Source organism: Anguilla rostrata, chromosome 11, assembly GCF_018555375.3.
Source record: "Anguilla rostrata isolate EN2019 chromosome 11, ASM1855537v3, whole genome shotgun sequence".
NCBI lineage: Eukaryota > Metazoa > Chordata > Actinopteri > Anguilliformes > Anguillidae > Anguilla > Anguilla rostrata.
The window spans coordinates 34,646,797-34,790,975 of record NC_057943.1 but is presented as its reverse complement, the minus strand read 5'-3'; the positions used below and the strand labels follow the sequence as shown (position 1 = coordinate 34,790,975).

Below are 144,179 nucleotides of genomic sequence, written 5' to 3'. Positions count from 1 at the left end.
CGCTCACACACATATGTGTGTATGTGTGTGTGTGTGTGTATAAAGCCAAAATACCAATGTTACCAATGTAACTAGATACTTTATAAACGAGACATCAGATCGCCCATTTTCTGTAATTCCATTTTCAAATAGAAAACTTTCAATGCACAGACTGATAATGTAGGAGATAACAGTCCATCCACCTGACTAATATTAGTGATAATAGTGTCAGTCTAGGCTAACAGTATTCCCCACCATCCGCACACACACACCCACACCCACACACACACACACACACACACTATAATTATATATATATATATATATATATATATATATATATATATATATATATATATATATATAAATAAATTAACTTAAATTAAATAGGCTACAGCCAGGAAAAAAAAAATATATATATTAGGGATGTATCCGAATCCGAATACTGTATTCGGGAAAGCACGAATAATGCGATGCGAAAAATTATTCGGAAAAAAAAGTCAGCTCCATGTCGAGTTCTCATAACCTCTATCTAACGTTCCACGGGCAGAGAGAGAGAGAGAGAGAGAGGGGGGCACCAGTTAGACACACCAACAAACTTTGAGCCACTGCGCTGCAAAACGTTTAATAAATAAGTTCTATGCGTCAGCCATTATGTTTCTTCAAATCGATTCATATCATTGTGAATGGCCACTAGATAAAAATGCCCATTCTGTTTGCAACATAGGACTTTTATTTCACTAACTAGTCGTTTCATTTAATGCACATTATTGAAAAGTGATCGGTATATTCTGTAGTCGCCCCCACCGAGTCAGCGCACAGCAGGCAGCGGACTGAGAGCTGACCGTTCCCGGCTATCACTCAGGGATACTCTCGCATTGAGGAGGAGGTGCGGGAGCTAGCGAGACACATTTCTTTTCAACCTATACATCAAAATCAAGCTTAGAACCTGTAGTTTTAGCTGTATGTGTTAATTTCCTCCATTAAAAAAAACCCAGTCGAAATATTGAAAAAACCGACGTTTTCCATTGTATTTCAGTCAATATTCATCCGTTTAAGATGTAACATGCTGTCAGTCATAGGTCTTGGCTATAATGAACACGAAATCCAGCCACCAAGGGAAAATATGAGGACAGATGGTTTGCAGTTTATCCAAACTTAGTTCGGTAGGGGGAAAAATAAAAATAAAACAGGCAAAAAAAGTTAATGTAGGCTATTACTGTTATATGTAATTTCTGTTGTAAAGTAGTAATTCGCGTTTCCCTGCAGTAACGTTAACACATCAAGAAACGCGAACGCAGCATCATTGAAATTTAAGATTATTCCCTTCAACTGAAGAATGTGTTTCTATATTTTACTGTAAATAGTTTCTATTTCCAATGCAAAACAGAATATTTCGATTTATAAAATATTTTTTTGTTTATGATTGTTCAAGGCACCCAAGTTAAAGGGAGGGGGGTGGGTGCTCGGGCTCAGACAGTTCATAAAACTTAGTTTAGTTAAAAATAAAAAGAGAGAGAGAGAGATGAAAAGTACACTATGAGGATGTCGAAGTATATTTCATAATTAATTATATGCCATTGCATTGCCAATGAATATTAGGTTAGAAAATACAACATTTGCCTGAATAAACGTGACTTCCTGTATAAACCACGCCCACTTCCGGTATTCAATCCGAATACACATACAGATACAGATAATTTTGTTGGTTGAACGGATACAGATACAGATACAGATGCAGATAATGACGTCTCTGCACACCCCTAATATATATATATATATATATATATATATATATAAATTTTCCTCGATGTAGTCTATTTAATTTTAGTAGTTAATTTGGTAGTGAAACAGAAAATTTTAGAAATTTTGAAATATTTTGGTCATATTTTCAAATTAGATAACTTACAGAATCCAAATGAGATAAGAGAGTTAAGTCGGCTACCACAAACACTACAAAGTACAGGATTAATGTAGCCTACTTTAATCAGATTCCCTCCGGGGAAATACTTTAAAAAATGTTTACATATAATCCGAATTTAACATGGAAGAATTTGAGATTTGCTCTTTTTTTCGGTCATATTTGTTGGATATATTGAAGTACATTTAAATAGAAATTATTAGCATAAACCATTTTGATGTAAATCTTATGCGTTGAACAACAAGCAAGTTAAATGTCTTTTCGGGTTTCTCAGGTATTGACAGATAATCATCAATAATTAATTCTTACAGTAATTAATTTTGAAAATTAAAAAATATAAAAATTCTGGACAAGAATTCACCAACAGTTCCATCCGTACAGTATAATATTTATAAGCACATGAATTGCGTCTTTGCTCATTTCTTTTTCGCTATAATTAAGTTTTATTTGAGTTATCTATATCGCCTTCAATGAAGTGAAATGCAATCTTTTCGCTGAAATGTGTGTACACGAACCCATTGAACTGAAATATTTACGCGTTGATAGGAACGTTACTTTCTTGTTTTCTTTTTTAAATTAAATTGACAAAGTCTGAAAAGAAGCGCTTTTACATAAAATCCTTAAAAATAGCAGGGCCTGCTTATAACACGGGTCATTCCAAATAATGAGTTTAAAACTTCGATGAACAAGAGTTCGAACAACCAAGGCCTACTGCTGTTTGGCATTCGTGGACCAGCTACTTATTTGTTATTCCTACACATATCGAGTATTTTCCAAGGGTATTGAAGTACATCTGAATATATTTCTATAACGCTACTGAGTGTAAAGTACATGATGCAAGTTAATCAATCGAAGGCGGATGTTTTTACGTCACGTGGCAGGCCGAGGAAAATTAAGTGTAAAGCCAGAACAGAGAAAGGCGGCTGATAACCTCTGGTGGCAACAAGATGAACATATCAGGAAGTGGAAGAGGTGGATAGAACAACCACCTGGCGCGCCTTACAATAGAAGAGCTCGTATAGAGCAAATTAAAACCATAATAATGACATATCGAATTGTAGCACTTAAATATTTTATCAGCTGAGCTACACTTAGGAAATGGATATTCATCTTGTGTTGGGCCAATTGTCATTAAATTGTAATATGATGTCATGATAAATAGGTCTATGTGATATTTCAGTATGGTGGTCCTGCACTTTAAATTACAGAACAGAAACATACTTGTCATATGTTATGTGGCTATACAAGCCATGTCCTTAGTACAATTAAGCAAACATATCTGATTGCCCAATGATGCATATTGATGCTTCCTTACATCAATATGCATCCTGAATTGTTTGTTTTTTATGTTACAAAATGACATGAAAAATCAAGCGGTGTCTATTAATGCGAGTTTAAAATTAATTCAGACTACGGCCTAATCGCCTCTTCAGATGGTTACGCAAAGATGCAGTTTGTTGGCTTGGAATGAGTTCTGTATAGGCCACAAAATCTTACGTGCAAATCAAAATCAAGAACAATTACACTGTAAATTATCCGTTCCGTTTTTTGAAAGCTTTGTAAATAATAACAAAATCATACAATTCTAAATATAGTACAAGTATTGTTGTTGTTCTGACACTATATTAATGAAGCTGTTTTAGAAAGTGTTTCCCTTTATGTTATCAGAAGAACTAGAATGTTCAAGTTTCGAACAGATGGCGACAAATTATTAACGTGACATAACGTGCATAATATTTCACAATTGCGCGCAAAGCAACCTAGAATACATTCTGTTTTGTCAGCACGCCGCGATTAAGATCAGGTCGCATTCATGTTTTAAAAGGCCACCACTCCGCTCCAGATTTTGGCTACGCGACGTCCAGCACACAACTATATGTTCATAGTCTACAGTAGCGCACTGCTGATATGGGGGCAAGTTGACACTTGAATGTCTGATGATGAAAGCACACGAAAGCTACATATACGAAAAATATAAATAAAGCTCAAGACAGTTTGTGCGGCGCTCAGTGAAATAAACCTAGCCCTTTCTTGTGTTTAGGTTCAACATATTTACCACGAGTGTATGAAAGATGACGAGGCGTTCTCTTTTTCATTTTTATTATTTATGCAGCTATAGAGTAAAATCGAAGCAGAAGTGCAGTATTTGTCCCAGGGAGATATACAGATAAAGCTCCAGACTTTTGTGAATGGGCGTGTCCACGTGTGATTGCGAGTATGAGTCTATGACAGAATTAATGATTTTGTTTAAATGATTGCACATAAGCTACATTTTCTAAATTACATGAAAAAGTTAATGTTAAATTAAGCTACAGCGACCACAATACAGAATGTACAATAATGCAAAATACGAATCCATTTTTATTGCACGGTTTTAAAATCACAAAGCATTATTCGCATTAAAAGGCCTATTGCTTTAATATGCCTACTTGTTTTCAGTCAGGCCTAGGCTAGTAAATGTAGTAATTTTGCTCCACCGAGAACTAAAGATATTGCATATGTGATCAAACGATCAAAATGACCTTTCTGTTTTTAATACATTAGCCTTTAATAATACATAGGCCTAATTACGTCAGGGAAAATCTTAGGCGTAAATATTTGAACCTAATCAGTTTACGATTTCCTTAGCAAATACAGGATTTAGCAGAGATATTTATTGGAAAATGAGGAAGAACAAATAGTTGCGTATTTCTTGCAAATATGCAATAAACTGTGTTATGTAAAAAATGTGCATTGATTTCCTTTTTAACATAACCTATAAGATGTTTGAGAGCACAACACTTACCAGATGTTTTATTTCCCTTTTGGCGGTCAAGTTCAACGTTTTGTTTTGTTTATCCCTTTGCGCAAGCATACACGCGCTCACGCGCGCCCGCACACCCACATACACAGAGGCGTTAAACAACAGCTTTGGCTGTGCATGGAGCTTTTCTCTTAATCAAGAGAGCCTTTGCGACTTTATAGTCATGGCTAAGTTACCTTTGAGTCAGAGAAAGTTATGTTTCTTAAGCGATATTAGAACTATTAGTGTGTGTCCATTTAATTAGCATTTTATTTACTGTAGTGCTAAAGGCTCGACTGTTTAACAGTGTGCACACCTCAAATACGAAAGTATATTTCCTATGTCTAAAATACATTGCAGAATTGGAACAAAGGACCGCACTGGCGAGTAATTAGCCAAATTTAAGGCTTTGTTCTAGCATACCGCCTTCACGGGGTTCTTATTTATTTATTTATTTATTTACTTAGATAGATAGATAGATAGATAGATAGTGTTTTAAAGGACTCTCTGCAGGGCAATAGGCTTAACTGTTGAAATGCGTCGAAACAAACCCAAAGGGGGAAGCGCTCTATTGTTTTTTCTATTGCCCTGTCTGGACAGGACCGCGGATTCCAAGATCGTAATTTCAAAAAGATGCAGACATCCATGCACTAGACTGTGACCTTGAACTGCCATGCGCCAAATAGTTACGTCTTAAGAGAAAAGTTAAACTTTATAGCCTATATCCAGTTCCCTCTGTGAGTATTGTTTGTTTATCTCTATATTTGAAAAATATATTCAAAATCGCTGACCGCGGTGTTTTTTGGAGAAATCTGTTTGTAGTTTGGATATCTACGAAGCGCTGTAACTCGTCCTTTTTGTGGCGCGTGAGGGCAACAACAACGTGGCCTATGCATCTGGTGACTCATTTATAAGGTAAAATCTAAATCGTATCTCTCATTCTGTCATTCTACAGAAATTAGCTAAGTGCTTACCCACCGTTAAAATTGTATAGGTTTGCGTCTACATGTATAGCAGCAAGTGTGCGCTTGTTTAATCGGGTAGGAATAATTTTGTTGTGTGTGTTTGTTCACATGTAGTTGCTAGTTCCCCCGCGGTGCTGCGGGGTTACCATCATTGTGAACAAGTTGAGATGTTGAGAACTGACGCCGACATCGCTACACTACTGCATTGGGATTTTGTGTTGCATCACGAGGCAGGCCTAAATGGCTACGCGGGCTTTTAATCATGAGGCGACACTCAGGACGCACTAAGACAAAACATTCACTTTGGAAATCGTTCGCGATTCTTGAACTTATCTGATCTACATTCGTCTGCATTTGTGCCAGTGGCATACTATTAACCCACAGAAACAAAAAGTTCGGTTTCTGGGTCAGATAATTCATGAATTTCCCTTTAAGACAGGCACTTGAAAGCAAACATAAAATCTGTTAATATTTAGTTCATTATTATGGTATGCTGTACCAGAGGTGTCGATGAGACCAGTTAAATTAAGGGCAAGAGGGAATCTGAAAGTCAGCCTATATATTGAGAACGGTATGACATTTGTCATTATTTACTAAGCTTTAAAAAAATTAATGGAGACAGACGTAATCACTCTTGATATTGATTTGGCGCCTAAGATTTTGTGGCCTATACAGAGCCTACGTTACGCCAACGAGCTGCATTTTTTATAAATGTCATAACCCAACTTTATGAAATAATTAAGTCTAATCTCAACATTTGGAACTCACATTGATATATACACTGTTTTTGATGTTTCGTGGTATTTTAGACATTTGCGAATATTTCAGGGTGTATATTGATGTATGGAATTATGGGCTGGACCATCAAATATATTGGGTTAATTGCAGATATTGGGATATTGGAATGGCTTGTCAATGCTAATGTTCACTGCTCCCTCAGTGTCCCATATGTATTTCACGTGACGACACCACCAACCACGAACTGCAGCAGCAGCTAGAATAACAGCTAAATTTAAAAAGAATTGTAGTCGTACTACTACTACTACTACTACTACTACTAATAATAATAATAATAATAATAATAATAATAATAATAATAATAATAATACAATGGAAAGTAGAAGTATTACTGGTATCAGTAGCGTCATCAAGTAAACTTTTCTTACGCACACACACACACACACACAGTCATTGATTTTGGATGTAACAAAGTTATTGTTATGAAATCATGACTTACACACACTCACGCGTTTGCATGACACATGCTAAACCTCGTGCATGCAGTCCACAGGCCTATGTGGTGGTATGGCTTTTTGGCATTTCTATAGAGAGAAAGTAATGCAGATATGATGCAGTTTAATTGGGATAAAGCATGACGCGTCCCATACTGACCACACATCCAAATACTGACAGCGTATTCATGCTTGATTTAAAAAAAAAAAAAAACTAAATATTACAGAAAAATCCACGTGATCCAGGATCAGATAATACGAGTTAATGCAAGCATTTGATTTGATGGCAGAAGGGGGATTCGGGGGAGGGGACGGGGGTGGGGGGAGACGGGGGGATTCGGGGTACGGTCATGCTAGGGCATATTTTAGCAACAGCGGTATACATCGGACAATTTGATAACTTTAAAAGGAATTGGAATTTAAGTACAAACTGTTGGCCAAATGCCTGTCAGTAATGTAGAACGTATCTTCAAAAAATGTACTTAAGTAATTCAGTTCATTGCCGGGAGAGCGAATTCCATCTCACATCTTGGCATCTTGTCCTAATGAAACACACACTTAAAAACAAAAAACCTATGCCAGCTCATGGAAATGTTTATTTTCTCTCAAATATTTAACAATTTCTTTATTTAAAGTGAGTAATATGTTTATTACGAATAAGAAAAGAAACCCCACGCATAATTCAATCGACGATTTGTATTTTAAAAGCTATATACATCTAATTATAAATCAATTAATAAAATATTACTCAATGAATTTCAACTGATGAAACCATAAGTCCCTTCGACTCTCTTGTAAAATCCATATGAAAGAATAGCGGGCCGTGTAACAAGCTTCGCAGTGTACGGCTATGACCGTTTATTGGGGGTATCTGTTAAGCTGTTCCTGTGAGGTGTATGTGAGTACATTATTTGAAATATACGCTCTTAAAATAACCTTATTGAGGATCGTCTTATTTTACAGAGCCAACGGTTTCAACCTACTGACCCCGTTACTGTAAATATATTAGCGGAGCGTGGCTATGAGCATCAGTCTGTCCTTAATACAAGCCTGTAAAAAGCGACATCACGGCTTTATATGACATTGAATTTAACCTTAATTTGCTCGAAAATAAAACGTCAAATGCTGGTACTCCTTCTAGGAAAGTAAACATTTTTTGCAAGAGAAACCATTTAAAGGCTTAAAAACATTGAACGAGGCTACTGATAGTTCCATATATCTGTAGCCGACTCTTGAAAAAATCTAGCTTGGTCTAATCGCAGTGTAACATGGCAAGAATCTACATTTTAAATAAAATACTTTATAGTATTTTTAAAAAGCGTATAAAACCGTAATACAGAAGTTAATGTTTTGTTTTGTCTGAAATGGACCTAGTGGGTGGTACCTTCTGCTGTGCGAGTTAGCACCGCCACGTGACCGGAGGACGACCAATCAGGCGCATCTCTGGGTTTAACTATGTTAAATGTCAGATTGCAATAAACTAGAAGCTGTTCGTCGGGCCCGCGGAAATGGGCGAGCATAATCTCCTTAATCCTGGGTTTGTGGGACCTTTGGTAAACATCCACACGGGAGACACTTTTTACTTTCCGAATTTTAGAGCATCCGGCGGACAACTGGCGGGGCTACCTTCTCTCTCCTACCCAAGAAGGGACAATGTGTGCTCCCTCCCGTGGAATCCAACGGAGCACTGCAATGGATACCCTCAATCTTACTTTGGAAGCCCGGTCCCCATTAACCCTTCTTTCAACCGTTCGTGTGAAATTACCCGGCAGGACGACGGCAAATGCTACTACGGCAACGGCAGCATCAACAGGGAGAACTGTTCGGAGAGCGCCGGCCTTAAACGAGAGGACAGGGCAAGGGACGCTTCCTCCATGTCGTCCGAGCACGGACTTCACAGCGCGATGGAAAACAGTGGTACCTTTTCTAAATATGACTATGGGGCCCAGCAGCTGACCCAAGACCCACCATCATGTCAGTCCCTTGAATCCGACTCCAGCTCGTCGCTGCTCAATGAAGGTGGCAAGACCCCCGCCAGCGACGCACAGACTCTGGCGTCGCCGGGAAACCACGCAGGCAGCATGGCTGCAGGAGGTGAGTATCATAGATGCAATTACGTTTATAACACGGAGCATGCAACACTTGATTGTTTTGCATGCGCGAGAGGCATGGACTTGCTACACTCAATAGAAGTTTATTAACTGATTTGTTCCCGATGATACGCCGCTATAATATGCAGGCTCGCCCTCGGTCAGACTTGTGTGGTGGACAAACGCCGCTAGGGGTAGCCCTAAAAATGGTTCACGTTTCAGCCGTTCGCTTTCCATGTTTTGACTACATATTAAAAGGTTGTGTTTCCAATGCATACGTTTTAAGCACAATTAACTTAAAATACTTTGGATTTATGGGCACCTACTATTGTGGTCAATCTATTTGAAAGGTAACGCGCTAGAAGCTTTTGATTGTGCACATAAATTAGAGTGCGATTACTTAAAGGAGCGCTCCGCTGTGGGTGACTGCACTGAGAGGAGACCGGGTTTGTTTTTGTTTTAATGACTCGTAAAAAGAATTAATACATGTCGTCGTTCACTAAGAAGCCATTCAATATGCCTTGAAAACGGAAAATACTTCTGGGTATTTGCAAGCAGGACTTCATTATCACCTTAATGTAACTTTAACTGCCACTGTAAAACTTCATGTGACACAGACTACAGTAAATTATGGAGGCCTATTTCTGTATACTGAACAGGAGACGAGACCATGTTTGCTAGAACGACATCTTCCAGCGTTCTGGACTAACGTCGTCTCGACATTCAAAACGGATTTTACTTCACTTTCGTTGACATTATTCGGGCAGATTAGAAAGACCAGTATCTCGTCTTTGAGATGCAAAACGTAACAAACTGTCTGGAACACGCATGCATTAACGAATAGGCGAATTAACAAAGTCTGTGTTTGTCAGAGCTTGTGTATTTTGACTCCAGGCTGAGATATATATCTGACAGCCCTTGAAGGCTACGTGAATGCTATGACTGTTGCGTGTTCACAATACGGACTATGCCCCCTCCAGGTGCCCCGTGGTACCCGATCCACACCCGGACCCGCAAGAAACGCAAACCCTACTCCAAACTCCAACTAGCTGAGCTGGAGGGCGAATTCATGCTCAACGAATTCATCACGAGACAGCGACGGAGGGAGTTATCCGACCGCCTCAATCTTAGTGACCAACAGGTTAAAATCTGGTTCCAGAACCGGCGAATGAAGAAGAAAAGATTGTTGCTAAGGGAACAAGCCTTATCCTTCTTTTAGAGAGCAAAAAATCGGAATCAATTAGCTAATATTATAGCCTGCATCTATTGATCAAATGTAGCCTTCTGTTAATAAATAGCCTTCCTTAATAACGTATCACGAAGCATGCACACAGAGATCCACTGGAGATCAAAGGCTATATACAACATGATAAAAATGGAACACATGGGTTCGTAAAGCGCCACATTCAACAGCACAGTTGACCAAATACCAGCACATAAGGTTTGTTATCGGTTCTGTACAGTCTGTTGGAAGCAGTGGACTGAATCCTCACTGCGGGCGACATCCAAATGCGAAACGGTTCGCAACCGTACAGTTACCAAAATGACGCCCCCCCCCCCCCAACACACACACACACACACACGCACGAACACACACAAACCCACACACAACAAACAATATTACTCTCTGAATGGATTTTCACTCTCATGTTCGGAGAGTGAAAAGTAGCAGCCCAGCCTTGCCCGTTAAATTACTGCAATTTCGTTCTTTTATTATCCTTAATATGTCTTTATTGCCGCATCTTTTTAAAATATAGGCCCTTCTTTGAACCTGTAGGATTTTGGCCAACTGCTTTACATTAGGCCTTCTTTATCGGAATTATTTATTGTGTAGTTATCAATTATTTTGCATGCTGTCTAATAGTGTTGTGCACAGTGAAGAAAATCATAAGAAAGAAGCCGGAAGCCCAGAACCAGCTTTGAGGTGAAAAGTAAATCCGACGATGGTTGCACGAGAAGCGATACAACACGATATACAATAAAATACAACTTTACTTCAACAATTCCATTCAAGACTTTTGGCCACACGATGTTGTTTTTATTTGTTGCTGCTCTGTTGTTGTGTGAATACGGAACATTTGCAATGCTTTAATGCCTCCACCAAGTGTTTTCTGGAACGGGAGGGGACACAATTAAACTTATCTCAGAGCCGCAATTACCGCCACGTGCGCTGGGGGGGCACGTTCACGGTCATGGACAGGCCATGCACGAGTCTCAGTCCCCTCGGCTGTTTTAATATGGCCTGGCTTTTCAAAGAATGTGTTAACTGGCGACTGTCAAAAGGTGCTCGCCGTCTGAAATATATATCGTCCTCGTCGCCAACACCCCAATGCAGTGTTTTAAAGTATTGGGGTTGATGGGGGGTCGTGTTCCCTGCTGCTGTTTTCCTATAAGATATCACCAGTTAAGTCCCGACTTTGTGTAAATTAATAGTTGTGTTATAACACAAATATTTAACTGGGGTCGTTTATTGCAACAATAAAGAAGACTATATTGGTCTTAAAATGCATGTCTCTCAACCAACTTCATAATCTATGAATAGTTTGTTAGCCTATTCGTAATGCTGCGGGGATGCTGTGCAATTCGAGGATATCAGCGGTGGAGGCAGATACATCAGTCATACAAATAGAAATATATTGACATTAATCGTAAAATTAAACCCTAGCGACAGCTCATTTTATCCTGAATGGGTTGAACCAACATTTGAAATCATTGCTTCCGTAAAGTTATCTAATGTTTCCGAGCTGTGGGCAAATTTAAGTGAATAAGTCTATTTAAATAATGTAACATGTTTGTAACATGCAAGCTGGAATATGTATTATTATTATCAGTATTGAATTATGACCTCTCTTTATGCATTTAGATTGGGGACAGACTAAACGTGGACTATACATATGATGAAAACCCATGTCACTTCATCGAAATTAACGAAGTGACTGCATTATACCCCCAATTAATGCATACATTAGGCTAGCGGTTGTTGTGAGAAATATAGACCTAACCTATTTGTTTTACACCCTTCTGAATACATTACTAATCAGTCACTTTTTCGGTGGTAGTATTATGATTATAATTATTGTGGTAATAATGAATGATATTGTTATTGTAAATCACTATTCTCAATAATTATGATTGTTCACAACAACAATAATAAAAAATAGCCTATATATATATATATATATATATATGATAAAATAATACTACATACATATTATGTTGGAAAAATGTATGCCACCGTCGTGTAGTAATTGTACAGTTTAATAATATTATTTTTGGAATAATAAGTTCTATTTCTGAGAATAGGACTTCCCCCATACACACACACACACACACACACACACACACACACACATATATATATATATATACACACACATATATATATATACATTTTGTTTTTAATGGACGGGTCAGAGTAAATTATGCCTCTTTTTGTGTTTCACTTTTTATATGGTCATGTTGCTGTGTTCATTACCTGATTTCTGTCTCTGAAACTCCGACGCTCCATGTACCTTTTTTGGTGTACCCTAATGTAAAGATATTACGTATCTGTTCATTTTTTTTCTGTCTGTCTGCCTGTCCGTCTGTACTCTGTGAAGCACCAAATCTCATTTCCAAATGCTCATGTGCGGTTGTAAAAACGCTGTCTTGTATGAATACTATGCTACGAATTAATGAATGTATCTATGTATGTGTACGTTTTCTGATAAATAAAAGTCTCTAAAGTAAAATTACTTTTAATTACTTTATTATTGCCTGACTGTACAGCCCGCTACTACTACGCATCTGGCGACGTCCCATTAGAGTCACAAGTATCTTTAGAGAGACGAGATGGACAGTGGAATATAATATATTTGCTTAACATTTGTTTATGAAACCTAAAAAGTTTACTCAAATGGTTTAAGGAAACCGATTGCCTTTAACCATTTGAGTTTGTAAACTACAGAACGCATAGAACTCTGGGAAAGTGGGCGGCGCTAACTCTGGAACAGCGGCGGATGTCTACTTAGGCAATTTTTCTTAAACTGTTCTTCAGGACAAATTGTTCATCTTGATTTGGACTGACTAATAATTATAAGTTCTTAGATATTATACCTGGTCTATTCTTAAAATTTTTAGTAAATTCCAACAAATTGTTTAACAATATTTAAACAATGTGATTTGTTGGTCAAATCCTCATTTATTTTCATCAAATAGGCTAAACTTAAATAATAGGCCTATAAGTAAATTTCGGACAAAATTACTTGTTAGACTCATAGCTGTTTATTTAGGTATTGCCAAATGAAATATAAATTCAGTAATTTTATTGAGGCAGTACATATTTTTTAAAATTTTATTTGCAAGGTACACTGAATTATTATTATTATTATTATTATTTTTGAGTGTAGCCATGTCCTCTTCTGTACAGATTCCCTATATGTAGGCCGAGGACATTATTATTTGGTTTTGGCAGGCTACAAATATTAGTGTTTCTGAAGGAAAAGGCTATAATCTTTGCCGCACAAAACGGTGTAACAAAATACAGCACGCATATATATTAATCTTGTTAAAAGACAGACAGGTAGACAGACAGGCGCGCCCGTACACATACATACACACAGAACACAATTCACATCACTTGCACTGTGTAATAATTGCTAACTAATAATTCCAGAGGCGTGCCGTGGCAGTTTCAACAGTTTCAAACGAAACGGGCTCCAATGAGTATAGGAACCCCAAACGCCCACGCATTTTGAAAATTTTTAATAGTGAGATTTTTAAGGTTGCCCTAAAACACTGCGTAAATGAGGAAAAAAACACTCCGTTTGCCATTTGCGGCTACATCGGGCACATCCGGGTACTTTTGTCAACTCTGACCCTTCCATGACAACGTCCTTGGCAACCTATGTTGACAACCATACATGCCGGTTTCAAAATTTAACTTCAGTTTACATTCATCTGTAGTAGCTTGCTAGCTAGCCTATGCGGCTCCCAGAAAGTAAATAAACGAACTATTGGGATGCACGCCATTTGTAGGTTAGTCTCAGATACAAACATACCACTGACAAGCCTCCGGAAACTTCGCTGCATTTAACGAAGTGGCTAGCTACCTTGCGCTAATGTTTGAGACCCCATGAAAATTGTTGGTGCTAGTGGAACTTCATAAAGAACCTTGCAGAAGCCAACCGACTCGCGTAACTCCGAGTGCTGTGGGATTGCAAAGGCAATCAAGAGGTCCCCCTTTTGTGTCTGTGATCTCTGTCATTAGCAGGTTAGCTCGTGATATGCGTACTGCTCGTATTGCTGCATACGAACTAGAAAGGAAACTAGGTGAAAGTTACAGCGAGCCATGTAGTCTAATTTTAACTGAATCTCCCCCTGCTCTTGTTGATCTGGTGTGGTAACACGCTGCGTGTCCACAGGTGTGTAGCCTACAACACAAAACCAAAACGAATAATTTCTTGTATTGCCAGAACGCACTGCCGTATCACCTGTCTCTCTATTTGGATGCCCTGTACAGATTTCCGGGGTCAAAAATTTGCCTTATACCTTTTTACATAGCCTAACCGAAACAAAGTTTCCCATGCGTAATCATTTCATTTTATTAGCGGAAGGTTTATTGGTAGTAGAGGGTACGGTAGTAAATCGTTGCCTTTAATTCAAAAATGAAAAAAAAATTCATTAGATTTTCTTAAAATTAAAGACAGTGGTTCAACGCTTTATAAAGTATAGGCCTATGTGACGTCTTCAACTTAAACCAGTTGAAGTAGCATATATGCTACTCAAGAATATTGCGTGCAACCACTGTCCAACATTTTTTGAGTTGCTATATTATGTTTTATTAGCTGTTTTATTATGTTCGGCTATATGTTTTGGATGTGTCATAGCTTATGTTAGAATGTGTTTTAAAAGTTTCTAAAAGCTTGTTTTGAAATGAATACAAATATTGTAGCTACATGTTCCTCAGAGCATCGCGCCAGCCTTCCCCAAAAGCTACGGGAACACATAGCCTACACACAACGAATGTTTAATGTTTGTTTTTGAAACACAGCTTTGAAACACATTTGTGAATTCTTGAAAGTACAAACACAAACTTTCTGTTTTTTTTCAGGTTAATCGTTTACTTCTTAAGGTTTTGGTGGTGTTTAAATTCAAGTGTTCTGTAGGCTCATTATATAGGCAGCAAGTGGCTGGTGGGGGCAGCGGTTAAAAGCGAGGAGAGGGCCTCATGATTTAGGCTACTTAATTTGTTAATTCAGATATGCTGTTAAGTTTTACAGTGCACTGAGCGCGTAACTTTAATCTTATTTTCCTCACTTGCGCAGTTTTATTTTGCCAGAATGTGCGAAAGACACGAATAGGCCTAGTGGCTTTTACATTTGCGTGCCGGACGCGATTTCCATTATTGTTTTTATTTGCCAAGGAACGATAGCCTATATATTTGCATTAAGGGTAAACATAAACATTCCATATGCACCATTGGACATACATAACCACTGTGGTTGCTAGCTGGTTGTTGTACGGGAAATCAGAAAAAAGTCCTTCCAGTTTGCTAGTGTATCCGATGTCTCTTGTAACATTCTACGGATTTAACTATGGTATTTTATTATTTGCATTACAGTTCAGGCGAACTACTTTATAAAGCTGTGGTATTGGCAATTTGCAAATAAACCTCCTTTCCCGCACAGTCTCCTCATGACAAGGCACGCTGTTCCACGTCAGCTGTACGTGTGTAATAAGAGAGCGTATTTGAACTGAAAAGCTTTTTCGCCTATAAAATATTGTAGGCCTTCACCATCCAACAAAAAAAAACAAAAAAAAAAAAACATGAATGAACAAACCTGCGAAAATACAAACCGGAGGACCGCGTATACTTAACCACAGTTTCCTGCAGACTAGGCCTACATCTTCGTTACATGTTTTTGTAAATGCTTTTGAATAATCCCGATGAACGAATGAATGAATTTAGCTGACAATTTAAAAAAGAGATTTCATAAGACTGCATATCAGACATCATGACGAGGTGCTCATGCACATCATTTTTATATTCCCCCGTTTCCGTGGGATTCCTGAACATTGAACTTGAATGAACTCCCCGCAGCCCGTTCTTGTTTAATCTGTGTTTCAGACCTTGTCACGTGAGCACAGGCGCAAACGTCCACATCTAATTAAGCGTACCTAAGACACATTTTATGCCGTCAAAACATGGTGTTCTATGGGAACTTCACTTGCTCGTGAACTTCAATTTGGAAACCATTAAGGGTTGAACCACTCCTCGCTGCTGTCTCGCTTCTAGATTTTTAAAGTTTTCATTCTTGCATAAGTCTCTGTTACTGATATGATTTTGAATTTGCAGTGAAGAAATGAAAGCGATTTGATTACAAGCGATGAGTGCAGGCGGACATTTTTGACCTTTAAAAGAATCACATGAGTGAAAAGACCATTTTATAATTACTGCAATGGCGTCTTCAAATTATATTATCATTGCTTTCCCCCTATTCCAAATCTATTGCCAGAATCGTTTGTCGTTTTGTTAATCCTCCATCGGTTTGACAGTAGATATAACGTTACCGGTAACTGTAGTCCAATCAGTGACACTGAATTTTTGCAGTTGAAATGTTGTTGAAATCAGAGCTGATGTGGTATTCAGCTGTTTGCTTATTGTGTCGGTCCTCAAGCTACGGGTAATCTGTAATACGGTTATGAAAAATTATTATCTCTTTATATGCCTCACAGGAACTTTATGGTTAATGACAAAATCATATAACTCGCACTCCAAAGTGTTCCTTGCGCTATCTTAAAAGCTATCCCTTCAAGGATATTTATGGAACTGAGCTTGGGTCTGTTTACCGTGCTGCCCACTGCTGGATGTTAATTTGTTTGCTTGTATATAGTACAGCGCCTTATAAAGCCTGCCCTTTAAAATAAATAAATAAATAAATAAATAAATAAATAAATAAATAAATATCTTCATAATGTAATCTGCCAATGGATTCTGGGCAGGTAGACCAATAGAACGGCGAAACCCATGCACTAACCTTATTGCCCTTTCCCTACTCCTTCCTTTTGCAGTACTTTGGAGTTTTTGATTAATGCGTTAAATCCTGCATTCAATCAAAGCAACGTAACCCACTTAATATATTCTGTTTTAGTCACAACAGTAGAAAATGTATATAAAGTGCTGTAAATGCAGATCAGAAAAGACATTTTAGTATAGCCTACTTTTTCCCCCTAATTTACGCATCATCGCAGTGTTTATTCTCAGTCTGGTCTCCTGCGCCTCTTCTCATTCAATAGTACTATTACCCTCAGAGGAACAAGCATATTAACGACCAGCTATGTAAAATATCTCATATCTTAGCATCCCTCTAATAATGTTATTTTCAAGGTTTTCAAGGTTCACTCCTCCCAGATGACCAAAATGTACGTTTTGCGGATTTCCGCTTTTATTTTATTTTTGCATTAAATGGCCCGTGTAAATTCAAAATCTGGTTAGTTTTGCTAAGAGCATACATATCAGGCTTATTTTTCATTTTTAGATGATAACCTTTTCCAAGATCCAACATTCTGCTATTTGATGTGAATACTTGGTGAGGTAACTATTTTTCGTATTTCAAATCGAAGAGTAATGGTCCTGTTAACAGACATAGTTCGCTGTTTGTCAGCACAGTGCTATTGCACTCTTATGTGCGTTGCTGTGGTGAGAACCCTTGTCCAGTTTCACTGATCCCTTCTGTCTTATCACCTGCTTCAACAAACCAACCGCAAGGGACTCTGGAATTACATTTATTAACCTGCAGCTACGCCTATAAACATACCACCTAAGACCTCTCACTTTGTACATACAAGCTCTTTCTTTAAAATTAGAAGTCTTAGGGACTCAGAACTTCTTTTCAAATAAAAAATAGAAGTTTTATGTGTTTACAATTCAGTATCGCACATCATGAAGTAACAGTGTCTATGCCACTGGAACGGCCTTCTGTCGGATGTGCGTAATATCTGGTGTGAACAAAGCGAGAGATACGAAAAAGCTATGAACCAGGCGATATTGACTAAAACAAGGAAACAAAAATTGTCAGGTCTGGCAGGTCTATATGAAATTTGGTATCATACGGTTTAGAGAACACCTGAGTACTGGGCATATAACCGCATAAATATAGAAACGAAATATTTTCGATTATAGGAGTTATATCCAATGTAGTTTCTAAATTTAATTAAGCAAGCGATGGATTGAAAATATTGAAAACACATTATCACAAGAACAGCGATATCATAGCGGTAAAATACAGTCTAAGTAAAAATACATGTTTACATCCAGTCTACCAAGCGCCGTAGTGGCTTTTCAGCTTTTTAAAGTAAAATGCCTGTGCGTAGTTAAGATATTGTATGAAATTGAATCAAATGCATGAATGTCTTTCGTCAACTTTTCTCCACTTCAATCTCGCAATCGTGTTCAGAGGGATACACTTTTATTACGCTTTAATGATTATCTTGGCCTGTTACGTTGATCTGAGACGAAAGTAGTATAAGGTGTCCATGTCGGCACAGACACAGAATTGACAACCATATCTTTCTTTATTCCTGTGTGTCGTTGTACGTGTTTGTTCAGTCTCAGACTACACGATTTTTGCCTGTTTTTATTTTTATGATCAAGCAACATTTCCATCATGAATAGTAGTGGTCACCAGTGGAGGTGAGACTACATGTTGCGGTATAATATTAGGCAGTGGGTCGTAGTAGGATTTCCGAATTTGTGACAGTAACGAAGTTCACCATCAAGTTTAATTATGTCGTTTTAATGATACACTTTTCCCATCCTCCATAGTTTAGTTATCACAAAATATGTTTGCACATGGATACCCTATAATGACTAATGCACGAATTGCGTTTAGTTTGGTCTGACTGTGCTCTTGTGTTTAGCTATTTTGGCCGCAGGTTTTGGGCATGTTTCACGCGTTATACCGTCACAAGCACGCGTAAAGCACACAGGCTACCCAGTAAAACCATTGGTGTTAATTTAACTCTCATACAGTTTGTATGAGTCCAAGAGGGATCAAGTGTACTCTGCCTGAGCTGATTTAGCACTTACCATTTTACTGTGCAACGACTAAAAGTGCACCATCGCAGAGCATGCTTAGACAGAGTCGGAGGCAGATTTTTTACAATGGCTGTGACTTAGCTGATGCTGTTTTTCCCTGCTCTTACTTTTATATTCAGCTCCCTATTCTTAATTCTATATCCAAGCAGTTCTGACAATTCAACCAACCAACCAACCAACCAGCTAACCGATCTATATTCCAATACTGTGTTCCGCAGCAAAACGTTGAGTGTATAATCAGCTCAACAAATACAGAGCACATGTGATCCCTATTGGACTCATATAAACTCATTAGTATTGATTTAACTCTCAGAATGGTGCAGTGTGTATGTTGAGACTGAGCGCATAAAATCGGCGCGCTTCTCGCAATCCTTGAATGATTTTCGCTAGAAGAAAGGACTGAAACATGGCAGGAACTATATGTCAAATGAGACTGGGGTCAAACAGGAAATATTGATCTGTTGGATAAGAAGGGCCATCTATCTATCTATCTATCTATCTATCTATCTATCTATCTATCTATCTATCTATCTATCTATCTATCTATCTATCTATCTATGTATCTGTCTGTCTGTCTGTCTGTCTGTCTGTCTGTCTATGTAGTCATATTTGTTAGTCTCTCGTTTGTTGGCCACCAAATCTATCACTCCAGTTAATATTTAAAGTGATTCAGATTCCAACTCCACAATTCAGCCTGACTGTTCTCTTCCTAGCATAATGACGAAAGTAGAAGTAGAAGAGGAAAAAGTAGCGGCGTGTCACAGACACAGATGGCGGAGCAAGACCCAAAGTCATGGTCAAGGTTGTCTGTCGAAGGTATTTTTCGTGTATTTAAACGAAACAAATGGGCCGGGTGGGATTTAAAATTTTGTCGTTGTATCTTTTCCCCTCTGTGTAAAACTGATTTTTTTTTTTAAATCACTAATGTTGATTCACACGCTCTGATAGGTATGGCATTTGTGCAACTGTTACGAATTTGGTCCAATATGTGAGAACATCTTGATGTTTTCAGCCACAAGCATGAACCCATGAATTAACATTTGCCATAATGTAAAAACGCAAAATTTTCAGGCTAAACAGCAATTGTTTTCGAAGCTCCTCGCGGTTTTGACTTTGAGACTAACTCGAGCTGTTTATGGCGGCTCAAAGGTCAGCCAGCTACAACATGCACTTCACGCACAACCTGTGGGTCACGTGGTCCTACCGAACGGCTACGCTGCAGTAGACTGGTGCAAAGAGAAGGTAGAAGGGTGAGAGAACGAGCCTTTGAGCTGTTTGCTCCATACAAAGTCAGGAATGCAAATAGAGCTTTTGAGCTATGCAAGCTTGGAGTTTAGCACATAGGTCATGTGTGTTTGCGCGCCTAGTGTGTCTCTGTAGTGTGTCTCCCCTGAAGGATATTTTGCCTTTTTCTATATTTTCTTTCCATGTCTTAATTAGTAGGCCTATGCATTTAGGTTACCTAAGCAAAATGGCGGTGTGAATGGTAGTGAACAGTTGGTTAAATTGAAGGGAGTGAATACGCATTCATTGAATCATTCTGTTCTTACTTCCCATTGCAGACAATAATTTGTTCAAAGTATGTATAATAAACATACAAATCTGTAACATATCATACGTATGCACTACAATGCTGAACTTCACCAGCGCCGTAGACGAAGATAACTGAATAACCCTGCATAAGCATGGCTCTTTCGCGAATGGAATCATTTGGCATGTGGTTGAATATTATGAATATTTTCCTTTAGTCTGTGGATTAGGTACATCAGTATTTCGGAGTACACTTTCCAGTTGACAAAAATGGCAGACAGGCCACTATCAACCTCAGTATTCAATCAGCATTTGATCCAAACTTTCAATTCAAATAAATCATGCAGGTCGTAACAGTATTGACGAGAAAACTGTGGTAGTCCTATTGAAAAATAGATTATGCGATGATTAAAAAGTGATTGCACGCACTTCGTTATACAGTAGGCTAAACTTGGATAAAACTTTACAGTCTGTACCCGATTAAAAAGGCGCTGAACTCCAACCGACTTCCCGCAAACAATTGACCCACTTTCTAATTGTTAAAAGTTGTCTAATTTATTTGTTTAATTACTAAAAAAAGAATGATCAAATCGTGTCTTGGAATCTTCATTCAAATAAAAAAATAATGCGTTCGACCAAATTAGTAAAAACACTAGATAGGCTGAACTGGACTAAGGTACACACATGAAAATACAGAGTGTATCTTGCAAGTTACTAAATTCAAATTTTAAATAGCCTATATGCTACTACGCGCGTCACTGTATAATCCACCGTGTACCAGTGTCTCATATATATACGTTATTGATTATTTTATTCAATGAAATGAAATTAAGATCAAAGTCTAATATACATGAAGACATATAGGCCTATTTTAAGTAGACGATTCGCCCTGTCTCCTTTAATGGCTCTCCATGTTTGCGTCAGGTAAACAAGCATCATCAGAAATTCGCCATTGTAATGTGGCCCATCTGATCTCTGAAACCGTGTGATGACCGTGAGATATTTATTAATAATGTTACTCATGATTTATCACAATGTATAATAATAATAATAATAATAATAATAATAATAATAATAATAATAGTAGTAGTTCATATCCAAAAGCTAGCTTTTCCTTCCAGTGCTGACCAAAGATGTGAACAGCCTACATAACGCTCCTGTTGGCATTATCAGAAGACTGCCGACATTATTTCCACAGTTTTCCACATATTTCTTATCGTATTTTTTCGTATCGTGTTTTTTAATTTTTTTTTTTTTGAGTGTGTGATTGTGGAACTTTACTGAATACGTTGTAAAATAGAAAATTGTACAAATTCCGTCTTTTTGTTTCCTCAAATGCTTCCAGCTCAAATGCTGTGTTCTTTCTGGCGGGCAGTATCCGCAATTAAATGTTTGGTCAAACACTAGCTACTGCTGAAACCGTGACTCTGCATCTCACCAACATTTACCAACATTTGAGGAATTTAAGAAAAGGGAGTTATTTGCTTTAAAGAGAACATTTTGTATTCGTGGTATGAAATTTACATACGTTTGCACCTCTGTGAATGAGAAAAATATTTAAATATAACTCCCTCATGAAGGCAGATTTGTTTGCTATGAACCTCTCCACCCCCCTTGCCAATCCACTCTCCTCGTGTTTGCTATGTGGGCGGGAACGGCATACAAATTGAAGGTCAAGTTAGTAGGCTACGAACCATATATGGCGTCCCAGTGCCCACTGCTATCGCTGTGGAACTCAGCTTGGAAGAAAGGACGGGGAAACGGAACATAAAGGCTTTTTCTAATATATATATATATATATATATATATATATATATATATATATATGTGTGTGTGTGTGTGTGTGTGTGTGTGTGTGTCGCCTGTATCTTATTTTTGTTTCTGGTGGGTAACGTAATTCTTAGGATTAAATAATTCTGCCAAACATACAAAAAGGCAGCGATGGCAGCAATAGATACGATAAAGCACGATCTTCAGATTTGTATGTGGGGAGGAAATTAAATACGGGATGATCGAGTTCGGCGAACTTAAATTTATGCGGAAAAACTACGTTAATCAGATCAAAAGGAACGACCATTTAAGTTGCAAAAAGAAGAAGAAATATATCGTCATTAGGAAAATGCATCAGGTCTAATGTAACGAAGTCAACGAGGGAACAAATATGGATATTTGATAAAACATTTCGAATAACTACAGCCTAGCGAAATTCCTTTATCTTCTCCTGTGATACACAATGATGTATACTGGTGACTTTAACGTAGGCACAGTTGCTTCAGATAACCACTTTTCGTGCAGGCAAACAGGTTGTATAATGGCGGTTAAAAAGTGTTATCGAGTCAAAAGATGCCATCGCTCCCAGTGTCATGGAGAAATTACAATTTCAGGTTAAACGTCAGAATTTTTATGACGACGCATCACCTCCGACGTGTTCCAACCTGTCGCATGTGTCCATTGCATAGAAGGAAATTATCTTTGTACAAGTGTGCTGTTATTATTTAAAATATGTTTCAATGTGTCCGGGTGGACACATTGGAGAGATTGCCATTTCCTGTATTTTCTAAACTGTGTATTTGCATATGCACACTTTACCGTGGTATAGGCCTACATTTAACACTAAGTGGGGGTAGTAGTGCAGATAATGTAAGTTGCTGGGAGTACTGAGGTTGAAATATTATGAGACCTGAAGTTTATGTATATGACGTAAAGACCACGTCCTTTTTGTCCTGCTCTCTCGCGTATGCTAGCACGAGTCTAGTGATGTTATTTGACTGGATACGGGCTTTAAGGGATCTGATATTTGCGTCAGTTTCTGATGTGGAAATTTACTATTGTCGAGTATTAAAAGAGGCCAGTCATCTGGCACCCAGGGTAAATGTAACGTTCCTCACACACACACACACACACACACACACCGGCGGGTAATAAAGAGTATCCAGACCGTTGAATTCCGATGTATTATTGCCATCCACTCCATCTGTCGGGCGCTTAGACACATGTCGAATGTTGAAATTCTGTTTTTTTCTTTTTTTCTTTTTTGAATTCAAGCCTTCCTGGATTTGCAAACAAATAAATAAACGCTAGGAAAATGCCAAAGTGCATTAAGGTAATAACTGGTGGGTATGTTAAATACATCAAATTACCAATACGTGCAGCTTGATTAAAAATAATATCGTCGATTTGAAATCGTTGATATTATTTTAGCTATATGACTGTTAATACCAAGCGACACAGCTTTAAATGGGCTACAGGCACAGTCAGGCCAATACTAGAGGTGGGCCTGGACAATTGTTGCCACGGGTTGGTTAAAATTAGCACGGCCTCTCCAAATAAGGGGTACACTAAGAGCCAATGAATTATAGCGATGTTCTTGCCAAACGCCGGTGAGCGCAATGATCGTGAAATAAGCGTCGGTCTACTCATTAAAAACTCAAGGGGTTATTACCAACACTCAATAAGACCGCATCTCATTTTGTTATGTTTACAATTAAGTAGCTACTTCCTTCTGATACGCTTCCCGGCTACAGTACATGGATGAACACTCCATTTATCAAAACATACGTTTTTAGTTATCAGGAATATTTGCAATTCAAATATTTTTTCAAATATTTTTTATTTTGGATTTCAATTATTGTGAAACAAAACGCTGAACGATGAAAACACACACATTACCGATAATCCCAGTTTGAATCGCAGTTCTGTATAGGTTTTTACATCAAGACCTAGTCCCTGGCATCCACAAAATGTTCAGTGAATTTCAGTGAATGTTCAGACCTGGTGTTTTGTCATATGTAGGTAAATAAGCAGCACCACATTATCGATTTACTGATTACAAAGTCATCGTGTTGCCCATGATACCCACCGTTCATCATTAACACTGGTCCCCACCCCGGAAGCTGCATTTTTCGGACGTGAGAGTATACATCAAAGGGATTCCGTTTAAGAAACAGTTGGCCTTTGTTTTCAGAGTCAGCTTTGACCACCATCACCATCACCATCATCATCATCATCAACATCAACAACAACAACAACAACCACAACAACTCGCCCGCGCGCGCCCGCGCGCGCACACACACACACGGGGATAAATAAGGATGCTCCAAAGCCAGTGCACTAATCTACAACAGAAACAATATCAAAACATTAACCTTTACATAGTTTTCCGCCTCATTTTTAAACCAAACTAATTCTAATGATCCCTCTATGTATTTCAATTCGGTCACTCCTAGTCGTTGGACAATCCATCGCTGTATTTGAGACAAATAACAGATTATATTCAGCCGGAATTATTTGTCTCTCTTTTCTAACAACAGATAGTCGAGGAGAATAATATTCTTTCTGAAGTACTGCTATATTCGGAAGAATGTTCATTGCCAATGTTAGTCTCTGCAGGAATCCTACACCCCGTTCGCCGTTTTGGGACATCCTGTTCCGGACAGGGACGTAAACCGTCACAACAAAGAGTTTAAAGAGATTGGTAGAGACATTAGTTCTCGAAAATGTACATGCATTAAAAGAAAAATAATGTATACTTTAAAGAAAGGAATGAAAACTTTCTAGAAAAATGCAGGGTAGTCAAGACAAATTTTGGTCATTATGCAATCACGCTTCCATTGTGTGTGGGGTGTGGGCGTATGGCATAATTGGCATCTGCACATAGTATTGATTCATTTGAATTACCCCAATTAAAACTTTTTGTGTACAGCCTTGAATTGATTTGTGAAATCACGATGACGGTGGCAAGTCTCATTGGTATTTCTGAATTTACACATATTTGAAAATCTGTCGTCCATTATGCGACTTGATACAACTTGTGTGCATACATATATACCGATATTCGTACACATGAATTGAAACGTACAGGCGTGTGTGTGTGTGTGTGTGTGTGTTTGTGGTGCGCATGTGTTTCAGATGAATCTTCATGATGGGTAAGTACAGTCACAGACCAAATCTTTGTCGGGATGACAGTGATCATTGGTATTTTATATTTCCATGCGGGTGCAAGGCTAAAGTAAACAAATAAGAAATTTAGTGAATTAATTAGTAAACGAATTTATTAAACAAATAAATAAATTAATTGAAAAGCTCAATAGAACCGAAAAAATCTGCTGATGCTGATAATCCACGATATTTTCAGACGGATACGAAAACCGCACAACATCACGTCCGCAATGATGAAGACGTGCTTGACTATGGCCTTTCTTTCTTGCATAGAGAATGTGTAATATGTTCTGGTTAAAACCCATTTGCCTTTTATTAGCAATATAAATAGGCTTTTTAGGTCGTCAGTGAACAGAACCACTTCGAATGCCATGGCAAAGGACCAGTCTTGGCTTTCACAAAACCGCACAAGCCTTATACAGATATAACTAATAGGATCTCATTGTCAGCATTTTGTGCTTATATATGCGAAATTTAAGTTTAAGTTTTAGTATCGGGATTAGTTAGGCTATTATTATTTAGTGATGATGTTTACATTGTGGTGGCAAATCGAGACAAAGGTTCTGAAGGTTCATGCCGTATACCACAAAATACGTTTTTTTCCGCCTGAAATATTACATTTGATTCGGGTAGGTCCGGGTATTGCATTGAGCAGTATGGTCGGCTATTTTTAAATCATGTATGTATGTAGCCTATGCATTATTATTATTATTATTATTATTATTGTTGTTGTTGTTGTTGTTATTGTTCTTATAATTATGCCACGTTTCCATTCATTGCAGTGTAATTTCGGCTATATATGCACAATTCAGTTTTTTCTTCCAGAACACCGGACACACACAGGCACGTTCTCACAAGAAGACAAACGTTATGTCAACGTTTTAGACGCTTGACGGCTGTAGCTGCTTTGCCAGAGACCTCAGTAAAACCAAAGGCCATTTTGTTGTCCCTTGAAACTGTTCACAGCTCATACAACCGGATTTAACAGCATGACTTACATCCAATTAAATTTATCTAGGCCATGAGGGGACAATAATATTATCGCGCACGCTTTCCACATTTGGCCCTGATTCTGACCGATTTAATGTGGATAGGCATCGGATGAGCAAACTTGACCGCTGTGCATCATGGTTGAAAGAGGACCGCTTGTTTGGAACGCCAAAATCAAAACAGGGATGATCGGGGACTGGCTGGTCAGGATTATTCAGTTTAAATTTTCTTGTACTTCCGAGACACAGCAAAATTAAACACCTTTATGCTAAAAACAACGCACCGCATCGCTTCTCTTAGACCCATTCTTCGCTTCCAGTGAATGTGTCTCTGTTTTTCGTAGATTCTTCTCTTTTTGAGAAACCAGTCTGAAATATTAGCAGTTTACCATTATAATTATAGCGCGAGGTGGCAATACATTGCTCAGATTCCGCAGACAGACTAAAGTCGTAAAGTCTTCGCTCCCCCTACAGTGTTGCTTGCAAGTAGAGAATGGCAAATATTTACAACACCGCTTCCTATCGCAGCTCTCTCGCTCGAAAGGCCCGTGAAGCTTTTCGGATTTCCCTGTATTTTGCCTTATATCTATGTCTTTAACGGTCTCAAGTTCACGAAAGTGTTCGAGAGGCTGGGACAGGAGAGAAATAATCGTTTGAAAAGAAAAACAGCTTTATACTGAGAAAGGCGTTCTCATTGAACTTCAGGGTCCTACTGCGAGCAGAATAGTAACAACCCATTCAATTGACTCTTAATAGAAGTGCACGCACACGCGCGCGCGCACACACACATACACACACGCACCTAAACGCCGTCCCTGAAAGGAGTCCTTGGTATTTTCCATCCCGTTCAAACCCCCATACTCAATAAAAGTTGTATTGTTAGCACGTTTTAAACCTATACTGAAATGGAAAAAAAAATTCTGCCAAGACTTATAAAAACCATCTAAATTCTTAAACCGCTGTACAAAAATAGATTTTTTTTCTATTTTTAATGGAAGAATCCAACTGGACTGGATGTATTATTTCTGTTGAATTCATTTAAAAGCGTTAAATAAAAAAAGTGTGAGAAAGGCATTGTCATATTCGGTTTTATTGAAAGGTAACTCAAGGGAAAAGCTCAGGGCTTTAATCGAACAGCGAATATCCTCTTCCAGTCTGTGATTGTTTGTAATCATTGACATTTAATCAGTCCACGTAGCGGTCCTTATTCTCTGTTAGGATAATCCGTTTTAGGATGTTAACACACTGGGAAGGTGGATTTTGACCTTTTAAGCCATCTCTGTATCCGAGTGTTTTTAAGAATTGTAGAATTAAGAATTGAATATATTTTTGTCAGACAACAGCAACCTCCAGAGGAAATGCATTACAATTTTAGGTAGGCTACGCAATGAAGTTGATTGCCATTATCCAACGTCTAGCATACAACGTGTACAAGTAATATATTAATACGCTTATAAAAATGAGTATGTTTTGTAGCTGTCTATCAATTTTTGGATTCGGCTGCATCCATTGAACAAACTATTTACCTTGTTCCTTGCTGGGCTGCGGTTGCTTCATTTGCTGTAAAAAAGCACTTACACAAACAGTTATTCCATCACCTCATTTCTAACTCTTTATTTCAGAAATGGTGAGGATGGTGCTTAACCAAAAGGGTGTTAGGGAGGGTGTTGGGCAATGCTCTCTCATTGGGGGAACTGCACTGTTGCGGAGACTTGGCATGTCGCGAACAAGATAAAGTTTTATTCTTATTTGTTTATTAGTTTTACAGTTCTCCAGGTAGAGTTTATGTTCATGCTGACATTCAATCTAATCTTTTTCTCAATGTGCCAAGGGAGATATACAGGCCTCATTAAATACGAGCATTATTTGCAATACTACATCCAATGAATGGACGCTCACTCATGCACGCAAACTCGTATGTGTGTATGTGTGTGTGTGAGAGAGAGATTGTGCTTGTGCGTATATTTTGTGCATGTGCGTGTATGACCCTTTACCAGCGTTTTTGTGTATCTGTGCGTTGAGAAACACAAGCCAATATCCAGAGTGAAGAATCAAGAACGGTGACCATCGTATGTGTAAGTTAAAAAGAAATGTTTAATGTTTAACACATTAGACATGTCACTGTAGAAATATATTACTTCACATTTTTGTTGCAAAAAAAAAAAAACACAGTCAAACAGCACAGATAACTCTTATTCTGGGTAGGCTATAGATCGGTTATATTTTGGTCTAGTCCCCTTTTCTACGTGAAGACATTATGTCGTCTCCATGCAGCGAAACTTGCGCTTTTATTTTTCCCCCTCTTTTCTTTCCTGTTTGCCAGAGAACAAAGAGATTTCACTTTGCTGTAGCCATTCGGCGTTTTATGGCAGTCGGGGAGAGGATTTTAGTGGTCAAATTCAAGTGCTAAGTCTGGGCATCTGTCTGTTTTCTTTGTACTTGGATGCAAGCGGCTTAAGCGTCAACCTTTTTATCTGCAGAAAAGGGGTCTTAAACAAACTAATGCCGTCGCCACATACCTCTCCCTAAAACGGTTACAGGCCTCCCGAAAGTTCTCAAACTCTGTCTTTAGGGTTCATTGCATATATAAACATCACTGTTTCAATCTCTGAACTGATTTCAGTATTATCACAATGAAAACCTGTTTGTGTTCGAATATCCCTATGGCACATTCCAACTGAAATTACTCACATACTTTCAATTAAAATGTACCAGAGAAAATAAGACTCATATACGAGAAGAAACTGGAACTCAGTATGTTTTAGAATATATGCCTGTATATATTGCACATATATTGCGTTAGGAGTGCTGGGCGCTAATTTCCTGCCACATAATATTTTAATAAAGAGAAAACCTGGGAATAAAATTAGCCTCATAAACAATTGCCAGCCTTATTAGATTTACTTGGTATTAATACGGGACTGTAAAGCGACCCAATAAAAGGTTCTCTGACAGCTTAATTAAAAGTTTGCCCCAAAGCTAAACAAAGCCCTCAAACCGTACGTTAGATCAAAGAAGTGATATGTTTAGGACTAAGGACTTATTTTCTTATATACCGAGGTTCGTTTATGAAGTGATTTTAGAACCGTTCGTCTTGTTGGCTCGTTGTAGCCCATCATGGACTCTCATAGGATATTTGAAGTGTAAAATTCCATAATCTGTTTTGATATCTCATAACTCAGTTACATGAAAAACTAATATGAACAATTAATATTGTGAAGGTTGTGAAGATGAAATAATATATAATATCTTATCAAACCTTTTTAATCAATTCCGTCGATATAATAGAAATGCTAGTAATTTGTTGATTTCTAAACAGCCAATCTTAAATCTTAATTTGTTGCGTTAAAGTATTGTCTCCAGTGATTATTTTGCTTTCATTTATTCTTAAGGAATGCAAGTGCAACTAAAATCAATATCGCTACTTCCGATGAACGATATCAAGATACTAACATTACATAACTAAGCTGTTGATATGGCCACAGACTATGAGTGTACATTGATTAATGTTTAAAACAGACTACGCATTCATCAGTTTGCAAACAGTTTCTCCTGCTTTCACAAAGATGACATTAGTAACTGTATACGTTTCAACAAAAACGGAGTAATAACCAAAAATGTTACGAAAACACGGGCATATACACGGGTCAGTATACCCGTAAACCTTTATGCTTTCCAAACACCTTTCCACGTTTCCATAAAGCTTGTAACTCAAATAAAGTGAGCTGTCATAGAACCGATATGTATTTTATCTGCATTACAGCAAAGGCAGACGTTGAGTATAGAATGGTGGGCCCAGTTTGTGTCCTGCTTATCACACTTCCAGATATATCATGAACTATTTCATTTAATCTCGGCTCTTCTTGCTTTACGTAGGGCTTCATGTGCGCGCTGTGTGTAAAGCAAATGTGTGTTTTGTGTGTATGTATGTATGTCATAAATATATATTATATAACACACACCCACACACACACACATAGGTGTGTGTGTGTGTATGTGTGTGTACAAACATGAAGAAAGAATAATGTGAATTTCCATTCCTTTTCCAATGATGTTTTACTTGTATATTTACGAAAATATGAAAATAACTTCTGGAGGTACCATTACACAGAAAAGCCCCTTGGGACAATGTATGTCAGGTAAAATAAAAAAGAACGAAACGTATAAGTGCACAGAACGCTTGTAGGTGTTTATTTCATACGCCAGCTGTATTTACAAGCGCTCAGAATGGGCCTTTAAAGAGGGGGGACTTCAGTATGTCCATTATGACTGGATTTCAAACGTGACATTTAGACATATTCCTCATCAAATTGGTTGAAATTGAGCGGAAAATATTGTATACTATCACCCACTGCACCCGTAATAATTCGAAAGGTTTAACGATAAAGAATATTACCGGAATCTTCAAGCGTTTAATTTACTGGGTACTATTTCTTCAGGGGAATGTCTGGGACACACCTTATCAGGTTAGAATACAGAGGCTATGGACGTACTCCCGCTGCTTGTATTTTGCATGGGGATTTTACGTGTTTATTGACTGAGGTGTGGAGGCGCACCTACCATGCAATAGGATGTATATTTTTGGGATAGAGTGTGATGGATACGAATAACATTTGAATGCTGTTTAAATAAAATATCACAACAAGCTAACAGGCTACTACTGTTATACTGCTGCTACTACTTCAACAACTATTAAGCTGGAATTATTAGACGTTTATTAATAATAATAATAATAATAATAATAATAATAATAATAATAATAATAAGCTTACCTTTGTAAACCTTAGAAAACCAGTGCTCTACTACATATATCGTATACTGTATTCCTATGAAATTAACCTCCATTTAATGCTTCTGGTGCCCGCTATCGGAAATGCAAAGAAAACTACCAGAAATCTGCTTTTAATTTTCATAATGGTCTTGCGGTGTTTTGAAACTAATCGTTTGAACCTCTAGGATCTTACCTAAGTGAACCACTCCTACGCATCTAAGTGTTCCAAATTGATATATGACAATATCTACTTTCGATCACGTGTCTCGGGGCGACTTAGACGGATAGCGCGTCATCTCGCCTTCCCAAATTTTCCTCTTCTGCAGTTCCAATCCAAAACATCTATCTATAGCGTCAGGAACGGGAGAAACATGTTTAACTCGGTGAATCTGGGCAACTTCTGCTCCCAGACGCGCAAAGACAGGACTTCCGAGTTTGGGGACAGGACGGGCTGCGCCTCTAACATTTATCTCCCCAGCTGTACCTATTACGTGCCTGAATTTTCAGCGGTCTCTTCTTTTTTACCGCAGGCCCCGTCGAGACAAATCACCTACCCTTATTCTACAAACCTGTCTCAAGTGCAGCCGGTCCGGGAGGTTTCCTACGGCTTGGACCCGTCCAGTAAATGGCACCATAGAAGCAATTATGCGTCCTGCTACTCAGGAGAGGACCTGGTGCACCGAGACTGTCTCCCGCCATCCACCATGACAGAAATGCTCATGAAAAACGAGAGTGTCTACAGCCACCACCACCACCATCACCACCCGAGCTCCAACCATACTTCTACGGGTTTTTACTCTGGAGTGGGGAAAAACAACGTCCTTCCTCAAGGCTTTGACCGCTTTTTTGATAGCGCCTACTGCGGCGCGGACAGTCAGCCAGAGAATTGTTTACAAAAGGGCGAGGCGAGCAAGTGTGACTCTCAGTCCCAGCAGCCCACCGAGCTCCCCGGCGCCGCGGACCCGGAAAAAGACGCAGAGGATGAGGAGGAACACACAAACTCGGGCTCATGTGCTTCTTCAAACACGAAGGACGGCAACACCAACAAGAACAACCACTCGAGTAGGTACCGAAGCCGTAAATGGGGAAAGGTTAGGGGACTAGCCCGGTGTTTTGTCGGTCAGATTTTATGTGGAGTTTTATAAGCATTCAAAGGATTTTATTATAACCTACAAAGCTCTTTCTTCCACCGAGAAGAATTTTTACGATGGGAAAGCGCTTTGAAAAAAATGAGATGTTATACACAGACACAGCGTTCCCCGAGTCTGTGAAATTTTAAGAGCGCGCTATATTGTGACAAATGCTAACTTTGATCATGAACTTGCGTTAGGCATTTTAAAGGATTTTTCGTTGGGCCCTCGAAGGTAAAACCAATTGGGCAGAACACTGTTTTTGGTGTTATGTGCATTTTATTTTTTCTGCTTAAATCCAAACTAGCCAGCCTTTTCTCTAACTCTATCTATCTATCTATCTATCTATCTATCTATCTATCTATCCATCTATAGTTAGTTTGATATAATTTTCTGATTTATATGTAAAAAAAAGACCTTAGAAACATAAATATTCAGTGATAAGCCATGAGTTTGTTTCATGTGTAGTGAAATCATGCAGTTACCGCTGGTCATTTAAGTGTCCTTTAAATATTATGGGCATATCGAATATTACTTGGCCGCAGCTAATTTCAACCTTATTAGGAAACGTTTGAAAACAGTATATTTATGTATTCCTTTTTTTTACCAATATTGATAGTAGATTAATGAACAAAATATAGCCTTTGTGTGCCTGCGTGCTGGTTGACATTGAGATTGGGTTACTCTCGACACACTAGGCTAGCATATTAAGGCCAAGCACTGCACAATAGCTTGTGGGACCCTTCACGACGATAACATTAGCACAACAGAACGCAATTTTTTTTAAAAAAATCACCGTTAATGGGCTATACCATGAGATTCCCCGAAAGAAATAGAGCCAATGGACTTTAGCAGACTCCATTTTTAAAAGGGGTTTCTGTATCCCGTTTATTGTTTCTGTATGGTCGTTTCCATGGTGGTTAATTTTCATGTGAGCATCCAGGGATTTGAAAGAAAACTTGCGTAAAACATTACCAGTCATTTTCAAATGTGAAACAGGTAAAAAGCGGTTCCGGTTACACTTTTTCATCGAAGCAGCAGTGGACCTTGCATCAAAAGCCGATAACACCGAGAGAAGCAAATTCATATATTTTAATGACATTGCGCATTGATTAAAATGATAATTTAGAAAGAGGCAATGCCCTAGAGCGGAGCGAACCACCAAAGTAACTATTTTACAGGATAGACTGGCTGTACTGGATGCATAGACTGAATTATAGGACAGGCTATGCACAGGGTCTGTATATTTGTTTAATTCAAAGTATGATTTGTCGCTATAATTGTGCGGTGGTCTTTGTATGCTGTGCTCACAGTTCGATTTCATTTATTTCAGTAACCAAAGTGACTAACTTCATTCCACTGACTTCTGCATTTTCTTGTTGTTTCCTCCAAGGTACACCTCGTACGAGAAAGAAGAGGTGTCCATACTCCAAGTTTCAGATCCGGGAATTGGAGCGGGAGTTCTTTTTTAACGTTTACATAAACAAGGAGAAACGGCTACAGCTTTCCAGAATGCTGAGTCTCACCGACCGACAGGTCAAGATCTGGTTCCAGAACCGACGAATGAAAGAAAAAAAATTGAGTCGGGATCGGTTGCAGTACTTCTCTGGAAACCCCTTATTGTGAACTCTGGCATTGACGGCAGTGGCAAATGCAATTTAGTGCTTGCAAATGCAGAGAATGGTCATCGCGCGTCAATGGAAGAAAGCGTATGCTTTCATAACACTTCCCTTAGCCTTGTGGCATTGATATTATCATGAGTAACACTAAATTCAAGTTACTTTCTGAAAAGGAGACCAGCCAAGGCAGACTTTAAGTTTTAAGGCGAAAGGTCGTTTGGCGTAACGACCGGACTCTGACTACAGATAATCGATGTATGAAACTAATATTAAGAATCAGCAAAGGACAATATGAACTCATTGACCATAGCTGAATGGAGAATGCAACGAAGGAGGTATTCTACGTAATGGTTAGATTTTACAATTAAACAATTTGTTTGTTATGGAGTTCTGCGGTTTCTTAACCTCTTCCACTTTGTCCAATATTCTTGTAGCCTATTTTAATTCAGCGCGCATTTCATAAGTAGTATCTGGTAAATGTTAAATATAAAAAAAGGGGGGGGGGGGTCTAATTCAAACGCTTTATCTGTCACTACACACAGTTCAGTTGTTGTTGCCAGATGAAAATGTCTCTGCTGCATATAAACGTATTCTTCATTCCAACACAAGACTGTCGACCGGAATCATCTCTGAATGTCGCCGAATAATTCTGACGCTTCCATAACTGTGTGCAATCCACAATAGAAGTATTCCTTATATTGGGGCTATGCAATGAGCGTTTGTGGCTGTAAATATATATATAAATATATATATATATATATTATATTATATTATATTATATTATATTTTGCCTTCATTTTCCCTTCCCGTCAACTATGCTTTATTCACTTTTAGAAATCTTAAGAGCTTTAATGTTTGGTCCGTTTAACTTATTGTTTAATGCTTGATGTTTATTATTATGCAGAAAGACAAAGAGGAGACCACGTTGGACCTGTGTATTATGGAAGTAAGAACGCAAAATAAAAGAAAATAATGACAAATGAACAGCGTTTACAAATTCATGGCATTTAAGAATGAACGAATTATGAGTTCTAGGGTCGATTTTTAAACATTCCTTACTTTACTTAATGAACTTTCCGTGTGCTGTGGTTTTGGAAATTCGTGTTGAGGTAAAATAACTGAAAAATGTGTGCATAGCCTACTGTGAAGTTAGGGTGTTAGTACAAAATCAGAGATAGGGGGGGAAAAAAACAAAGCTAAATAACTAATAATGTGTTCCAGGTCTGCTGAGCTCTGAAATGCAGGGCTAAAATTCCACTGACAGAAAAATAACCCGAAATAAGTTGAGTGAATTTAGTAAATAACTTATTCTTTACTGAATGCACGCAAACGCAACTCTCTCTCTCTCTCTCTTCTCTTTCTCACACACACGCGCACACAGACACACGCACGCACACACAATAAAGCAAATAAATGTAGACTAACGCGTTGTTACTGTATAGTGTTCGCTGGCACACATTGTATATGGGCGTGTACCGCTGCAATTTTAAGAAAAATCTCTGTTCGTCTGCGATTTTGTGTGCAGAGGGAGCCCGGTCGGGGTGGGGACGTCCTTGTGTGAATAGGCCCGTGGCTGACGGTGTTTGGGTGTAGAGCCTGGGACCATGAATTCGAATGTGTTTCGGTATGTTTAAGTTCACATAGGTGCACTGCTGGACGATGACACTGCACACTAAGAAGCCAAGGGGGAAAAGGAAAAATCATGTTTTAGTGCGCACTAAATGAGATCGCCAATGGCCATCTGAAAACCAGTCTAGTCCAGTCTAGACACTGCCATAAAGCTGGAGGCACTAAATAGCTAGTTTTTTCTTAATTGCACCGTCTGTTCGACGAGGCGGCATTTACTTCCGCTGCAAATAGTAAACAAGGTAGACTGTTTTTTTCTTAAAACTTACCAAACCTTTCTAACCTTGATTACACGCATACATACACACACTCCCTTCCCGAATGGGTTTGTCGTGCAGTGATATCGCTTGTGAATGGTTTACTTAACCCAGGTATTACGCATCTTGTTCAAAGTTCTCTGTCCACCCGGATTTGCTGAAATTGGCCATAAACCTCGGGTTTATTGGCCACGTGGAGCTTAACTGCACTGCTAGAAAATAACAGAGGGATGAGAGGTAGAGGATCATGGCGCTGGTGGAAAAGACGAGACAATAAGGCTCAATCGAAGGTATGCATGTTTCATTCCCGAATATCAATGAATACCAAAAGTAAGAAAGCGAATTTTGTCCCGCTGGTTTTCTTTCTCGCTGTGTGTGAACGCGCGTGGTTGCGTTGGCCAATGTGAGTGTTAAATGTGTTTAAATAAAAAAATCCAAAAGGAATAACGAAAAACTGTCTTTGAACTTCAATGAAGTCAAGGCCTTCACCTTTCACCCTCAACAATAAAGCGGAACAGGGGAGGGGCTTAATCCCGGAAATGTGAGTCTCTCACAATCAGCCAATGAGAGGGTCCGGAAGCGAAAATCAGGAATGTGGTCTGAGCCCAACTTTGACCTTTCACATTAAAGTGCATCAGGTAACACTGCCTTTTAGGTAGCTTTTAATTATACTTTATTGTTCCTGTAGAATCTAATTTATTGTCACACACGAAGCCGTTTTTGTTTTCTGTTACTTGTGTAAGTGTGTTGGCTTTGCGCATATAGAATGCACGTGTAACTTGCAACTGGAGACAACTGGAGAGAGAGAGAAAGAGGGAGGGAGGGAGAGAGAGAGAGAGAGAGAGAGAGAAAACACACACGCACACACATACACTCACACACACACATTGTCAGAGATCAAGGCGAGACTTTAGTCGTCACACCCTTCGGGGAGCGTAGTCATGGGAAGATGACGTGCTGATTACCACCCTTGACTGTCGCTGCTCGCTGGTAGCCGCATATCACGCTGCTTGAGTCGTAGCCTATGCTATGATTTCTACTTGTCTTTATGATATGTGTGCCATGCAACTCGCCACTGACGTAATCAGGACGTTCGGAATACATACTCCGAAAGGGTGATAGCTTCACATTTGTGCGAATGATACATTTGACAATCACTACCAAAAAAAAAAAAAAGAAGGAAAATTTAATGAATGCGTTCCATCGGGTGATTTCGTCAATCAGAGTATGGAAGAACTGGCTCCTCTGTGCTCGTCTCAGCAAGGCTGGCGCGAGGCTCCTTGGCGTTCATTTCGGCAAGGCAGGAGAATGCAAAAGATGTAATGGGAAGAGCGTTTTTCAGAAACACGAACATCGAACAGCGGACTGAAGGTGAAATGCTAAGTAATGAAGAAGAAACGCTGGATTTAAAACTATTTTCTATGTTATTGCTCACTGTGAAATGAAATAACACTATAGGTTATATCTCTGCCGGACACGGGCTGTGAGTCGGAAAGTACATTCAGTTTATTTTCGTTTGCTGATCATGTGAGGACGTCTAGCTGTTAACCTTGTCTAAGCGCCTTTCTGTTCTAGGCGAAGAACCGAACATAATTTCAATGTTTGTTAAATATTTGAATTTTTCAACTTTCTTTTGCACAATCCTTAAAGTACAGTGGTCCTCAAGTAAAGACTTCTTGACAGGTTACTTTAGTATTTGAAAATACACCTAAAGCAAATGTAAATAAAATACATACATGCATGCTCATACAGCCACCCCCATATTATTGTATATATTTAAAGCACATACACACACGTGCGCTCACACGCACACACTCACAACACGCACACGCACACACACACACACACACACACACACAGCGAGAGAGAGAGAGAGAGAGAGAGAGAGAGAGGGGGGGGGGGGGATGGACAGTATTCCAAATACTTTTTTTTTGATGTAATTTGTATCATGATACTTCTGGTATTTCAGTATTTTCTAAATATCTACCCATCTACCCCAGATCAGATTTTTCACATGAAGCCAAACCCCCCCAGCGCCCCCCCCCCCTCCACCCGGTCGATCTTTCGATCTCTGTACCCCTCACTTGTTTTCACCTTTCACCTAGAATAAAATTTCTCTGAAATGCGTAACTACGAGCGATTCTGGAATTATCTCGAGGTGGTAGGTGTATAGGTCAGATAATTAACAGACTAACCTTTGTCTGTTACTCTGTGATGTGAATAAAGTATGGTGTTTTGTAGTAGTAGGCCTACATTAGTATGTCATATAAATAGACTTTCAGTATTTTGTAAACTCAATATTTTGCTTTCTCCAGTGTGTGTAATTTTGATACTGATAGAGAGATGAGGGAGTCCCGTCTGTATTGCCTTAAACCTAACTTTAAAAGGAAGTTAAATAGTTAGCATGCAGTTCGATTTTTCATCATTTTTGTCATTTTTGCTTTCGATTTTCTTCAATTTGCTAATAATTTTACGTATTTGTATCAATATTTTAATGAAATGAGAAGTTCATTGCTTGTGTCATTGATTATCAGAGCATAGTATCCCCAAACCCCTAGCAGCAAAGACCATCTTGACCTTTAACTTTGAGTGGGTCATAGAATATACGCTGGGTATGGAGATTAGGCCGGATCGGCATTTCTTTGGCCGTATTTTATTTTTGTTTTTCTTATGAAAATATATGTTTGTTTGCCTCTCTCTCTCTCTCTCTCTCTCTCATAGACACACGTACGCACACGCGTGTAATTTTTTGCAATTTCCATTTACTCTGCAAAGCGCACGTTCATTATATTCCCAGGGAACACTGTAGTTGCAGAGATCGCTTTTAGTGTAGACACTCAGCAACCTTAGGGCAGTTTTAAAAGCGGGGCCGACAGCTGTGTTTATTCGTGCATATGTTGGCCCTGACGTAAAATAGGGCTGTACGCTCATAAAGAACAACCCAATTTGCATGAAGGTGTGCTCTAAAAATATACCGAAATATATGCACAAAAAATAGCTTACAATTGCTCGCACCATGCTTCCTCAGCTGTCACTTATATGAACACAATTTGTGTTGCCAGAAAACATACTCCCATTGTAGACGCAGATTGCAGCGTCGAGAAATATTAAATTAGACAGTCCCTTTGCCATGCTTTGTATAGTGCGCATTCACGAAAACGGTGGAAGTGGAAGTACTTACACTGCTACGCTTGTGGCGAAAAGCTATAAATAACCAGTCGGATCTGTGCAACGCGGCAATTTGTTTGGCCTTTCAAGATATTTAAATTTAATATAACGCTGACGTGCTTACCGATTATGGCTCTCTGATTTATAATTGTCTTTAAGACAGAACATGCTGTAGGCATAAATTCTCTATAGCACGGACATCTACTTTGAGGAAAAAGCTGAAAGTCGTTACTTCAGAATGGTAAAATATTCCAGGGCTTTTTCGTAGCTAGCACTGGCCCGGGCGTCTGCGCATTCCTTGTAAGTGTTCCCTGATGCTAGACTAGCAGGGTGCCACTGCTTGTTGGTGATGTCTGTGCTGAAGTTCTCATAGTCTGGGAGATCGCGCAATGAGCAGTACAATGCATCTCCTCCGTACCACCGATATAGAAATCGTGTGACGATAAACAGTTTTATGTTGCGTCTTTAATTAAATTTTTTTGCTCTAGAGGCGTGTTTTATATTTTAAAAAAATATATTATTATTATTTTTTTTAATTGTATTTGTATTTCGGCATAATTTAAAAATAATTAAATGACATGCCTCTACACGTTAAAAGACGTCAATAAACAACACACCTTCAAAGAATCAGAGCTTAGAATTCCTTGCATATTTTTTCATATTAGTTCATACGTATGTTTTTTAAAATTCTATTAAAGGGGAGAAGGATGTTCAAAAATATTTCTATTGAAGAACAATCGTCGTTCGGTTTTCTAATGCAGAATGTCTTGTAAACACAATGCTGTTTATTGTCATGTCATCACGCGCGTGCGTGCGTGTGTATTTTCTAGTTTCCCAATGATGAAATACATAACTGTGTGTTAGTAATAATACACCCATGCCTCGTATAAATAAAATATTGGTTCCATCTGCTCTGGCTTTTGCATTTTCAATGTGATTAATTTATTATGGGTCTCCTATCGAATGACATAAAACAGACTACAACTGCGTTACATCAGAAAGAGGAGGATCGTCGATGCGTATCCTTACTCCGTGTGCCTATGATACAGTGCAGTCCACATGTATATTTACATTTACATTTGATACTTCCTAACGTGACAAAAAGGCTGCCTCATTTATTTGTTTTTATTAAAAAAATATCGTTGAAAGGAACAATTCGTGAAACTGGTACACATAAAATCATTGATCCATGTCTAAGTGCGGCGACCTGTAATTTTTGGAAAATAAATATTCTTTAAAAATAGTATTGTCCATATGATTATTCTACTGTGTAGAATAACATTTCCAGATTGATTCATAGAGGCAGGCTGTTGTGCGCCTTGAGAGGTGCAGACCACTACAGTAATTGCAATCAATATGCCATTTCCGGTTTATTTTATTCCCGTTCCGTCCAGGAAAATCCCGCGTGTATTCAGCCTGGTGCTATCTTTTTCCACTCTAAAACTAAACTAGCAGCGCGTAATAGGCGAAGCGTGGGAGTTGTTAGTCAGGTTGGTGAGATTTTTTGGTTTCATATCGGATCGATACATCCCCCCCCCCCTCCACCCCCCCCCCCCCTTCACCTCATCCTCTTCACCGTTTCAATATACACACGCTCATATAATAGTCCCCCTCTCCTCCCTTTGTCACAGGCGTATTTACAAGTATATGCACGTCGTATCCATGGGGATGTTATGCTGTATCGAATTTTTATGAATTGTGGTGTAACTGTATCTAAAAATGGCTGTGAAACAATCTTCTCCACCATTTACCAAAATATTACACTCATCAGAACGATGTCGGACATAAGTCGTATTGTGTATAACCGTAGGATTTTTTAGGAGGGGAAAAATTCAGAAACATAATTCTAATCTGTTTCTGTTTTAATAAAAGAAAGACACGTGCATTTATTCAGTCACTACTGTAGAGAAAACAATAAAGATCGTAAGCAGCCTACTCTACGAATGAAAATTGTTCATTGCACTTCACATATTGTAGCCGAAGACCTAACCTTTTTGAAAGATGAAAACTGGGGGACGTAATGTGCAGCATTTTCTCTTCAAGTTTATAGAAAGTCTGCAGACAGAAAGTATTCGGCTGTTTTGACAATATATATGACGACGAATTATTGTATAGTCTTCTGATATGTTACTACATTTCAAAACATAAAAATTCAGCTATCAGTGTACTATAATAATACAGACATAGTACTGTATAAATTACATTACTTAACCGCTTTGTCATTTGTTCAAAAAGCTAGTCGTAAGTATTATGTTTCAGTTCAATGTGCAACTGTACCAGCCGTGCATGTCAGGAAAGAAAAGATAATTTAACAAGACATTTAATTCTTTATTTGATAGGTGCTAGTGCATATTTCAAGAGCATTGATATCGCTGGCAACTCGCTTTACATAACATTTATTATTTTTTCGTACGTATACAAAATTGTAGCCTACATAATGGGTAACGGGTGTAAACCAAAATACACTTAAATATATATGTGGTTTCGATTAATGTGGACCCGAGATTTAAAACACGCACGCACGCACGCACACACACACACACACACACACAGGCACGCACACGCGCGCGCACACACGCACACGAACACACACACACGCACACACACACACAGCAAATATGAGCGCTTGGCCAAACGGGTTTGCTAAGGCATTAGCAGGCTACGTTAAGGTCAAGTTATGATGTTTTCAAAAGGTATATTTACTTCTGGATGAGATTTGAAAAGTTAAAATCAACTCTGGCGGGATTATATGGCTGTACCTTAATACATTTCCAAATGGTCTTCTTAATAGTCCCAAAAAAAAACGAAAAAAGAAAAAGAAAATTGTCATTAAAAAGGTGCGCATCTCGATGATGGAATCGCGCACAGACCAATCACAGGGAAAAGACTTGGATCCAGCCTTCACGAGGCGGGGTCATTGCCAGTGACCTCTTTGTCGGCGCCATTGAAAATGAGATTGAGACCTTTTAACTTAAGCCTTGCGAACAAAAAAAGAAGATAAAAACAAGGGCATTCAAAACGCGTTTCTGTTCATTTTATTTTCTGATTTTATCGATTATAATTTTCTTGATATCATTCAAGGTTTGGTTGGCTAACGTGCAAACCTTCGTCCACTTCAGCTTCTTAAAAGTCGCTCTTGAAAAGCAGTAGTACAAGGAGGCAGGGTCATTCTTATACGGGAGCAATGTCGAAGAGAGGAAGCTGGAGTACATATGAGCCGATACCCGTGAGCCTACTTGTTGAAAGCACGGCAGGGAGAAGTGATGTTTTCCAGGCGCATACTACCGACTTCTCGTATAAGAACGTTAAAAGAACAGGCCATGCGTACCTACTATTCTGCATTCATTAATTAATTTATTTATTTATACACGCCTATCGCAATTCATCCACCAAAATACAGAGCAGCAGAATGAAAGAGAATGCAGAATGAAACAGAAACAGAAAAAAGATCAATATTTTGATCTTTATTATTATATTACGGGGCACTGCGGGGTCTCTTCCATCCTTATTCTAATAATGCGGATTGGCTAAACATGTGAAAGGTTGTATTATACGTTGTTCCATACTGCCAAAACTCCAGTCTAATGAAGAAAAAAGCGGCCAAAATGACTTTCTCCATATGTAGCTTTGATTCCCCTTAATTTCCTGTTTTTATTCCCACGCAAATTGGAACATTTTATGTAAATTATAGCCCACTTCATACACTATTCTTCTGAGTACCACCATGACATTATTTTAATGATAGCCTATAATTATATTCATTTTAATAATAATTTAAATTATAATAAAAAAATTAAAAAGGCCAGCCGAGAGACGCACGTATTAAGATGAAAACGAAATCGATAATAATATAATTGTTTACTTAGTTCTCATTTACTATATCCGTAAAAAATCTTTGCAATCACAGGATATGTGGTTATTTTGTGAGTTAGTGAAATTAGATTTTTATTTAATTTTAGTAGGCTACCCATTGCAAACAATTTATTCCCGGTAAAACTAAGAGCGACACCCTGGGGGTTCTGACATTAATAATTTCTTTGATAAAAAGAATTTCAACATTCCAGTACCTTGAAATAAAACCATTTGTTGCATGGCTGAAAGCAAAATTTGAAACATTTGGAGATAAAATTCCACGTAATAACAACTTTAAACGTGTACTAAGGATTTGCTTATCATGCTTTATTGCAATTTTAAGGAGCACTGTACCCTTATTATCGTAGGCCTACATTCTCATATGAAATATATAGAAACGTGTAGTCTATTGTAACACGCCCTCATCCCATACGAATCACGCTTTTAAAAATGACTTTATACGCAAAAATAATTTTCAAGATTTGCTTTATTGATAAGACGATTAAGACCTCAATGCTACTACGGCAACTGCTACTACTACCCCCACCACCACCACCACCACCACCACCACCAACAATAATAATAATAATAATAATAATAATAAATACATACATACATAAATACATAAATACTTAAATAAACAAACTATTTCAGAATACTTTGCAAAATCAAGCCCTTTATAAATAAACTGCGTTGTCAAATATGTACATACCAGAAAATCCTACCATGTGTTCCGTGGAAATAAACACAATTTCATGATCTTGCACATTCTTTTGTTCACAAACATTACGATTAAGAACAAGGTGACTCTGCATGTCCACATTGTAAATGTGAAAGCTTAATCAAACGATTATTCACAGTAAAATTAAAGGAATGTTTCCGGAGCCAAAAGGCAGGGAGTTCCGGGCTTCTTAAGGCTTCTTGGATTCAAATTTTAGAATTTAAGTTATTTTTCTTGTGGTCTGTTTTGTGTTACCTTGCTTTGGTCGCAATAGCCACGTATCTGGTCGCGTTGCTGAATTCAAGTCTGAAATTCTTTGTTCTCTCTGGGGTAGGGTGTCTTTCCCCTGCTTCACGGGCTAGATGGCGCCCTTGCTCCACGCGACGCTTCCACGTACTCACCAACTTGACCCCGGTGACGTCAATTCGGTCTGGAGCATCAAGGCCACTTCCAAAACCCCATTGGTCTGAAAATCACGTGGCAGAGTGCCTTGCATCCATAATTATGTTGCTGATATTTTTTCGTTCCCCTCGAAAGATGTCAGCTTCCTACCACCGTAATCTTCCTCGAAATAACTTTCACTGTTGATGCAAAATAATAACAATAATAATAACAATAAAATGTCATGTCCTAACAACGTGGCTGCTGGCTCTTTCCTCATGGATTCTCTGGTGGGTGGACCCCCCGCCTACAGAGGTGAGGGCTACTCCGGCAGCCCTGGGATATACGTGCAGGCGGGCGCTGAATACGGCTGTTCGATGCTGAGAAACTGTGGAATTGTACCTACACCACTTTCTAAAAGAGACGAGCTTCCACCGACCTCCCTGCCTGTAAGCGCCTACCACCACCCACCGTTCCTGCAGCAACTGGACACATGGGGCACAGACCCCAAGGCTTCGTGCAGGATCGCACAACCTGTTGCCCGTCCTTTGCCCTCTTGCTCCTTTCCAGCGGGCAATGTCAAAGAGGAGGGAATGCGTTGTTTGTACCGGGCTGACATTGACAGGGCTAAAGAGACTACTGAACCAGCCACCTACACGCGACTTGGGGCCGACAGTAGCCAGTGCAAGCAAGGTCCTGTATCTGAGCCGGGCTATTTCCGAGTGAACCAGGTGTATACAGATGAGAAGGAACAAAATGGAAACGAGTTCGCGACGGGTTTCGCGCCCGTGGCTAATATGACAGCTACTACCAAGAAGCCGCTTCAGTCATTGCACGACAGCGGCAAATTCGAGCGTGAACCGGCAGCTGAAGAAGTGAAGAAGGAAGATCACAACACATCTAAAAGACTATCAGAGAAAGAGGAGCATTTCAACAAGGTGGTCTGTAGCAGTACAGACAATTCGGACAACGAAATGAAAGGTAACTGAACGAACACCCACACACACACACATACACAATGAGTCATGTAAAATAAAACCTTGACATGTAAAAATGAATGACTGTCCCAAACAAACACGTTTAATAGTGTCGCGCTGCGCAATTACGCGCGTTATACGCGTGTGTTGTTTCGTTCGGTTTATTTCTGCCACTTGGATGCCATTGTCAACAGTGCAGTATGAAAAAGGTAGTGAACCTGGGTGCTCTGCCTTTGATTTGAATAGTGCTTTTTACCTGCTAATCATTGGGCAGAGCATTAGTACTTTAATGTTTTGGAAACTACACAGATATCTGAATGCAATGCATTGTTAAATTGAACTACACTGGTACCTTTGACAGTTTATTGACAGTATTTTAATCCAGCAACATAGTGCCAGTACATTAATACTCGGATTAGTGTACTGGCATTACATCAATAGGACAATGCTATAACTTATTTATTTATTTATTTATTTATTTATTTTTTACTTCAGTCTGTATTTACTAGTGCTTTGCCTACAGCTTAGCTGGTTTGTAAATGTAAGGCTATAATGATATGCGCAAGACAACAACGTTGCCGCAGTGGTGCTCAGTTTAGTTCCACAGTGCCACTTTTTATCCATACGTGTTTTTTCGTGGGCCTAAAATGTTTTGTTTCGGCCATGTCGGCATGTTATCGTCAGTGTTTCCACATTACGTGATAATATTCAAGCATGCTATAAGCGTGGTTCCTTTCAGACAATATCCGGGCTACAGATCTGTTACAGGTCTATATAAATGAGTGTGAGACAGTCGAGCCAGTGGTTATAGTGCCTTTGGTGTTCACACCTTATTACTGAGAGGCACGCTGAGGCGTGCAGATATATGCGCGCGCGCACACAAGCCTAAATGTACAAATAACAGCGCATATTTTTATTAATCAGTCAGTCCACTCCCAATAATAGTTCAACTGTCTATGAAATATTAAGACGATTTAAGTTGAGAGAATAGGAGGGCATAATTTTATGCACCCTATAGAATTAATAGCCTATAGCCACTTTTTTGTGGAAGCGACATGCCTTCCGCAAAACATTCTTTTTGGTTTGAATTAAAGTAAAAATGTCTGTACTTAGTTATTGAAGGTTGTTAATATATTATTATTATTATTATTATTATTATTATTATTGTTGTGTTCTGCATTAATCGTGAACTATTATTGTGAAGCAGTATATTAATACATTGGTGAAACTATTATGATGTGCTCTTGAAATGAATCAGCACTAATACAATACATTTCACAGAGTACAGTTGATCGCTATTGAACTCATATAAACTCGGATGGGGTATATAGCACCGCACACTTTAATCTTACTATTACAAAACAATATAATTTGGAAACTTTAATATTGTGGATTCTCATTGGAAAAGCGGTATGGTCTTTGTGGTTTTATTTTACGACGTCTTACCAGGGTATTTTATCGGTTACTCTAGAATTTTTACAGTCTGTATACAAGCATGCAGTATTACATACAACTATAAAGCACAAACTGAAAAGCAATGGTATTCAATTATTATCTGTCATTGTTTTAAAACAATGCTATGTGCTGACTTTGACCTGTGGAAGGCAGAAGACCTTACATTGTATATGTGTTACTTTTCACAAATAGGAAAGCAAATTAAATATTTATGGAAAATTATGTGAAAATGCGCACGTAATATGTAGCCTACCCGCACATCGAATTGTTTGATAATTAAGAATGTTTAGCACGATGAACTTGATGTAACTTTGATGTAATTTGAAATAAAGGATGAAAACCTGGAATTTAAATTAGAATATGTACAGCCTTCCAGACAAGCCTTTATATACATGGGTTTTTATTTTAAGACAGAACGTTGAAAATCTGTCAGAAAATATATTTTTAACGAGAAAGTCACAAAAATCAAGCCATGAACAATAAGGGCAGTAGCATACTCAATCCATGGAATTCAGATACCGCATATTTGTGTTTGGGGCCAGTACAGTCTTCAAGGGGTTAGGTCTGACAGATGCAAAAGAAAAAAGCAAATATCTTGCTGCTCTTGATCGTTCCACTGGGAGGGGGTAGTCGCAATGAAGTCAAAAAGATTTTGAAATAAATGTGTAGCGGTGAACTCCCATGGTTTTGCGGCTAGCCTAACTCTTCTTCATACAGTTTGCAGGAGCTGTATCAAATGTGAGCCTAGCGAAGTGCGATTATAATCTGCACACAAGTAGCCTATATTGTGGATAAATAAGACCTTAATATCTAAAAATACTACATAAAAGTTACCAGCAAGCTGCAGCAATTAACATTGTTGGTTTGCATGATTACAGTCTTAAACCTGCCACCAATTTAGTGAAGAAATGTTCACACCTATGATCTCAACATCTTGTCAGATAAAACGCACCGGAACGGAAACATGTAATGTCCTCAAAGAACCAATATACTCTCACATGAAGGAGTCTATTGCCAAGCCATTTTGATATTTGACTGTTTCAGGTGTCGTTTCTTATTTCAGTAACGATATGTTTCACTTAGAGCATGCTGGCAACGAGGAAAATCCTCAGCATTAACAGGAATAACGTCTGTGATTAGCATACTGAATATTAGATTCGACTTTGTTCCAATGCATTTCAGAAATACAACATATTGGTTTTTAAAGATAGTTGGGGAATGTATGGTAGTACCGCTGTGTTTGCAACCTTATCGTAAAACAAAGTTTTGACGGTGACTCCTTTTGGTCTAAATGAACGGCGAGATAGGCTTCTAAATAATATTTTGCTTTTGTTGTAAGGTTACATATGTTTTTTCATATATACCAGACATTTTGCAATAAAATTTATGTGACCAATCGTACTCATACGCAGTCTCTTTGGACAGTATTGCATTTCAGAAATACAACATATATTGTTTTTTAAAGATGTCTGGAGAATGCATTGTAGTACCGTTGTGTTGGCAACCTGAACATAAAATAAAGTTTTGACAGTGACTTCGTTTGGATAAAATGAACGGCGAGGTATGCTACTAAATAATATTGTGTTTATGTTTTAAGGTTACATATGTTTTTTCGCATACAGTAGAAATTTTGCAGTAAAATTTACGTGACCAAACGTACTCGTACGCAGCCTCTTTGGAGTGTATTGCTTTGAAGTGTAAGAGGGTTGGCTACAGCGTCTCTCTTAGAAATGCTGTGTTCACGCTTGTGTATGCATGGTATGTGGTTTTTATATGGACCGTTCCATTACTTCCACAGAGGACTCAAAAGCGGAAAAGACGGCAGGAAACTGGCTTACGGCAAAAAGTGGAAGAAAGAAGAGGTGTCCGTACACAAAGCACCAGACACTAGAGCTGGAGAAGGAGTTCTTGTTTAACATGTATTTGACTCGTGAGCGCCGTCTGGAGATCAGTAAGAGCATCAACCTGACAGACAGGCAGGTGAAGATCTGGTTTCAGAACCGACGGATGAAGCTGAAGAAGCTGAACCGGGAGAGTCGCGTTCGAGAGCTCACATCAAGCTACAGCTATACCTGAATACCACCCCCCCCCCCCGGACAACCACACACAAGCACACATAAATACAAACACACACACACTTTTTTTCTCTCTCTGGCTCTCTCTCTCTTCTCTCTCTCCTCTTACACACGTACACATACACATACCCACGCACGCGCACGCATGCACGCACACATGTACACACGCAGTTGGAAACATCTTGGGGGGGAAATTTAAGGAAAAACTATTTACCACAAAAAATCTGATCCTTGTCTCATTTTACTAGGAAAGACCGATTCAACGTGCTATTTCTAATGCTTATTACACGGCTGTACCGCTGTGTCTTCGTGCCAGGGCACCAAGCTTATACGGAAAAGTACAATCTCAAGTTTGTATCAAAAATGAATTTATATTGCTTGTGCATTGTGCTGAAATATGTTCTTCTCCCCGCGATATTATTTAACCTACTCTGTTTAATTTCACGACACTAATTGACTGATTGGTTGTTCTCAATGCACTTTTAATGTATTGTGCTGGTTACTGCGTGCAGTATTCGTTGCATGTATGTTGCTTCCCTATATGTGTATGCCAATTAGATACCTATAAATGGGCCATTCGAAAACAATAAATAAACCCGGGGACATGGAAGAGTCATTCCCCACACAATCTCCTTCCCCTGGTTATCATTTATGGGGTTCTGATAGAAAGAGAAGAAAAGGAGAGAGCGAAAGAGAGAGAAAACGGGTGGGTGGGGGTATTCTGGCAGTTTTAATATAAGTGGGAGACCATAACGTTGATTTAAATATTATCCAGGTGACCACTGTAAGTCAAGGTCATAAAATTCTAATGTCAGGACGGTCCTGGAAAAGCGCTGGGGGTGGATTTTATGATCTGCAAATCTAATGTGCTGCAGCAGTAAAGATGCATTTAAAGGTGAGCGGAGGAGGACTGATTCGCACAGCACAGTCTGCAGAGTGCTGGATTCACGGCGCACTCCAACAGCTCGGCTTTATGGACGCCACCACTTCTGTTTAGGATAGCCGAGTATAAACACGCCGTGGAATGCAAATGGATGACTAATATCAATCACGAAGCAATAAAAGAACGTGGAAAAGGAGAATGGTGCACTATCGCTGGAACAACCCAAGGTAGGACTAGACATTGGAAATACTTTTTCGTTTGCTTTGGAAGCGCTCACGCTTGGCTTTGTAGCTTGACAGCTTATGGCAGGAATTTAGACACCGGTGTTTTGTTGTTTAGTTTGCTGGGGGTTTTTTTTTTGGGGGGGGGGGGATCTCTCTTCGTACTTTTGCGATGTCTTTGCGCAAAGCTTACATCGACTGAAAACAGCCTTAATTACTTCTAGTACTGCTATGATTACTGCTTCTGTTAGTCTTGTTATTATGACTACTGCTTCTGCTGTTACTACTACAAATGATTTTTAAAAAACGTATTTTGTACGTTTTTAGTCGGATTTAGTCGTACCTTAAAACTATACACGTGCATCCTGCTTTTGATGGAAGTATTTGGATTGATGTCTCATTTGTCAGGTTCTGAGGTGAGCAGCTGCTGTTGAATTCACTTTGTGGATACACTTCAAACCGGTAATGATTAAGTTTGCAGATAAAGTTACACCGGTTTTAAAGAATCCGTACAATTTCTAGAATATCATTAATGCAGATAGAATCGTTGTTCTGTTATGCAGATTAAGTTACACTGGTTTTAAAGAACCCGTACAATTTCTAGAATATCATGAATGCAGTTTCAATCTTTGTTCTGTTATGTAGGCTTGTGCAGCTTGAATCTTTCCTTCCGGGAAATTTTTTGTACTGTTTGTGTGCGTCCTCCCTCGCGGATAACCCGCCTCGCGCGGCTGATGCGTGGTTTAGGTAGTTTTATGTTGTTGGGATTGGCTTCCTGGCTCGGCAACAAGAAACTGCCTTGATTACGTCAGTTCGTCTTCATCAAGGGTGACAATTTCCGTTAGATTACCCGCCAAGTCTCGACGTCCTCGTAAATGGCAGTGTAAATGAACTGTGCTGTCCTGTCCAGGAAGAGTGCTTTTCTCTTTGGAACTCCTTTATGTGGTGGGCACTAAAACGTATTTTAACTCTCAGAGGGAAAGGGGGTTGTAAACAACACGGGGTAACCTTCGATCGCTTTGTCCTGCTGTGCATGCTTTCGGATATAGGCCATAGGCCTTCAAACAAGGCTATTCAGTGGACGGTGTGTGTGTGTGTGTGTGTGTGTGTGTGTGTATGTGTGTGCGTGCGCGCGCGCGCGCGTACATCTATTGCTCGAATTTTAAATGAATTGAACGCTATTTTGAATGCTATATGCATTATATGTTACTGCGGATGACATTGATATTATGATTAAGCCATGTGCGCATGTGTGTGGTGGTCAAAGGAATGAGAGTCCAACGTAAGCCACTTTCCGAATTACAGAATGCGGGTAAACCTGATGAATTAATAGATTAGACGGGGTAGACCGAGTGGATATTTAGATGCTGGTGATATTTGGGTGCATCTTCCTGCTGGAGGTTACTGTTCCTGGATCAGTCTCACTGTAGAGACCTCACTGTAGAGACCAACCTACGTTTTCACCCTGACTGACGCATGTGTCACGCATGTAATGAACACGTGCTTGCTAACTTTCGGGATTGATTTAATAATGGCGAATATGTAAAAGGCAACACGCTGATGTGCAATTAACTTGGGCAAACTAGTCATTGGTAATAGTAATAGGCACTTTTAATCCCCATTTCGTGAATCAGGCAAGTTCAAGGCAATACTCCCCGACTACACACTGAGACGGGCGGAATTCATTTCTAGAATTTATCATTATCTACATTATGAAACATCAACAACTGCACTGGCGAATCCCCACGCCCTGAAATTAGCATAATCATTTACATCGTCATATTGTTGTTGTCAGTGTTAAAACATTTCCTGTTATTTCCCCGGTAACATTTCTACTGCGGAGCTTAACAGCGCGTGGATTTTTTCCCCAGAGATCCTGCATCTAATTATACATAGCCTACTAAGTGATTAATTCATGTGAAAGTTCCAAAATGCAAAAATAAAGCTAAAGAAATTGAAACCATTTTACGTTTGGCTACTTGGTATTATTCCAACTCATATTAGCTTGTAAAGTACTGCCAGTTCTGCTGAGACGACAGCAGCAGTAAATTCACTCAAGATTCAAACGTGATTTTGGCACGAGTAATGCACGAGTAACATTTCAAACGCTGACTCTACCTGGATAAGGCATAAAATAGAAACGGTTAATATTCTACGGCTTTCTGTGTGAACTCCAATTATAATAAAAGCGTCAAAACATCTCTGTTATCAATAATCGAAACAATATTATTCTTATTCCGCTATTTATTTAATGGGGAAGTGAAAAAAAGTAACAAATGTGGCATTAATGTTGCATAAATACACACGCCGCCCGCACGCGCACCCAAACACATGCAGGCATACATGTGTCACTGTAAAGTAGCTACAGGTAAGTCAAAGGCCGAAGTCAATGCTTCTCCTCTCAGTAAAATAAAATTTAAAAATCGCAAAATAGTGGTGGAAAAATCAGAAGTATTTATGGAATTTTCGAACACTTTAAAGATCAAAAATTGAGTTTCCATTTCTTGATGATCTATTCGTTTTTTTAGGACTCGAGATGGAAGTCAGTATTGTACGTTCATAGAACTACTGGTCGTTGGTGATCTCCAAGGTATTTTATGTGGAAAGAATGAGGTGCATTTTGCTTCAGCTAATGAAGCATCTGTGCATTATATAGATGATGCAAAATACAAAAGATATTTTAAAGAATACTAAAGATACAAAGCTCATGTTCTGAAGTCTGTATGTATCCGTTTTGACGTTTGACGAAAAATTAGTTTCCTGTCAGTATTCTTATCGATACGACTGTGTTGTATACATGAGGGAACTACTAAAGGCGTTCAAAAAGATAAATTCACGTTCAGAACAAAAAGTAAATCAGTTCTTAGAGAAACAGCAGCCTATAGAACTTTATTTTAGAACTTTCTGTGGCCTACCGATATAATGCTAGCAACAACACTTAATAAGTAGAGCCTATTTTTGCGTTACATTCACGGTGAAGTTGTATAAAATGGTAAAGACAGTAACAAGCCAACTTCAACAAAGCCTGTTTGGTTTCGAAGAGCATTGAAGCCGTGGATATTGAATTCTTCCTTTCTGGAGGAGAGCCCACGCAAACCAATTCGGAAATAAACTGTAAACAACACGGGTCGTTTAAGGTGTATTTTCACATAGTAACCGTTTTTTTATTGGACCTACACTAAAATACTTCAATACAGTTTTTCACTACCTTTGTCATTGAGTGGATCGGTACTATAATGAAAAGTATTCACTGCGCAATACCATAAGTCAGCATTTAAACCAGCTGTGAGCCGAATGATCGGGCATATAAACAAGACGAGACCATTTTAGGTTATTATATAATAATGAAGGCCTGAAGAAATACAACTCCCCGGTGGCCCTCCTTTCGGTCTCAAACCTAAAAACCGGTAAAGGGGGTGAACTGAATACCTCTGTATAACTTATCCAAGAAAATTGTCGCGAACTCTTACATTTCATTTTACATGTGCCTTTTGTCGGAGATTCTCGGTGCGTGCAATATAGGCATGCGGCTGAATTCCACAAAAAAAAAAAAAAAAAAAAAAAAAAACATCAAGCGATCTCACGTTTGTGTTAATTGTTGTCTGGCGTGTATGCACTGTGGTTAGCAAGATAAAAAATAGACAATGTAATCCAGTCCATTCCCGGTCTATGTATATTTTGTTTTCTTCACTGGGCCGCAGTTTGGTTAGTTGTACATTATGAAATACATAAACGCATTGCCCGTAAATAGTGCTCCGCTGTTCTTAATCCCCTTAGCCTTGCCTTTGTGGGGAGAGAAGAGACGACGGTCTGGAAACCAAAGTCACTTTCATTCACTTGAAATGAATGGAGACTACGTTTGCAGAATGCGCAACGGGCTCCACCAAACCTGCACGTCCCACATTTTTAAACGCGGAACAGGTTGAATTTGACGTAGATTCGAAGTAGAGCCTATATATGCAATGTTTCGTTTGAAAGTGAAAACAAAACATTTGTCGCTTGCATGTCTTAAGAATGCAATTCAACCATTGCGTCCAGCCACAAACCACAAACAACCAATGCAAACGTGACCCAGTGAATACTGTATTGGTGCAGTTCTTATTCTTATTGACATTCTTGTTCTTAAAACAGTGGACTCGTGGCTGTTATAATGACAAATATATTTCTATTTTCTGCTAAGAGGTTTTATATTTATGAAGTGCGTGATGATAACTGCAATCATCAGGCCCTAAGCCATCCTCATTGCAGTGGTGTTGGGTTTATTCACGTTGGAAATAACCCACAGTCGTGCACACAGTCGCGCACGGGAGCGCGCGCGCGCGCACACACGCTCACACGCTTTGGCATGTTTATTCTTATACATATAAACACAAATAACATAACCTTGTATTTCTATCTAATAATAATAATGATAATAGGTATTCTGTTTAATTATGACAGTGATAGTCACAACACGGATATTAAGTGCCATTCTCTTCAAAAACGCAATGTGTTTTATTTACGCATGCCTCGATTTTGAAAGGACCGCTAGCTTTACGTGAGGCGAATATTAATTTTCTGATACGTTTGCCACTTTTTAACGTAAGAAAGGGTACCTTATGGCTTTTTATGTATATACATCTTAGAAATAAAAGGTAAAGGTTGTGGTATCACGTCAGTGAACATTATTGTGTTGAAAAGTCGGTGAAACGCCGTGTCGGTGTTCAGGTGAAAACTCGGCTATATTTGGTTGAAAAGTTAAATTGTAAGAGCCGATTAGGACGTTCCCACGTTATGTCCTGGTAAAATCCGAGCTATATTAGAGTTAACCTACTCCGTTTATGTTATAAAGTCTCTCAACCTAGATTTCCAACCCTCTAGACGTCTAGATTGTTCAATTATTTTTCACGTAGGCTTACATTTCGAATGCACATAGTTCTGTTCATTAAAACAATATGAAGGACAAAATGATGAATGACCTCAATAATTAAATTTAATAGAAAATATAACGTATCGTTCATCACCCAATGAAGAACAGGCTATGGATAATTCGTTCTTACAGGGTTTTTGATTATCTGCACTGCCGACATGGGCCATGCCTGGCCGTAAACATGTAAAACGCTGTGTAACTGTCATATTACTGTGGAACTGATATCATTGTTGAATCAGCAGTTTTCCGATAGGCTACTGGAACTCAGAAAATCTAAGATTTGCCTATTTATCCACAAAGATTTTTCAGCACTAGCGTACTTCGGTGTTTTGGAGGAAAGAGCGAATATTACACTTCGCTGTATCTATCTATCTATCTATCTATCTATACACACATACACACACACACACACACACACACACACACACACACACACACACACACACATATATATATATATATATATATATTCAATTATATCGTCACAAATACGCTTTACAGAGTAACAATGGTAACGGAGCAGAAAGAGCAAACAGAGCTCTGTACATAAGGTAAATAAATAGCAAGTACATAAGGTTAAAAAAAACTCCCAGTTTTCTTTCCCGGCTGAAATACCATCACTTGAATTCAGGTCTAAAACCATATCAAATTGCAGCTCACTTTGGGAGACATTACATATGGCAGATCTGCACTTACCAAAGGCTCATGAACACCAAGTTTGCAAAAAGACAAATTTACTGTCGCTGATTCTGTTTCTGGCAGATATTTGTTTCACAGTTTCAGCGAAGTTGCGGGTTGGGGCAGATTTTATAAGCTATCTGGAAAGACTGTCAGTATCTCCACATAACAGTGGGTAGGCATATTCTTCTAAAATAATCTTCCAGGGAAATGTGGGAAGACATAACAGCTGGTCGCCAATACAGATGTGCGCTTCAGCTCTGTCGTAACCACGAGCTAGAATGGGTCTGCATGTTGCAGTGGATGTCAGTTAGCCGTATTCGAAAAGGTCCAGTGTGCATGTGCATGTTTTTTCTTTAGCCCAGCACTAAGAAACCTGATTCTACTTACTGAGGTCTTGATTGAAGATCATGATTCGTTAATTAGTTGAATCAGGGGTCTTTGTGCTGGCTCAAACAAAAACCGGCACCAACATCGGCCCTTTTTGGATTGGGCTCCCAAAAAGGGCCGAGCTGCGCTGAGCTGTGACATCACCGTCTGACTACACCTTTTGGAAAAGGCCGTATACAAGCGCCCCTAGCCTCAACTCATTCATCTGAAGAATTGGTTCAATCTGCGGCAACGTGCTTTAAAAAATTATTATCATTAACATTGTACCGTTTATTTCCTTTTATTTTCAAACTGAGCTAGGTTATTGCTCGATGGCACATCTTTGTGGTTTCCCCTTTCACAAATCGTGACATATTCTGCACAAATGCTTCACAACCAAAAGAGTGTTTAATAATTATCGGAGGATGTATCTTTCCGCAGAGTTACTTTAATAAAAACTATTTTTATTGGGTTTGTCAGATAAACATTGAGACAGATTATGTGTCCGCGGTTTTACATCCAGTATTGGTTTGAATTCATTTGAAATTGTTTTATTCAGGGGGGAAAAAACACTTTTACTTCCTAACCTGTCCCTAATCAAACCTGTCCCTGTGCGTGCGCAATTTCCATTTCTGCTGAATGTGTTAATTATTCACTAGGTTAAATGCCAAATATCACGACTGAACGCCAGTGTGGCGAAGAACGTAATTATACAGCAACTGTCAGCAAAACACACTCGCGTGTTTTTAGCTTGCCACTGTTTTGTGAAAGCCTTAATGGCGGAACTCAATTCTGAACCTACAGCTGGCTGAGATCAGCTTTCATTCCATCAGTGCATGTTTATGGAAGATGCCAAGGTAACATCTTGACTTTGGCCGGCTTTATCCAGTTCCACTTTGAGTCGGTTCACAGTACTGTGGTCTCCGAGGACATGGAAAGAACTAGTGGAGGCAATGCAATAACAAATGTAACGAAGGCGCCTCGCACGTGTTTTTACTCGAGCAGCAGGAAATTATACCAATATCTTAACAGTACACTTGAACCCGGACTTCTCGTTACGAAACAGTATCTCGTAATATTTTAGCATTTGATCGGGATTAATTACAAGAGTAACTACTACAGGCCTATTATTATTATTATTATTATTAGAGTATAAATTATTATTATTATTATTATTATTATTATTATTATTATTACTATTATTATTATTGTTGTTGTTGTTGTTGTTGCTAAGGCTGTTTTATTGCTAGCAAAAGTGCAGCATTAGATCAGTACTATACGATTTATGTGTAAGCAAACAGTACCAGAAAATAGCGTTTAGTGATTGCGTGTACATAGACGCAGAGCTTCACTAGCATTAATTGATATTTTAATATCATTGTCATTATTACATTATGTTACATTAAATTACTGTGAAAATATGAATGAAAAGGTCTTTCGATGATCAACATAATTCAATTCAACAAGGTAGACAATATATCATGGAAATTTCGGAAGAACCGTACCAAAATAAATACAACAATAACGCGCACGTTTTCCATAAGCTACAATAGCCTACCTGCCTAACCTTAGCCTAATATGTTGAGATATCATCTGAACATATATCTACTTTGGTTTTTCAAAAATTATAATAAATTTCCACACACACACACACACACACACACACATTATATATATGTGTGTATATGGACATATATAATATATAAACACACACACGCACACACACACACACACACACACACATATATATATATATATATATATATATATATATATATGCACTTTTGTTATTGTTATAATAAAGCATGATGGACTTTGTCAAGATATACATGTATTCGTATTTATAATATACATTGCTGACTGTCTGGTAAAAAAAGGGTTAATATGAATTTTAATGTGTTTATTTACACTATCTTTCGATTGGGTAAAATTTACCACCTGAATTTTCTTGGGTAATGACGCTTCTCTAGATCTCCTTTTCTTTCGTAATCGCTGATGATAAAAATGGCTTTAATTTCGGTGTGTGATGTATGTTTAACATGCACATTATTATGGAAGGCTCTATATTTCCGCCTTTCCGTATGAAATATCCTGAGAATGGTTTCTGTGCCTTAAGACAGGAATAGTCAATTTGAAATTCAAGTAGATGCAAACGGTCCGAACCAAAGGCCTATGATGATCAGGGCTAAGCGGGGACCCAGGCTAGCTTCGTTATATATCTATAGAGCAAGTCTTGTTCCTTTTAATTAAGTGACGAAACACGATTGAAAATCTAGACAACATTTTAGTTCGTATTTTCATAGCATCGCGCAACACATACGCAGCATGCACACAATGCTTCTCAAGTTCGATTCGTTACACTTCTACATTGTACACTGGATGCGCGAACTTCAGAAAGAACGCGTTTAGTGTTTTCCTCCTTGATTATAGTGCCTTTGTGATTCCTGGTCGTATGTGCTCGGTTGTCTTTATTGCTTACGGAACTTTAAAGAGCATTACTAAATTGACAGAACTCAGTGTAGCTTGTAGGCGCAAAGTGGCGCCTCATGTGCTTTACCCTTTTGTAAAAAGTCTATAGGCATATTTCAGATAGCAAGTGATTTCGGCCGTGTACTGCTGATTTCCTGTCGGAATCTACCCGGAGACCTAGCGTATGATTTCAGTCCTGTTTCGTACTTACAAGCATCTTATTCAGATACATAGAAGTGCCCTACCTCTGACTAGTCATCAGGTTAGTCATCAGCATTTGGCAAGACATAAAAGAATATGTTAATTTGAGAATTCATAGCATATGTGTTTGTAAATATATGAATTAATTCCAAAGTTGCAACTTTATTCCATGAAATGAAATTTAGTTTTCTGCCAAAACAATCCTTCAGTAGGCTAATTCCTAGATTTAAAAGCTCGAATAGTGTAGGTCTACCGCTCACATCAGACACAGACACCGAGGACAGAAAAATACTTCTCAACCTTGAACAGGATACACAACTCAGCCTGTTAATTTAATCCTTTATTTAATCGCCCGGTTACAGAATAATACATTCAACTCAGCACGAAGCACACATTAGTCATTACATTAAGCACCGCAGCAGAAAAGGCATGCAAGTTACAAACATTGGCTATAACATGTTACAACGCGGAAATGAGAGAGAAAATATCGTTCTCGCGGGGTGCCTGGGGCCGCCTCCTTTTAATAAGCAGAAAGCGTTCTTCGTGTTTACAAGCATTTAACACTTTATTGAACAATTTCCTTTAACATTTTCGCAGCTCGCAAAAGAACAAATAAAACCCAGTTTAAAGACTTCGGCCCCACGCCCTTTCCATATAGTAGAGGCCACCGAGTTGGCCAAGCGTAGTGAACCTGTCTGTCTACTGTTCAACAGCAATTAAAACGTGAAATAGATAAAAGCATCTTAGTATTTGATGTGAAACAGCAATTAATTGATTGCATCGGTTTTGGTTCCAATTAGTGTTATTTAAGTTGATATTGATATTATTGATATTATTTTTGAAGCGTGTAACAATAAAAACGGAACTTGACTGTGTTTACACTGCAGTGCCAACGGTTTGCATGCGCACTTTGCCTTTCACCCAAGAATATGTTGGGACAGTTGACCCCGAATTGTTGATTGTGTTATGATACACTTGTGTGATAGACAGTGAGTAAAATGAATGAATGAATGAATGAATGAATGAATGAATGAATGAATGAATGAACATGTTCTCAAGTTTTTGTTCGGATTAGGCTGGTAATTTGTTCAAAATATACAACCTAACTCGGAGTGTTGCAATTCTATGGACTTGACTGATAGCGATGTCAGCAGGTAAGGTGATATTTGCACACTGCTACTTACTATTTGTAGTAAATGCTGCTGTTGCTACTACTAGTACTACTGCTGCTGCTAATTTCTACAGTTTAGTTCAGTGAGTACAGGGATGATATAAAACAGCATTGGCGTTGAAAAAGTAGCATCTACATTTACTGGCATTTGTCAAAATTAAGGACAGAGGTTAATTGTATTCAGGGTATTTAGATCTATGTAGATGAAATGATGAGGGGAAATTAACTATCAAAAAATGAAAGGAATTAAGACTCACAGGGACGGTATGATAACATTTAATATTGCCAGAATCATTTCTTTTGACCCCGATATAATTTCTTGTTTTTTATTTTTTAAATGAAACGAATAACTTATTTGAAACAGCATTGATACATCTCAGTAGTGACAGGAACAGTAATACAGATTAATAAAACAATGGAAATGAATAGGCTACAACTGTAGGATATTTATTATTATTATTATTATTATTATTATTATTAGTAGTAGTAGTAGTAGTAGTATTAACAACAATACAAATACAAATAAAAACAACAACAACAACAACAATAATAATAATAATAATAATAACAATAATAATAATAGTAGTAGTAGTAGTAGTAAGTAGCCCTACAAGTAATAGTTGTTTGGCGATGAATGATAACTTCCTTAAAGCAACAATGGGCTGTATTTTATCAGTAACGAGACAATTTCCCTCTAAAGCCACTAAGATGACGTTTAAAATAATATCTAAACTGATTATTTTTTATATTTGAGTGGACAGGTGAATCCCATTTACGCCACCGTGTCATGGTAAAAATAGCCGCCTGGTTTCTGCAGCAGAAAACTGTTGCAGGCCCAACACTGATTGGCGGACAATGCCCATGTAGGTCTAATGCAAATGGCCAAATCTACCATATTAAGCTTTATCGTCACGTATTTAAAACTATTTTTAAAAATGTAGTATTTGGGCTGTTTGTTATCAATATTTGTGGGCTGACGGGCCTCTACGTTAGCCACTAATAGGCTACTATTCGTTATTAATGTTTCAAGTGTTAGGCCCAAATAACAGTCTATTTTGTTTGACGAAAGAATTAATTTTGATTTTACTTCAAAAATATGCGTCTGTAAGGGACCACAAGACAGACGAGTCCTGTAACAATGCTAAGTCGATAAATTCTATGTGTACACAGTAAAACACGGCAAACAACGTCATCACACAAGATACAAAGACAATGTCACCACCGAATATCTTTTGGATAACACGTGGTGAGCAATTGACGTTATGCGTCTAGACTTGCTTTGGAACACTGCCGCGACCAAAACACCGTCCAAATAACATAAGAATCGTGACTTGGGACTATATCGTTGATCCATATTTTCGCATAGTTCATTTTAAATTAGACATTAAATGTTCCCTGGCATTCTTAAATACAGATTATCTCTACACTGAAACCATTGGTTCACTTTAAAAAAAAAAAAAAAAAACATTACTTATATCCAAAAACGTTATTTTCACGAATATATATCTTTTCTCAGCTACTTCAGGCATGGTTAAAATAAGCAGACCTAATAGTCCATTGTGTTCATTTATTCCCATACTCACGTTCAGAAACAAACTTCGTTCTTTGCCATTTTGTGTCCGTTCGCTGTGTCCAAGCACTTTTAGGTTTAGGCTGCTTGTCTTGTGAGCGGAATGTTTAGACATGCGTCGTGTTGGTTTTACGTCGTTGTAAGAACTCTACTGCAGTTTTTATGAACGACACGTTTATGAACAATCAAATGGTCCTCGTAAAAATTTATTGAAGGACATAAAAACATGCACGGTCACTTGCCGAATATAGCCGCTGCAGTGGGCAAGTTTTCAAGCGTCTTACGATTCCCACCCCTCCGGTTTTAAAATTCCATTTTACGAGCAAGATCCCACTTATGTTTATTTGCATAACCCACGAGTCTAGTGAGCTTTTTTTCGCCGCGTAACAAATGTCACAACATCCATTCGATTTTACAAATACAGCTGTTGATTTGAGCCTAAACAAAAGCAAAGTGCGTATTTAAGAAAAATAAGTACACCATACATTATTAAATTTGCCAAGGAAAAAAACATATCCTCAATGTGCAGTTTATAATATTGTATTATACTGCCAAAGATGAGCATTAGCCTGACAGAGCAAACTGACTTAGCTCCGACGGAGATTAATTACATCAACAAATAGTACCTTAGACAGGGCTGACAACGTTCCTCATTCTGCGAAATGACGATACAGAACTCTTAATGTTTTCATTTACAAAACAGTAGAAAAACATAATTGTCCCATTATTTTACGACCAGCTCATTCATATAAAAGAGAAAAACCTTTCAGAAAACCGTTCTGAAATCCATTGAAGTGCACTGCTAGGAAGACTCGCGCATTGATCCACTGTGTAATTTTTTGGGGGCAAATATAATCACGTGTCACAGACGCAGCCAATAGCAGCTAGAGAGGCTTGGAGAAATAATTACCTGGCTTGATTGTTCTATGGGCAGATAAAAAACTACACATACACTCCATATAATAATCAGATGCATGTAAAAGAGAGGGGGACTTCGTCATGTCGACCACTGGTCCCATAAGTAATTATTATGTGGATTCCTTGATAAACCATGAAAGCGAAGACGTTCTGGCGACAAGATTCTCCACTCCCGGATCGCTTCCTCCAGGATCTCGTTCGACGCCCCTCGTACCGGACTGTGCTGATTTTCCCAGCTGCAGCTTTGCACCGAAACCTCCCGTCTTCACCAACTCGTGGGGCCCAGTGCACTCTCAGTCTTCAGTGGTCTACCATCCGTACACCCACCAGCCTCATTTAGCAACGGACTCCAGGTATGTGCGCTCCTGGTTAGAGCCTATCTCCGCCGCCGTGTCCTTCCCCGGCTACCCGGCAAACAGTAGACACTACGGACTGAAACCCGACGCCTTCCCGGAGCGTAGAGCGAGTGATTGCCTGGGCTCCAGCGGACGCAGCTATTCGGATTATCTCTATGGCTCCTCCGCAGACATCCGAGATAAGACCCAACAGAACATCCCCTCTCCTGAGTCTGAGGTTTTGGCTTCCGGAAAGCACAAAGACGACAAGCCAGAACTAGACCCGAGTAAGTTGACGTTAATCTAGTTTAAAACAGGTTATTGGAGCGTTTTGGATGTTATTCTATTTACTGCACGCATTTGCTTGGTGGTTGGCTGCTGTCTTCCATAAAACGCCGATCGTTTAGTTCTTTTACTTTTCACCACTTCGCGAGATTCCAGCCAGGGGGGCAGCTATCATTATTGAACAAGACAAACGCCAGTCTTATGGGGCTGTAAAATAGGCGACAGGTTATAAAAAGTGACTACTTGTAAAACAAGCCTTTTAATGGCCAGGTGGCGAAATTGGACTTGCAGCACAAAAAGTTCTCGCTCTCGATGACATAATTTTAGTCATATTGTTTGTATTAAATCGACCTCACGAGATTTTTAAAGATGTTTCTCAATATGTATTTGTATTTCTGATGTTATGATCCTTGAATTACAACCTTTATTATTATTATTATTATTATTATTATTATTATTATTATTATTATGAGTAGTTGTAATAGTTGTAGTAGTATTGTTATTGCATAAAGTAATATGCGGATGTATTTCAATTTACCAATATGAGCAAACTTGTCAAGGTGCAGCTTCACTACTTCTCCAATCAGGTAATCTGATTATTTTTCACGTCTGGAATCCACGTCTGCTTCTACAAATAACATGCAAGTCTTCAGTTGCATCACCAGCGATTTTATTGTGAAAATATATGCAATAAAATAACACAAAGCAAGAATAATACAATTAAGTTAAATCAAAGTCCACTAACGTCCATATGATCTTTCGGTATTTTTATTTTATTTTAATTTATTTGTATTTGATTTTTGTTTTAACATACAGAAACATTGATTGGGTAAATCAAGACAAAAATACAGTGAGCAACTTGTGGAATGTCAAAAATATAGGCTACTCGAGGACTTTGACAGCAGACTTGCAAAGGCTTGAGACCAAAAGCGTTTATGTTCGTTTATGGGCCTATAAAGCGAATGGGCGCATTCACCATTTTACGATGCTATTCCTCTTAAGTACTGAACGGCCTTAGAAGGGCAACGGCAGGAAAGGAAGCGCTTCTTGACAATTACATGCATATACACACATAACAATTATTATATATATATATATATATATATATATATATAACACACACACACACACACACACACACACACACAATATAATATATATATATAATAACACACACATATGAGGCGCTTGTACATGATAGGCTACACTTGACCACTTCACACATCTGTATGGTATTTCATATCACACAATCATACAAAAATCGTGAATTTGATATAACTGAATTTGCAGGTTGATTGATTAGGTGTTAAACGTCAGTCCAGTTAGTGTTGTTTGTCTGTTGGTTTGCAGATAACCCAGTGGCGAACTGGATCCATGCGCGCTCCACCAGGAAGAAGCGGTGTCCGTACACCAAATACCAGACTCTCGAACTGGAAAAGGAGTTTCTGTTTAACATGTACCTGACCAGGGACCGTCGATACGAGGTTGCCCGGGTTCTAAATTTAACAGAGCGGCAGGTTAAAATCTGGTTTCAGAACAGGCGGATGAAGATGAAGAAAATGAACAAGGAAAAGAATGACAGCAAAGAACAGTAACACGCAAAAGAGCTGTGTTCTCTACAAGGACAGAAAAAACCACATCAGTGAACACCCCCAGCCCCTTAGAACCGCACACATTAACAAAGACTGCGAGAGGCTATCTGTGTGTTTTTCTTTTTCATGTCTTTAAACGTTGATTTTTCCTGTTGTGTCGTACTTTATTTCATCCAACATTCAGTAAGAGCTATAGTAAAATTTCATTATGCAGCTACTTTGAAAGGACAGCGGTTTTCCACCTGATTTGGTGGGAAAATACTGAACAGATGGTGAAGTATGAGCGAGATAGTACTTGAAATTTTATTTTGTTATTTCTTTTCATTCGTAATTTATGACGTTTATGTATGTGCCTATATTTTTCCTGCTGTTTCTTATGCACATGTAAACGTTGCATATTTTGTATAGAAAGGGGACTGCCACAGCATCTGTAGTTATAAAGTCTGGAACGTTTTTCTGTGCGTCTTTGTGGTAGGCCTTCTCTCGTAGTTTATGGTGTACCTGTTCGTGTATTTTACTTTATTTTGATTAGCCTGTGATGTTATGTTCTAATGTAGGTCGTCGTATATTTAAATATACCCCTTGTCACCATAGTCAAGAGTTTCATGTTCTTCTTTGAATACAAGTGATACTTTGTTCCCGTGCACACAAGTGCACAATTATGAGAAGGCGCAGACGTAATGCGTGAGAACTGTGCGCAGCTGCCACAGATGCAAACCTTTGACTGGGCCTGTATGTGGTTTAAGAAACGCTGGTCTCTAAACATAGCAATTAATGCTCCTCATGTTGAACCAGAAAAATAAATTTAAGGAATGGGTTCAAAACTTGCTACTAGCGTATAAATCGTAAAGAAAGCGTATGCAGTAAAATGTCCTATGCTAATTGAACTCTAACTTAAGCTTGCATGAGACCAACAGGGATCAAAGCAAACCCACACACACACACACACACACACACACAAACCAATATACGCATGCACACAATGCACATAATTATGTAGTCTATGCGAAGAGGGAGCAGATCGGTTATTGAAAACATCTGGTAGACTAGTTCATTATATTTTTCCGTCTTAACGAGACGTTCCTGTACTGTGCAAGGCCAGTCACCAATATCAAATCTGTCCTCTTCGTGCACAGGCCTAGCCTAATCCCACAGCCAATTGCGCACGCGTTGAATACCGCAAAAACGAACATTTAAAAACATCACGTTTCACTTAATAAAGGGTCTGGATTGCCCTGCAGCTATGCACTGTATTATCCGGACTAGCATGCACTGTTTTTGTCGTCGGTTGCCATACGCAGAAAAGTTTTCTGAAAAGAAATCTGTTTTTATTCGCATGCTAAACGGCCTGTCCAACATAATCAGGTCGAAAGACAGAAATTGATATAGTGTATTTACCCCACTAAGCCTGCTTGAGTTGCATTCATATATTTACGACACTTGATTGTGTCATAAATGCAAAGACGATACCAAGGCATAGCTGCTTATAGGTACCTGGCCACTGTTTTAATCAGCCCCTGTCTTAATCAGCTGGCCTCGTTTGTTGCCCTCCCTGGTTTAAAAAGGGACTTTACCTGTGATCAATTCAGTATTTTACCTCGTACCTTTTTCATTAGCATTTTGACTAAACCAACATTCGGCCTACAATCGAGGTACTAGGATAACCACTTGCGCAATTAGCAGCGATGTATTTTACATGGTAATATGATCGCCGAAATCTGTAAATAGCTTTGCTATTATTTCCCTCTAATCTAACCACAAAAAGCTCGTGCACTAGTTTCTGTAAACCAGAATTTTAAAATCTGTCCAGAGGACTTGTACTCACAGCAGGCTATTTGGCGACACTGACAATAAATATAATGCAAGTGAATTAGCGTACATAGTCGAGATATTAATGAATTAAACCTAATTTAGCCTATTATAGTAATAATATTTTAACTGGTTCAATCGAAATTGGTAATGTATTTTTTCCTGTGGTAAAACTGATGACTATCTCGCTCGTTCCGATAATACTAACTGAATGGTAGTTAAAAATATGAACGGTAGCCAGGAGATGCAATAGGGACTTGTTGTTATAATTTCTTAAGTGTGCAATATAATATAATATAATATTTCCAAAGCATCACATATGTTAGGCTATTTTACAAACATCACATACTAATTTCTAAACGCATTACCGAGGCATATCAAGCTACGTATTATCAGTGGTATTTACATAATTATACTCGCTGCAAACCTGCCACAATTGAATGTTTATTTATAAATAACTGTAGGCCCTTCCAGTGAAACTGTGAGCATTTATGCGGTGTCTGCTTCAATGTAAAGAAAAGCGAGTTTCACGGGAACATCTCTATCTTATACGACATATAGCATAAATGTAAAATGCATTTATAGCTTATCTGTTATAAGCTATTAGATGTCCATGCGTGGCACATTCGAGCACATCACGAGCCATTGTTGATCTCTTTATTATTATTATTATTATTATTATTATTATTATTATTATTATTATTATGCAGCAATCGTGGTAATTATTCATTTTTATTACATTTATTACATTTTCTTGATTCTGCCAACGTGCCTGGGTCTCCGTTACTTATGGTAGTTTGCTTTCAGTGCGGCAGGTGAAGTAATCTCACATGTCTGGCATTTGTTTCCTGGGAGCAGGGTGAAAATTGCCTTTTTGTGGTGGTAAACAATGCGGTCAGGATGTAGACATTTTAAAGCCCAATCCAGGACGACATTTCCGCAGCACAGGGCAAAAATGCAGGTTTTACAGCCCTGTTAAGGGGCACGGCGTTTGCCTCAAATGCGAACAAACAAAGCAAACCTGGAGAACTGGCTAGACGTCTGGACTAAATTGCTTTATGGTTTTAACGGGCAGTGATGGTGGACTGTTTCAAAGAGACCTTACAGCTCAGATATCATGCGTTTACCTAACAAAATCCTACATAGTAAAATGCCCAGTGTTAATTCAACTCTAACAGAGATCTCAATCGGGGTCAAGAGTGGGACTAAATGCACCCTGTTATAGTTAAATCAACACTTTATCTATAGCTCTTGGAGGGTTGTTCCATACTGGTGAGCTACCAAATTTAAATGCATTTTTGAACGTGCTGCGGTTGTACTGCACGTTTCGTCTGTTTATTTCAGTGTATATTTACATAAGGCTTTGAGTTAATATGAACACTAGATGTCGCTGTTGACTCACACTTGGCGCTGCCCCGAGCTTGCATGTTGTTTAAGATTGGAATACTTGGCGAGGGAATAACTGATATTGCCGCCATTATGTGGCTAATATACCTTATTTTATTGGACTTGCATTACGAAACACAATTTATGTGTCATTGTATAAAAGTCTTTTCAGTTGAAAATCAATGTAGTGCTGTTTTTGTTTTCAGGAAAAGATACATTTTGTTTTATGGTGTATTGTTTTGTTTTAATACAAATGACACGGACCAGAGGAAAAATAGGCCTACAGAAATATTTTACTCAGCCTAGTCATAAATGACTCTTTGACTTTGAAAATATTTGACAATGGAGAAGGATATGATCTATGTAAATTTAAAATTTCCATTCCAATTTTTAGGGACCACGTGCACACGTCCCCGTTTCAAACTGAAACTAACAACTGGGACATTTATAACAATTTGTAAACAATACCTAAATCAAAATTGTTTTACCCCGTTTGCGAAATTACATGTGTATGAGTTTTCAATTTAAAAAAAATTAAGTTCTACTATATGAGGGTTTTTTCTAAACAAGACACTGTACAAAATATTAGCAAAGCATTCTACTACTATGTTGTGGAACTGGCATGCATTCGACGTAATAAAGTTTTAAACCCATATTTTTATTTTTGAAATTTTCGGTTTAATGCTTTCAGTGAATTTGAAGTGAAACCTCAACACAGAACGCCCCCCCCCCCCCCCCCCCCCACAACTACCAAAAACTAAAATAAAATCAATTGCATGTATAGCTAGAAACTATTTCTGTTTCCTTGAAACAATTCGATTAATCTAGCTTACAACAGATTGTATAAGTCAAATGACACAATACAAACCTATTTCAAACTATTTCCATTTTAAACCACCGAAAACGATAATGTTTTGAACGCAAGAAATGTATGACACTAATAAAAATACAACATAAAAAGGTGGAAGTATTTAATAGCATTTGACAAAATTAAGTCTGCACACGAATCAACAACAAAGTCAAAGGCCCAGTAAAGACAAGGAAGTACAACATGATAAAAAAATATTTTGTATTTATTGGTTAAGATGGCGATACAAGAAATGTACATCGTGGCACACCAATAAATAATAATAACAATAACAATAACAGTTATAACAACAACAACAACAACAACAATAATAATAATAATAATAATAATAATACGAGTTGTAATACATGAACCATGACATCAGAAATATAATCAAACGACTCATTCTTCGTAAGCAACACTAACTTGCATCTTGTTTGACCAGTGTGCCAGAGCCCTTTCATGAAGTCCATAAATTTTCTGTGAAAAGCTTCTCGTCATATTTTACGACGATGTATAAAAATCGTCAGCAACACCAGAAAACCCACATGAGTCAACCGGCCCCGCGACTGAGCGCGGCTGAACACAACATTTAAACGTTAATGTGTCAATTCAAATAACGAGGGGTGTAATGTGCATCTTTATTAACTCCACATTTCTACTCTGGCAGGCAGGCATGCTATAATTAAGCGAACTGGTTGGCAACTGGCGCAACGGAAAATAATCAGGATTAAATTTTTAAATTCAAATTATATATTTTTATTATACGTGCATTCAATTTTCACTGCTGTTCTAAGACATTGGGCCCTCCCTAGTCGTTAACGTCTTTAAACACATCTACGCGCGCACACACAAGTGCACGTACATACGTGTGTGTTATTTTAGAAAGCACTTTCTAAAATCACTACTATTTTAATACCCACTGTCCGGCCGAAATGCTCTATGGTTCATATAAATACATTTTAAATGATTTTTTCTCTGAACTAAACCAGGCAGATCATGGCCTGGCCTAGTTGTGTTTCTCAAGGTGGACGCCTGAGAACGCCAGCGGAATGGGTTGGGGGTGGGGGGTGGGGTGGGGGGGGGGGGGGGGGGTTGGAGATAGGAGGAGGAGGAGGGGGGCTCGATGTAGTGGGGGTGGTTGGGTGGGAAGCAGAAGAAAAAAAAAAAAAAGCAGAGCGCTTGTGACTGTGCTGGCGGAGCTAGCCCGCTTTAACCGTAACACGCATCCACCGTACACGCCATGAGCCGGATTTGAGACTACAAACAGGGATAAGAGGGGAGATAGAAAGAGAGAGAGACTTGCACAGGAGAAATAGAGAGCGGAAAGAGAGCTTCTGCCTGAGATTATCCAAGGGGGCAGCATTTTCTCCCTGTGGTTCCGGTTGGTGTGTCGGTGGTGTAATATTTGGTGGAGAACTTAGACAACAGCACAATTTACAACAGGAAACACATATCAACAACTACACTGTGTTTTAATGCAAACAAAACATGAGTTCCTATTTTGTTAATCCCCTATTTTCCAAGTACAAAGGCGGCGAAACGTTGGAACCAACTTACTACGACTGCAGGTTTCCTCAGAGCGTTACCCGTAGCCACGCGCTGGTGTATGGACCCGGAGCGGCAGCACCGGGATTTCAACATCCGTCCCACCACGTTCAGGACTTTTTCCACCACGGGACATCTGGAATCTCCAATCCCGGATACCAGCAAAACCCCTGCGCCTTGGCTTGCCATGGAGACGCCACGAAATTTTATGGATACGAAGCCCTTCCGAGGCAATCTCTTTATGGTACCCAGCAAGAGGGGAGTTTAGCGCAGTACCCAGACTGTAAATCGTCCACTGGCACTAACCTCGGAGAAGGACAAGGCCACTTAAATCAAAACTCGTCTCCCAGTCTCATGTTTCCGTGGATGAGACCTCACGGTTAGAATTCTTTTTGTGTTCTTGTGTTCTCCTGTTCATTTGTGTTTTGTGTGTGTTTGTGCGCGTGTGTGAGAGAAGGAGGGAGAGAGAAAGAAAAAGAACGAGGGAGAGGGGAGAGGGAGGACAGTGTTGAGGTGCATCGACGAGGAGCGTCCCTTCGCGGAAGCTTTTTTAAATCGACGTTTTGCTTGTTTTTAATAGTTGTTGCATGGTACGATAGTGAATTCTAACTCGGAATTATGTCATCTACCCCCAGCCCCCAATATATTTTTTTAAATGACGCTTGTGACTTGACTTTGTTGTGATATGCATTTCACTTGTCGCAGTATATGTTCTTCCCTCTTACCAGAATATTGGTGTCATGTATAAATGTTCAGTGGATCAGACCGTGATGTAGTTACTTTGGTGGCATTTGTTCTGTGTGCAGCCATACAATTAGCCTGTAATGACAAAAAAATACAGAAAGCAAATGAGGTTTAACAACTTGGCATGGAAAGGCATTCGCTATAGATGACTTGCAAAGGGGCAGTGAAGCAAACGTGAATTTCCCATAGCTAGAATGCCGTTGACACAATATGATTAAAAGTATAAACCATTTCAACTTTCTCATTTCGGCCTGTTTTTACTTGCATGGTCTCAGACGTCCTTATCGAGAAATCTAGAATACAGAACTCCACACAAGGAATGTGCACGTCGATATATAATGGACAAAATCGATTATTCATTTCAATCAATGTATTATTTTTATTTTCGTGTTTAGCGAGGAGGCTTATTCGATCTAACACGGGGATTTTTACCACCTGAAAGCCAATACTTAAAAGTACAATTACATATAATTTCCACTGTATTCATTTCTTACAGGGTAAGATTAATATCAACGTGTATTTAAAACTTACTCTGCACTTGATTCCAGTTATGTTGTGTATGCTATTCGGTATTGAGTTTGGCTCATAACCATCATATGTCAGCAGAAAGACTGCAACAGAGAAAATGACATGTTGTGTATGTGTTCCCGCGTCTCCGAGAGAAGTACCCTACATTTTTGTATAGATTTTTGCACTGATTCATCTTAAAAGACTCATTCAGACATGAATAAAATCCAGAGGTCAATAAACTTAACTATCCTTTGCGTCTGGCTTTATATACGAACTAAAACAAACTTTTTGAAAGAGTTTATTTCCGTTTAGCCTCTGTCTCGTCTGATCCATTTTAAAACAACACTGAGTCGTATGACGCTTAGATAAGTCGGGAAGTTTACCTTTTGAGTATCCTGTAACATTTTTGGTTTTAATGTTATTGCGCATGGGCTAGTTACATCGCATTGCATATAAGTCCTATTTTCCTGTGCTGCGTTGCGGCCAACCACCGAAAATGTCAAAATATTAAACCCATGGTATTGATTAAGTTGTATCCGCACCAAATCTTCTCAAAAGTGTGATGACAACGACAAGGATAAGAGAGACGGTTGTTTAAAAGAAAAGGAAAGAAAACAAAAGTCTAGTTTCCCATGCATTATCGTCAGGCTTTTGTTTATTCAAAGATTTAAATAATATCTGTCCAAAAAACCACGTGCTCAACAGGATATGCATTCGACTGTTATATTTTTTAAGTAATGTTGCGTTGCAACATATATCGGTTTGACTTAAAGAGCAATGAAAGAATATAAAGATATAAAGTAAAGAATAAATGTGTCACATAAATCACGACGACTACTGGAATGATGTAATAGGCCTGTGCAATATTCCGGCAGCTACGAATGTTTTTAAAAGAACACGTAGGCCTACTCTTGTTGTGTTTAGTGTAATCTTTGTGTTGTGGAAATGTATTCTTTCCATTAATATGAATGACTCGTCTGATGATAAAAATGAATACCTATTTCACTTTAAAGCCCCGGGCAGACGCAGCGGACGACAGACCTACAGTCGCTACCAAACACTTGAACTGGAGAAGGAGTTTCTGTTCAACCCTTACCTTACACGCAAACGACGGATCGAGGTGTCCCACGCGCTTGGCCTGACGGAGCGACAGGTAAAAATTTGGTTTCAGAACCGGCGAATGAAATGGAAAAAAGAGAATAACAAAGACAAGTTCCCGGGTCAGAGAGGAGAGGCCGAAGAGGAGGGCAACGAGGATGGTGAAGTCGAAGAGAAGGAAGAGAAGGAAACGGAAGCGACAGAGGAGACTAAAGAGTGATTTTATGGTGTTTTTATGGTTATATGGCTTAGAAAGGAGAGTTACAGCGAATGAGCGATGAGTGATCGAGAGACAGAGACTGAAAATCATAAACTTTATGACCACAGTTTATTGAGTCAACAAGTGAGAAAATCCCACAGATACAACCGTTAAAAGCACCACTCTCTCCTAGCGTATCCTCGAGACGGGACAATCGATACAAGATGTCCTGTGGTACAGAAATAGACACTCTTTTCGGTTGGAGCAAACGTAACCTACACCATGTTCTGCTTTTGGAGATGCTTTTGTTTGTGGGGGTGAAGAGGGCACATAAATATTGAGAATCTATAGCTCCATAGCTACTGTATTGCGGCTCTGGGGCACCTTTAAAAAGATAGCATGATTTTCAATGGGACTGTATACGTTTTCAAAACTAGGTTTGTTTTGTACACTATGACTTGTTTTAATCATAAAACACAATCAAAACCCAGAGAGGGCACACATTGGAACCCAAACCTTTTTCATGCCTACATTTAAAATCGTGTAATGTAAAATGACCCAGACAGTGATAAAGCACTAGGCCTATGATAGATTTGACCAAGACCTGTATAAAATGTAAAGTAGGCTGGACATTCGAACAGCACTTAAATATGCGATTTATGAGCTTCACAAAGTGAATAATTATATGAAATGCATGAAATGAAAAACAACGTATGACAATTGGTTTAAATACCTGACTATGATGCGTGCTGCTCTCGAAGAAGAGTCATCGACCAGAAAGCGTCGTTTCCTGTAGATGTTTCTAATCATCATTACCTGTAATTGATCAAGGTCTTATTTGTAGTGGGTGTGCAGGGGGAGGTCATTTTAAAAATATTTAGTAGATGCTCATATTAGGATTACCAGGGAACTGCAATCGCTTGAAAAACGATGCTACCTAAAACTGGGAAATTGCAATACATCGCCTATTGTGTGTGTGTGTGTGTTTTTTTTAAATAAGGTATTTCATAGTATCTGTATTTACTTGTTCTATCGCATTTAAGTTATATTCTTTCCCAACCAAGTATCTTATCTTGAGAGAGCTTTGAGGGTGGGTGGAAGACGTTGTGAGCTCAAAGCCAGCTACCAGTTAGGTAAAAACGAAAATCAAGGTCGCTCCCGATCACTAACGTTAGTCGATAGAGCTTTGCTTATTTCGGTATTTGTAAGGATATCCTGACTACTGTGCTGCTTTGATTTTTATATAAATTTGATTTATTCCCCAACAACTTAAACTGCCTATAGATAAACGCACATTTCTGTGTAGACCATCATACATACTGCAATTCGAGTTATTTTAAATAAAGTAGATAAAGAGATTTATTTTATCGTGATGTTATAGCGTAGACTTTAAATTGCACTGAATATACTCTTTATGTACGTATTCGTATATCTTGCTGTTCACAATATGCTCGTTTTGTTGTTGCTGTTTTTTAAAAGTGAAATAACAGTTTCGTGTGACCACGCCATTGTTGTTGAGATATAAACGATAATAAAATTTGTCCTCTTCACTTGTCTTTTTTTCTTCGATCGAGTTAGCTGACTGTGCATCTAACGCCGTAGACTCTGTTTATTGCCAGTGAGCTCACCATGACACCAGCGCAGATGCACCCGGATTTCCATTATAATTGTTCGCTATGAATTTACGTCTCAGCAACAAAGCAAATTAACTGTTTCTGCATATCAGACGTCTAGTAGTGAATCCCCAACAAGAGATAATATGGAGGGTTGATTATACCATTTATTATATAATGGTTTAACGCTTGAAGCACATAAACATACTAACAAATAGAGAGACGGCATCACTAACGGATTTCTGATTAAAGAATGTCCCATTCCAAGATTCGGATGGCCTAGCACAGTTGGCAGATCATGCGGATCAGAGGAATGGCTGTAGTAGGCTAACCTGTGGTCTTGTCTAAAACAGCCTCATCTATTTGCATCCATGGTAGAAGTTAACCATTTTCATCGAATCGAACTAAGATCCCACTTTGCTGAAACCATGCAGGGTGCCACTGAACACAGCGGGCCTCATTAATCGGTCGAGGCCAAATTATGTTGGTGGTAAAATCCCTCAGTTCCCCTTTGGAATAAGCACTGAACTTAATCGCCTAACTTCTGCGTCAGGATATGAGGATTGGTTTTTATCATGAATGTACAACTAGCAAAATCCATACCTCGATTGTGTTAGATGCACGAAGTGTTAGTCTAGCTGAGTGTACACTAAATTGCCCTGGTAATCTGAGAAGCAGCGCCGTAAAAAAAGAAAAAAACAAACAAACAAAACAAACAAAAAAAAAAGCTTATGGAAAAAGACCCAGGCACAGACCACTGGCGACTCCTAAAAGTAGCCTACGGTTTGTCATTTGCTTCCCTCCATCCATTACTGACTTAGTTTGACTAATGCAGAACTGTGCAAACTCTTTTAGCGTTTACGATTTAAATGCGTTCCATGAACTCTTTGTTAACCCGGTTCTTTCTGATAACACAGCCGATGTGGTGTAATGGTTAAATACGGAAATATGTAGGAAATCATCGCGCAGTTACATTAATCGTGCATCTTTTATGGTCCATTGATTGGGCAGAAATGCGACAGCGCAATAGGCCTACCGGTTAATGCAACTTGTGACCAAGGGTGGCTGGATACCCTATACCTCCCGAATACCTATAATAAATATCCATCCGTGCAGATAGGGCCCATGTAAACAAAATTTAAGATAAGTTGGCCGCCCTGGATGAAGATGTCTTCTAAGCATAAGTAAAATCTTAGATAGAGTTTCACCACTTGAGAAGGACCACGGTAAATTTAAGACGGTCAGCCAGCTATTTACTGCCCTTGGAACGAACTGCCCAGTGAGTTGAGTGGCTACCACCAACGGCTCGCTTGGTTAAAGTGAATACTATGGTTCGCGTACCACCCTGATTCGTCCTTTAACCGTTATCTTCTGGAGATATAGCACTGGGGTTTTAGTGCTAGCGGAGGCATATTGCAGCATGAAACACCTGGATGATTATCTGCAGATAAGACTGCTTCATAATGCCATCCGTTTGTAAGATTAAAATTCTACAAGGATCGCGACGTGCTTTTTTTCTAAAGATCGCTTGTGAAATCTCGACTCTCTCTCTCTCTCTGATTGGTTTCCCCCTCCAGATTATTCTGCGGTATAAAGCAAAGCCCCACTTTTCTGCATCATTGTCCAGGTACTCATCTGGAAAAAAACACACTTGAGGCCTCCATTTTTTGTAAACCAGGTGTCTGAAATGTGGGAAAGCTCCCAGGAGCAGCCTATATGCAATGCGCATTAAAGTAGATGTTTCATTGGTTGGTATAACATATTTATTTGGAAGCACTTTCCCTTCAGAATATCTGGCGGTTTTTATTGGACCCAATTGCATGAATTCCTATCTTACCCCTTATTCTCCCCATTATTAAATAGGATAAAATCCACCGAAAATGCGTACATGTTTGAGTGGACTATCATTTTAATGGAGCAAGGAAGAAAGAGCCATACTAATGTGTGAAAAAAGACTCCCAATATGCCTCAGTAAGCCTTCCTTTTGCATGACTGACTCACGCGTCGTTAATCACAGAGGAAGAGGTTTCATTCTGCCTTCGTTCTTGGTTGGGATAAAGAGTTCCGGTTGCTGTTCTAAACAGCACCTTCGCTGCCCGATTTTTACGAGTATTCGTAGCAAGAAGAACCCAGTGGTTTCTATTTATTGGTTGTTATGATTATTCTCTGGCAATGCAGGTTGATTACTATTGAGATTCAAAGAGGAAACACGCAATGGTTTTTGCCTGTAATGAATATGCACAACCACCTGCAGCCCAAAGAGCACGTGTTCAATAAAGGTCAATAATGCAGAACTTTAAATAAGTTGTACAGAGAGCGTAACATTCTAACTTCTGCTCAAACATCACTGATATGTAGTGCAGCGACAAATCATTTTATTTACTTTCCTACAAGTATAGGCTATGATTTATCAAATATTAGGTCTACTACTACTACTACTACTAATAATAATAATAATACTTTTTAATGGCAAAGATTTTTTCAAAAAATAAAGTTACGTTAATTGAGAAACAACACAATCACCTCTAATAAAAAGAAAAGGTAACTATATCACGGCTAAACGCTAGTGAGATACATTAATTTTAAAAAGTGAACCTATTTATAAAAATTATAAAATTTAAGAGAAATAGATTTTTTAAGAGTAACGTAATTCCTCAAAAACTTATTTATAAGGAAATGCACTAAGCAGAGATGTGAACGGGTCAGTGAAATCCCTGCTTGGCAAATGGAGAAAATACAAGGCAAAGTCATGGTGTTTGTTCCACAGCAGATGTGACTAGAATGAAGGAACAGTGAAACTCTGTCAAAGAGCAGAAATCCCAGAATGCACTAATAGAAGAAGAAATGAAGTTGTAATCAAACTATGCTGGTCTGTGAAGAGAAAAATACTCTCGCATGCCACCTAATGCACTTCCGCTATTTCCATGATACTATAGGGGATTTTGTTTCGGCTATCTTTTATTTCGGTTTGCCCAGATTAATTGGGTTTAATGTAATCACTGGGTGCTCGCACAACTCCGGAGAGAAAAATATGTTGTCAGACGTAGTTCGACTGTGCTAACAGGGAGATTAAGCTGAATGCGATTGTTGACCACTGCCTCAATTACGCTCAAACGAATTATCCAAGTCCTTGAAATGTTAACATTAGCATCGCTTGAATAGTAACAAAATGATATTATTCCAGCAGGACAAGACATAAGCCATTTTTGTAAGCCATTTTCAATTTCAGTCCACAACTGATTTTAAGGATATACCGGTTGCAAATGGTGGAATGTGTGCATTGTAGTTGTCTAATACCATTTGCAAATGCAGAATGACCATTGAAGGTATATAGTAAAATATTAAATTCATTCGACTCTATCAGTCTATATTAGTTTTTTATTGTGGTAAAATTTTATTATGGAAAGTAGCAATGCAGTTATACAGACAGCGCTTCAGTTTGGTTAAAAACGATTCGGTCTTCTCATGCTATATGTAAAATTAACGTTACAGATTGAATACAGACACAATAATTCGAAATAAGAACATATAACACATTCAACTTGGTGTTGAAGGCCAGACAGGCACGCTCCAGCTGCAGAACAAATTTAAAACACCGTCATTGTGACGTCATCGCTGTGGTGTCTTTCTCGATTACAAGCAAAGGGTCTTTGTTAGATGCAAGTGACAACTAATCTGTCCATATTACTTTGGAAATATTTTAAGGGATTGTGCAGGCGATTTTCAATGCTGATTTTCTTGGAAGAAAAAGAAACGTTCGTTTTTTTGTCTTGGCACAGTTACTTCAAAAATATTTTGTCTGTGTGGTATTATGCTATTTTAAAGTTATATATTCAATAAACTGATAAACATAGTTAAAACTGTATATATTTTAAGGTCCACAAAAGCTGAATCTTTAAACTATGTTATGAAAACTTGAAAAATGTGCAAATTAATTTTTTATGTCATACATACTGCTGATCAGACCGATAACAATGTGGCCGCAGTATAAAGCTTAGTACTACACTGGACTACTACTACCACTAAAACTACCACTCCTCTTACTATTCCTACTACTACTATTATTACTGCTGCCGCTACTACCACGACTACTACTACTACTGCTACTGATACTGCTGCTACTAGCACTAATAATAATTTGGGTAATAATAATAATAATAATAATAATTATTATTATTATTATTATTATTATTGTTGTTGTTGTTGTTGTTGCTGTTGTTGTTGTTATCATAATCATCATCATCGTCATAGCAAGACATTATTTTTCATTTCATTTAATTCACTGCCTGTTCATTTGCTTTCAAAATTCTGATGTCTATCAAAAGACAAAATTTCTAACACCACACTCATCTTTATTTAACCAGCCACTGAGTCGAGTTTGATACGTAGCGGAAATTACAGTGGTATACATAATAATTTGATGGATAGACAATTTTTCACAATCTCACAATAATTAAACTCTGTCCAACATCCAATACAACTCATATCCTTCCTTAAATGGGCCCCTGTTTAGCATAATCGGCTACGATTACATTTGTTGTGGGAATCATAACAAGGTGTTTATGAGAGCATACTTTGAAAACATCTGTGAGGGAAAATTTGACATTGACACGATTGTGTTAATGGAAAGTCATGTCTATAATACAAGTCGTGGTCTGTATATAAGTTTTTAACGTCAGCCTCTATATTTAAAGTAGGCCTGTTGCTATTTCTTATATCCTATATCTGTATGGTTAAAAATACGTTCTTCATTTTTGTTTAATTTTACAGTAATTCACGGTCAGCACTCAATTAGACAAAACCACAAAACGTAACTGCACAAATGTAATAAATAGGCACGCATCTTATTTTTCTAAAACGATATTTCCGCGGAGCGTGAGTGTTTTGGTAAAAGGTGGGTCCCCTTTTCTTAAGTATGGCTGCAGGAAAGTAGTTTTACTGGAAAGACTGAAATATTCCGGAAGTTTCTGTGGTACTGACAATTGTCAGAGATCATTGTTCAGCCGTCTGGTCTTTGTGTGTTATATTGCTTCCAGGAGGCAACATCCCCAATCAAGTCTTAGCTGTGGTTGCAGTAAAGTTTATTGGCGGTGTAAACTCCGCAGTGTCATATATCCGGACCGACTGATCTTTTTTCTCTTGCACATGTACAATGAACTATCTCGCGGGCATTTGGCGCAAGGCAACCTGTACGGACAGCTCACTGCAGACGTCAGAGTATGTATATATACATTTGTTTTAAGTTTTTTAAAAACTAGCCTATGTTGTGGTGTTTCACGCGTCAGACGAGCTTTCACTTTACAGGTGTTCGAAGGATTCAACTCCTTAACAAGTTCAAGCCTGAAAATCAGGTACTGATTTTTGTCATTTAAAATTCGGAGTTAAAACTGTATACAAATTAAGCTTATAAGTAAGTGGATATTGACGCCGCTGCTAATAGTAATAATACTAATACTACTAATAATAATAACAATAACAATAATAATAATAATAATAATAATACAATAATGCAATGAAGGCTATATGTGACACGAACATAATCAGTTTATAGCCTTATCCCCCTCTCACCTTGCTGCTAACGTTGCTCCTTGTGTTACAACATTGATACTTACGGAAATACGGTACAATTTGAATTTGTATACATTTCACAGACCGTGGAATGCCCACATGTTTGTCGATTGCTGCTACAGAACCAGACATCTAGTCGTGAATAGCTTACATGCTATTTTCACTTTAGTTGGTTCCGTCAATTTACTGGGGACTATAAATAAAAATTAGTTCGTATTTATGACCCAATAGACGATAGATAGGCTTCACAGAGTGTTTAATTCTGGTTGTTGGCTGTTTTTTGTTGTATAAGCCTAGAGCTCTGTTTTTACAAGAAGAGCTGAATATGTACTTGACTTCCAGCAATAATTGAAGTAGGACGTTATTGAAGATCGGGAGCGACATGATCAATGTGTATATTGATATTTCATAGGTAGTACATTTTGCTGAAGCAATAAAATAAAATAAAAAAGAATCATCATTAGGCGTTGATCTTAGAGTAATACGTCCACCTTCTTCAAGAACAACGACCCACTTCAGTATAAACGTATACTGTGACATATGACGAAATAAACCAAATGAATTGATAAACATTGCAACTGAGAATGCTTTAGAAAGCCTTACTGCATCCGCAAAAATGGAAATTTGTACCAATACAATCTCAGACCTGTATAGAAATCTTGACCGAGATCATCTGGCGCAGAATAAACACACATGCGCCATGGGGTAAATTATTGCAATACACGAACACATTACCAGCATAGTTTTAAATATCGTGAAATATAATCTTATTTTCAGCATGCCACGGGTATATTTTTACTTTTCTTACATCATATTTTATTAAGGCTTTCAATGGCAACATAATGAATTGTCCAAATATTTGCATGTTGGACAGAATACCACATGCTTGGAATTCTGGCATTAGTACAAATATACTGATGTCCATTATCACAGACCTTTTATGTTCATAGAAAAACAAGACGCCTTTTCAAAAGATTACAGATATTTGGTTAAATGGCATAGCAAGTGTTTTCTTTACATTTCGGCAAAAGGTTTTTTGAAAATATTACAAATGTTTGATTAAATTGCATTGCAAGTGTTTTCTTCATATTTCGATAATTAAGGCTCGGAATTTTCTAACTACGGAGAATATTTCAAACTACGGAGAATATTGAATATTTAAGGAACGTTAACATTGCTATCTTTGGGGCCTTATGTAAAATGTTATGCGGATTTTGATTTTTCTCAGACTATGTCTGCCAGTGTTGACAATTAAACTGGTAAATCTGCGTCTTGTTTGTGTGAGAACAGAACGAAATTGCAATACAAATGTGATTAAATGGCAATTGAACAGCATTATCTATACATGCGCATGCAATATTCTGTGTGTGTGTATGTGTGTGACAGTGTGTGTGTTTGCAGCTATTGATAAATACCCAGCGTGTTCATAGATTCTGGTATCTGTTCAAGGAAAGAAGATATTTTGTTGAATGTTAAATATATAAGCATACACACACGCACACACGAACACAATAGTGTGCGTGTGTAGATGCTGATGTTGTTCGACCGTCATTTTATCACACTATTATAGCAATTTCATTATATGCTTAAACAGTGTACTTTTTGAAGCGGCCTTTCAAGTATAGGTCAAAAACATGAAGTTAGACGATGATAGCCCTCTTTTGGGACGATCATGCACGTGCGTGCCTCACATGTCTTTTTTTAAGCAATGGCCATCCCATTCAAAGGAGAATATAATTTTATATTATATACATAAAACTTTTAAAATTAATACATTTACTTGCCGCCAGTTTTGCGCTGCGCTTGCGGAATCGCTTTTTCGCGAATATTCAGTTATCATCCTGTATTTGGGGAATAAAAAGAGTGCAAATAGCTTACTAGTAAAGTTACTAAGAACTTGGCAACAGCTATTTGTGGTGAGGTATCGCTACTACAACCACGGTTAGACTTACTCTTCCACCAATGCTTCAACTGTACTGTTGCTGCAACATGATGATGATTATGATGATGAGGATCATTTTAATACAATTATTATTTTCCATCATGCTGCTGCTATTTCTGAGATTACTACAGCAATAATGTCAGTAATAGCACCAACATTAGCATCTTCAGCGCAACAATGAAATTATCAAAAAACTGAAAATGACTAACACTCTCTGTTGCAGTGGTAGTAGTTTAATTTGGGATATTACTGAGACCACAGCAGGAATAAATATTGTCACTACTATTATCAACACTACTAGTGATAGCAGTAGCAGCAGCATTGAAATACTAGTTGTGGCATCAGTTATATTACAACTAATAACTGCATGACTATTACCACAACGAATACCACTAAGTGCAATTTAGTACTTTTTAGTACTGTGAATTATAATACTTTTATTATCAATACTACCAGTGCAGCCACAAAACCACATTTAATACTACTACTATTATGTCTAACTATTATGTCTAACTAACTATTGCTACTACTATTGCCATTATGACCAGATAGCTCTACTATTGGCACTAGGAAGAGAACAGAAGAGCAGCGGTCAGAGAAGACTGTGGAGTCTATCATATGTGATAATGTTTTGACAATAAGCTTACTACTCTTAACAAATTCTTACTGTGGGCAGTCACTGATAATTAGATTCGATTTTTCCTATGCTTCCTGTCAAATAAGCATTGCCAAGGTACCAGAAAAATAATCTTGATGAAAATGGGAAAGATTTTTTTTCTTTCTTTTTTTACAAATATATGTTTTGGAAATGAAGCACTGTCTTAAATTTAATTGAGATACACTAAAAAACTTAATTGATATAGGCCTATATATATATATATATATATATATATATATATATATACACACACACACAGAGAGAGAGAGAGAGAGAGAGAGAGAGAGAGAGAGAGCAGATGGGGGCGCCACACATTCCTGGTTGTTTGGGGGAGAAATTTACAGCTAAGTAATAAAAGTTTACGACTGATTCGGCTCTGGGATTGGTTGCAAGGAGTCACATGATTCCCTCTCCATGAACATGAACTTTATACTGTTGTCTTTCCCCTGGATCTCACGTTCTATCGGCCACAGACCAAGCAGCGGTGTAGGAAACGAGCCCAGCTTCTACTTCGGCGCCCGGTTTTAAGTTGATTTTTTATAGGCTACATATTCGTTGGTTCAGCGTTGATTTTACACACTCTCAGTGCTGCCACCCTACCACCTCGTTCCAGTAATCGCTTTATGACATTCGTCTCCTCCCCCTCCCCCTCTCTCCCTCTCTGTCTCGCAGCCCCTAGAGGCGAAACAACTGAGCCTATTTTTTGTCAATGCTGGACTGTCAGAACAGCGGGTTGTAAATACCTTCGTTTTCTTTTTAAAAATGCTCGTCTTTAACTCTTCGATCTGCTGCAAGATAAGGGATGTTTTCTGCGTTCGGCTGATCACCCTACCTGCACCCCCGCCCTCGCTGCTGCTGGACCAGAAGGCGTCACGCGAGCAGCAGACACAACGCGGGTAAGTAGGCGATTTCTGCGTTCCTTATTGGCTTGGATGTTTATCTAATGGTCCATAGCCGTGAGGGGCAGGCTGAAGATGGCACTTTTTTCTAGACCCCCATCCCCTTCGGGGGACCGATTTAAATATGCGAAACTTCCGCTGCGAAGTAAAAAAAAAAAAAAAAAAAAGACTGACAACATGAATACCGTGCGCAATGGACAGACCTTGTGTGCTAGACGTATTTGATAACTGCATTAACGCGGATGTGGTCGCTCTGTTAGGTCTCAGTCTGTTGCTTGTGCTTATTCAGGCGTGTGTCTTTGTGGGTTCACTAATATGTTTGTTCTACTGCATTTAACGGCGTGAAGCAGTGCTTTCTAGACATGTAGTTATTGCATATTATCCCGCGTAATGCTTATGGGCCTCAGACAAACGAACTGTACCTACAAAGAGAACTGGGGTCTTGCGTTCAGTCTGTCTGCAAGTACTTGCAGATGAATGTGAATGATAGCACTGCAATTTGTCCCTAGATCGCTGTACTTCTTGCGGTTGATGGTCAACATTGTACACTTTCAGAAATAGATATGCTGTAAAATGCCCAATGTTAACTTTTGTTATCTGTGAGAGCTGAATTAACACTGTTAAGAGTTAAATTAACACTGGACATTTTACTGGGTGCAGTGGAGGTACGTTTTTATACTTTAAGGAACAAATTTCCCAAATGTAAATGTTGTATTTGGGTACTAATAAGCTCCTTATATAAGCACAAAAGGTACAAATTAATCACACAACGCTGGCTAGGGGTGCAATTTTATTTACCAAGGGTACCATGCCAGTGACAAGCGTTTGTGCCTTTTTAGGGACTTTATCCGTAGCTTTTTCTGAGAGTGTGTTTACTGGTTGCTTAATTTACTTATTGTTCCCATTCCATCATCCGTATCTTGTAGAATGCAGCATTTTCTGTAGCAAGGGGTTTGGTGTCTTGACCCAACTCGCGATGAAAACCCCTAAAACAGCATACCTCCAAACACAGCCTCCTGGGTGAGCTTTAAATATTAACACATAATATGAAACATGTTCATTGAAACAGTGTTGCTTTTTTAGCTCGGTATTTGTGATGAATTTTAACACATTTATGTAAGCAGTCTTGATCTTAAGGAACCGAGTAGACAAAATAATCACATCTAATGCTAATATACCGCTACACTTGTTCTAGGCTGGTGTATTTATAGATTCTGACAGTGTCGTTCCAAATCCAGGCATAATAAGAATGTGCGCCTCATAGCCAAAAGCTAAATTGAGATTTAGCATGTTTGCAATGCCCTCTGAATTCAGCATGATAAAAAAGACAATACTTGGGGTCTTTTGTCATCCTTGTAAATTTATTGTTCAAAGTTCAACAATAGCACACACAGGCTGTCACAGCGCACATGTGCACGCACGCACGCACACACACAAACACACACGCACGCACACGTACACGCGCACACCTCTGCGGCCACCAGCAGGACAATGATCCTTCAGGGTTTACCGCAGTCAACACTGCCACCTTGTGCCCGCCGTTCACCGACAGCTCTATTGCAGCGTTAATTCACAGCAATGTCTTTTGTACAATCATGAACAACGACCAACTCAAACCCCTCCTGTTTTAACCAAGGCATTAACATTGCATTACATTATCAGACGATCATATCCAGAGCGATTTGCAATGCGATTTGCAACGTAGGAGCAGTTAATCAGTGGATTTGTTTTTTGTAGCGTGTATGCATTTTACTCGCACGCATGCATTGTGTCAAGTCAATGTATAAAATTCCCTTCACATGTCCGCAGATTCTGGTCTTAAATGAGTTCAAAGCGGTGATAGGTAACATTGGATTGCTTGATTGTAGAAAAACAAGAAATGGCAAGCATTTTGTACGATAATTTAATAATTTTCTTATTAAAGAAAATAACATTTATTACGTTTTTATTTAATTGATCTCTCTCTCTCTCTCTCTCTCTCTCGCTCTCTCTCTCTCTCTCTCTCTCTCTCTCTCTCTCTCTCTCTGTCTGTCTGTTAAATAGCTTTGGTATTCCGCATTACTACATGTAATCTTCATCTGCAATTGCCCACCGGGCAACAACCTCTGGTGTAATTTAATACATAGCTATATGTTACCAAACGAAAATAACGCCAGAATTATTAGCGATATGACAGTAACAAACATTTAAGACAAAAAACAAAACTGTCTTTCGTAGCGTTTAACCGTTGTGATATTTTATGAATTTGTAGGCCCTGTGGTTTGGCTGTGACATAAATACAACCAATTGACAATATACATTCAGATCAGAAGCCAATTTTAACGTTCATGTAATAAATCACGCATTTATCGTTAACATTACAGCGCATGCGCATGCAAATTCTATATGCAGAGAAAGCTATACGTGTACCGCATTTTTTACTAACATAATCAGATTTCCTTCTTTCAGTTAAATAGTAGCCTATGGCACCATCGCCACTATAATGATTCAATTATCTACTACAACAGTAAACAAATAATCTACTTGATGACAGGAAAAGATTTGAACCAAGAAACCTGCTTCAGGTATGTTTTAATTTCCCATTTAACCTCCATTGTTTTTACAAGTTCTTTCAGTCAAAGACTAGGGTTCCGGACCACAAAGATGACCCCAGGACACCGTCCTTGTCCCATCAGGCAGTCGATGATCCGTACTCGCTGGCCGTGAGATCTACAAAACAGACAGATACAGTATGATTTGTTAGCAAAGGATTCCTGAGCAGTCGATAGAGAGAGAACATCCGGAAGAGCAGCAGAAAAGAGCAGGCCTGCGCTCAGTTTATCCAGTCTGGTCCTGAATTACAATGGGCAAAAGCGATATATGTTAGTGTGTGTGTGTGTGTGTGTATATATATATATATATATATATATATATATATATATATATATATATATATATATATATATATATATCGTTTTTTTCGAAATAATAATAATAATAGTAATAATAATAATAATAATAATAATAATGTCGTTATTTTAGCTATATATATATATATACACACACACACACAAAATGTTATAAGTCGACATAATCAAAATACGGCGTTTTTACAATGCAGCTAGAATCCGTCGGACGACAAGTTGACTATCTATGTGCGTCTGTCAGCTCTCGAAGCAATATAGGCTACTGTACTTGGATATCTTGACAAATTATAAAGTACGAGTCCCAATATTTATATATAATACGAACAAGAACGTTAATGATAAATCCACTGTGTTCAAACTGATGTTTCGTTATACACACATTTACAAACATCAATTTTAAAGTATTTATCCATTTTTTTAAAACAGGTGGGTAAGATGAAAACTGGATTCTCCTTTGCAGTGACGACCCTTTTTAAAAAAACGGTTCTTTTTAAACATCTGTGAAACAGGCTATGCCGTCTTTATTATTTCATTTAATCCACAATCCCACAAACTGTTTCTCAACAAGTTATGCCCTTGACATTTTAATTAGATTTAATTCACATGCAAACACATACGTAACTAAATCTTAACACACGTTTTAAAAGCAGCCATTACAGAAGGGTATGTTCCAAATAACTATTTTCCCGTGGTCATCCGCACGACATTTCGCCTATGTAAGATTAATATTTAGCATTAAGTTAACAGAGGAATTTGAGATAGGAAAATAATAATTAAACGTTTAAATTATTGTGCTATAGCTTATACCTAACTCGGCCTAACATCCTTAACGTAAAGCTTAAATCCTAAAATTTGAGCAGCAATGTTATATTTAATATAGGCACAAGCTTACGGGGCCATTGGATTGAGAGAAATAGTCCTCCTTTTGTGCAATAAGCTTGTTCGTGCATGAACAAATAAAATCTGAAAAACACCCTGATGATGTAATTTAAATGCGACTAAAGTAAATGATAGAATGGGAGCACAACTGTCACGAAACGAAATGGAACACGGTCAATCTAAATTCCTAATAGTTTGCCGAGTGAGCCCCAGGGCGAGGTATGCCGCAAAAGGCTCAGTCTTTAAGCCTTCCTCCAGGTAGACACGTATGAAACCAAATACAATTACGCAGCCATATTTCAGGAGTCACATTTATTTCTGTGTGCGACTCCAGTATGAGGATGCGCCGTGCATTTCCTTGTCGTTGCTGTTATTACTTGTTCAGTGCATGTGTTTGTGTATATGTGTGTGAGGAAGAGAGGGAGGGAGAGATTGAGAGAAGAAAAGCGCGAGGACGAAAGAGGGAGGTAGAGGAGTAAAGCAGTATCGATACTATCACCGTTGCATTAATGATCAAGGAGAGCAACAGAGGGTTCCATTAATTGCACGCGAATAATAGGTTTAAAATCGCTTGGATGAATGGGCTGAGAAGGGAGTACGACACGGAGGCAGGAGTAAGGGCCTCGGAGATGTATTACGAGTATTAGCGAATGGAGGAGTGGACCAGAGGCCCTATACTTTAAAATGACCGTTTTTCGCTCCAGGCAGTATCTCTTTCGAACTACACAGGGCTTGAAAATGCACAGGCCCATGACTGAACACAGGTCTCAGTGACAGGGCTCTAGATTACTGTAATTCCTCTGACTGTTCCGGCTTGTTTTTGCATTCCATCAGCGCTCTGGCCACTGCACTGTATCAAGACAAAACAAAATTTAAAGTTGCATTATTATTATTATTATTATTATTATTATTATTATTATTATTATTATTATTAGTAGTAGTAGTAGTAGTAGTAGTAGCAGTAGTAATAGTAACACTAGAAGTAATAGTTTCATTATTACTTGTTTTAGTTTTTAATTATAACTGGTCAGCGTAGACGCGGAATTATTTTGTTCACATCAAAGGATAACTTCAAATTTGTTTTTTAAAAAGAAGTTATTTTCACGTGCTCGTTACTTCTCCTTTCAAACGCCGCTAGCAGTTCCTACTATGTGTCCTCGTGGCAAAAATAAAGCACCACATCTCGAAAAGGTTCTGTGCCTCACAGAATGTAAATCGACAATATTTTTGCTTAGAATAGGCGCTGTCATGTTTCCTTCAATTTTACATTAGGCCTACGTCAACGACCACGATACCATTTGCAGAAGGTGTAGGGGCAAACATTAAAACGTGTGGTAGTATAGAGTATTATTTTGTCACAAATTACACACAGAAAGATAATAGGCTACCTTTGACTAATTAATTTAAATGACTTCGGGGGAAATGTCTACACTTCTGCATTGAAAATGTTGCCTCAGACATGGACGTTACTTAGTTTGAAGTCCATTAGTCCATGTGCTGCCGTAACCTGAACATGTTTTTAAAAAGTTTACAAATGCTTCACTAACTCACGAAAAACACCGTTTAATTTAATTGGTAAATACTGTTCAGCAAAGTTCCCGTGTCAATAGGTCTATAGCACTGGCGAAATGCTTTTCTGGACGCAGCGTTTCCCCTGTCTTATTATTTAATTTCACTGCATGTTAGCTTCGGCTTTACACAGTTTGTTGCTTCGCGGCTCTCCTCATATGGCCTACATTAAAGTCAATTGCTTATGAGCACTCTTGAAAACATTTGTCTTTCAAGATCAAACATTTCTTTCTGGGGGAAGGACTTAAAATTCCATCTTATATCCTATCCGCAGCCTAGCTATTGGGCCGTTTCCGCTGCCGGCGGGGAAGGGGGTGGGATGGGGGTGGGTGTTAAATAGTAACAAAAAGTAGTCTATGCGGGTTCAAAATATTAAAGTGCTAGTGATTTAAGCAGTTACAGTAAAAGATTAAGAAAATCTGGTAGGTCCCCTACGTATAAATAAAGTTGACTTTTTCGGTTACCTTCAGTATGTTAAGTGTTGTGATACGGAACAAGATGACAGCTGTGCTGGTATTTGTTGAGCCGTCGCCTCTGCAGTATTGATAAGCAAACCCGGTCTGTAGGTGCCGAGAAAATGTAAATGCTGACCCTGCAGTAAATCGTCGTTCATAGTCGATTGCGAGAAAAAAAGACTATTTTGGGAACAATATTAAGTATATTTCACATTGAACATAATTAATTTGAGGCACAATTTAAAGAGGCATATGTTTAAAAAAAAAAAAAAACTATAACAATTTGTACAGTTCTTTTCTTTCTTAAAACATTATATTATAGGCTACGTACTTATTCCTTTGCAAAACCCCCTACTCAAAACAAGCTCTGAAATTCTTTGTACGGGTTCAGGATTTTTTTTCCTTCACAGATTGCACGTGCGGTGTGTAATGGCTGGTAGGCTGGGAGCTGTCGCTTGTCTAGTTTTATGACTTTTATAGCCTGCACGGGCGTTTAGCGCATTCTTTTAAAGAACAACTGCCTTCACCCTCCTTTTTGCACTAGCAGTGAGCGAATTAGAAAAATTCGGCCCTCCTTTATATAACACATAATTATATTAGCAATGGTAATAGTGCAATTCATAAGATCACGCATTCATAGACGTCTGTCTGAAATAGATATAAAATTACAGCAAATATTTTTTTCTGTGTGTTTTCTTTATGTGTGTGTGCGTGTCCGTGTTTCATTTACGTGTGTGTGCTCGTGTCTGTGTGTTTATGTCTGTGTGTGTTTGAGAGAGAGAGACAAAGAGAGAAAGAGAGAATAATATACGCATTTATTTACCTATGCTTTAGTGTTATTCATGGGATAAAAGGGAAATATCAGAGTCGACCATTTAGAATCGATTCATCATTTTAAACTTGTAAATATATATTAAATCATATACAACATATACATGGGTATGAAATATTATCATAGTAGGATCAAATCAAGTGAAAGCAGTCGATTTTATTAGTATTTCAATCGAGTTATCCTGTTCAGTTACAATATTTGACTCCTGTTTGTTCCCCCGTTTGAAACAGAGATCCAATAAACACTGACACGGACACACACACTCACACGCACGCACGCGCGCACGCATACATACCGACAGACAAAAACACACATGCACACCCACACAGACATTGAACAAATACTCTATAACAAAGCTCAAAGCTGACATATTGCCAAATTTAGAATACAACACTGTCTGCTGACAATGTTTAGGAGACGTAGGCCTATAGGAATAGATACTGACTAGACGGAGATGATGGTATCCTATCCATACTTCTATTCTCTCTCTCTCTCTCTCTCTCTCTCTCTCTCTCTCTCAAAAAATACAATAAATAAAATAAAAGTATGTTTGGAAAATCTGTTGTCTTGGTAAATATTGTTGTCAGGTTTACAATTTCCGGAATAAATTTGACTGTTCGTGCACTAGTCAAAGCAATCTCAGGGTAATAGAAGCCCAATAAATACATGAATCTGCAAGAAAACGATAATGAGTAGGTAACTGACTTTTCATGAAAAGTCTCAGGTTAGGCTATTGTCGAGTTTGGCTATTTTTTAAATTAAGGATTATATCAATTTAATTGTTTCATATTATATCCTAATTATAGTCCCCATCGAATTTACACTTTTTAGGCAGTGATCAAATCAACCGTATTGGTAACCAGGTTTCCAACATATTTCCGTGTGTTTTCCAAATGCATTGATACTTTTCCGCAACGGTTTGGTGAAAAAAACTACTGAGGGTTTTTTTTTTTTTCATTTTCTCTTTATACTCCCTCCTTTGGATTGGAGGAAAATGGTCAGCTGACACTGTCATATTGTCCGTCTTGGAGCGAAGCCTTAGCTATAACATTCGAGTGGTGCGTCTTCACTCTAGCCTAGAAATAAATAATACAGAAATCATACAAAGCACTACAGTTGAGAGAGAGAGAGGGAGAGAGAGAGATAGAGTAAAGAAAAATAAACGAGATACTGAACAAGATAGCGGTGGAGAGAAACAGGCAGAAATACAGAAAGAGAGAAGAGGGAGATATAAAGAGAAGGAGGGAGAGAGGGAGAAGGAAGGTATGAATTCGTATTTCGCAAATCCGTCGCTCTCCTGCCATTTAGCTGGTGGTCAGGAAGTTTTGCCAAACGTCCCCCTCAATTCGACCACTTATGATCCCGTCAGGCATTTCTCATCATACGGGGCTGCCGTTGCTCAAAACCGGATATATTCCTCACCATTCTACTCGCCCCAAGACAACGTTGTATTTGGGTCAAGCCGGGGACCATACGAGTATGGATCCAACGTTTTCTTCCCAGAGAAAGACGTACTTCCCAGCTGCAGGCAAACTAGCGTTGGACTTAATGGACAAAGCTCGCTGACTCAGGACTACAGCTCGGATCAGGCCAGAACGGGACCGCAAGAACAGAAGGGAAACATTCAGATCTATCCTTGGATGCAGCGAATGAACTCACACAGTGGTAAGTATCGCGACTACAAGAGATAAATTACGCAAATTGGCCTGTTTTATTATAGGGCCCGGCAACAGAGCAAGCTACATTTTATTACCCCATAAACCATTACTCTAGAAGCGTCTTGCCGGCTGTAAAACCCTTTTGAGGAACCTCCATTTGGTTCAGCATTGCTCACATTCTGTTGGCAAGAAATCTCAAGTGAAGACTTTTCGGGCGTTAGAATAAAGTGTAAAACAAGAAAAACAACAATAAAAATAACGACTTATATATATATATATATATATATATATATATATATATATATATATATATACATACATACACACACACTTTGCGCTATGACAGATTATACAAATTATATAAATGTATATATATTATATTTGACAGTTTCGCCGGCATTATGCATGCTTGCATTGGTTTATAATCTTTACTCTTAAGGATTAAGGATATTTAAATTTTATGCGTCAGTCATTTACGGGATACAAGTTTGAATTAAATATACAGAGCATACACGCTATGTGTTATATAGCTCATGCGGTAGCCTGTAGATATAATATGTGAGCATATGCTTAACATGTTCACACATGAACGTTGATGAATTACCGTTTCAATTGACTGACTTTAAAATGGAATTTAACAAAACGCACGTTGTTTTTATTAAAATTGCATACGTAAGTAACGTTTCGGTGTATCTACATTACGTTTGCGGAGAGTTTGTGTACACATTCGTATATTCACTTGCAGTGAAGTGACTGTCTACAGTACCTTGTCACTTTCTAAGATTTTGAACACGTTTGTGGGTGAAATGAGATTTCGATGACAGCACCATATTTAAACTTATTTTTCTCCATGCAGGAATCGGGTACGGGTCAGATAGACGGAGAGGCCGTCAGATTTATTCCCGTTACCAAACTCTGGAACTGGAGAAGGAATTCCACTTCAATCGCTACTTGACCAGACGCAGGCGTATTGAAATCGCCAATGCGCTCTGTCTCACGGAACGCCAAATAAAAATCTGGTTCCAAAACCGTCGCATGAAATGGAAAAAAGAAAGCAATTTAACTTCCTCTGTGACTGGGACTGAGTCGGAAGGGGTGTCTCAGGGTGCCGAAAAAGAAGGGATCGAAGAGGAGACAGACGAGGAGAAAAAGAAGGACTGAAGGATCCAGTTCTTATTCTTTGCTTAACTGTAACTGAACTACCTAACTCAATTATGGAATAATGATCACAAATTATACTGCATGAACACAAGAACTTACCCCCGCCCCCCAAATAAAGACATAAAACACAAGCAAGCACACACACACACACACACACAGATTATTTGTCTCTCACCCTAACGCGTGTACAAACATATGTACTCGCTGCGTTATATACAACTCAGATACAATGTGAAAATCATGATCTTTTTATCGCTTTTTACTTTAGGTTCACAGTGTGAACAACAGCTGACTACTTTTGTTTCTCCTCTGTGTGCAAACTCGCGTGTGGTGAGGTAAATAGGCCGATGGCTTGTTCTATTATGTCTCCATTTTACGACAAACGCACTGTAGCTCTGTTAAGATAAATGTAAATAAATGGCACTTGTACCTGCCAATATGTCTGTCCGTTTGCCTGGACTCAGCTGTGTGTAAATGCACACTCATGTCCATTCCACGTGTGAATGATACTGCGATAAATCTGTTCGTGTGCATTTTTTGTATTATGTTTCCCTATATTGCTATATAAAGGCTTGTAGCTAGTAGCAAATTTTGAAAAGGTTGTCACGGGAGGATCCATGCTACCTGAATTGTTTATATGTCTGTATATATCACATTTCCCGTGAGAGCTTTCGTGTGCACTCCTCCGCTAGGTGCTTATGTATACTAGCAGCACTGTGTCCAGCTAAATATGTTGTAACGTAAATGAAAAAGGAACGAATGAAAAGGAAGCTAATATACGTCACATTTTCTGCACTGTATGAAAATTCAAGTCCAATCACTCCTGTTCAATATTTAATAAACATATTTTTAAAAGTTCTGTCACCGCCTCGATCGACTGTGTACATTGCTGACGATGGGCTGCTCCCCATTTGACCAATTGTCTCAGATTCACTAATTTCCTACAGCAAATAAAAAAATCTATTTCAAGAAAATATAGCAGTAACACGATGTTTAGAACAGGGTTAAATATGTAGACGTCTGACCAGAAAAACAAACTATTTTGCGCACTTTTGCTTTAGGGCGTTATTTGGTATGATATCATCATCTTACATGGACATTTTTATTGCCACGGAATACACATATAATGTTTAAGGCTACAAGCAGGATGCATGTTTTAGGGTTGATGATTTATCGCTGTACTTTACGAAGTTAATTTGTTCTTTACGGCTGAGTGAGATCGTTGTACAGAATTAGTCACGTTTTCAAGAACTATAGGCTTACATTATTTTCCCTAACGCAATTTATTGCTCAATAATGTGGACAATCAGGAGAATCGCTAATAATAGCAACAACATAATACTACTACAAATAATAATAATAATAATATTTATTATTATTATTATTATTATTATTATTATTATTATTATTATTATTATTATTATTATATTACTGTGAATATTAATGTGAATTTGAATAGTCATCTTGTTGTTAATAATAATACGTTTATACTACTACTACTACTACTACTACTACTAATAATAATAATATTAAATTATTATTATTATTATTATTATTATTGTTGTTGTTCTTCTTCTTCTTCTTCTTATTATTATTATTATAGCTTTTAAAAGCGACAAGGATGGCAGCTAGCTCGTAGTCCGTCTTAGCTAGCAACACCCACACTCAATTGCTAGTACAGCAGTAACCAACCCTGTTCCTGGAGATCTAAAGCCTGTAGGTTTTCACTCCAACCCTAACAAAGCACACATCATTCAACAACTAGAGATTTCATTGAGTTGCTAATGAACACAATCAGGTGTGCCAAAATTAGGGTTGAAATTAAAACCTACAGGATGGTAGATCCCCAGGAACTGGGTTGGTTACCACTGAGCTAGTGGAATGTGCTAGTTATGATAATATGCACATAAAATCAAGACAAAAACATGGTGCTTCCTTTTATGTTAGTTAATATTACTGCTCAAATTGCAGACACCACGGCATACTAGCTGATCTAATCTATGAAATGAACAGACCATATTTATATTAGTCCACATATAAAACCCTAAATCACGATCTGCTAATCTCGTGAAATGAATAGACCGTGTTTATATTTTTATGCACACCACACACACCAAACGACGGATCTCCCTGCAATTATTTATGCAACTATTATTAGCACTAATATAGTGCTTCCTTTAATGCGTGCATCATAAATCTCAACAGGCTATGATCATCGTTATAGTTTGTGTTTTGCGAAATAGTGGCTATAACTGAACACGCAGGCTACGAGACACAGCCTCTAAGGACACATTGCGCAAGACTAGTGACCCATGGAAAATCCATGACTGATTTTAACATCTGTAGAACACAACTATAGGCGTTTAAAGCAGATACATTGCCATATTACTAAGAGGACTCTTTGGACGTGGTGTTGGACGTAATTAAAATAGTATGAATAGTTGATTGCGCTGATATCACATCTCGGAAATACTTGAACGTTATCGACAAATAACTCCAAAATACAACATTTTTTTATTTTGTTTTTCATTAATTTACTTTTATATTTCGAGGAAGGCTTTGTTATTATTGTTATTATTATTATTATTATTATTATGCAATAGAAGAAATAACTGTAGATTGATTTATTTTTATTGCTGTCATTATTATTAGTGCTAATGCTATAGAAGCGACAGTAGTTGCAGAATCAAATAATAAGATTTATACTATACCAATGCATATGATAATAGTATTATTGCTGTTGTTGTTGTTATTCGTAGTAGTAGTAGTACTTCTATTATTATTTCATGCCATTTTATTTGCCACACATTTTAAGCTGAGCTTTTACATTTGGCTTATCGAAGCATCGGTTACGTGCCTTTTCATCATGATTACAGTTGCTGCCGTGTTTCCAGCTTTGAGCGGAAACTGAATTTTACCGCAGGAAAGCTCGGCCTCTATCCAAAATTTCGAACTGTACGGATTTCCCCTCTGGTGCATGCCTTGCTGAGTGTCACGTCACTGTTTCGCTTCGAGCAAAACTGTAACTTGAAGGGGTGAGGAGGTGGTCTCGTGCAATCACATAACGCTGTGCTCCATCTCAAACACCAGGTGACGCTCTCTGCCCGCTGTCTCACTCTTATCCGCCCGGGCCCAACAGAGTCCCCACAAACAAGTTACCAGGCAGAGTCCTCGTCTTCATCAATAACCTCAGAGGGAGGTGGTGTGTGTGTTGTGGGGGAGTGGGGGGTGGTTAAAGCCAATTTATGACTGGCCAACTCCTGCACGTGATTCTATTTAAACATTCCATATTTGGGCAGTGTACGTCGAATCAAGAAAAAAAGAAAATGATTTCCCCCACCTATAAATCCTGGCCTTTTGTAGGACAAAAGCCCCCTGAACTTCCAAAGAGCCACAAATCAAACGTAATAAATAATAATAACAACAACCACTGATGCACTGGTTATCATAATTCCTAATATTGGCATACAATGGCTCTCTTGTTTTAAATGCTTCCGCTCTTGTTCAATTTTTAGTTTTTCTATAAAATGAGCTCTTACGTCGCCAACTCGTTTTACAAGCAAACCCACGAGTCGTCTGCCTACACCATGCACAGCTTTGGCAGCTATGGATCGCTCCCCGAGCTGCATCCATCCAGTTTTTGTTACGGCGGGCTTGATCTCAGCGGAACCTTCACTTCTCCTGCCTCCTCGAACCCCCTGAAACGGGAAGAGATGAGCTCGAGTCTGCGTGGCAGCCCGGACGCTCCGCCACCATCACGGTCGCAAGCGTGCTCAGCCCACTCCCTCGGGCGCCCAGCGAACGCGAACGAGCAGCGCTCTCCCAGTCTCGGTCTTTTCAGTCAAAAAAACGAGGGAGACGCGGTGTTGGCTACAGAGAACAAGCCCAGCGGCAAGAACAGGGCAAGCGACGTCAAAGTTGAAACCATGCAAACCGTCCAGCCAGTAACACAACAAAACAGTTCGAGCCAGTCTCAGAACAACCGCCAGCAGCCACCGATATATCCTTGGATGACAAAGCTACACATGAGTCACGGTAAAGTTTGATCTTTTTTTAAAGGGGGTAAAAGTGTAGCTTTCTCACTCTGTCTTGTTATTCTCCCCCCTTTACCCCTCTGTAGTCTATTCACAGTTTTTCTTCTGGAGTTTTATAGGCCGTACGGGGGAAATAATAAAAGTCGTGGTCGTAAATTTTATGACAAAGGCATCAATTGCTCGTAAAACTGTCCTGCTACGGCGAAGAGGCTATCTACGTTCAAATTTATGACAGCTTAATTGGATAAGAGAAACCAAACTCGCCGCAAAACCGACAAGCAATGTATTTGTGATATAATATTTAGGTATACAAGTTAAAGTTGTTATTACCGTGTTTATCGCTTTGTCTATAGGGAGTAGAAAAACTGAGTTAGCGAGAATTTGAGTTAGCCTTTCACGTCGTACACAAGTAGGCTACAGGACAACCAAGAGAATGGAAGCGGGCAGATTTGGTGCCAGTGAGAATGACCGTGCTGCCCTTGGGTTGAACTTTTCACCCCTAAAAACTGCACACATAGATGGCAGAATCTGTAGCCATAATAGGGTAGTGCACCCATATTATTATTATTATGATTTTTATTATTATTAATAGTAGTAGTAGTTGTTGTAGTAGTCGTAATAGTAATAGCACCAAAAGTAGTCGGAAGAACATCAGTTGTAGACATCGGTTACTTTTTATGTTGTTTTAATTATTTTTAAGTGGTAAATTTATCTTTGAATGTAATATTTACTGCTCATAATTGATATTATTTTCTCATTAAATAATTGTATATGACCAGTGCAGATTTCATACTTGTTATTTCATAGTTGTCTCAAAATAATAGTTTCCCCCCAGGAAAATCCAATAAAAGCTTTAGTGCAAAAGTCCAATAATTGGTCACTACCATTCATGATAATATTTTATTTTATTATGCATTATGTGTCATCCTTAAATAACATGATTTTTTCAGATGGGCTACTCATCGGTCTTTTCATGTATTCGTGCGTTATTTGAATCTTGTGGTAAAGTATAGTCTCCAATGATTCTAGTGTGGATTCTGTATAGCCAAGCAATGGCGATATGGTAGTTGTAATATCACACGGATCATACCAGCTCTCTCAACATAGTTCATGTATGTGAGTGTAGATGATAGGGAGATACTTCTCATAACTGTCTGACTGACTTATCCTGATTTTGTTGTTGTTGTTGTTGTTGTTGTTTTTTTTCGATACCACTCCAGAATCTGACGGTAAACGGTCGCGGACCAGTTACACCCGCTACCAGACTCTGGAGCTGGAGAAAGAGTTTCATTTCAACCGGTACCTGACCCGTCGCAGGCGTATCGAGATCGCGAATAGCCTCTGTCTGAACGAGAGGCAAATTAAAATCTGGTTCCAGAACCGTCGCATGAAATGGAAGAAAGACTCAAAGATGAAAGTTAAAGAAGCCGTTTAGAACGACAGAGGGATTGCACGGGCTTCAAAGCGAGCCGTTAGAAGATGAAGTGAGGGGGATGAAACTGTCAACGGAACGCCAAGGCGTTCAGAAACTCACTTTCAGCACCAGTCCTGTGCGTTGAGCAGTCAGTTGCCACCATCTTGTCCATGTTTTTGGAATGTTCATGTGTAAATTATTACTATGTATAGCCTTCGTGTATAATTTTATTACTGTCATTACAATTTTAAATCTACTTGCGGTTATTTTGTGTCTTGAAAATGTGGTGATACTCAATAATATGAGTCTAATAAATTAAAGGTGGAGCTATTACTCTCTCCGGACAAAGGCCACACCCTTCCCCTACTCATCAAAGCGAGAAAGGAAACCTGTGGGATTTAAGTCTGAATATTATTATTTATAGGGTTAGCTATGATTTCCATTATTTCATTAAGTAGACTTGCAATATACAGTGCCGTATTGTGAAAATTTTGTGTCCTACTGAATGCTCAAAGAGAGAGACTAGCGGAAATTAATGTATGTTGGCTGTGGACGACTACATTTCATCTATGATCGACTATTCAAATCTGAATGCGATTCAAACACGTTTACATGTTTTCTTATTCGCATGTTTTGCGTTATTATTTATTAATTTGTTCAGTTTCTTTTAGTAACGAAAATAAGTTAGCTTCTTAAATCTGGCCCAGGTTACTCCAGCCGTAGGAGTAGATGCATTGAAATGCCCCACTGGTTAGCTTGCTTGTTATTTTGCTGATTTGGGAACGTTTCAATAAAATATTACCGCAACTTTATAATGCACGCATTTCCTTCTCATTGTAGGCCTACACTATTTTGGCCTTACACTGAAAGGGCCCACGCCTTTAAATCAGCTCAGGGCGGATGTGAATCACTAATGCACCCTAAACAATCAGTCGCTTTTGGACTTCCGCACTCACAAATTCTAATGTTGGACAATGTCCTTTTATAGTTTCGTTTATTCTGTATGACACAACTTGTTGCCGATTTAGAAGTGGCAAATAATCAATACTAGCCTACTCCAAGCTCTAACTCCGCTTGGACAGAACCCCAAAACGCAAATATACAAAAATCCATATAGCCTACCCATCAACGAAAATTTTATTCAATTAGCGTTTGAAACCTTCTCCAGGTGATGCGTTTTGGCTGCAGTAAAGTTCATTTTACATGTTATGGGCTTTATTTCCTTGGACATTTTATGTAGCTAATTATTACTTTGGCTCTGTGTGAAAGTAGTTGACAGGTCATTCAAATTAATTCGATTTAATTTGTTTACTGATGAACAGGGGCCAAGTACAATATATTCTTTTTTTTCTTCTTTTTTTTTTGGTTCCAGCAACTTTAAAAAATATATTTTTTAACGTCACCTTTACGTCGTCAACAAGTGAGTATCATATCAGTCCTCATTACTATAACCTTTGTAACGTAGTCGTAACTAAATGCCCCTTAGTTTATCGCGGCAGACTGAGAAAACACGTCACAGAAGTGAATTGTTCAAAACGGCAGTTAATCTACACGAGATTGTAGCCTATCCAAGGCGCATGTAGCTTGGCCTTAACAAGTTAAATTGTGCCTGAAAGTACCACTGTTTCCCTCTGTTGTTGTTAGATAAAGCTTTGCTTGTGTCAAAAGTCCAGATATTCCATGTCCCACCAATAAAGATGCTACTTTTATCGGCTAATGCTCGTACGACAGGACCAATCGAAAGTTCAGAAAGTTGTATTCTATGTAGTGCAAACACTAGCAAGTATAAGTATACAATTACACTTACGGCAAAGCAACGTGGCTAAGTGTGTTTTAGTAAAATAAACACTGTCGCGTGACAGTTGACTAATTGGAAACGAAAAGAGTGTCAGCAATAAAAGTTGTGTGGATATGGCTTTCTATAACATAGACTAATCATATGAACGAATGTTTCCTTTGAGACATACATCACTGGATGTTTTCTCTTTTTTCATGAGACCTACATAAACAGCTGTATCTTAAAATTTGAAGTTAAAAAAATACATTGGAATGGACTAGGTCAAAAAAATATGCTACAGTATAGCTGTAAGTGTCCTGTCATCACATTTAACTCAGACTGAACCATGTGGAGACAGCATGTTGGAAGGAACAATAATTGAGTTCATATTTGTATATTTGTGAATTCCAGAATAAAATATACAGTATTACGAATGCTATTTGTATTTGTAGTTTTTGTATGTTTGTCTGCCACACTCGGGTTTGTTAATTTTGCAGTTTGGAGGCTTGCATACTGCTCCTCATGCACATCCCCAAAACTACATAACTCACAAAATAAATATAAATATTGTTAAATACACATTTTAAATTAGTTGGGAATTTGTCATAAAGACGTGTGCATATAATCATTTAATTCCATGTTTGTTAAATTATCTTAAATACAGTTTTCGTAAATGCATTTCTTTTCTTATGAGAATGCAGAATGGAATGGATAGGCCCACTGGGGACATAGGCACAGATTACCACCACTTTGCAACGAGAAACCACTTCTATTTACATAAAGTAAATTTGGCATGGAGGATATGTGACAAATAAAAGAATGGTCAATGTTTTCTTCTCGCGCTAATGAGAGGAAACGCATCCGAGTTTGTTCTGTTCCACATTGTGCGCCGCCATTTCCATGGGAATAATTTACAGTAGGCCTACGCAGGGATTCATTGCCTGTGCAACTTAATAGCCCCTCGTAAAACTTCACATTTCCTCGCACCTCTCAAACATTGACAATTGTTTCCTGTCTCAACAGGAATGCGTGCAGTAGTCTATTACCCAAAACAGAAAAGGGAGACGAGTTAGCACTATTTTTAATGCGTAATCCCAAATCGCTTTGTCTTCTCACAATCAAGGGACAGATGGATGAAGTTCACAGAAATTCTAAAGCCATAGAATGACAAAATTAAGAAAATAATCAAATTTTTTTGCGAAAGAAATCATGAAGGTTAAAATATAAAGTAATATTGACAAAATACCTTCTGTACACTTAACTACATTTCATAGTAAGAAAAAAGGTTGAAAAAAATGTTGTTTTTTTAACCTTGAAAATTTGCAACTTGTTGCAAAGTAAGAAAAGTAAATACAACCCTATTGTCTTCGTGTTTTGAAATTCTTACATATTAAATAAAAGTTCAAACTCGGAATTAAATGTTGTTCAGTAAGAAAGATAAATAATATGAAATATATAAAGCCATCAATCAGGTCCCACCAGGATAACGAATTTTTTTATGATCCAAATCAGATTTTTGCGTTTCTGTGTCCCTAACGACGCAATTACCTGACAAACTTTAAAAATCATTCTTAAAAATGAAAGAACTCCTGGCAACCCGCGGGCAGGAAGCCAACATGTCTAGGTCTAGCTACGCTTTCATTATAATGACCTAAGCCGTAGGTAGCGCAGTAGGCTGGCCTAATTAATTATCCCTTTTCCTCTATCCTCTTAAATTTTAAAGTTTAATCCCCTGGTTAGAGTTACAGATTGTTTTAAGAAGGCTGTTTTTCATGAAAAAACAAGACCAGATTTCATACATTGTGTTCCTAGATTCGGTTAAGAGAAGCTGCCATTTCCTTTTAACCTGTTCCTTGTCAGGGGAAAAGCAAGAAAAAGAAAGTCACTCACCCCTTCTGAATTGTAGTTTCATTTTACAGTTCCAGTGTAAAAACAGCTACCTACACCCTTAAAGAACAAGCTTTATCTGGTCTCACAGACAAGCTCTCGGGTTTAACAGGGTAGGGTATGTGGCTTTTGTGTTAAATTCTTTTTTTCTTTCTTTCTTTTCCTTTCCCCCTGTATTTTAAACTTTTGAAGGTTATTTATGCCAATTGCCTGAAGCAGAGATCCTGAGTGGTTCGCGAGGAACACGTGGTGTCATTAAAGTGGGTTTTATGGTTTGGAAGAGCTGACAAACCCTCAATATATTTACATCATATATAACCTTAACTGTCCGGAATCGCAGCTGCTGGCTTCCCCCTTATCTCAAGGACAGAGGGTATAAGGGGTGGTTAGAGTGGATTACCTCGCGCCAGCAGCTTTGGACTTGTACTGGACTCTCAAAATGAATCCCGGGCTCTCTCTGTAAGTTAGTAATCTTGTTTCTCTAGCGCTAATGAAACAGATATCTCCTTTTGAAACACCCGTGGGGGTTAATTAATGCTGTTATTCAATCCGAGGGTCGTATTCAGGGTTCTGAGTTCTGTGTCTGTTGTGTGGAGTAGGCTATGACACATCGAACGTTAAATGGAAGGTTACCTAGTTTCATATCTGATACGGGACGTAGAAACAAACCAACTGTTTGTTGAATATTGGGCTCTAAACGATTCAAAGATTCTCAATGGATCGTTAGCTGTAGCCTAACTCGCAGCAACTTGTCTTATACCTTCCCTGCGCGTGCTGTTTGCGTGGGCTACTCCTGTGATAACACTTCAATTTACTTATATTCAAAGGTAACTCTGTGTTTTCGAATTGTGTGCTAAGTATTGTTTTTATAGAGGTAGGTGGGCGAATATTTCATAAGTTTATGAGTTATTCTTTTTCAGCCAATAAATCGAATTGTCGCCCTTTGTTTTTATGCGCCTCAGGGAAGCTTGTAAGTTAAGAAAACTGTTAAATATCCCGCGTTAACAATTGGTAGGGTTTAAGACCAATATTCACGACATTCACTCTTTAAACTATGATGGACCACAGACACTGAATTATTAATATTCAGAGATATTGTTACATTTTCAAGAGTATTCAATTTGTTCAAATCATCAATATTGCTGGATCGACAACATTCACTGGAGTTGAGTACAGTGAGTCCCTGTTCTCATTCTAACATCTAGCTCATGACGTACTGTGCCGATGTTTCAGAACCAGTGTAACAAGTCAAACTGCTGAAATGGTGTATACTTAAAGAAAAAGAGACAGAATTTCTGGAGGAGTCATTATATGTAGATAGGGTCATAAACAAGAGAGAAGAAATATCATGAACAGAATTCCCTGGTCTGCATTTCCATACAGAGTAAAATGTTCAGTGTTAGACAATTGTGTAATCCCTCTCAAGATACAATTCAACTGTAGCTGTATCAACACTGAACAATTCACGGCATATTGAATTTCCAAACTTTGGCTGCCAAGACTGGAAGTACAGTTGATGTGACTCACGCCACCTGAACCGCTAAGCTGCCACCGCTACGTGTTTTACACCTGAGAGAGGCATGCGCAAGAACGCCTGCAATACATTAGCTGAGGTGGGGACCAGGGCAGCAGCTATGAATTCTCAGGCCTGGGACAAAATATATTGGAAGCCTCCCTAATATATTTTGTAACAAATAAAAAATAGTTACACCCCATATCCTGGACCCCCTCGGGCCTGGGACAAAGTGTCCCAGTTGACCAACCCCCCCCCCCCCCCCGCCCAGTGGCCCTGGTGGGGATGAAGGAATTTATTGGCCCAATTTAACCGGGAGATGATTAGATGTCCAGATGAAAAAAATATGTTCTAATGCAGGACAACCTCTAACTCTTTGAAATAAATAGGTAAACTATCCAGTCCTGTAGTGTCAGATTATTAAGGCCCTTATAAATTATTCATATTGTGACAATAAATCCCTCTCATTATTGACCAGCGGTTTTTCATACAGTTTTTTTTTCTTATTCACTGCACAATGCCATAATATTGACAAGTGGCTTTTAGGTTGGTAGGTTGTTAACTGGTACGTATGTTGGTAAGGGGACTATGGGCTCACTCTCTTACTTCACATAAGCAATAAAAAAACACAACTGCGAGGCCTAATACTGTAATAACAACTTGTGTGGCCAGCTGGTTAGCTGAGAGCAAGTGAAAAGGAAAACAGGTGCATTTAGTTTAAATGTCCTTTACTGTGACAGAAAGCATATCAGTTTAACTGCGTCGTGCTTGTTTTAAAAAAAGAAAAACCTTAAATGTTATCCCAATGAAAGAAAAATAAAGATGGTTATATTGCTGTTATATATGCCATAAAATTGCATGAGAGCACATATTTTACAAATACTAACCAAAGTAGTGCAAGACTGACGCTTTGCCACTTTTGCTGTCATTAGTTGATCGCTAACTACCAGGCAAATGTGAATAGATTATAATTAAGTTTGAATTAATTTAATTCAATGTGAGTGAACGCTACTCTTCTGTGAATTATTAAATTCACAAAATGCATTTGTTTTTCAACGTTTGCATATATCTTGTGCCACATTCCTGCGCAGAATCATGCATTGCATCGCTGTGCAGTGAGTGGGATGGAGCGGACCTGAAGTTCTGAGTCTGTCCGGATGTTAGCGATGGGTAAAACAGGGACATCACGCTGGGTGATTGCGGTGGGCATGTCATCAGGGGGCTTTCACCCTGGAGAACAGAAGCGAGATCAGTCCTCCCGGACCTGGTTACTGTTCCTGTCTGAAAGCACATTGACTGGAGCATCCTGCCACGCAGGTGAACTGGCATTTCACCAAACGGGGAAGTGGCCCTTTGAGACACTGCAGTGCATCTTGGGATAAATGAGACAGTTCCTAGCATTAAGGCAAGTTCAAGATTGTTAACTGGGCTACTGTTGTATTATTAGCCACTGAATATTAGTGAGAAAAGCACAGACCACTCTAGGCATAGTGCCTAATGATCTTCCGAGTTGGAGCGACTGCTCTGCATGTTTGGTTGGCTTTAGCTACCTGGATTGCAGTTTTTATTTTTTCTTACAGCTGTCATTTAAATTCAGTTTCATGGGCCTAGCTGTGAAAAACAGGTGTGTGAAAAATAAATAAAAAAACCATTAAAAATGATTGCTGTCATTGTGTTGTATACAAGATTTATGATTCCACCCCAGACACAATGGTCAACAGATACTTACTCAATTTGGCTAATACTGGCTACTAAAAACTGTACCAACTTTACAGACTGTACCAAATACTCTTTACTGCCATGCCTCACTGGTGAACTAAGAATTGTGAAATTAAGCTTTTATTATGCACATGTATATCTGTTAGATCCAGCAAATTAAATAAATAAAGAGTCAGATCTCATAAATTCATTGGCCGGGATTCTGTCATCATATTTTGCCTCACAGTAACTTTGAAATGTAGTCTCCAATTAGCCTGCATGCATGTGTTTGGACTGTGGGAGGAGACTCACGCGAACACGGGGAGAACATGGAGAGGGCATGCAACATGCTAACTCCGCACAGAAAGGATTGTACTTAGGTGTTTTTTTTGTATTGTGACGTACTGTCAATTCTGTGATTTTAATAAGAGCTTATTAATACGACTTGAGTATATCTGTGATGATGATAGGTGGCCAATAATGTTCTAAAGCCCTGTAACTCAAATCACAGCCGTCGAGGTCCAAGAGTTGCTGGTTTTCCACCCTCCCTTTACCTGGGAGTCAGGTGTGAATATGGTCTGGTCAATCAGTAGCACTGATTGTTCAGTTAATTACCTGGGGGAAAGAAAACCAGGGCTGGGTTTTGATTTTGAGCTCCAGATTTTAGTATCCGTGCTTTTGTACACCTGGATTAAATTCACCTGCATTTATTTTAGTTGGGAACTGAATTGATACAGTATGCATGCTATCTAACTGTGTGTAGCCAACCTCACTAACAAAGCTAACAAAGTTGCAAACAAAGACTCGCTGGTGATGAAACAGCATAATTTGCAGTACGTACTTCCACTGAGTTATAGAAATCGATGCGAAATGAATATTTGCTGAGCTTTCAATGTATTATTTCTCACTGTATATATAACAACGTAATATTACATTTTATTTGGAAGACAATTTCATCCAAAGCAATGCTCAATTACTGAAGGGTGTTGGAACAACTACAGAACACAGGTCAAATAAGGTGGCTACAATTCCCATCAAGTACTTGTTGTATCTGAGCATATAAAGAGGCAAATATTTGTACAGGATATGGATAACTTTATGAAAAAGTCCTTCACTTCACACGCGTATTGGCTAGCTATAATGTGCCTATGGCCTACTAATGTTGCTTCATCCAAACATGATTCCAGGTTTACGTCCCAATTCTATCTAAATGTCCAGAATAGCTAAATCCTGAACAAGGAATAACACAAATAGCTGCACTACGAAGGAGCTACCATAACATTTTCCCACACTTTTCCAAGGAGTGCACTCAGCGTAAAGATTGTTATAACACTGCCTAATTACTGTTCCCATCTATATGGACTCATTCATGTTGCTAAAAATGCTATTTTCAATATCTCTGACCACCTCACCTCTTTGCTTGACATTTAGCACTCAAGGGTGTGTCCTCAACAGAGGTGTAAGTGGGATTGAGGACAGAGATGGAGACTTCTTTAATTACAAACACAGAGTCTAGAGGGGCCATACCAATGTTTGCTCTGAGTGTGTCTAGACAAAACTCTCTGTAAATCAACCACTACCCCCCCCCCCCAACCCCCACTCCCCCAAAGATGGACTCCGTCACCTGGATTCAATCAATCCCACCAAGCCATCTGAGAGGAACATGTTACAGAATCCCGACACAAAAATCCTCCCAGATTAATCCCCTGTTACATAGTATTACGCTGTATTACACAGTGATTTTTGATCCTAAGGCTGCTGTTTCACGGTATGAAACAGCAGCTCCTCTTAACTACTGCTTGTATTTTTGCATAGACTGCGTTGTTGCTGTTCTCGTTTGTGTTAGTGTTAATCAGTTTAACCTACAGGGTCCAAGTTGAACTGTGCGGTTGTTCCCTACGCTTGGAACAGTACTTCTCTCTAGGGTTTTCGACACACTTGTTCCTGGTTATGGTTATACACTTTGTTGTACGTCGCTCTGGATAAGAGCGTCTGCCAAATGCCTGTAATGTAATATAATGTAATGGTTAACTTTATTGTGCAACAGATTCTTCTTAACAGCTTTACAATCCTTTATACGCTTTTTAAGCATTACATAGCACCTTGATAAGCACTACTTACAGTAGTGCATTCATAAATGCATACATATGGTACATTCGATGACCGTGATGCTTGTGCGATATGGAAAAACAGATGAGCAACTTCTACTCCGGTGACTAGGAATGTAAATTCAGGATGTGGTCACACTGTGTTAGAAAGAACATTACGTCAACACCTACACAGAGAGGGATATTATAGTAGGGTTGTAGTGCATAAACTCCTTATTACAAAGACAAATGCACATTTGAGAGTTCAGTGGGGCTAAAACCATAGGCACTGGTCTACAGAGATGTGGAAAAATGTGATATAGTCAGATGAGTCTTCTTTCACCATATTCTCAAGACGTGCAGGTGTGGCATACACCACCGGCCTGAATGCTTGACCCCTACTGCGAGGGGGTCCAGTGGCTCTGTTATACTGTGGGGGGCATTCTCCTGGCATGGGTAGAGGGAAGGGTCACTGCAAATCAATCCAGTTATTCTGAGTGATCACCTTTATCCTGTGATGAAACATTTCTGCAAAATTATTAATTCCCTACAGTAAATGAAGATGAAGAAAGAAGGTTATATTAAGGTTGGGGCGACATAGCTCAGGAGGTAAGAGCGGTTGTCTGGCAGTCGGAGGGTTGCCGGTTCGATCCCCCGCCCTGGGCGTGTCGAAGTATCCCTGAGCAAGACACCTAACCCTTAATTGCTCTGGTGAATGAGAGGCATCAATTGTAAAGTGCTTTGGATAAAAGTGCTATATAAATGCAGTCCACTTACCATTCAAAGATCCACCACCATATTTTGCTGTGCGTGTGTATACTTGTGTGTATGCATTGTTGTATAAAAGTTTAGGATGTGTGTATGTGTCTATGAAGGGTTTAGGGAATGTGTGTCAGGTGGCATGGTGGTGCAGCGGGTAGCACTGTCGCCTCACAGCAAGAAGGTCCTGGGTTCAGTTTCGGGCCTTTCTGTGCCCGCGTGGGTTTCTTCTGAGTACTCTGGTTTCCTCCCACTGTCCAAAGATGTGAATGGTAAGTGAATGTGTGTGTGTGTGTGTGTGTGTGTGTGTGTGTGCAAGTGCGTGTGTGCATGTGTGTGCGTGCATGCGTGCGTGTGTGTGTGGGTGCCCTACGATAGATTGTTGACCTGTTCAGGGTGTATTCCTGCCCCTTGCCCAATGCATGCTGGGATAGGCTCCAGCACCCTCATAGCAAAGTGGAAGCCACTGCTAACCAAGAGAAACATAACTGCTCATCTCACGTTTGTGAAAAAGTGCCTGGATGATCCCCACGCCTCTTTGGGTAATGTTCCATGGACAGATGAGTCAAAAGTGGAACGTTTTGGACAACACTAGTCCCATTATGTCTAGCATAAAGCAAATGCATAATGTCACAATAAGAACACCATACAACAGTCAAAAAAGGTGGTTGTGGTGTGATGGTGTGGGGGTGCTTTGCTGCCTCGGGACCTGGACAATTTGACATTATTGAAGGAATCATGAATCCTGTACTGTTCCAGAAAATTCTTAAGGAGAATGTACAATCATATTTCCATGAGCTGAAGCTGAAGTGTAATTGGGTCATGCAGCAAGACAACAATCCAAAACACAAAAGCAAGTCCAAATCTGAATGGCTAAAAAGAAACATAGTTTTTATGTGGCCTAGTCAAAGCCCCGACTAGAACCCAACATAGCTGCTGTGGCAGGACCTGAAACAAGCAGTTCATGCTCAAAAACCTACAAATTTATCTGAATTAAAGCAGTTCTGCAAAAAAAGTTGGATAAAATTCCTCCACAGCGATGTGAAAGGCTGATGTCAAATTATAGGAAGTTTGGTTGCAGTTATTGGTGCATAAGTGCAACGCCTTATAAAGATCATTATTTATTTTTTCAATTACTTTTTCTTATGGGTGATATGGGTGTTTGATAACTTTTTTCATTAAATAAATTAAATAATAATTTAAAATGTGTTTTGTGTTTACTCCGGTTCCCTTCTAATATTAAATTTTGTCTAAAGATTTTAAACAATTCCATGTGACAAATATGCAATAATATAGGGGCACATACTTTTCATGACAGTGTATAAATATGTGCATTTAAGGTTTAGGGTATGTGTATGTGTATGTATAACAGAGTTTTAATGTGTGTATGGGTGCGTATTAAAGGTTTAGGATGCATGTGTGTGTGTATAAAAGGTTTAGGATGTGTGTATATGTGTTTGTGCGTGTGCGTTTAACATTTAGGGTGTATGTGTGTGTATTAAAGATGTGTGTGTGTGGTTGTGCTTTATAAGGCACAGAGGAGACATATCTGCACTGGTACCCTTTTACACACGAAGCTTGGGATGTCTCTTCCTGTGGGGCGGCAGGCCCAGTGTGCAGTTCAGGAAGTACATTTGGGTCAGGAATCCCTGGTCTCTGGATCCTCTGACTTCCGAATGTATCTCCATGGAGACAGAGATACAAATGCCAAGAAACACAGAATGCGATCCACACAACACTGTCTTCTACGTCTGCAATACTGTGCACATATTATAAAATTATGTTCTTCTCAGTTGACACTAATATCAAATATTTTTTAAAGGAATTGTTATCGTTTTGGCACAATTTTTGTTACTTTTTTGAGGGCACGAGACAACACATTCCAGCAGCTGAGAGTGCTTGAACCCCACCCTCATGACCTTCAGTGCTGCTGACCCAACATCCTGTTTGGAGAGACATGACCAAGTCTGACTTATATGGACAGTGCCAATGTAAAAAAAAAAGAAGAAGTCCCTGCATTAGTCATGGAATACAGTGAGAGCAGCATTGGCTGGGATTCAATCAACATCTGTCCTGAAGTGACTTCTGTGTAAGCACTTTAAAAAGCGTTTTCCCCCTCACAGGTTGTTGAGAAACCTCAATGGGCACTATATATACAGTGCAGTCCCTCAGCATTTGGACAATGACACAATTTTTGTTGATTTGGCTCTGTGGTCCAGCACATTGGATTTGAAATGAAACAATAAGCCTAAGAACTTAAGGGTATTTGTATGAATACTGTGTGATCTGTGTTGGAATTATGGCACTTTTTTATACATAATCCCACCATTTTCGGGGACCAAATGGACAGATTAACAAAATCTTAAATAAAGTCATCATATTACCTGGTTGCAAATAATTTGCATTCAATGACTGCATGTAGTCAGCGACCCACGGACATCACCAGACACTTACCTGGTGATGCTCTGTCAGGCCTGTACTGCAGCCGCCTTAATTTCTGTGTTTTTGTTTTGGGGTCCTCTTACCCCCAGTCTTATCAACAGTGAGTGAAATGCTTGTTCAGTTGCATTCAGGTTGCGCGATTGAGCTGGCCAGTCAAGACCACTTCTTAGCCCTGAAAAACTCCTCGGCTACTTTAGCAATGTGTTTAGGGTCATGGTCCTTCTGTAAGTTGCAATGCCGCCCAATGAGTTTTGAAGCATTTGGTCTGTACAGTTCAGAATTCATCCTGCTGCTGTTGTCAGCGGTAACGTCATCAATGAAGGCAAGTGAGCCAGTTCCCGTGGTGGCCATACATGACCTAGCCATAGCACTGCCTCCACAGGCAGTGAAAGGCTACCTTTCACAGATGAGATGGCATGATTTGGATCATGAGCTGTTCCTTTCTTCCTCCACACTTTCCTCTTTATATCACTTTGGTACACATTAATACTCACCTCATCTGTCCATAAATCATTGTTCAAGTACTCTACAGTTTGTTATGTTTTTTTTTGTTTTGTTTTTTTTAGCAAACTCTAACCTGGCCATTCTGTTCTTGAGTCTTATCTGTGGTTTGCATCTTGCGGTGGACCCTCTGAAGTCATGCTGGTGTAGTCTTATCTTTAGGGCAGTCTCTGAAAGATCTACTACACCTACATTCTGGAGAGTGTTCTTGATCTGTTCAACAGCTGAAAATGTGTTTTTCTTCACAATTGAATGTATTCTTTGGACATCAAAAACAGAGGCCTTCCATGGTCTACTAGGTTGGTTGCTATTGCTGAGCACACTTGTGCATTTTTGTTTCTTACCAATGTACCAAGAGTCAATTTTGATGCACCCAATGTTTTGGCTATATCTCTGATAAATTTATTCCAATTTGTCAGCCTCTTGACGGCCAGTTTTACTGTTATTGACACTTCTTTGGTCCATGTGTTAAGAGGTAACAGAATAGAATGTACAGAATGTACTCCGAATGCAAATTCCACCCCTAGAATCAACTCTTTTGTTAGCTTTCTTGTGAATGACCTAGTGATGCAATGACACACAGCTGGCCAAGAAACAGCTGAGCAGTCTATTGTCCAATTCCTTTGCTCCCCTAAAATGGGGGGACTATGTATAAAATTCTTACGTGGTTCACCTGATATGGATGTAAATATCCTCAAAATAAATCAGAGAGTGTGCACTTATACCTCATATTCATTGTTCACTAATATATATATGATATATATACAATGAGCTCTGTAATGTTGAGGAGAAAGACATAGTTTTTCTTGATTTGGCTCTCTGTCCACAGTTTTTTTTATTTGGAATCAACCAATTCATATCTGGTTAAAGTGCACATTCTCGGCTTTTATTTCATGTATTTCTACACGTTTGATGCAGAAGTTACTGCAAATTATAGTCTCCCATTTCGGGGCACCATAATGTTTGGGACAAATGGCTTCACATCTCACAAACAGTTATAATCAGAGTATATATTTGCAGAATAGTAAATTAAGATCTCTGTGAAAAATATTCAGAAATGTTTGAAGCAGTAGGTTCTCCACGGAATGATGAACGTTGTCTTTATGGTGTGATGATAAATATCCTCACTTTGTCAGTCCCAGGAATAAGGGGTTTTGAGGCAATGAAAGGGGACTCTGATAGTTATAGGAACAGACATTAGCCTTAGTGGTAATGATGTATATTTGATTTTTCAGTCCATAAATTTGTTTTGAACTGTGTGACCTAATTACTTAGTTTTACTTAATTAGTTTTCATTTAACCTTAATCTCTGCAGGCAGAAATTGGGTCAAGGGAAGAAGGGACAGAAATCAGCCTTTAGGGGGTGCTGTTTTGCATTATACTCCTTCCCACAAGCTATGGGAGTAAGACACACTGGCCTTATTTACTGCAGCAGCTGTTTCAGTCTCTTTGCCCGGCCAATGAACACCTTGACATAGATCCTGAAGCCTTTGGAGTTCAACCCTTTTATGACTCAAATTTTAAAAGCATTCTACCCGATCCTGTAATATAATTAGCATGATTATGCATACTGTACAGCCCCAAGAGTTCACAGAGAGCTGTGTCAACACACTTTAATAATTACAAGCAATTGGCGCATGTTTGTGTGTACTGATTTAAAAATGGATGCTCCTTTTGTGTCGTTATCCAATCAGAATTACAATAGTTAGATAGCTCCCATTCATTTAAAAAATAAAAATGTGGCTTAATGTCTTTTAATGATGCAGTGCTTCTCTTAAGTGTTTCTAAACCTAAATAAATATTGTATCATTAATAGTCCACTGCTAGCCATGCAATCAGGCAAAAATGTAGGGGTTTTATGTTACAGCATTTATTTATTTATTATTTTATTTTTTATTTTTTTTGTGAGACAATTTGCTCCCGAAAGTATGTGCCTTCGTGCAGGAGACCGAAACTAAAAATTTTATCAGGATAAGCGAACCTAAATGTTTAATTGTTATCTTGTTAATCTCTCACACATTATTCACTTTATTCACAGTTTTTGGCAGAATTGTACAATGCAAGTCTTTCTTCAACTTGAGGGCAGACACGTGTACACAGTGTACACAATGTAACATGTTTCTGCTGTGTTACAGTGCTAACCTGGCACTCCATAGAAACGCGTTTAATCTCACAAATATATGGGTCCATTTATATAAAAAGGCTGCGTTTATGAGGGGGAAGTGGGGGGGGGGATAAATTAAAACACCTAAAGTCACTTGCCCTGACATATTAAATATAGACGAGATTTCAATGAACGGCTCCACCATACCCGTTGGATTTTTCAGATAGGTCCGTGGTAATTTGAGTCAATTAGCAAGTCTGTGCGGCCAAATTCAATGTTGGTCATGAGCTCGGAGCAAGGAAAAATAGGAAACATAAAAAGAACAGGCAAAATTGACGTAATGTATATATTTCTACAGAGACTGAATGAAACATATTTGCACTGGCAGAAGGTAGTTACCTTAAACAAACTTTATCAGCTTTAAAAAAGAAATGTGAAACACCGTCCGAAATGAAAAGATAATTATCTAAATAAATATTTTCGTTTGAAATTCCTTACTGACGTGATATATATTCATACTGTATATGACATATAGTCTACCTACGTATTTACGTCGGTACAGTCAACGAATATAAAATCACAATGACATAAGTAATTGTACAAAGAACCCTCTGCCTCTTTAAATTCGCTTTGTTTAAATTTGCATTATGTGCTGACACGTAAGGCCTACAGAAGATAGATAATATCGTGTCTTATAATCAAAACGTTAGAGAAAGCCGGACGCTTGTCGACTTAAATGTTTTGTTTCTCGTGTTTTTGGTTTTATTTTATTTATTTGCTCTAGTTAATAATATAGGCGAGAGTCGGTATGAATGTAATAGTTCTTTGATTTCGCTCATTAATATTTAGCCAAACACTATGAAATTTTACTTGACGCAGCTTTGCCATGTCGTTGCAATTACATTACTTAATCGAGTCAGATACTATTTAAACCAAAGTGCAAGGAGTCCTATGTTACGTCCAAACAACCTAGTCGATGTAATTGTAACAGAGGGGCAGAATGATTGTAACAGAAACTGTGAAAGTTTTTTTCTGCACACACTAATGTTAATCAAGGAAACGCGTGTCCGGTGTACAAACATTGATGCACAAGCAACTTCGCAACTTACCATGGAGGTGTGGTAGCGTCCAAATCGATGAGGAAATCTGCTTTTGTTTCTCAACACCCAAGTAAACTTTTACAAAAATAGTCTACCATACAGACCAATCTGGTGTGTGTTTATCATAAATGCCCGTGACCAGGTGGCTGTTTCTTTTCCATTAATAACTTGGAGCATCAAGAACATGATGCTGTCAATTTAGCAAGCAAATTAGCTGAACAAATTTGACATTAAACACTGTACATTAAACATTTAAAATTAAACAATTTAAAAAGTCAAACACGTTGATGAGTGCAAACTATTTCTTTAACGAACATTAAACACCATTTTAAATGCCCAAGGTCTCATCAAAAGAACACCGCATGTAGATGGTTTTCAACACCCTCTCGTGTCCCTAATCTCCAAATATGAAGCCCTCTTCATGACCCCCCTGGGTATCAACCCTCTCGTTTTCTCTTTCGATGGTATTCTGTAACATATAATAACAAAATAAAAACATGTTTGTTATATAAACTCAGAGGCGGCATAATTGTAACAGTTGTGACATTTATACAGACGGGGACATCACGCATTTTGGTCACCTAGCCAACCATTCCCACAAGAATTCACTCAGAAAACCATACTAACCTCACAAGGACAGATGACTGCTTAACATAATGTATGATTTGATTTATTGTAAATACAAATAATGCCTTGTATCCGAAAACGTCTTCCGGAACAGACTTTTACGAAAACTTTTTAAAAAAAATTAAATATTTATTTCCTACGAAGGTTGTCGAATTGCTCTAGTCTCTCGGCTTGTAAACAAACCTGAAATGGCGGCCGTAGCAGTAGTGTACAAAACATATTGCTGTGTTACATTTATGATGCGTTACGTTTGTACGGACTCTCCCCTCCTAATACCGCCCCAGGGTTCAAACACAGCCTCTAATGCTGTTCCCCCAGTTCCGCCGATTTGGACTGTGTTTTGCATACCACACTATGACCAGGGTGGTCTTGTATAAGTTTCTGCTGGACTTTTTGAAGTTTCAGACGATAAAAATGACGTTTAAGATGGACACAATAATTGTATTGAAAACCACCTATCCTGGACAAATCCATTTTACTTTGTGACACTAACATTAGGTCTTTTCATCCATTAATTCTTTGAATGTTTCATGTGTAGTTGTCTTATCTAAGCCTCGTTTTCTCGAAATGCGAACGCAGGGAATCAAATAAGTGTGACGCTTACTCTAAGAGGTTCGGGGAAATGTTTTTTTTTTCTTACGTACTCAAATACTTCCATCCTTCTTTTTTTATGAACAGACACGCGGAGGAGGAAAGCAAAGAAAAGGACAGCATGTGTGCACCAGTAAGTAGTGATACGTTTCCATTGTGTTTTATTATACCTTCATACCTACCGGCCGCTCTCTGTTTAACTGCAGTGCAGACACAGAGGGCAGTATTTCCTGACGATCGGGCGAAAGCCATAAAACAGCTGCAGAGGTGCTGGCCAGTTGCATTACGTCATCAGTTCCACTGCCTCGATATTTAAAAGCGCCATGTGTAGACTTAGTATGGACACCCACCTAAGAAATCCAGCGTATTGGAACAGCTTAAATCTCTCGGTTCAACCTCTCGCTTTTCGGCAGCCAGTGAGCGTGCACGTTTGATCACTTGACGTGAAACCAGCAGTCACATTCGGGTCGACAGTCTAGCCTATAAAGCAGGGCATTTTCTGTGAAGGATAAGGAAAATATTATAATATCTGACATCCAAGAAGCGATGTGTTTTCGATGCACATGGATATTTTTTTTAGAATTCAAATGCAAAAATAGCAACTGACAAATTCGTGTACATGGTGTGGTTATTTCATTTTAAACAGCAGAAACAATAAACGATTCAATAACACAAAATTGCTTTGTAAATGTTCAAAGACGCTCAAAAACAGAATACAAAATTGTTGCAGTTTTTTACAGTCACTTTTGACCACTGTTGGCCTATGAGGCCAATAATTAAACCGTGAATGCAACGATACCCAAATGACTTGTAGCAGTGAGTAGTCCCTTAAAATGTATATGGGCACAAGAATCATATTTATGATACAGTGCTTGACTCTTTTAATCTAACAGAGATAGCCTACTCTCTGAGCAATAAGGTACACTGGAGGTACATTTTTGTTCTCTATCTACGAACAAATTTACCAAATGTGCCCTGAAAGTACAATAATATTCTCTTTGGGTGCTAATAAGTGCCTTTTACAAGTAAAAAAAGTACAAATTAACTATGTATTGGTGGCTAAGAGTACAGTTTTAAGTACCTGTGGCGTACCACCCCAGTGACAAGCGTTTGTTCCTTTATAGGTATTTTTTCTGAAAGTGTGCCGTTTAGGGTGACTGGTCGTCCCCCTCCCCCACCCGTTAAAATATCACTTTTTCATTTTTATGTCTCTCCACATTAATCCGTTTAGAATATGGCGACCACCATTGTTCAGCATTTCCCACGTGTGTAGAATCTTCGCAGGATCACCATCTCATAAAATCTCATGAAATAGTGCCGAAGAAGAATTATGGCGCTATGGCTTAGAAGAAATATCTGTCTGATTCTACCGAAAGTTTTAAAAACATTAACATTAACATTTACAAGGCAGTGGATGATAAAAAAATATCTAGGTCAACATTGCATTAAATAGTAACGTGTCAATAATAATAATAATAATAATAATAATAATAATAATAATAATAATAAATGTTAGAAGCATAATCCATTTTTTAAGACTAAACAGAGATAACAGAATATGCTACTGATAAAATCTAATTCAATTTGACTTAAAGCCAAAGCATTTCATTGATAAATATTTTCATTTTTATGAAATTGTATGTTTTATACTTTATTCATTAAACTTAAAAGTAAAATTCGAGGAGGTGGATTTAACTGAACCGCTAAGCGAGAACTTCACTCTGCCGAACGAATCGCAATATTTGTAATTCTGTATTTTTCGTTAATTCCAGTTTGCGAGGTTCACAATGTTCACAATGTTGTGACAAAATTGTAGCAATGTCCTGGGTTCATTGTTTTCATGGACTCCTGTTATGTTATGTATGCAGACTTGTTTCAAGTGACTGTTTCAAGTGACTATGGGTGGTTCTTTCATTACATTTTAAAGCGTCGCTGCCAATCTACAGAATAATTGTATGCATTATTTCATTTTGCCTTTCTTTAACCAATTAGGGGGGAAAAAATTCGTTTTTGTAGTGGCACGGAGGCATATCAAGTATTAGCCTACATTTCAGACACATAATACACAACGAAATGTTCTGCGTTAAATCAACTCTTATAGAGTCCATATGGTCCCAGCTGGACTCCTATGTACAGTGTTAGAGTTGAGTTTACACTGGATATTCTACTGAGTAGCCTCGTTTAATGCATAGTTTAACACTCTGCATATTACAAACTTACATTAGACCGAGGCGTTGAATCAATAACGTGTTATCTTTCATCAATTCATGAGGTAACCTAGCTTGCCTTAACATAGCCTATTAAATATTTCACGTGAATAAGAAATGAAGGATGTGAGAAATAACATATTTTGGAAAATGTAAGTTGCTCTCTAAGGGGGGGGGGGGGGGGTCCCTTATGTAGCATTCTGCTGTTGTAGCACCAAGGCACACTACAGATAACCTGGGTCTCTCTGGAGGGCAAAGTACTGCACTACTCCTGGGTACACTGTCATCTGAATTCAATTTAACCCTAACTGATCCAAATGCTCATTAGGTATATACCCTCAAACAAAGAACAGACGCGTCTGAAGCTTTCGGGAGACATAACTGGCCAGCTCTCATTCATCATGGCAGTGGTAGATGTTGTGTTGCACGGGCGGGCACCGCAGAAACAGTAACAAGAAATGTGCGGCAAGGTATGTCGTTATTGGTCGTAATTATTAATGCGGCAGCGAGTCTACTTGGAGTCCACCAAGGTTAAAGTGATATATTTAGTGTGGCACTGTTCTTGCTTTATCTGCGAGCGTTAGTAAGATTTTCTCGCCTGCCCGTTATCCACGTGAAGTGGTGTGCGTGTGTGACACGCTCGAACATATGCGTGTGCTGCACATGCACAAATAAATAGATCGGCTCATATATTGGTAAATTAAAACAGACACGGGGAAGCATTATACGTGTTAACGTGAAAGGTGTTAAGAACTGTGATCTGTACATAATGCATTACGGACACACACAGAACCAGGTGTAGACACAAAAATAGTTAATGTTTATCATGTTCCTGATGATTTATACGTCAAAAAATGAAATGGTAATCCATTAAGGGACCAATACAATCAGAAGGGCGATTTGTTAATGATTCGTAATGTTCTTGGCCTTCATGATCAGTGAGGGAGTCGCTGGAGGAAAATATGTTTTTGTATATTGGCTGTGAAACCTGGCGAATATCTAATACTATTTGTAGGTGGGCCGTGAACAAAATGAACGTACATCAATGTGGCAAATATGATTTGCAAGTTTCAGTAAAACAGGCTAATTTGCGTCCGTAAACATCCCTTTATGAGAACAGAGACGCAGAACATACCGTATCCATCCACAGTCTGTGAGCGATAACCAAACTAACTTGAATTTAAAGTAAACCAATTAACCGGCATCCAACAAACCAATTAGCACCCACGACTCTTTGACTTAAGGTCTGCTTTATCGTTGAATCTACTATGGTACAGTTACTGAGTGCATATCACAGTTCTGAGTCTGATGTGAACTCTTCCAGAGACGTGTTGAGCCACATCCAGTGATTCTGACTATGCAAATTAACTGCACTTCGCACGACCGGCTGCAGCCGTTCAGTGCGCATTAAACCCCAACATTTTGAACTGTTTGAAATCAGCAAGACTCTCTTTACTGTACAGTAGATTCATTTACAGTAGTTTATCCTATTTCAAACTGGGTTCAGTTTATACATTAATAAAGACTCAATGTGTCTTGCTGCTTTCAGTTTTTACTGGACCTGAAAATTAAGTGAATATTTCCACAGAGTGAATTTCTTCGCAGTGCTACACACTTTACCATTTCGATACATTTACAGTTCGTAATATGACTGTGTTCGGACGTTGCACACATTCTATAATTGTGTTGCAGGGATGGCTAACTACCTCGCTGCAAAGGTTAACAAAAAAGTTTTGGAAGGATTTGCCCAACTGATATATCACACTTGCCCGCTATGCAGCATATCCAGTATTACAAATGCACTTATTGAGAATGTCAAGTAAAACAGAAACACACGTTTGTCTTCTGTAGCTACTTACATTGCAATTGAGTCTTAACAATTAACACTTAACAAACGGATAGCCTAATAGAAAACGGCGAGCTGACTAATCTTTGTGAAATAGTATCTATCATTTTCCTACAAAGTCGCACAGAACGATAATTATGAAATACAATGTAAAAACAAACCATTAGCGAAATCCAGTAAGTTGGGACTGGTGCCTGTGTTAAACAAATGTACAGTTCAGCACCCTGCTGCTGGGTTACAAATGGTAATTTTCTACGACGTACTGGGTTCATTGCAATTATCCATCACCCAGTTAGGGTCACATTATTGTAAGCCGTATCAGTCTTCATAGTCGTAAAAGAGAACGACCACCCATTCAGCGTGTTTCAGTGTAAAGGATGTCAGGTTTATCGTCTGAGGTGCCCTGTGCAATTCTATGGTCAATGTAAAATATCGTCTTTTTTATTTGATTCCAGGTTAGGTTCTTACAAAAGCAAATACATTTTATATATGTATATTCACTTGGTTTCGGATCCACGAACACATTTTGCTGGCTGTATGTAAATCTGAAGAAGGTTTGACTGCTTTGAGGCATTTACAGTTGTTATTTAAATGTTTTGCATTCTCAGAAATCAAAATTTCCTGACACTTTAACATGAAAAAAACACACTACTGGGGACTCGAGCGTCTCAAGTGTGGTATCGCATCCCGAACTACCCGACATGCCAATCGATATGAAATGTCGCGAAACAATTATCAAGGCGCTTCTGCAAACATGCTCGGGTACAGCTGGAAGGGAAATTTTAACTGCATTTAATCAAGCAATTTCCGTTGTATCTTGGACATATCGACGTTGATTGCATGGCACTCTCTCTCTCTCTCTCTCTCTCTCTATATATATATATATATATATATATATATATATATTTTTTTTTACCATAACCACTTGCCTGGTACCTTATTGTCCACGTATATTATTATTATTATTATTATTATTATTATTATTATTATTATTATTATTATTATTATTAATATTATTATTACTTAGCGCAAAATTTACTGAACTGCGCCACCACTACCACCATTAATTATGAATATATGAGTGAATAGAGCACATTTTTAGATTGGTCTGCCGCCAGTTAAGGAGTTTACTCAAGGTCATGAAGTGCCTTGACTCCTTCATTTTCAATTAATAAAACGTATTAATATTAAGTGGTAGCTATAGAAACGTAGTGCATAAATTGATTCATTTTCAGAAAAACTTAACTACCGCCATTGTCATCTGTCATTTATAATTTGTCAATTATGTGTCTGAACAATATGTTGGCGCTGACGACGGAGTTTGATCCCGAGTTGGGCCCACCCCAACTCAAGATTACGAAAACACAAAACCCCGAACCAAGCTCGCTGCGGCTTCACGTGATTGCATTCCTGAGCTGGCCGAGTTCATGAACTGGGTGTCTCCGAGTCATACATAAGTCCCCGGAATAGATTCCCATCCTGTCCGGGAATATAATCGGAAGATAGGAAAGCAGTGTATGTGGGGGCCTGGGGAGAAATATCTATCTGTCTGTCTATCTACTATCTATCTATCTATCTATCTATCTATCTATCTATCTATCTATCTATCTATCTATCTATCTATATGTCTGTCTGTCTGTCTGTCTGTCTGTCTGTCTGTCTGTCTGTCTGTCTGTCGGTCTGTCTGTTCTGTAGTAACTCATCTGTCAACTAGCAGCATAGCCAAAAATGCCCATGCAGGTGGGCCTGCATATAGATAGGTGACCCAAACCTACCTAGGTGGACATTTACAATCGGGTGTGGTGGGCCAGGATACTATTTAACCGACCGCGACCCACTCCGACCCACCCATCCTTTCTTCACACTCACTCAAGATTTAGGATCAAAAATGAAAGGTTCTTCAAAAGACAAACCAATAAAGCTTCTTTTAAAATATCTATCTATCTGTCTATCTATCTATCTATCTATCACTGTGTGTGTGTGTGTGTGCGTGTGTGAGTGAGTTAGAGAGAGAGAGAGTGTTTGAAGGGGAAAAGGGATGGCAAAAGCTTTACAATTTTTCCAACATACAAATGAAACATCAAATTAGTTCGCCTGGGGGCTTCATTTTTCTAGTTCCACATTATAACTAGTTATTGAACTAGGTGCAAGATCTAAAAGCCATTTGTGCGGAGACAGATTTCACTGGCGTTTCCTCATCAATAACTCCTTGGCAGTGAACTATTGGTACGAGTCAAACGCGAGAGGTGAAATGCAGGTCATGCTGTCTAACTAATATTAAAATGCGTCCGAGGCACTGGAGGGAGGCAAAGGGGAGTTGCTGGGTGGAGGCGGGGGCGGGCGTTTCAGACCAGTATGGGTAGAAAAAAATCTATTTTGAAACGTGCAGTTTTGTTTATTTGGTACCTTCTTCTCTGAGCAGATTATCCACTTATATTATCATACACTGTGCAAGAAAAGTTAAAAAAAAAAATTTTAAATAATAAAATTAAGGAGACGTAAGAAACGAGTATGAAGAATGAGAATATCGCGAACTCATCACACCGAAGAAACACATAAATCAGACACACAGAAATATATATTGAAAAAGGCCAGGGACTTCTCAGTTATGGAGACACTTCAGTGGTCAATTCCCTTCTCATTGTTTTATTTTTCACCGATTAAATAATGCATTCTCTCCACCGCCACTGTGTGCTTACTTACAGCGCACAGGGCCCGACGTATTGATAAAGCATCTTCGACCTTTATTTTTTTGACAGCGAAAATAAAATAAAAAACGTCATATTGACTAAGAGAAGGGATAGCCAACATAATAAAGGGGAAGAATGATAAGAAATAAGACGTTGTACCTTTGCAGTTTAATTGTGATTGGTGAGTACACGGGCACTTAACACAATTAAAAATAATTTCTCCATCCATCTAAGGGATATTCCCGTTTACTCTTCACAATTATTAAGAGAAAGGGAAAACAAGGTTTATGGATACGGTATTCGAGTCAACTTTTACATGGATTCGTTGTGCCTGTGATGCCTAGCAGAACAGTGAGTAAAAAACACTTTAAGTTTTAGAAAAATGAACTGTGGCCCATCTCACCATATGTATATAGCCTACATATAAGTCACTTCGTAACCCCGTCTCATTTTTGCAAATGCCAGATTGATAATGCAAGACGTGGACCTACAGGTTACCGAACGGTCAGTATGATAATGACGAGCACAATAAACCCCTGGGAACAATAGAAATGTATTTTTCATCTTGACTGTCAAGCGGCTGCTTTGTATCTATCTTGTTTGTGACTGAATATTAATACAATTGGGGCCACTTCAATGGGAGTTAGGATTACACAGAACCTGAAAGTGAGAGAAAAGTCTTTCTATTTTATACAGAAATTGTGTGTGTGTGTGTGTGTGCGTGCGTGGCTGCGTGTGCGCGCGCGCTTTTGGGCCCGGACGTCAGCACCCGCTTTACTGGCTTTGGTATCGACGAGCACATTTGGTCATTGAAATGTCAACCTCTCTAATCTTGATTGTGCGCGGGAAGGCTAACGAAAGCAGCTACATGCTGGAAAGGCAGTCTCGCGGGATGGAGTCTTGCGGCGTAATTTATGTGGCCATGGTTGACACTAACTGTTTGCACAGTTGCTCAAATATGTCAGTTTTCTGAATGCTATGCGAAGTTCGAAGTTGGTGTATAGTGAGAATAAGCAATGAATCTCTAGACGGTTAAAAACGGAAGTTGTCCTGTTGTATTTCATTTAAAACCTACCTCCTTGCATTTATATCATCACGCATCCATTCTACACACGAGTACTTTGCACAGGAAGATGACGGAAAATGGAAATAAACAGCCTATGCCACTTTTCATTTCGGTGGTTGCACGAAGTGATATATGCCAGCATGCATTTATTAAACGGATTTATGTCATACTAAAATTTGAAATGAATAATTGAGATCCAGGTCTATAGCTCAAACAATACGTTCTTTCATGCTGAACTATATAGAACACGCTTCAGTGAGGCAATACGGAGGAAATAATTTGGGAAGTGGAGGTGTACATATACAGGCCTGCGTTTGTCAGTTTGTCCTAACACGAGAGCTGAGCTTAAAATGGTGTTATTGCCTTTTTTTAGGAAAACGTTAAGTTTTAAGGTCCGCAGTAACTGAACTGTCTCATGAAAATTAGACTCATAAACACGGGCATAATTTGAATGTTTCAGGAATTACCCTTGCAACTCCGAACCCCGAATGGGACCTTAAATGTTACATCGTATGCTATTTCCCGTCATGTCCTTGCACCGTCATAAACCATCCTTCACTTGTCTGTAATTGCTCTTACCTACAGATTCCAGTGAACTCCCTCTCTCCTACAGTCGTCTATATGTACCCTGTAGAACCGAATTTGTGTGAACACATAACAATCGCAAATTAGTCTCTACAGGAATACGTGGGCGATTCCCAATCCTCTCTGGCGTAAAAATGTTTGAGAACGTCATCTGATTTCATTTTTCATTCCATTTTTGTTGTGTTATACCGTTTATGTACGAATACATGGTAGTGTCATAAAAGGAGGAAGCCCCAGTTTACTTGCTTATGGTGAACATGCTATGACAATGCACCTAACAATAGCTCGTTATCAATGACAACAAACAGAGCAAGTTGCGTTGCGTAACGCCGAGAAACAGAAGCATGTTGCATCGTTGAAAACACCGGGAATCTTTATTAAAAATAAATAAATAAAAAATAAAAAAGATTAGTTTCCAGCTGTTTACAACCCGACAACAGTCGGAAACGCCCTCCCAAAAGCGTTCTAAATTGCTTATACAGTCAGGGTACTGTTCGAAGAATTGTGCACCCATCCGTTATTATTATTATTATTATTATTATTATTATTATTATTATTAACAATAACGAATGGGCTGGGAGTTAACAAAAAAGTACCCTCGTGATTTTTAGTATGGGGTTTCTGACGTTGCAACCTGTAGAGATACATTGATTCTTCCTCGTCTTGCCTCTTTGTAATGTGCGAAAAGAAGTTGAAGCAGCTTCCCCGCCCCCTCCTCGCTGTAATTTTCAGGGCCAAATTCAATCTAGCCGCAATCAGTGTTGCCTGAACTTTGATCAGTTTCTCAGGTTACTCCTGCGACAACGTATGCAGTGTAGCATTATGTCTAGTGACCTGGGCTCGTAACTTCGAGATTGTTCTCAGGTGCGGTACTAGGCCTACCAATGTACCCCAGAGGACTTACCCTGAATTGCTCCAGTAAATAATGAACTGTATAAATGGATTGTATGTAAAGAACGCAAGGTGTATAAGTTGCTCTGGATAATAGCGTCTGCCAAATGTCAATAGTTTTTGTGCAAGCAATATATCCGTGCTAACAGATCACTTGTTTTACCGCTGAAAATGAGCATCGTTATCGTCATAATCATCATCACCATCACCGCAGTTTATTAACTAGTAGCCGATGGTGAGGGCAATGTCTTATAACTGATATGCGCACTTTAAAAAGTCACTCTTGTTCCTTTTTGTTTCCGACAGTCTCCTGAGTTGAGTTACCTGTAGCCTACCTGTCCGACCCGAGCATGCACATTGGCCCGCCTGCCCATTGCAGCAGTCCAGACTTGGATCACCTTACACCCATAATGGCTAATATATTCTTGAATCATTATCTTAACCCAATTACCGAAGTGTCTGTGTCCCACTTTCATAGGAAACACGCGCGCGCGCGCACACACGGGCCTATGCTCACATACTTGTATGCAATTATGCACGCTGTGGCGAAAAGAGAGGATGCGTTCGGATCTTCGGTTCCTTATCCGGGGACTCCCTCTAACGCCGCGATTGGGCCGCTGCATCACGTGGTTAAAGTAACTTTACAGGGTCGCTCGCTAGTAGGAGGGCTTTATGGAGCAGAAAAACGACAAAGCTAGAAAAATTATTTTCCACTCCAGAAATTAATGATCATGAGCTCGTATTTGATGGACTCTAACTACATCGATCCGAAATTTCCTCCATGCGAGGAATATTCGCAGAATAGCTACATCCCAGACCACAGCCCCGAATATTATAGCCGCACGAGGGACACTGGCTACCAGCATCATCACCAGGAGTTGTATCCTCCGCGAGCGACATACCAGGAGCGCCAATATAACTGTGCAAGCATCCCCGAGCCTGACACCCAGCCAGGGCATGGGCTACCCCATTCTGGGCACCTGCTTGCTGGGAAAGGGCAGCCAGCGCCGTGTGAGCCCCCACCATTACCCACTTCCCCCTCCACCCCGTCGACCGCGTCCTCCGCCTGCAACCAAGCTGCACCGGAGCTTCCAAACAGCACAGTCTCCGCCAAGCAACCCGTAGTATACCCCTGGATGAAGAAAATTCACGTCAGCACCGGTAGGCAACTTGTGTGTCTGTCTTCCCTACTCTCCAGCTCTCTCTTCCTCCTCTCTCCCCCTGTCTCTCTCTCTCTCTCTTTCTCTCTCTCTTTATTTTGCCCACATCTCAAAACCTGCCCCTACTACGATAGGAGATGCCTTTGGAATGGCACAATTGAGGCGGATTTACGACTCGGCATTGGTAATTACACCCACCATAAATTTTATAGCCGCGGTATACTCTGGGCAGCCGTATAGCCATGTGGCTCTTCTGTTATGTATGCGTGTGTGAGAGAAGAGAGAGAGAGAGGGAGACAGGATAAAAAAATCTCAGCTTTGTAATGTTGCATAAATAATTCAGACACTCTTTCAGCGCGAATCTGATCCTCATTAGGGACAGTTAAGCACGCGCTTATTAGGCTTTTAAGATGTATTAAACAACATATACCACCACTTCTATCTAGCTTTCTTTATTATCCCCCTTAATATCACAATGCACACCACTCTTGTGTACTCCCTCCTTCACTCCTTACCCCTTCTTTTCCCCTTCTCTGTTGTCCTTCTCCCCTTTTCCAGTGAACGCCAGTTACAATGGAGCAGAGCCCAAGCGGTCTAGGACTGCTTACACTCGCCAGCAGGTCTTAGAATTGGAGAAGGAATTCCACTATAACCGCTACCTAACTCGGCGAAGACGCATCGAGATCGCTCATTCCTTGGTACTCTCCGAACGACAGATCAAAATTTGGTTTCAGAACCGCAGGATGAAGTGGAAAAAAGACCATAGGCTACCAAACACCAAAGTAAGATCTTCATCCAGCACGGGCACCTCTGCCGGGTCCAACACAACATCATCAGCCGGCGCTGTGGCGGCTACCGCGGCTGCAAACACCGTCGCAGCTTCCGAGGAACTCTCCCGGATGTCTGGAGCCGAACGTGGCGAGGATATTACAAGGTTATAAGACATAACTTTCAAGAGAAGGAGAGAAAGAGACTGGTTATTTATAGAATATAATATATTTTGGTTCTTCGTAGATTTCTTGTGCGTAAAGAAAAACAAAAACAAAAAACAAACAGAAAGGTCTTCCTTTAAGTCCACAGTTATATAAAATGCATGTTATATAGCATGGATTTTCGCGAATACCTATGGATTGTTTTTACGCTACACAGGGTTTAATTTATTTGACATTGGAAATAAGAGAATGATTTTGGGGAAAAATGTTTCGGACGAAGGAGAAAGAAGTGGGTTTTTATCCAAATGTTTTGTGGGCTACTCGTTGGCCCATTCGCCTAGGTTAAATGCACAATTGTTCTATTTATTTGGAAAACCAGACTGGAGAGACATTCCTTTTTTCTATGTGAAAACGGCCAGAACATATCTGGGAAGGCACTGACCTTGAACGTTTTTCTTGATCTGAAATTATTGCTGTGATTTATTTGGCGTAATTGCAAAATTAAGATTTTAAATTAAGATTTAGTTTGTGGTGATAACGTTGTGTTTTAGGCTGATTTAAGCAGATCAATGTGAAATGCAATAAACTAAGTTTAGTGTATTTGTGATAATCATAGTGCTCAATAAAACAGTGAGTGTCAATTAGTTTTATACACGTTTGGGTGCTTTTCATTCCCCTGAACTACGGGTCCTATCTCTGAAGTGTTTACATATTTTATTACCCGAAGCGGAACACTAGATCTCGCTCGCGTTGCGTTCGGAGGCGTGGAAATCCAAAGGCAGTATTAGGAACGTCGTGCTGAATGATGTTTCTGAAATTAGTTTAAATTCACCAGCATGTGTTGATTGTTATTGGTAGCTGGAATTAAATCCCTGCCTTTAGCGAATGGGATTAGGGGAAATCAGAATAAATTCTCATTAATTTTTCAGCCATTGTGTTTCTGAAAATGTAAATAAAGGTCTGCTCGTGTCCATATAATCAATAATCAATTATTTAGTGTCCTCCCTCCCTCCCTCGGTTTCTAAAACTTAAATACGAGATCTTTTGATGATAGCATATTTATTCAATTATCAGTTTGTTTCAGTTTTCTGATTAGCGTCGTCTTTTCGTTTGGCGTGCTTCAATGAACAGGCCTTTCAATAGCTGTGTTTCATATAATCCACAATAAATCATTTTTACAATTCGGAGATGACTTAGTTGTAATTATATTTGAATTCTTCAGTTTTCAAGATTGGCAAGCGATCGAGGCCCTTTTCAATGAGAGCCCTCGTCGGTCTCGACCAAAGAAGGCCACTTCCTGCTTTGTCTAAGTTAGCTGAAATGTTCTTTAAATAGTCTACCATATCCCGCAGTCTTGCAGCAAACTGCGCTTATTTGGCTAAAGATAGGCCTACGCAACTTTTCACACAACGTGTAACAGTTGAAGTGGCCAATATTTATTATTTATTTACGTAATTTATAATTTATAGCCCATTTCTGTCACCCCCAACTGTTTTTTTTATTACTTATATTAATTTCCTAATACTTTCTGTATTCAATCACAATACTTAATGAATACTTCAAAACACAATTTAATTTAGCGTGCAAATCAAGTAGGCATAATAGCGATTTTTTCTGTTTTGCTACGTTTCACCCAGGCCTATATTTTTGCAGCCTTGAATATGAACAGGAGTGACGTGTGCATTCGTCAATAGTAGTTTATGGATAGCTTAAAGAAATTAGGGTGGGTGCTGCTGATATTGATTGCAAATAATTTGGCCAGACTTGACATCCTACATGAAATAGCCTACTTTGTATCACATAGGCCAATTGTTTATGTTTTGGTGCGAAATGCTGAGCCTCTGAACGATAAGAAAATTCTCAGATAGCAGGTCCATATTATTTACGCAGGTGTTTTTTAGGGTCACAATATCTCTGATATTGGCCTTGGATTCGTGTTTCTTTCTCAGTATACTTTTTCATTCGTTAATGATAAAAATCTATAAATGCCACTCGCAACTGGCCTTGCATGCGAACTCAAATATTCACACACATACCCGAGCTTTAAACCTGTGGCTAAGCATTGTTACAACTGTTTAGCCACCTAACGTTAAATATTGGAAATATTGGCAAACCCAGTAAAACTAAATACAAATCCGAGCAAGTACAAGTGAATGTGAGCTCGCCGCGTTTTCTATATTTTCCAGTGTTTTACATAAAGCTGTAAATATCAGTGTGCTACTACTGTAAATTCCACTGGGGCTGGTCCGTGAGGTACCCTTAAAATTCACTCGGTTCCAAAATTTTAAAAACCAAAACAGAATTCGGTGTCGGGGCGTGGTAAAAATGACTTTGAGATTTTAAATGTGCCGCTCGGACATGCCTGGAGGCGGCGTCATCGTCACTTCTGTCACAAGACAACCGTAGAGACCCCTCAGTCAATTTACATGGATATAAATCTGTTACGAAATACCAACATGAAAGTAAAATTAGGTTTATATTTTATGTAAACTCAGGATGCCTCTAAATCACCGACGTGCATCAGAAATTTAAGCTATATAGTCGGACTTCAGAAGAAAAAACTAATAGATAGGTACTGCAGCCAATTTGCATTAAAAATGAAAGATTCGATATCGCCAAATCTGTCCGTTTTATAACTACGCATATTTTATTACAAGACAGCGACAGCCAGGGGTTGTTGGGTTAGCCCGATAATGCTGTTTTCCAACAGAAATCCGTTGCTCAGAATGTACAGTAGGCTAATCTATTCCGTTCACACGTCCAAGCAGACCTTGGCGGCCAAAGCTGCGCAAGCATAATCACGTGACTCGGCCGTATTGGAGAATTGGAGAAAACGGAGACCAAGAAAAGACTTAGAGATCGTGATATATTATAAATTGGTGTGACTTGAATGAAGATTATACAACGGCTTCCTGGGTTGGGGGTCCTGAAAAGCACAAAGGATTGTGGTATTTCGGTCCATCAATCACGTGCGACTGGGCCTGGAAATTTTTTTGCAAGCGCAAATGTTTATTTCTACTTTGGTCCTTTTTAAACAAGTGATGTACATTCGAGGAGAATAAAATAAAACTAAAAAAAAAACATGTGGTCGCGGGAGAACGTTCTTCTTCCAAAGGTAGGAGATTCGTAAAAGAAAGGGTCTGACTTGGCCATGACTTTCGAGTGGCGCTGGAAACAGCAGGCCCAGAAGATTGTTTCTGAAGCCATTATGTAGCTGGACAGCGGAGAGAAATTAATGTGCACGACAAAACGCAGCTTCCCCATGATCTCTTTCTAGGCCCTGTCGCCTTCATGTCGCGAGGCTGAATAGGTACTTTATTGAAGTTTCGGGCGAACGGCGAGAAGGCCGGGTTCACTCGAAGGCCACATTTTCTGTTCCATTAGCTTCATTTCAGCCGGGATGCCCGACCTTTACAACCCCTTGACCTGGCTGGCTCTCTCAACGTGTACCTTCTGTGTGTGCTCTCGTAGGTTTGCATGGGCCCCGCCAGTCTTCTTGCTTTCTTTGTGGTTTTTTCTGCCGTATTAATGGGCAAGGGGAAAAGAGGGCAGGTCTTAATGTGTTGCTGCGTTGTGGGTCTCCGGGGTGACCTGAAAGAAAGAGAGGGAGCGGTGAACTTTCGGGCAACTTCTTGACTCGCGCCCTGTAACTTTCTAAGGGCATTCTAGAACGGTTGAGGGACCAAGTCTCTGATCTGTTCACCTCCTCGTGCACCCGTCAGAGGTATGTGAGTATATAACACCGAACTTCTTATCTCTGAGAGATGCAGCAAGACAGTTTAGTTGTACAATTGGTAATGACGTCATATCATGGTGGGATTGGGTTTCTTTTTAAAATTAGAACTCCAAATATAAAGAGCACACCTTTGATATAACCAACAAATGCCTGTTTGTCTCGGGGTGTCGCCAGAATATGAATAATTAATGCACAACCCGAACTATATAAACAGCACATTACAATTCTGTATATGCCATTGCTAACACAGAAGTGTTGGCGCTATCTTTTGTGGGGTTTTTTTCACCAGAAGTAGTGAGCTATGCGAGCTTAATTAATTTGAAGTTTGGTCTGATCTCGGTTGAAGTACACCAAGTGGCAGCATTGCGTTGATGTGGTGGTCTGCGACATTATTAGAGTCCCTGTTTGATAATAATTGTTGTATAATGCCACGTGTAAATTGTTGCTGTTAGAAATTGTATCTCGGCTTTATGGCGTAAGACTTTCCTCAGTACAGAAGGAACAAAGGACAATTACCGAATAAAAGTCGAGTTGTTGGATAAAAGCCGACTATTTATTTATTTTATTTATTTATTTATTAATATTATTATTTTGCCTGCCTCGAATGTTAAGAAAACTTTTTTAAAAGCTAAATTCTAAACCGGATATTGTGTAGCAATGTAAAATTCATCAGGACAGACTCCGGCCGTCTGAATTGGTTGTAGCTTTCATATGAGGGAAACTTGGGAAGAACCATTTGAGACAATTAAAGCAATCAATTAAACCATGGTTCTAAAGTAGCTATATATAAATATCACACACACGCGCGCGCGCACACACACACACACACACACACACACATATATATATATATATATATATATATATATATAAACTACCCACATATAAATGTTTTCTTTTCGTTATAAACTTGAGTAGGCTACCGTATAAATAATTAAGAAAGAATATGAAGTTTTACGTTTTTTAGTAGTCTGTTTGATTTAGGAATCACAATGGGTTAACACTTTGTAACAGACATAATGGGTACCAAGACTTCCATTATAGCGCATAACTCATCTTTATTGTGGTGTCGTATATCTACATCTCTTAACACTGGTTTATGGGTTTCCTAATCTGTCTGTCTGATTTATTGTATTTGGCAGGAAAGCAACGTTTTTTTGTAGTTAATTTTTTTTTTTTTTTTAATACACGCTTTAATTATGTAAACATCCGTAATTCTGAATCGTTCTGCTGTTTTCTTGTACTGTGGTGTAATTACACTATGTTCCAGTCTTAGGAGGCTTAAAGGCTCAAAGGTTAAGACAATGTTTCCCCCCCAACTTTCCTGTCAAATACGCTGGCACACTCGGCGTGCGCTCTCTCTCTCTGTATCTCTCTCTCTCACACACACACACGCAGATGCACGCACACACTCACAAATACACAAACTTAGCATTTTATTTTCCATATTATTTTAGAAAAAAATCGTTGTCTTAATGGTGTTTTGTGTGACATTCGTCGCTATAGTGCTTTACGTAACAAGGGCTTATTCAAATTCAAGATCTCATTTGTTCATGCTGTCAAAGTCAAATTTGGGTTTTTGCCTAAATGTAACGTCCTGATTCAGATTTGCGAAAGAACAATGTTATTTCATGAATACTACTGTGTTTAAATAAGTCTATGTCAAACATGGCGTTGCATTTTACTTTTTGTCCCAACTGTTCCACTCTATGATTCTCTGGCCTACACCGCCCTTTCTTATCAACTTCATCGTCTAAACCTGAGCGATGTTAAATTAGTTGATTATATGCGCGCTTCTGCACTGCGGAGAAAAAGCAGGGGCATCGACTTCCAAAATAAACCAGCAAATAACACAATATCACGTGGGAACATGACATCACCCAAGAAGATGCCGGGGTTTAGGTGTGAAGCTCAAGTTCGGGTTAACTCGCACAGGTGTCGGACCGACTTAGACACACAAAGAACAGAAGCTCCCATGTGTGCATTTATTTTAAGCACTTAGGTGTCAGCGTAAGTCGTCATGACTTACAAATAAAAGGGCATGTCGTCCCAGCACATTCATGAAAACAGGAATATAGACGACAAATAATTCGGCAAATAATAGGCACGTTGGCGAAACTACAAGGATAGGCTTACACCTTTACGGAAAAAGTTGGAGTGGGAAAGCATGCCTCTGTCATTTCTGTGTAGCATTTGGCGTTTATGAAAAGGTTGTCCAAATTCATACAAAGTTGATTAAAAGTGAATACAAAGTTCATTGACCATGTATTCGTACTAACGGCCCATTTGAAGGAGAGGTGGCTAAAGCAACAACAATTGTTTTGTAAACAGTGGCTTGGCTGGTAAGCTGATATTTTATTTGTCTGGCAGTGTTATAAAGAACTGTCACAGGAAACGGACTTGGACTGTGGTACTTTTAGGCCTGTTGCATCGGCATTTAAAATACTCTAATTCGCTTCAGCTTTATAAATGTATTGGCTTACGGACTGCACACGAATTTGTCAAATCGTACTTTACAAAAAAAGCCTTAAGAACGTCCATGAAGTCTTAAATAATAGAACGTTATGATGTGGTAACTACTGGCTTTCAACCCTTTGAAGAATAGGTATTTTTACAATGTTTTTTAAATTATTCCAAGTCAGTGTTCTAGGAGTCCATTGCTTTCGATAGCTAGCAGTGATTGTCACCTCACACAGTGAAATATCCAGTGTTAATTCAACTCCTACAGTGTTCATTTGACTCTAATTATTTGTGTGAGTAAATACTGGAGAAGTAAAATTGAGCTACAATTTGAGCTACTTCTACAACTTTGTACTGTAGACCTATTACTTCGCACCAACGACGGAAACAACGATGACAATACTGATGAATATTACGCTGGCGAAAGACTCAATATTAGTCATATTAATGAATATGGCTGAATAATGACGACAACAACAATAAAGGCAACATTATCCGCAGATAGAACAACAAAAAGGCACCATGATTTGCATCCGCAACTTCCCAGTTCCGTGGTTATGGATCACAGTTTTGCATCCCCTACCGCGGTTACGGTCTCCATAGGAATTAAACGTCCTCGAGAGCTAACGTGGGCTGCACTGCGCGTTGCCCACACAAATCAATTCGGTTGCGTTTTAAAATCCAGTTAATATACCATTTTAATCAGAGCCGCTGAACCCCTTCGCTTCTACGTGGGATTCATATTCCCCTCAGGACGAATCAGGCTTCTCAACGGCCTTTTAGGAAACATATTGGACCCTAGTTTGTTCTACTTTCAATAAAGCCAAGCATCGCGTGCCATGAAAGTCTACTTTTATTTCTTGTTTCGGTTAACTAAAATAACCAATTATAATTATAAAATATCTATAAAAACAGGCGACTGTATTAAATGTGACAGAACATTAACGAAACAAGAAACGATAGCCTTCGACAGATAGGTTATTCTTTGCTTTACTTCCCAGTCGTTCGATGATTTGTCTGTATATCCAGGGTCTTAATGCGAACGAGACATTATAGCCTTTGCTAAATGCAGGGTAGCACTCGCCCTCTCAGTCTGTCATCACAGTCTGCCGTTTAACTTTCACAATTGATTATTAATGGCAGAGTAAAGTATGTTGGCCTCCTCGTGCGCCCCTCAGTTATGTGCGACGATATATAAATCATTCTCACCTGAACATAACACATAAGAGAGAAACAAGCATTCCACAATACCATTCTACAGACTGTAAATGGATTTTCAGGATAATTTGAGGTTATACTATAGGCCGCAAATGATCGGCCTGTGCTTTGCAAAAATTTTGTAGCTGTCACACAAAAACCACAAACTGCTGAAACGTTACAATAGGCATAGGCGAACTCTAAGCTTGTATATACCATCCATCTCAGTATAGAGGCGCTTAGGCGAAAAGGGCAGAAGTAGAATATTTAGATTTAATATTTAATATGTTCTGGAGTTACTCATGTCATGACGACATCTCGACGCTTCCGCTTCACTGTACTTGTTCAAAGGTTGCTGCCACAGATGCTAATGTAGGATATTATTGTAACATTAAGTAGTACAAGTAGTATTTTCAGTTTAGATATTTAAACGTATCTAAATAATTCGCAGTGTTAGTCGCATTTCTTTAGCTCGTTCTATTTTAGAAAAAAAAAAAAAACATCAATTGCGTGGGAGCAGCCTGTTCAATGTAAGAGCTACCCGTGACTTATATGATTCAGAATCAAGTGTTGTTTATGCATTTATGTGAAACATTAAGGTGAAATACACTGGCTTGCTCGCGTAATGATAGCGAGGCAGATTCCGTTTTTACTACGCCATGTCAGGTGGATTGGTATCGCCAAAAAATAAAATAAAATAAATAAATAAATCTGGACAAAATTCCCAACATCTTCGGTTATGTCATTTAAATAGTTGTTACGTTTTTTCGTAATCTCAGATGGATGGACTGAGTATCCTAAAATGTAGGCTATGACGAGAAAAAGGTGTAATTGTAATCACAGGCAATTCATGGGCAGCTGAATGTCCATTCAGTCTCAATAGCCTATGATATTCTTGTTGTAAACAGCGCCTGACCTGTAGGGCCATGTCATTAGTTTTGAAGCGCAATGCAATAGTTACTTTTTCGCAAAAGGTAGACTTTTTTATTCGTTTCACCGACCACAGCATTCTTAATATTGTCGAATATCGCTTGCATCCCACTGAAAATTTGCTTTACATTTGTACTGCATTATAGCATGCGTGTTTAAACTGTATTTCTTTCTGCAGTAAACAAAATTCGTCGGCATTAGGCAACTCTGGAATGCTACTACATGCGTGCTATTAAACGACATTTTTTAGCAAACATGACAATTCCTCGGTGGTTACAACGAACTTCATACTGCTGTAATTCACAGCAATTACGCATTTCAAACTGTCTAGCCTGTATTCTGCGGGGAGTCGTTGATAACACCCAGGTTGCTTTGCATAGATTTGAAGGAAAAGTAAGTATTTCGCGTTCATGTTAATATCTATCTATTAAGTTGTTTCACGTTTTGGAGGGGGGTAAAATTCATCATGAAGGGAAAACATTTCTTAAATGCCCTAAAATACATATTCATAAAAGTTTTTATTTATCACTTTAAGAAGAAAAAAAACAAAAAAATCATAAACGATAAATTATTAGAGTTTATTGTGTACTGCAGTTGGCGCGTAATTCGCCCAAGGAAGAATATTAATTAAAAAGCTAATGTTATAATTAAGATCGATAAAGTGTAATAGGGACCAGGGACAATAATAAGAAAATGAATTTTAAGCCATAAAAATTTAATTTTGGGGACATAAATTTTAATAAAACCGTAATTAAATGATGTATTCATTAACTAATTAATAGACATGTAATTAATAGAAATATATTTTTTCAAAGTGCAACATTTGAACATATGTTGTCTTTGACCCTTTACCTTGTCAATACATTTCCTGCATAGCATACACTGATGCAAACATACCTTTTCAATTAAGCAATGAGTAGCAACCTCCTCATATAACATAAGGGTTCTTAATAATAATCCAATAAATATATAGGAGACAATCTATTTGGGGCCTGGGGGGTTGGGTTTGTGGGGGGGAGGGGGGGGTGCTCTTCTCAAAGAGCAAGAGAAAGTAGGAAAAATAATATACAATAGCATAGCAGTCATCAAGCACTATTAGGAACCACTTGTGGGAAAAACTACAGCGGATTGAATGTGCTAATTATTTATGGAGGGAGGTGAGGGGAGATGAGGTGTGATAGAAACAGCATCCCTCTGTCTCTAGCCTTCAGTGGCAAGCGGCTTGGTTGGCACGCACACTTGCTTGCTCAGACGCTTGCACTGTTGGATTGTTATGTTACCTATACATCGGTGGCTCCAGGTAAATGTAACAGACAGTTAAACTCCTCCAAGCTAAATCTTAGATTATAGAAGTGGTTCACAAACCCGCCATCGTGTCACATCTCCACCCAAAACCTGCACCTCAAGACCGGGGGACCGCGTAGAACGTTCCGGAAGGTCTTTTCACAGCGGTCGCTGGGGCATCGAGTCTGAGCAGCGGGGGTAAACGAGGGGGGGGGCAGGCGTGTTTCGCAGGTGCATCGCGGCTCGTTGGCTGCAGCAGGCGACGGTGGTGGCGTTAGCATGCGGCGGAGTGCGCGTGCTGATTGGAGGAGAGAGAGGCCCCGGGGTGAACCAGGGGTCGCCCACACCCGGCTGCTCCCCAGGGAGAGAGAGAGAGCACTGGTCTAAGGGCGGCTGTGCCCCTCGCTCTCATCCCCCAGGAATAGGTGTTCAGTATCTGTTCTGTGTGTGTGTTTGTGTGTGCGCGCGTGCGTATCAGTGTATGGGCCTGCGTGAGAATGAGTGAATGTGCGCGTGTAACGGAGAACGTGTGCATACTGCGCCTGCATGTTTTCACATGTACACGCGTGCAAGAGTGCATTTGCACGTTGGTGTTTTTACATCCGTGTGTGTATGTGCAGATGGGTGTATGTGTGAGTGTCTGTGCGCGGTCATGCATGTGCGTGTGTGTATGTGCAGATGGGTGTATGTGTGAGTGTCTGTGCGTGGTCATGCATGCGCTTGTGTGTATGTGCAGATGCGCGTATGTGTGAGTGTCTGTGCGTGGTCATGCATGTGCTCGTGTGTATGTGCAGATGCGCGTATGTGTGAGTGTCTGTGCGTGGTCATGCATGCGCTTGTGTGTATGTGCAGATGCGCGTATGTGTGAGTGTCTGTGCGTGGTCATGCATGTGCTCGTGTGTATGTGCAGATGCGCGTATGTGTGAGTGTCTGTGCGTGGTCATGCATGTGCTCGTGTGTATGTGCAGATGCGCGTATGCGTGAGTGTCTGTGCGCGGTCACGCATGCGCTCGTCCGTGTTTGTTTCTTATCGGCCTCGTCTCGTGCGTCCTTGTCTCGGGGCTCCACCCCTCCACCCTTAACTTCCCTTACGTAACTTCTTCCTCCCTTCCCTCCCACTCCCCAAGGATGGCTCTTCCCCTCCCCACATTTCTTAAATTGTCACATCCCGCACCGTTAGATTGTTAATTATTTGCAAAGCAAATGCCTGTAACCCCGGCCACTCGCCATATTATCGGTAGCACGTGCAGGGATACAGGTTATGGAAGTTTTAATCATCAGTGTGTTTATTTTTCACGTCTAAGGGCTTGTCGCGGATGCAGTGCGTGCTCTGAGAATCTGTACTTTCGTTATTGGCTGATGTAGTTACCCGGTCCTTTAATAGTGCTGTATTTAATAGCTGCGCACCCGTCTGGGATTGTTAGCCAGGGCGTGTTATGTCAGCACAGTTGCTCATAGTAATGAGGTGACTGCACTTGTGTTTCTGCTAAACTGTACCTCAGTAGCTCGGGATAAGAGGGCCAGCTAGATGAATTTAATGTTGTGGTCCATTCTGAACAGCTGGGACCTAAGACAGCACACGTACAGCAGTCCTCAAACTGAGTCCTGGGTCCGTGAACTACAGCCCAGTACACTGACCAGATTGAAAAGGTCATACAGACACAGACTATGGCATTGGAATATCAAGTAGTAGACTGCAGATTGTTCCAAGATCAGGGAGCAAAGTGACCAAGAGGCCTTTTCTCCAGAAATCTTGATGTGGGACATTTGAATGGGACATAAGGTTGTGATTGAAGTGTAAACAGTGTTTATAGATAATTGAAGTGTGCCTAAGTAGGAGGGCAGTTTACCAATGATTGCTCGGTAGATGAACGCATAATTACATTTGTCTGAGAATACTGATGTCGAAAAATGCTTTATTTAACCATTACTGTGTATAAACTCAGCAGCATCTCTAAGTCAAGTTATAGATACAGCAGAGAGAGAGAACTGTGCAAATCATCATAAGGGGGCTAGATGTGAACCGACAGAAAAAACGAGCAAGTAAATAGCATCTGCTGTGATATTGGAGATCGCCCATGGTATTGGAAGAGAGGGAACAAAGCAGGCCAACAGGGATAGAACGGCCCAGTACATTTCCTCTTTCCGCAATAAAATTTAATTAAACGACTCAATTAGTGCAGGAATTTCCTGATCCTACAGTAGGAGGGGGGTCAGTTGGTGGTAGTGGAATGCATTTTTTTGGTATCACTGCTTATGCGGGATACGTCAGCAGACAGTCACTGACAGAGCTGTTTGAATGCGGATTGGTGCCTGCGCCATGACGTGTTTGGCATACAGCACAGCAGTTCTGCTGTAACGCACCGGCACGTCGAACCTGGGAGGGTGCTCTAATGGATGCTGCACCTTCATTGAACTCCCGTGATAAAAACATAACGTTGTACGTAGCTTATGTTACGAACCCGATGAAAGGAGAGTTTAAATGAGCTGGAGCCATGTCACCTGACCTGAACAAGAGCACAATGATACTTGCCCCTGCCAGTGGAATTTTTTGTTGTTGTTGTTGTTGTTTTTAGTCGACTGTTAGTTGTGGCGAAGGACACAGTAAGTATGGAGAGCAGGAAGTTCTCTGTACCTCAGGCAGTAGAGCTTTGTTCTTCTTTCAGGGGGCAGATTTTTTTGTCTCTTGAGGATTAGGAACAGTGTTAAAACAGGCGGCCACGCGGGCACTGGGAGTCCAGACCAGTCAGAGGTGGAGGGGGGTGCGGTTGGCCCTCTGTTGGGTGTGGCAAGATGCTTGGATCCTTCTGATTGGCTGGCCACTGAGCACATGACAAAGATGTTCTATGTACTGTTGTGATAAGGGAATGTAATGGTCCTGGATCATAAAGTTCTAGTCTCACACAAAGTAGGTAACAGTTAACAACCACTACTGAGTAAGCTGCCTCAGAACACGTTTGTGGGGGGCTGCTGGGGGGCTCATCCAGTTAACACACCATTCTTGGTCTAGCGCAGGGGTGGGCTGCACGGTCCGGGATTGCTACTGCTGATTGGCTGGTAGCCCCGCAAGGCATAATCAGTGTGGAAGCATCACCTAGGGTCTGGGAGACTTCAGTTGGTAGAGATCCACATCCGGGACACCGTGGTGCTGGCCGACTGATTCTCTCCCATCTCCAGACAATGCCCTGAGGCGCTGCCAGCCACAGCTGGCACTGGCACAGCCCAGATCTGATACCAGACCATGAGCCCCACCCATGCACCACTTCAAACCCACATTTACAGTGAAATGCACACTCTTAAATAAACTCTGATGGAGTACATTTTACTCAGAGGAAACAAACGCGCTCAAGATAGATTTGAATGAACACTGAGAATTTTAACATGCAGAGAAACACCTCCACCTGAAGTCAGAGAAGTGGAGCACGGCGTCATTGCAAAGGGGGAACTCCCTGCTACTACCGCTAAGCTTTGGGCAGGGGAGCCCGCTACTACCGCTAAGCTTTGGGCAGGGGAGCCCGCTACTACCGCTAAGCTTTGGGCAGGGGAGCCCGCTACTACCGCTAAGCTTTGGGCAGGGGAGCCCGCTACTACCGCTAAGCTTTGGGCAGGGGAGCCCGCTACTACCGCTAAGCTTTGGGCAGGGGAGCCCGCTACTACCGCTAAGCTTTGGGCAGGGGGGCCCGCTACTACCGCTAAGCTTTGGGCAGGGAGGCCCGCTACTACCGCTAAGCTTTGGGCAGGGAAGCCCCGCTACAGCCGCTAAGCTTTGGGCAGGGAGATCCGCTACAGCCGCTAAGCTTTGGGCAGGGAAGCCCGCTACAGCCGCTAAGCTTTGGGCAGGGAAGCCCCGCTACAGCTTTGGGCAGGGAGATCCGCTACAGCCGCTAAGCTCTTTCACGTTTCCCGCACAAGGCGCTGCCTCTCGGGGCCCGGCGGCGTTTCACAGCAGCCGCCGCCGCGCGCCGGAGGAGCGTATTTCACTCGCCCCGGTCGTCAGGAGCCCGTAATCGCTCCTACAGTAAGTGTCAGACCCGCTCGTAAAACAGCACGCTCCCCCATAAACATGAGTAAGCACCGCGACCGTAAACCAGGTGAGCCCGGCCCCCGTCCCCGTCTGCCTCCCAGCCGCACGGCGGCGCGACTCCCCCCCCCCCCCCCGTCCCCCAACGCGCCCCGATCGCCCGCGATTTACCGTTCGCCCACCTCCGAACCCGAGGCTCTCGTTCGGTAATGGCTCACAGCGCGACAGGGGGAACCCTTTTTGTGCGTTTCGGGATTTTCTGTGGTTGTTTTTTTCTTTTTTTTTTTTAAAACACGCTTTCCTTTTCTGGCCTGGTGTTTGGGGCGGAGGTTTTCAGGGTGTGGGGCGGTGCACCCTTTCACCTTCACGGTCCCGCTTCTCTTACCCGAGGCCTGAATGCGCTTCTGCTCCAGGAGGGGGGACGAAGAGAGGGAGGCGTCCGCTCCCTGTCCCAGCTCGAGAGGCTCTCTCGTGCCCCTGTTTCGCTAGTCAAAAGTTAAAGAGATGAACTGCCGTGCGGTCAGACTGGATCAAGCCCAAGCAAAATCGCAATTCAGGCATTTAACAGACACTGTCAGTCAAAGTGACTCACAAATGATGCTTTTTAAATGGTTAGAGAAGCATCACTGCAGCTAGAATGAAAAACCTATGGTTAAATCAAGTGGACTCACCTGCTGATTGGGTGACCCTTCACAAAACTGGCAAGTTTGAAATAGTAGTAGTAGTAAAACCTTTATCAGTTTACCTGAAGGTCTTGTAGCCCAATCAGGATGGACAAACGCATAAGCAGAGTTACATTCTTGAATCATTCAATCAGAACAGAGTTTATGAAACACATTTGAAATGAGTCAGTCAGAAGGTTTAAAACACCCCTGACTGAAACTCTTGTTCTGGCATGCATTGTGGCACAAGTTGTGGAGCATTTCAGAGAAAGTATATTTTATTTTAAAATATAAACCACCTTAGAGGAATCTATGTCCATTGCACAACTGACACATTGAAGAAGCATACAGAAGCAGGAATATTCTCAATTTATGAAGATGTTTCCATTGTGTTCAAGGTGAAAAAAAAGTATTAATTTTTGACATGGACTGCTTTAAAAATCAGCTTTAAAATTTCCACACAAATAAAGCTACAACAAACATCACACATTATCTGTGAATGACCACACAAGTGTCAGGTGACTTGGTTTCTGATTCATCTGTGCAGATGTGCATACGTGTGGCAGACAAAGAAAAACTTGTGTGTCTGGCGAATGAGAGGCATCAATTGTAAAGCGCTTTGGATAAAAGCGCTATATAAATGCAGTCCATTTACCATTTACCATATGCATACGTTTGTGTTTAACAGTGCTCATTTTACAAGTAAAGGAAAACAGATGAATGCATATTCCATAATAGAAATCCAATAGTTCTTTCTAATCATTTGATTAAATCCAGTAATTAAAAATGTGTTAGAAAACCTCAAGCCTAATACATCAAATAATTTACAGTAATTGACCGTAAATGTGCCATGAATTCCACCTCCCAAGTATCTGGCTTCTTTATCACACCATTCCATTGCAAAAGGAAAACAGTCAAAGTTAAATAAATAAATATAGGCTATAATAGAAATTTAATCACTCTCCCTAATAGTTTGATTAAATCGGCAATTAAAACTATGTGTTTGGGGGGCCCACAATACATCAGAGGAGAGCAGAATTATCATCCAAGCCTTCGCTGAATACTGCTGCTTCTTCCAAAGTTATGAGAAGGAGCTGATTCCCTCTACCAATGAAAGCCATTACGTTCCATCATTAGTTACACACTCAGTTTTTTTTTGTTTTTCGTCTGGGGGGGGAGCGTCAAAATTGCATTGTTGTGACAAAAAGGTAAAATAATTGCTATATTTCTCTGTGATCAACCACCTTGCTGTAATTTCATTTAAATTCCAAGTACATTTTTCTTTGGATTTTTTTTTTTTTCCTAGGCCGTGTCATTCATTTGAATGAATTAACCAAAAAATGAATTTAATTAAAAATCGACTTTTTTAATGCGCTGCCACAATATCAAAACTGGTAACAAATTAAGTTCCGTGGTCAAAGGTAAGGAAAATGTAACAGCTGAGACTGAACGTGGACCAAAATCGAAACAGCTCTTTGTGCATGTACTCCCCAAAATTCTAGTACGGTTTTGCCGCTTTGTATGAAACGAGTACTTGAGCTGCAATCTCACTAGCAGCCTGCAGCAACTCCCCATTTGGCAGACGCTGTAATCCAGAGTGAATTATACACATAAACACAGGTTTAGGCAACAGAATGCTGATGCCAAGTCATTAGGGTAACGCCAGATAGTAGCCGTGAATACTTATCTATAAGTGGCAAATACATAAACATGCAGCGTTAAGTTAAGTGCAGGAGGGAAGTATAAGTGGGGAGACTGGGAAGGTAGTGCTTCGGCTAGCAAACGCATTTGAAGATATCATTTCATATCATTTTGTAAGTAGCATATGTGGGGATGGTGAGGCTGTACGAGACCATTGAGCAATGTTGTGCGGGTTCTATAAAAGCCTTTAAAAGGCAATGGGGCTGTGGCGCAGCCCCTGCAGGTTGTGCATTATTGCCTATTATCTATTTTCAGCTAAAGCTCTTCTAAATCTTAAATGTCCAGTAGAATTATCTCGGTTGGATATATAGGGAGAATTGGTAGAAATGTAACAGTTTTTTGGATTTTGCTCTCGTAGCCTGGCACGATGAAATTGTACTTCAAACAGCTTGTAACACAGGGGTGAAACAATTGTAACAGCAAATGAAATATCCTATAATGAGTGTATGGAGTTTTTTTTTTTTTTTGTCTGCACATGCTAATGTTAATCAAGGAAACACATTGGTTTCTTAACACCCAGGTATGCTTTTTCAAAGCAAACAGCCTACTATAGAAGCTAGTCTGGTGTGTTTGTAATAAATGAATGCGACCAGGTGGCTGTTTCTTTTCCATTAATCACTGAGCATCCAGAAGATGATGTTATGTCAACGCAGCGAACAAACAAGCTGAACACACTTAACATTAAACACTGAACTAACTTAAAAAGTCAGACACGTTGATGAGCACAATTAATTTCTTCAACAGATATTAAATATAACATCTCGCTTTCTCATTTGGTAAACATATAACAGCAAAAAAGCATGTTGTTTGTTATAGTAGTTCAGAGGCGGCATAATTGTAAGAGCTGTTACACTTATACAGATGGGGAGATTTTTTGGTCATCTAGCAAACAATTCCCACTAATATTGACTCAGGAAACCATTCTAACTTTGGACAAGGACAAATGACTGCTTAAACTGATGTATGATTTTATTTATTGTAAATACATATAATAACTTATATCCAAAAATGTGTTACATTTATACTCTCCCCTATTATGTAATTGCCAATAACATAAAAGGTTAAACGATGCTTTTCAGGGAGTTTATGATTCATCTCAATTGACATAATCACAGCAGTTAATAATCAAGTTGTGTTTACTGTATTAAACATTAAACAAAGTACCAGAGAAGAAAGTCTAACTGTATAAATTCAATTCAAGTCAAATGATTGTTTCAGATGACAGTAGGCTTGATTTGGAAATGTCTTTGGATTTACTTCAAAGAGGGGAAATGTGTAGCTGGTTTATTTTAAGAGCAACTCATTCATGTGTAGAATGGTGACTTGTTATCATTCAGCTAATTCGGTTGGTAAAAAAGTGATATTTTATAAAAATCTATTTAGGTTTGAAATCCGTTGAATATCCCCTTATTTCATACTTTAACATCGCCCGCTGCATATTTAACAAGTAGAAAAAACTTTTTAAAATGTCAGTTGTGTTCATATTTATATAAATGTCACAGCATACAGCATGAAAGCCTCGCTTGGGTTTGTGCAGGTGCAGGTCAGCAGCCCTCACAATAAAGACTTTTTGTTAAAATTCTGTATGTTTTGCTCTACGCCCCCACTTCTCCTAGCAGTGAATCATAAGCACAGGCCTGCCCCCTCCCTGCAGTGTCCTACCAACCCAGGCCCCAGAGCGCCACTGCTATTTATTTTCACTCTATAATCATCAACCAGTTCAGACCTAAGAACCAGGAGAGGAGGGTTATCCACGTAGGCTACCTCACCGTTTATTCATGTTTTAATGACACTCTTTCTTCCAGCAAAATACAAATGACTGTAAGAACTCCAACCTTATCTTATACACAAACACACAC

The 144,179-nt window shown here is 39.1% G+C and overlaps 8 protein-coding genes and 2 long non-coding RNA genes across 11 annotated transcripts; 8 read left to right on the top strand and 2 right to left on the bottom strand.

Moving 5' to 3' along the window:
- The first annotated feature begins 8,349 nt into the window (after window positions 1-8,349).
- On the top strand, window positions 8,350-11,595 carry hoxc12a (homeobox C12a). Its single transcript, XM_064299569.1, has 2 exons — window positions 8,350-8,973; window positions 9,950-11,595. Exons 1-2 carry the CDS (start codon window positions 8,388-8,390, stop codon window positions 10,186-10,188), a joined length of 825 nt encoding a protein of 274 aa, XP_064155639.1. The 5' UTR covers window positions 8,350-8,387; the 3' UTR covers window positions 10,189-11,595.
- A 19,917-nt stretch (window positions 11,596-31,512) lies between these two features.
- On the top strand, window positions 31,513-36,191 carry LOC135234703 (homeobox protein Hox-C11a-like). Its single transcript, XM_064299565.1, is given in 3 exon segments — window positions 31,513-31,540; window positions 31,543-32,337; window positions 33,799-36,191. Coding segments are annotated over 3 exon segments (1,056 nt in total). The 3' UTR covers window positions 34,032-36,191.
- Window positions 36,192-44,139: 7,948 nt separating this feature from the next.
- LOC135234704 (homeobox protein Hox-C10-like) lies at window positions 44,140-49,164 on the top strand. Its single transcript, XM_064299566.1, has 2 exons — window positions 44,140-45,010; window positions 48,260-49,164. The coding sequence occupies exons 1-2, from the start codon at window positions 44,236-44,238 to the stop codon at window positions 48,535-48,537; spliced, it is 1,053 nt and encodes a 350-aa protein (XP_064155636.1). The 5' UTR covers window positions 44,140-44,235; the 3' UTR covers window positions 48,538-49,164.
- Window positions 49,165-59,978: 10,814 nt separating this feature from the next.
- hoxc9a (homeobox C9a) lies at window positions 59,979-64,965 on the top strand. Its single transcript, XM_064299567.1, has 2 exons — window positions 59,979-62,547; window positions 63,896-64,965. Exons 1-2 carry the CDS (start codon window positions 62,007-62,009, stop codon window positions 64,138-64,140), a joined length of 786 nt encoding a protein of 261 aa, XP_064155637.1. The 5' UTR covers window positions 59,979-62,006; the 3' UTR covers window positions 64,141-64,965.
- Window positions 64,966-69,544: 4,579 nt separating this feature from the next.
- Window positions 69,545-72,216, bottom strand: LOC135234701 (uncharacterized). Its single transcript, XR_010324175.1, has 2 exons — window positions 72,078-72,216; window positions 69,545-70,546 (listed from the first exon to the last, which is right to left on the bottom strand). It is a non-coding gene; the product is annotated as an uncharacterized LOC135234701 (long non-coding RNA).
- Window positions 69,671-73,828, top strand: hoxc8a (homeobox C8a). The gene is made up of 2 exons (XM_064299562.1): window positions 69,671-70,106; window positions 71,995-73,828. Exons 1-2 carry the CDS (start codon window positions 69,671-69,673, stop codon window positions 72,297-72,299), a joined length of 741 nt encoding a protein of 246 aa, XP_064155632.1. The 3' UTR covers window positions 72,300-73,828.
- Window positions 73,829-79,037: 5,209 nt separating this feature from the next.
- LOC135234695 (homeobox protein Hox-C4a) lies at window positions 79,038-126,979 on the top strand. Of its 2 annotated transcripts, XM_064299560.1 has the most exons (6): window positions 79,038-79,108; window positions 79,196-79,242; window positions 82,855-82,955; window positions 115,040-115,085; window positions 124,544-125,398; window positions 125,956-126,979. In XM_064299560.1, the coding sequence occupies exons 5-6, from the start codon at window positions 124,963-124,965 to the stop codon at window positions 126,336-126,338; spliced, it is 819 nt and encodes a 272-aa protein (XP_064155630.1). In that variant the 5' UTR covers window positions 79,038-79,108; window positions 79,196-79,242; window positions 82,855-82,955; window positions 115,040-115,085; window positions 124,544-124,962; the 3' UTR covers window positions 126,339-126,979. The 2 variants fall into 2 exon arrangements, with proteins under 2 accessions (XP_064155630.1, XP_064155631.1); XM_064299561.1 differs by lacking the exons at window positions 79,038-79,108; window positions 79,196-79,242; window positions 82,855-82,955 and adding an exon at window positions 101,850-101,989.
- LOC135234699 (uncharacterized) lies at window positions 85,495-101,747 on the bottom strand. The gene is made up of 2 exons (XR_010324173.1): window positions 101,534-101,747; window positions 85,495-85,667 (listed from the first exon to the last, which is right to left on the bottom strand). It is a non-coding gene; the product is annotated as an uncharacterized LOC135234699 (long non-coding RNA).
- Window positions 88,651-93,277, top strand: hoxc6a (homeobox C6a). The gene is made up of 2 exons (XM_064299564.1): window positions 88,651-91,264; window positions 92,114-93,277. Exons 1-2 carry the CDS (start codon window positions 90,865-90,867, stop codon window positions 92,416-92,418), a joined length of 705 nt encoding a protein of 234 aa, XP_064155634.1. The 5' UTR covers window positions 88,651-90,864; the 3' UTR covers window positions 92,419-93,277.
- On the top strand, window positions 95,188-100,077 carry LOC135234697 (homeobox protein Hox-C5-like). The gene is made up of 2 exons (XM_064299563.1): window positions 95,188-96,453; window positions 97,673-100,077. The coding sequence occupies exons 1-2, from the start codon at window positions 95,946-95,948 to the stop codon at window positions 97,885-97,887; spliced, it is 723 nt and encodes a 240-aa protein (XP_064155633.1). The 5' UTR covers window positions 95,188-95,945; the 3' UTR covers window positions 97,888-100,077.
- Window positions 126,980-144,179: the final 17,200 nt, after the last annotated feature.

Bases quoted from the DNA above. Each gene is read 5' to 3' on its own strand.
- hoxc12a (XM_064299569.1), top strand. From the start codon at position 8,388: ATGGGCGAGCATAATCTCCTTAATCCTGGGTTTGTGGGACCTTTGGTA. The intron at 8,974-9,949 runs GTGAGTATCATA...TGCCCCCTCCAG, and splicing joins AGGCAGCATGGCTGCAGGAG to GTGCCCCGTGGTACCCGATC.
- LOC135234704 (XM_064299566.1), top strand. From the start codon at position 44,236: ATGCAAAATAATAACAATAATAATAACAATAAAATGTCATGTCCTAAC. The intron at 45,011-48,259 runs GTAACTGAACGA...TTACTTCCACAG, and splicing joins TTCGGACAACGAAATGAAAG to AGGACTCAAAAGCGGAAAAG.
- hoxc9a (XM_064299567.1), top strand. From the start codon at position 62,007: ATGTCGACCACTGGTCCCATAAGTAATTATTATGTGGATTCCTTGATA. The intron at 62,548-63,895 runs GTAAGTTGACGT...GTTGGTTTGCAG, and splicing joins CAAGCCAGAACTAGACCCGA to ATAACCCAGTGGCGAACTGG.
- hoxc8a (XM_064299562.1), top strand. From the start codon at position 69,671: ATGAGTTCCTATTTTGTTAATCCCCTATTTTCCAAGTACAAAGGCGGC. The intron at 70,107-71,994 runs GTTAGAATTCTT...TTCACTTTAAAG, and splicing joins TCCGTGGATGAGACCTCACG to CCCCGGGCAGACGCAGCGGA.
- hoxc6a (XM_064299564.1), top strand. From the start codon at position 90,865: ATGAATTCGTATTTCGCAAATCCGTCGCTCTCCTGCCATTTAGCTGGT. The intron at 91,265-92,113 runs GTAAGTATCGCG...TTCTCCATGCAG, and splicing joins GCGAATGAACTCACACAGTG to GAATCGGGTACGGGTCAGAT.
- LOC135234697 (XM_064299563.1), top strand. From the start codon at position 95,946: ATGAGCTCTTACGTCGCCAACTCGTTTTACAAGCAAACCCACGAGTCG. The intron at 96,454-97,672 runs GTAAAGTTTGAT...ATACCACTCCAG, and splicing joins AAAGCTACACATGAGTCACG to AATCTGACGGTAAACGGTCG.
- LOC135234695 (XM_064299560.1), top strand. From the start codon at position 124,963: ATGATCATGAGCTCGTATTTGATGGACTCTAACTACATCGATCCGAAA. The intron at 125,399-125,955 runs GTAGGCAACTTG...CCCCTTTTCCAG, and splicing joins GAAAATTCACGTCAGCACCG to TGAACGCCAGTTACAATGGA.